This window comes from Acomys russatus, chromosome 18 (genome assembly GCF_903995435.1).
Source record: "Acomys russatus chromosome 18, mAcoRus1.1, whole genome shotgun sequence".
Classification (NCBI taxonomy): Eukaryota; Metazoa; Chordata; class Mammalia; order Rodentia; family Muridae; genus Acomys; species Acomys russatus.
In genome coordinates, this window is record NC_067154.1 from 9,611,746 (window position 1) to 9,755,924 (window position 144,179).

The 144,179-nt window shown below is 47.5% G+C and overlaps 2 protein-coding genes and 1 pseudogene across 3 annotated transcripts; 1 reads left to right on the forward strand and 2 right to left on the reverse strand.

Moving 5' to 3' along the window:
* Positions 1–11,396: 11,396 nt before the first annotated feature.
* Positions 11,397–114,693, reverse strand: Dpysl2 (dihydropyrimidinase like 2). Of its 2 annotated transcripts, none has more exons than XM_051160748.1 (14): positions 114,208–114,693; positions 68,719–68,807; positions 66,045–66,229; positions 38,083–38,247; positions 35,963–36,024; positions 35,449–35,529; positions 34,847–34,915; positions 30,441–30,561; positions 21,521–21,677; positions 21,042–21,183; positions 19,095–19,265; positions 15,042–15,221; positions 13,244–13,409; positions 11,397–11,575 (listed from the first exon to the last, which is right to left on the reverse strand). In XM_051160748.1, exons 1-14 carry the CDS (start codon positions 114,547–114,549, stop codon positions 11,484–11,486), a joined length of 2,022 nt encoding a protein of 673 aa, XP_051016705.1. In that variant the 5' UTR covers positions 114,550–114,693; the 3' UTR covers positions 11,397–11,483. The 2 variants fall into 2 exon arrangements, with proteins under 2 accessions (XP_051016705.1, XP_051016706.1); XM_051160749.1 differs by lacking the exon at positions 114,208–114,693 and adding an exon at positions 72,020–72,343.
* Positions 72,431–95,911, reverse strand: LOC127201954 (prohibitin 1-like; annotated as a pseudogene).
* Positions 114,694–119,743: 5,050 nt separating the features above from the next.
* Positions 119,744–121,364, forward strand: Pnma2 (PNMA family member 2). Its single transcript, XM_051160751.1, has one exon. The coding sequence runs from the start codon at positions 119,809–119,811 to the stop codon at positions 120,901–120,903; it is 1,095 nt and encodes a 364-aa protein (XP_051016708.1). The 5' UTR covers positions 119,744–119,808; the 3' UTR covers positions 120,904–121,364.
* Positions 121,365–144,179: the final 22,815 nt, after the last annotated feature.

Consider the following 144,179-nt stretch of genomic DNA (forward strand, 5'->3'; position numbering starts at 1 on the left):
TTGTAGCAAGTGGCCCAGCCCAGCCCTCTTGGGGTTGCTGAGGACCAGTCTTTGTCCTGAAATTCTAGTTACAAATACACATCTGTGTATTAAAGGGCATGGTGGCACACGCCTTTAGTCTCAGCACTGGGGAGGCAGAGGCAGTCGTATGGGTGTGGGTCTGAGGCCAGCCTGGTCTACAAAGTGAGTCCAGGACAGCCAAAGCTACATAGAGAAACCCTGTCTTTAAAAAAACACCATGTCCATGTTGGCCACAGAGCCCACGTTCATCTGCACTGACTTCCGTGTTGTCTCAGGATTAGCAAAAGTAGTCCAGGACAGGAAGGACACACACATTTCAAACTTTGTCATTTACTAGGCCTATAAGATGAGTTGGAGAGATGGCTCAGCAATTAATCGTCCTGCAGAGGACCTGCGTTCTGATCCAGCACCCACAGCGGGTGACTTAGGACATCTTGTAACTCCGATTCTGACATCATCTTCCGACCTCTCTGGGCACTGGCACACATGAAGTATCCGTGCACACACACAGACACTCACACACACACACACACAAAAAAAAAATAAAATTTAAAAACATTTTTGAAAGACTTGACTCTTTCATTTAGCCTGTTTCCAGACCCATAACTTGAGATCACACTCTCTGCCTTTCCTCACTGTGCAGCTAGTACTAGTATAGCCAGTAACTAAGGCCAGCAACTGATGGTAGCAGACCCAGAGACCCACAGCCAAACACTAAGCAGAGCCAGGATCACCTAAGCAGGGCTCAGAGGGGCTGAAGCTATATTCACAGAGCGTGCGTGGGTTTGAGCTAGGCTGTCCTCTTACATGCTATGGTTATGTGGCTCGGTGTTCTTGAGGGACTCCTAACAGTGGTGGTGGTGGGGGGTGTCTCTGACTCTAGTGCCTGCTCTTGAGACCCTTCCCCTCCTATTGGTTTGCCTCTCACAGCCCTAATATGAGGGTTCGTGCCTAGTCTTATTGTAACTTGTTATGCCATGTTCGGTTGATACTGCTGGGAGGCCTGCTCTTTTTTTGTAAGGGAAACAGAGGAGAAGTGACTCTTAAGGAGAGTGGGACGGGGAGGCGGGGGGGGGGGGAACTATGGTCAGGATGTAATGTCTAAGAAAAGGAAAAAAAATCAGACAAACAAAAGAATATGGGAGAACATTGCAGGCAGGCGCTCCCGGGGTGGAACTACACAGAGATGTGTAACTGCTTCCCCCCCAAGGTCTTGTTACACTCAGCCTACCACAAGGAATTACTCACCTTACCGAGTGAGCAAATGCTAACACCCCTGGCACAAGTGTTTCTTGATCTTTCCCTCAGGTGTGTTTCCATCTCTGGAAGTAGTTCTTGTGTCTCCCCTAAGTCCCTAGCCCGAGTCTCTGCCCTGTCTTTTCAACCTTCTAACTTCAGAGCACTGGCCGCGTTCGGCCAAGTTACATGTGCTCGAGTTAACAAATCGCATTAACCATAACCTTTGCCCGTCATTTGAAATGGCTCTCCCTATTCTTCACAGCAAGACAACTACAAAAATAAGGAGAGAGTACATAAATCATCTCTGTGGTGGGTCACTTCTCACGGCAGAAAGCACAGCAGTAATTTGCCAAAAAAAAAAAAAAAAAGATACCCTGTACCTGGGCAGAAGATGGTGCCTTGGTTCTTTTGTCTCTGATATCATACCCTGACCAAAGCAAGTGAGAAAAACTGGATTGGAGGATCAGATTGGCAAGAGCTTGGGATATAGTCAGTTGTGAGGATTAAGTGGTTTATTTTAGTTGACTAGTACGTTAGTAGCAGTTTTAGATTCTTCCCAGCTAGTGGATTACATTTCAGTCTTAATGTTTCAGTTAGTGTCTTCTTGGGCTATACAGGTACATTAACTGCAACAGTGGACACATTTAGACTAGCAGTTTGGGGTGCAATCCATACAGGTGGGGAAATCAAGACAGCAGAAGCTTGGAGCAGTTGGTCACATACTGCACACACAACTGCAAAGCCAAGACCTTGAAAACATCAGCTAGATGTCCCCCTTTATTCCACGCAGGACTCCAAGGCCAGGGATTGAGGCCGCCTACTTTCAGGCTGGGTCTTCCCACACCAATCCACACGACATAGACAATTCTCTGTAGGCACAGCCAGAGACCATAATCTACAGGATAATTCTAGATTCTATGGTCTTGATAATTAACACTAAGTATCACATATGGGATGGGACAAAGCAAGTGAAGGGCTCTCTTGGGTGGCAGGACATCAAGACGCTAAGCTGGAACTGAACTACCTACTTTTTAAAGTTTCCAGAACATTCTGTGGAGGCCACTGAAACAGAATTGTCACTAACAGTTTTTCTAAGCTATGGATTTTGGGTGCTATGCTTTTGGCCTGCCAGACAAGATGTGCCCACTGCTGCAAATGTGGCATGGCTGTTTTGAGAGTAACCAACTACTTTATAATTGTATTTGTGGTCCATTCCACAGGAATTCATATGTAGTGTCTTAGACCTGGTGAAAAGCCTGTAACTAAAGAGAGGACTGACTTTAATGGAGAAATTATTGCTGTTTATTGCTAAATGAACATGATAAACCTGTCAAATTACCGTCCAAAGTTTTATTTTTAAGCCCATAAATGAGTGCTGCTGTCTGCCTTGACAGCAGGAGATGGCTCCTGCAGAGGCCCGTAGCTGGTCAAAGTGCTAAAAGTAAATAGTAAATGCTCAATAGTAAACGAAACATCAACAGGCCCAGCCCCACTGCTCAGCAAAACTGTGAAAGAGAGGGCAGAAAGAGTATAAGAATTGTGTGGTGTCAGTTTTCTTTCCACCTTTCTTTCTGTTGGTTCAGGTGATGAGATTCGAATTGTCAGGCTTGTACAACAAGTGCCTTTAACTGCTTAGCCATCTTGCCAGCCACATGTTTTCTTCGGTGGTCTAACCACCGCATGCTCCTATAAGCAACCCTAACAGCACTCATTGGATTTGGGGAGGGGAGAGAATTCAGTATCCATGCAATGAAAAATATCAGCCTATGGTGTATCTCAGAGTTACAGGAAATTGTGGTGAAATGTTTGTGTCCAAACCTTTGTCCACTTTTTACAGAGCTCTTGGAGACCCTATCTTCTTCCTTATATTTTTAATCTGTTAGCAAGAGATATCTCAAAAGTTTTCTGGGTCCAATTGAGAGAAATGTCTTTTTATTTTTTTTTTTTTCAAGAGAAATATGTTCTTGCAGCTAGCTACCTCCAGTATCAACTGGCAAGATGCAGGCTTAGCAACTAGGGAAAAGACGGAGAGACGGCAAGCCGTGAGTGCATTCGTGTCTAGTTTCTTCTGTGTCTTTTCTTTATACTCCTTTCCCAGAACTCAATTCCTTTCCTTCCTTCCTTCCTTCCTTCATTCCTTCCTTCTTTTTTGTTTGTTTGTTTTGTTGTTTTTTGTTTTTCAAGACAGGGATTCTCTATGTAGCCTTGGCTGTCCTGGACTCCCTTTGTAGACCAGGCTGGCCTTGAACTTACAGAGCTCTGCCTGCCTCTGCCTCCCTGAGTGCTGGGTTTACAGGCATGCACCACCACGCCTGGCTCAGAACTCAATTTCTGTTTTGGCTGGCTTTCTCCAACCAGAGAAGCTAGCTACTTTGGTCCTGTGGAAGAGTGTTTGGATGAAACCATGTAACTAGTTCCCTCAGCCAGGGCTTTTTGTTGTTGTTATTGTTGTTGTTGCTTTGATTTTGTTTTTGTTATTAAGTATGGACACCATTCTGAGATTGGTTAGCGTATAGGTAGACCTAAAAGGTACTGTTGGGATTGGAGTTTGGCGGGGGGGTCGGGGGGAAGGGGGGACCGGGAGGTTCTCCTTGTTTTAGTAACCTTTCTCATTGCACGACCATATGTGACTTAAGAGAGGAAGGCTCCCAGGTAGAGGTTACGGTCCACGGCGGTGGGAGGGGCATGGCAACAAGAGCATGAGACAGCTGGTCCCCTGTGTTCCCAGTCAGATAGCCTTTAGCACGTAGAACCTGCATGGAGGAGGTGAGTCACTGTGAACAGCACATAAGGAGGTGGGTGATGGTGCTTAGGACAAAACGCAAAGAAGGAAGGAAAAGAATAACCGTGGGATGGAGAGAACGGTGCAGAGTTGAGAGCCACTGATGCAGAGTGGGTGGTGGGCAGCTGGGAGCTGTTGACCACTGGATTCTTGGCTTGTGATGACTAAGGGCCTACAGGGTTCAGGGTTATAAAACACTAAAGGTTGAGACAGATGTGTGGGAGGGGGAAAGAGTAATGTTTATGGTTATCATAAACTATGAAGTGAAGTTTAAGGAATGGTTAGATACACAGATTTGGCCTTGGAAAGGACATTTTTTTTTTCAGGTCATGGCTTCTTGAGAGTATGTGGCACGTAGGCAGTGAGCGTGGAAGACCTTGCCTGGGAACACAGGGTAGGGTGGGGTGACATAAAAGCCCCATATGACAGATCCTTTGTGGGTTTTAAATACCAAAATCTGGAGAAGAAGGCTGCCAAGGAATGTTGAATAGCACAGAAGACACCATAGGAAAATAAGGCAAGTGGCATGAAAATAAAGCCCAGAGGGCAGTCAGTCCAGAGAAAGATGCAAACAGCCCTTAATAGCAGGGAGATCAGTCTGCAAGAGGAGGGCAACTAAGTACTATGGTGTTGTGGCTTGAATGGTGTGGTGACTGTCCCCAGCCATCCTTGTACAAAGGCGGAAGTACTAGGAATATTCATCAGTAACTAAAATCCTCAGGCCCCAAACAAGGTGATTGGCTGGAGGACTATATAACAGTCTTCTCTGCCCTCCATCTCTTTTTCTATTGAACAAGCCAAGATTGCTGAACGTCCTGCCTGGAGCCATGTGTTTGTTAGGACAAAGGTAGTTTCCATAACTGTAACAGCAATGAGGCTTAGCTGTCAATCACCTGGATCTGTCATCTATTAGGTCACCATAAGTCTTTATAAAGCCTGGTGCTTGGTCGTCTCCAACTTTTGCAGTGTTCTCATGAGCCCTAGGGCAAAATGTAACCTTGAGCCAAAGATGGGCTTCCTTCAGCTTCAGGAAAATCCTGGTGTTCAGGGATTCCCTTGCCTGTTACCCTGTGGACATCAGCTCTCTCCTGCTGCTCAGGGCTCCCCTGGTCTGTCACCCTGTGGACACCAGCTCTCTCCTGCTGCTCATGGCTCCTCTTTTCTGTCACCCTGTGGACACCAGCTCTCTCCTGCTGCTCATGGCTCCTCTTTTCTGTCACCCTGTGGACATCAGCTCTCTCCTGCTGCTCAGGGCTCCCCTGGTCTGCCACCCTGTGGACACCAGCTCTCTCCTGCTGCTCAGGGCTCCTCTTTTCTGTCACCCTGTGGACACCAGCTCTCCTGCTGCTCAGGGCTCCCCTGGTCTGCCACCCTGTGGACACCAGCCCTCTCCTGCTGCTCAGGGCTCCTCTTTTCTGTCACCCTGTGGGCACCAACCCTCTCCTGCTGTTCAGGGCTCCCCTGATCTGCCATCTGCTGTGGGCACCAGCTCTCTCCTGATGCTGCTCAGGGCTCCTCTCATTTGTCATCCCCTATGGGCACCAGACCTCTCCTGATACTAAGGTTTAACCAAGTTACAAGGCAGTCAGTATCTAGGTCACTTTGCCCTTTTCAAATGATTGTTTTTGCAAGTGATTCTCATAGATATTATTTTGCTTACAGCCCAGGGTCCTTGTAAGAATTAATTACATGTAACTTGTGTATAAACACATATTGGTCTTTTCCTACCATTTTAACATGCTGTCCCCAAAGCTCCTCTATAAAATTGAGCACTTACAGAATAGTAGTTTCCTGTTAACTCCCATCATCTCCTAGGCTACCTTTCCCCTGGATTTTTGTGTGTAGTATACACCACCAGGTCTCTTGTCTAGAGGCTATGTATTTCTGAATTTGCACCATGTGTGCTTATCCTACACACTCCACGTTTGTCCATGTTTCCCTCATGCTGGACAGTCCCCTGGTGCTCTCCACCCCTCTCACTCCCTCGCTCCTAAGCAGGAACTTTCTCATGAGATGGTGGATAAAGGTAAGTGAGGGAGGATACACTTGTTGCTTGCTCAGTGCGTTAAGTGACACAGTTACTTACTACTCCTTAAGTAGTTCTCAGACTGCTAGCCAGAGAGGGGAATGCCTTTCCTGCATTTATTATGGATCTATCCTGGATTCTTATTTCTACTTTATTTCTATTGTTACCACTTTCTTAATTACTAATTTATAATGGCTTGATGTCCAGGAAATCCATTTTGCCTTTTTCTTTTTTCCCTTCTTCTTCTTTTTCTTCTTCGTCTCCTCCTCCTCCCTTTCCCCTCCCTCCTCCTCTCCCCCTCCTCCACTTCCATTTCTCCTCCTTCTCCTTTTGGTTTGTTTTTTGAGACAGGGTTTCTCAGTGTAGCCTTGGCTGTCCTAGACTCACTCTGTAGACCAGGCTGGCCTCGAACTTACAGTGATCCACCTGCCTCTGCCTCCCTGAGTGCTGGGATGACAGGCATGCACCACGACTGCCCAGCCAGTTTCCCTTTTTCATTATTCTTTTCTCCAAATATTTTCTGAGTTGGGCAGAGTGGTTTGTGACTGTAATTTCAGCATTTAGGAAATTAAGGCAGAAGACTCATGGGTTCAAGACCAGGTCAAGATACCTAGGGAGAGGGTGCCTCCAAAAAGCAAATCTATTTGAGGAGTGGAGAGATGGCTCAGTGGTTAAGAGCAGTTGCTGCTCTTGCAGAGGACCCAGGTTCAGTTCCCAGCACCTCCTTTGGTGGCTCCCAATTATCTGTGACTACAGTTCCAGGTGATCTGATTCCTTCTTCTGGCCTCCTTGGGCATTTTTGCAATATTAAATCCTCCCCTGAAAACAAATAAGGTGTGTGTGTGTTTTTGTGTGTGTGTGTGTGTGTGTGTGTGTGTGTGTGTGTGTGTCTGCAGACTCAAAGCTGCTTCTAAGACACTGGCTTGATTCTCCTAGCTCTGTCTCCTTTATCTAGTCACTAACACAATGGCATCTTCTTCATGACATTCTGAGATTAGCTCGGTTTATAGGCACGAAGCGCTTACTTAGCACAGTGCCTGGTGCGTCCCAGTGAGTGTTAGCTGTCAGCCTCGTGACCAGCCGGCAGATTGGCTGGAAACAATGGGCGCTATCTCCCACATCTCCAGCAGTCCCTGGTCCACCAAAGACTGTGGGCGATCACCCATCATTTCTTGACGTTTAGATCTTAGGGGAGACATGGAGGACACTGTTGCTGGCAGTTTCCTGGTGTTCCTTTGCCACACTTCATTCCTGGCTTGTCGTTCACCAAAGGCTGAGGAGCAAGCAGGGAGACAACTTCCAGGTCCCATTCAGAGAGCTAGGTTGTCTAAATACACTCCTGCTCCACAGCATCACACCACAGAGCTGCTCCCAAAGAGTCAGCTCCGGCCCCTTCTAACAGAATGCTACAGAACTTTGCCTGAAGATGGCGCCTTCTGTTCAGAGCAGTGTGAGGCTTAAGTACAGCCTCTGGTCTAGGCATGCCCTGGACTTTTCCTAGCTTTTGCCTGACACCTTCTTCTGGCCTCCTTAGGCTGTTGTGGATGCGTCTAAAATACAACATACCAAGAGTTACATAGCTGGCTGAACTAAACCTCGCCGACAGCTACCTGGCCCGCCTTTAGAGTTTGCCTCCCCCAGTGTACCTCTTGCCATTCAAGAGGAGCGGCCAACATTTGATGAGACACTACAAGCCACAGCCTGAGCTCCAGGACCTGAGGTCCCTGCTCAAGTAGATCCACACCTCTTAGGGCCTGCATGGGCCTCTGTGGGGGGTCCATGCTGAAAAGAGCAGACCTCTGAGGGATTAAACGGAGTGTGGACTCATAAGCTACAGGGTCCACAGGCCCTTCTTGATTTGATATCTAGAAGCTGATGGACCATGAGTCTGGGGTCTTCACTGTCCCCACACGGCTTCCTTGTTTTGAAGAAGAGTTCATGCTCGCCTTGACTTATTCAGTCAGTCAAAGCCAGCCCCGCCCCACACACACACTTCAGCTCCCAGGAGAACCCAGCCTTTCCCTCTGGATTCAGTGTTTTCTTTCTTTCACCCTTAACCATGGTCAGTGTCATAAGTGGCCATTGAAAGATCCCACCAAGGGTTTAAAGGATCCAAGCAAGTGTCTTGTTCCAAGTCACTTGGGGCCTTGTTTTTCCTGCCCTTGCTTTCCCGTCTCTTTTCTTATAATGATGACATCATCTTTTTCTTTTCATTGGCTTTTTTTTTTTTTTAAGGGGGAGATCTCATTATGTCACCCAGTCTTACGTCAACCTCCTGAGTGCTTGGCATTTGTCCCTGTTTACCACCAGGCTGGGCTTGTGTAATTCTGCATGTCACCTCACACACAGTTTAAACTATAATAGACGATGGTGATGGTGGTGGTGATGACGATGACGATGATAAGGTGTTGGGGGGGATAAACTAGCCCTACTATGTGATAGGCCCAGGGTGCTCAAAGCATACACCTTCTTCATTCAGAGCCAATACCACCCAAAGCAAGGAACTGTGCCAACCCAAGGCCTAGAAACTCAGTGTGATTCTCACCCCCCACCAGCACCCTCCATCCTGGCCTGAGGGTGGCGGCTCAGGCCTTGGTCCTGGTTCATGTGTCAGGACACTCTCTCTTTTCTCTTGCACCAAGCAGTTGGAATTTTTCCCAGGGCAGACACATTAGGAGGAAGCCCAGCACCTACACTGAAAACCCACCTCGTCTTATGTGGTCCTACTTGAATCCCAGGTTTGGCTTGGAACCCCTGGAAACTCACCACCTCTCCAGGATGGGGTTTTAGACACTGTTGCTTCAATGGCCCTCATCCTCCAGGTGTGGCATTGCATGGGCTGAGAACTCATTCTTAGCCAAGATATCCATAGCAACCTGAGATGTGGGGGTAGGCTCTCCTGGGATGGTCCACAGTCTGAATCTAAGCAGAGCCAGGGCCTTCCCCGTGAGGAACATAAGAGGGAAAGCCCACACGCCGTGAGAGTCTGAATATAGACACACCTCTGAAACAACCACATTCTGCTTTATTGGGTGTTCCGTGGTAATATAACACAGACTTCTTAAGGAATAATAAACACGAGACTTGTATTTTACCATAATTATTTTTGCCATTAAGACAGTGGTTACAAAAAAAATTTAAAAAAAAAAAAAAACAACAACAACAACAAAGTACCTTTCTGGCTACACACGTGATCAGCTTTAGCACTGAAAGGCCCCCCCCTTCATGGGTCACAATCACAAGTTCAAGGGTTAAAAAAACATCTACCAGTAAATCCTACACTGATTTAGAGCATCAAGTCACTGCAGTTACTCAGTTCTGAGACACTGTTGACTTAGTTTAGCATTTACATATGACATTCATTGAACAGACACAGAAAGCAAGCCAACGGGTAAACATGCTTACACGGACTGCAGAAAATCTTCAGGTTTGCAACTGTTTTTGCTTTGCTTTGTTTTGTTTTTCTTTAAGAAAATTATCTGAAACAACCAATAGGACCATGGCCCTGTACAAGAGACAGCAGGAAGACGAGTGAATACTGCAGAGCTGCGAGTGTTTCCCAGAATCCAAAAAAAAAAAAAAAAAAAGAAATGTGTTTTCCAACTGGTTCAAATTTTCTCTCTCTAAGTGCAGGTAAGAAGGGGGAAAAAAGGTAAATATATTAAGTCAACCAATTTTTAAAAGTGCAATTTATCTTGAAAATAAAAATCAACAACAAACCTAAAAGCCCAACCATTAACCCCAAAGGCAAAAATGTGTGGACACTAAAAATATCACTACTTTTTGATGCCCTGCTTTACACAAGCAGATTGGATTCAGATAAGCCTATGGACCTAACACTGCTTACAAAGACCTGTAAACACGTTTGAAAAGAAATATGACAGAAGTCAGCGGATACAGAAAGAAGCCAGCTAGTGAAAAAACTGTCGAGATGACAGGAAGAGGAAGGGTGACAGATATGAGGTGACACGGTCTCTGAGAGGCAACATTATCTCTAAGAGGGCCATGCACCCAATTTGTACAGTTTTCCTCCCATGAGATATTGTTTCTTAAAGCAGGGTTGTTCCTCTTGTACAAGTCTAGAAGTCTAATTATCCCAAAGATTTCTACCCTTATAAAGACTTTGCCCATCATGTCAGACCTTCTGAAACAACTGAACAGACAAAAATGTTCTCCCGTCCATATACACACTGAAAAAGTCCTATTTGTCTAGCATTCCCAAAGACACTTCCTGGGCAGGGCTGGGGAGGGCTCCTTCACAGGGAGTCTGGTCCCAGTTTGTCTGGCTCCCTCGAGCTTGGGGGCTGGGTTGACAGATTTGACTGGGAACTCTGCAGCTTCTACAGCTTCTTCTTTCCATTCCTTGTGACTCTATTCTGGGCCCACGTGTGACAATATGAGTGACATAATCCGGGCCATCTCTATATCCGGCAAGCTTCTAACTCAGACGCCTCCTAGTGATGGGAATCGGATAGCACCAATCTTAACAGAAACCAGGAGGGCACAAAAACCGGTTGTGGGTGCAAAACCTGGGTCCCCCTAACTATGCCTGAGGCCGAACTGGGATGTCTGGCTTTAAGATCAGACAAGGGGGCAAGGAGAAAAGAATGTGGTCTCAAAGAAATGCAAAGCAAGAGGCCAACGTCTATATCTCTCCATGGGTGCAGAAGAAAAAGCCGGAACAGGAGAGGCAGAAAAATGATAACGAATCCTAAAAAGGTCTAATCTGCCGCAAAAATCTAGGCCAATGAAGAAAACGTGCCTCTTCTCAACAGCTGACCCAGAAGAGTAAAGGATGAAGATGCAGACACATGGAAACTTTCCAGAGCGGCAGCAGCAGCTTGCCAGCCTTGGAATCAGCTTAATGGTTACATAATTGCATCATTAGGATGTCCAGTTCAAGACCCACGGATTAATATTGAATCAGGCTTTTAATTTAGTATTTTAAAAAAAAAAAAAAGCCCTCTCCCATCCCCCCACCCCTCCCCAGTCCCACAAAGAAAACCTCATTTAAAAGAATTTTTTTAAAGAAAGGAAGGCAGCTCAGAGCAATTCACTATCTTCCCCATGACAGGAAGGTGCTGACTGCACAGCTGAGGGTGTGATAGGGGCACCTGCCTGGGATCGGCTTGGTGGCACATGTCTGCGTGTTGGATGCAGCTCCGTGTGGGGTAGGTGGCTAGGCTTGGGTATGGGTGGTCATGACTGTGTGGGGAATTGGGTGAGCGAATTCAGAAACTCCAGAGGAGACCAAATGTAGGGGGGCCCAATAGCAAGCCCCAGGAACTGGCTGCCCACAGCAACTATCACAGGCTCTTTAAAAAAAAAAAAAAAAAAAAATGGAAGAAAGGAAGTCTCAGAATGTCCTCGGGTGTCCCATCCCCCATCCCCACGTGGCCTGCAGGCCTAAGGGCTTTAGCCCAGGCTGGTGATGTTGGCACGGCCACCAGGGGGCGCCACAATGCGCTGGGTGGTGCGGCGGGGTATGTTGTCATCAATCTGAGCACCTAGAGAGAGAGAAGAGACAAACCAAGGGTGAGTCTTCTGAAACTGAATCAGACTCCTGCGGTATGCACAGACACACTCCTCGGGAGAAGTTGGGCCAAGCACCCCACCCTTTTCTCCAAACCTCACTATAGAAAGTTCAAACTGCAGGAAGTAGGTGGTCCTCCCTGCAGCGTACAGGCCGAACTTGAGGCAAGCAATCTTTCCTTGAGAATCGGTTAAGTTCGATGCACGGTATCAGTGAATAGGGCTTTTCTGAGGAGGACCCAAGCCTCTCACTAGGGACCAGTATGGGTGGTCCAGGTAAAGAATGCCGGATCCGAAGCTCCCAAACCCACAATGTTCTAAACCCTAAAACGACTTGTGGGTTGACACGATGTGACATATGGAAAATTCCACACCTGACCTGATGTGACTAACTGTAGTCAAACTTCGCATACTAAAAATACTGTGTGAAATCCCCTTCAGGGCTCTGTGTTGCAGGTATACGAAACATAGGTGCACTGTGTATTTGGATTTTACGATTTTATTTTTATTTTTAATTATGTGCGTGCGTGCGTGCGTGTGTGTGTGTGTGTGTGTGTGTGTGTGTGTGTGTGTGTGTGTAGGGGCTGGGGATGGACATGCACATATGTGCAGTACCTGAGAAGGCCAGGAGAGGGCACTGGAGCGCCTGAATCTGGAGTTAAAAGTGGCTCTAAGTCACCTGACATGGGTGCTGGGAACAAACACGGGTTCCCTACACCATCAGAGTTCACTCTTAACTGCTGAGCCATCTGTCCTGCCCACATTTTGTGTTTGGGCTCCGGTCTTAGTCACAACATAGGTCATTATCTCCATGATATGTTTCCAATTTTTAAAAGTGCAAACTACCTTCAGGTCCCCGAGCATTTCTTTTACATAATGGACGGGCAACTTGTGCCATCTCTGTGAAGACAATGGTGAGACACAGCGTGGCTGATCTCACACTAAAGTTTAAGAGCCCGTCTCCCAAACCAAAGCACCCCAATGGGTTCTGAAGGCGGCCAACTCCTCACCCATCATGGGCATCACATGGTGCTTTGTAAAAATCCAGCAGAAATGACAAAAGGAGGACGCTCATGGAATGAACTGCACTGTTCACGCACCACAGGACGTGGACGACGTCTGTCTAAGCTCAGGAAGCTGCAAGAATGGAATGGCCCTATCCTGGGCCACACGGAAGAGGGGGAGGGAGGAAGTTTCCAAAACAGAAAGTCAGCTTTTCTCTCACCAAGAGGGGGGTCTCGAAGGTGGATGCCATGGCAGCTCCGAAGGGGATTAGTGCTGCGACCCATCTCACAGGTGAGAGAACAGAAGCACAGACCTGCCTAAGCAGGGTGAGGCTGCCGAGACTCCAGTCCCCATGGTGGATGAGACAGATCTGGAAAACGTCCCTTCAGTCTAAAGGGGGTCAACTCACAGGATGGGCCTCTCGGCACCACATGACACAAAAAACTGATCTGAAGACTCTGGAACCCATTTACAGATTCATAACTGGTGGTTGGAACGCTCCCCGACGGGGAAAGAATGAGACTGTGGTTGTCTTTCAGAGCCTTTTGCCTTCTGCAGTAGTGGAGCCGAAAACCTCAGGCAGGCTCCACGGAGCTTGCTCAAGCTACCCAGAAACACCCAGCCCAAGCAAGCCATACCAGACAAGCTGAATCCAGACTGATGCAGGTTCCGAACAGGTGGTGCCTGCTGCTTGGCAGGGGACGTCTTGGCTGATGAGGCTGGAGTGACCGTCTTGGGCGTCACGGATACCTCGCAAACGGGCCCATCATACAGGCCACGAGGGACCCCTCTCAGCTCAGCCAGCTGAAACACACAATGTCCCCCACACACAACCTATGTCACAGTCACAGAGGACACCTTCCCTGTTGTACCTTCCCAGTGTGATGGGACAGCAGCCAAGACAGACCTGTGATGCGTGCGGGCAAGGCCCCCTTATTATGGACTGGCACAACAGAGACAGATGTACAACCGGCCTCCCAAGTTCCAGGCCAGAAGTTTTCCCAGGGTGGGTCCCCTACAGCTGGTTACTCTACTGGTTTTTTATTATTTCCCCCACCATGTCACATCACCTTTGACCTCTCCAAGAAGCCCCTAATCATGCTGTGAAGAGGGTCTAGGGTCATTTTGAAGATCAAAGTCTCCAATCTCCCTCTTCCTTCAGTTTCCTCAAAGCTCCACCCCCATTCTCCGCATCACCGTTCCTGTGCCCTGAACACACAGTACGACTTCCACGACATACCACATTGTCCTGCAGTGTCTTTATTGCTGTTCTTTGGCCTGAAAAACTCTTACTTAGCCTTCAAGATCCAAATTAATTCTTCCATGCATCTCCCTTCATAGTTCTGCAGCAGTGGTCCCCTCCTCTGGGTCCTTAACCCACACTCAGCATCAAAGCCCTGTCCCCTCCTCTGGGTCCTTAACCCACAGTCATCATCAAAGCCCTGACCATCCTTAACCCCTCTAGCAACAGATTACATTTGGGGAGAAAATGTCCCCCATCTCAGTATTCTGACTCATGGGGCTTAACAGATGTCGGTGGAGTTTAACTCAATCCATGACGGCTTAAAAGTTAACAAACTTCTATGTCCCCTGCTACTAGGGGTCTCAGCTAGAGTCACCCCCATATCTTCCTCTCTAACCAGACAGGATTCCTAGTGGAGGGAGGGCGAGCACCAACCCACCTATAAAAACTTTGACCTAAAATGTACCCTGCTTACAAGATGTGCAGGGTAAAGACAGAGCGAAGATTGAAGGAATGTCCAACCAATGCCTAGCCACACCTGAGACCCACCGGATAGGAGAGGGCCAGACCCTGACACTATTAACGACACTCTGCTAGGCTTGCAGACAGGAGTCTAGCAGAGCTGTCCTCTGAGAGGCCCCACCCAGAAACTGAAAGAAACAGATGCTGAGACTCAGAGTCAAACATTGAGCGGAGCGCAGGAAGAGGTTGGGGTGGGGAGTTAGAAGGACCTGGAGGGGATGGAGCTCCACAAGAAGACCAACAGAGCCAACTAGCCTTGGCCCAGAGGGGCTTGCAGAGACTGAAACACCAACCAAGGACCATATATGGACTGGACCTAGGCCCCCTACACAGATGTAGCTGATGGGCAGCTTGGTCATCATGTGGGCCCCCTAATAAGGGGAGCGGGGGCTGTCTCTAACATGGACTTTGCTGCATATCTTTTGATCACTTCCCCCTGGTGGGGCTACCTTACCAGGACAAGGTGGAAGAGGGTGCGCTCAGTCCTGATGCGACTTCAACGTTCTGGGATGAGTTAGGGGGCTCCCCTTTTCTGAGGGGTAAGGGAGGGGTGCAAGGGAAAGAGGGAGGGAGGGCAGGACTGGGAGGAGAGGAGAGGAGAGGGCTGCAATTGGATTTAAAGTAAATAAATACATTAATTCATTTTTTTTTAAGTTAACAAAACCACTCACCCTGCTCCTGGCCTTGATGCGCTTGTACACAAAGTCAGGGAAAGGCTTCCGGGGGATGTAGCGTCCTGAGCCTTCAGTGACATGAACCGTGCCATCCTCTAGGACAATCTTGCCCTGGCTGATGACTACCAGCGGGGAGCCACGACACTCCATGCCTTCAAAGATGTTGTACTCCAGAGCCTAAGGGAAGGAACAGGTCACCATCAGAGCAGTCCCTGCCCCTGAATGGACCGAATGGAGCTTTCTGGTAAACCCCAGAATGGAGGCTTGTCTCCACTGGCCAGTGCAGGGACACCCACTTTCTCTGTTTACGATATGGACTGCTCTCACCTACATCTCCAAATCTGAGAGAGAAATAACTAAAGAGAGTAATCATCTAGGCAGTATGTGCATATGGATGTACACGTATGTTTGTAAACACTTCACAAATAGAAAGAAAACTACTCCAGCTGGGTCTCGCGGGACAGACCTAATACACCCAGCTACTCAGGATTCTGGGGCAGTTAAGACCACAGGACAAGGCTCTGCCTGAGCTACAGAGTGTGATCAAGGCCTGGCTGCAGGGGATTTAGTGGCAATGTAGCTCAAAATAGAGTGGAGATGTGTAGCTCAGTGGTAGAATAAACTTAGTGGTAGAACCCTTAGAATGCACAGAGCCCCGGGTTCAATCCCAAGCACTATATAAAAAGGGAAGAGAGAAACAGAGAGGGCGGGATAAATGCCACTAGAGCAGCAGTTCTCAGCCTATGGGTCACGACCCCTTTGGGGACAGAACTACTCTTTCATAGGGGTCACATATCAGATATCCTGCATATCAGATAGTCACATTACATAACGGTAGCAAAATTACAGTCATGAAGTAGCAATGAAATAATTTTCTGGTTGGGATCATCAGCTCCATGGGGAGCTGTATTAAAGGGTCACAGAGTTAGGGAGGTTCTGTGAGAGGGCAGGGCGGCTGCACCAACATCAACATCCAGGTCAAATGTCATCTCTGCTCTGTGCAGAGTCCGGGGAGTACAGAGAAGGGGCACAGTGGCTTAGCAACATGCATCCCATCGTGGTCCGGAAAACTGCTGCCAGCACGGGTCAGAGACCCCCTGAAGAGAAACATGGGGGGGGGTTTGCTGTAAACAAAAGTGGAGGGGTGTGGTTACAGGCAAGAGGCTCTCCTCTGGGGGACCTCACATCGGCCTGTGGCCAGGATGCTTGTCCTTAAAACCAGAGTTGACTGGGCAAGCTCAGTGACTCAGGGGGAGCTCTCAGATCCTCCAGGGATCTGAGTACCTGGGGTCCCAGGGGAACACCACCACTGAAGTGTCACACACAGCATTCTCAGTTCAAGGCTGTCTGACCACACAGGCGGTGGGACTTTACACCTTGAGCCTGAGTGAGTGCCATCTTCCAGTTCAGAGTCTCAGGAGGGACCTTCTGCCCATCCCCCAGCCTTCCTGTTGAGCAGAGCCATGGTGGGGTTTCTCACACTGTGTCCCCAAGGACACATTCACTTCTCCGGAATCCCACATGAAGGCCATAGCAGCCCTGCATTTTTTCCTTAACCCGGTCCCCAACTGGAGGCCTCATAGCGGGTGTCTCCTTCACCATGCATCTCACAATCAAGTTTGTCTCAGAGATGACAAAAGACGGGCACTGAATAACAGTGCTCTGTGTCACTTAAACCCTGCCATCCTGCGCCACCCTCCCAAGGCTTAGGTCACAACAATGGCACAAAAAGAATCTTTGTGAATAGACCATGGTGAGAGAATTCTGCCTCCTCTGAAATGACTTTGGGAAGGGTGTGGGCATCCTCTGAGATCAAGGCTAGGAAGGAGCTGATGGTAAGGCTTCTTCTGGGGCCATCCTCTCTCCTTCCCCCTTTTAAATATGGAGGGAAGCAGCCCCATGACTCTAAGTCAACAGTTCCCAGCTGTCCTAATGCTGTGACCCTTTTTAAAAAATACAGTTCCTCATGTTATGGTGACCCCAGACCATAAAATTATTTTCATTGCTACCTCATAACTGTGATTTTGCTACTGCTATAATTGTAATGTAAATACCTTACATGCAGGATATCTAATATACAACCCCTGTGAAAGGGTCATTTGACCCCCAAAGGGGTCGTTAACCACAGGTTGGGAACCTCTGCTGTAAGTGACTTTTTTTTTTAAGTTGACATGTTCAAAGATGGGATCCCGGGCCTCCTATAACTCTTTGAGACAGGAGGCTCCGCCACTAGTAAGCATGGGCGTGTTTTGTTTTTTTTACTTCATGCCCGGGAGGACCCCAAAATTACGGGAGCAGGTTGGTATCCTGTAAACTGCTCATGGAGACCTAGCCATAGGGAAGTGGGTAAGTTAGATTTTCCACCCTGAGGCCAGTCCTAGAGTCTCTTGTTTCCTTCACCAGATGGGCAACGGCACACGGGCATGCTCAATGCCGGCCCCTAACGCAGGACGAGGCTATGAGGTAGCTGGCAGGGGCACATGGGACACTGCCCAAGACAGGTTCAGATTAAAAAAAGAAATGACTGGTGAGGAACATCATCTTCCCAAACCTTCATTCCTTCCTGTTCTGTCAGTCCAGGCAGAGAAGTCCCAATGCCAGGTCCCAGCCCAGTCACCTATGCCTTTGATGAGTCTTGGCAGAACGTTTTATTCCCTCTGGGGAGAGGACTCCACAGAAGAGGGACAGCTCTTTCTCCACCCCACCCTGCAATGATGCTCCACACATAGGCAGTCGGCTGAGGAAGAATGCTGAAAAATGAAGGCTTCTAACTCTGGCTCGACCGCAAGATCACCATGTAACCTTAGATGGGCCTCTTAAGCTCTCTGCACCTCTTGTTGATTTATCTTCCCACATGGGATAATCACAGCCGACCCTTTAATGGAAAGGTCAGATGAAAAGAGTGGGGAAAGCGAAGGGATACACATATATACAGATAGGTTAACCCTGAGGACGTCACTGAGGATCCCAAGATGGATGATGCGAGTTGAAGCAGGCTTGGCACTAAGGCTATGCTGAACCAGCAGGGCAGGACCAGCCATAAATATGGAGTCCAGTGGTCTCTCCACGAAGCACCCACCATCTCAGCATCCACTGGTGACAAAGAAGCTGGCACCGAGCCCAGCATGCCCAACCCAAAACCTCTGTCCAAGAGGGAGGGATTAGACTGGCAGAGGGCGTAGGACCATCTTGGAAATGCCTGGACCTGCCCTATGCAGTTGTGGCACCGGGGGTGGGGGTGGGAGTAGGGGGGTGGGGGCAGCCGGCCTCGTAGTTTCAGGCCCACTGAGGTGAGAACTAAGAGTTATGTTCCCTGCGGTGCCTGCTGTCCACGTGGCACTTCATACAGAGATCTGCTCCATGCATTAAGAACTCACTGCCAGCCAGGAGGTGGCGGCACAGGCCTTAAATCCCAGCATTCCCGACGCAGAAGCAGGCAGTTCTCTGTGAGTTCGAGGCCAGCCTGGTCTACAGAGTGAATTCAAGACAGCCAGGGCCACAGGGAGAAACCCTGTCTTGGACGCTGCTCAAACCGTGATAATGGAATGCTGCCTCACTTCTAGAAGCTTTTAAGGTTCTAATGTTACTCTAGGGCAGTGGTTCTCAACCTTCCGGATGCTGCAACCCTTTAATGTAGTTCCTCGTGCTATGATGACCGCCGCGCCCCAACCATAAAATTAAATCGCTAATTCATAACTGTAATTTTGCCACTATTATGAATCATAATGTATCTTATGCACAGGATATCTTACATGTGACCCCTGTGAAAGGGATGTTCAGCCCCCGAAGGAGTCACAACCCATAGGTTGAAAACTGCTGCTCTACAGATCTGATGGTCTGAGGACAGAGGCCGCTGCCTCTGAAACACGCTCTTGTGGACCTCCATAAAGAAAGTGAAAGGGTCGGACTGGCCCCCGGGACATTGCAAGTTGCACCCCATCCTGGGGAAACTTCACTCCTCGGCAGCCGAGGTCCTTCCTTAATCCCTGGACTGGCCCTGTCTCTCAGTGCCTGCAGCACACATGTCTACCCACGATGGGCAAGCCTTACACTGTTGTGCGTCTTGGCAGAGATGGTCTTCACACTGTCAGGGTCCCAGATGACCAAGTCTGCGTCAGATCCCACCGCAATGCGACCTTTCCGGGGGTAAAGGTTGAAAACTTTGGCTGCGTTGGTGCTGGTCACAGCCACAAACTGGTTCTCGTCCATCTTCCCAGTGACCTGAGAGGCAGAACACACACACACACACACACACACATACACACACACATACACACACACACACACATACACACACACACACACATACACACACACACACACACACACACAGGGGTGGGGGTCAGAAAACTGACGGTAACACAGGTCCAGCATTAAAGGATCACATGTTGACATGCAATGCTCCCTGGGACTTCCCTTTCAACAAAGGATAGATTAGTCTCAGCCCAGCACTGGCTTTCTGAGGTATACAGTAAGGGCCAATTATTTCCTACAAGCCTTCCCTCCAGAACCTGGTCTAAATACAGGAGAAGAAGGAAATGAGCGTGCACTAAGAGGAAGAAAAAAATTTTAATAGCCAAAAAGCATATTTTAAAAAATCATTTCAATCAGTAATCAAAGAAATTGAATAACAAATAACATAATTTGGGCTTCTGCTCTTAAAACCCATTGAGGTGGGTCATACGCCGTGTCTGTTGTCACAGTCTTTTCAGTGTCTGTTAACAGTGTGTAGTCACAGTCTTTAACAGACTCCCTTTGACCTGCCAACGTTATTCTAGAAACTTCTCATGCAAACATAATTAAAGATGTGCCCAAGGATGTGTCTATATGGTATGGATACTTATTTCATTAAAAGATAAAATAAAAAAAATAGAGCAACACAAAAATTTTAGCCAAAGAATTATAGACAAATGACTGTTAGGAGAAAAGAGAACCATTAAAATTAAAATCAAGCTTTTCGCTGGGTGTGATGGCCACACCTTTCATCCCAGCACTCAGAAGGTAGAGGAAGGTGGATCTCTGTGTGTTAGTTGGAGGCCAGGCTGGTCTATACACTGCTAGTTTCAGGCAAACGGAGGCCACATAGTAAGACCTTGTCTCAGGAAAAAAACAAAAACCAAGAAGATAAAAATAAGTTTCCTGGTTCTTATGTGGATTTGAGAATGATGACTTTAATGATATATTAATAAAATTTTTAAATTTATTTATTTTATGCATATGAGTATTCTATCTGCATGTGTACCTAGAGGCCAGAAGACGGCATCAAATCCCAGTATAGACGGTTGTGAGCCACCATGTGGTTGCTGGGAATTGAACTTAGGACCTCTGGAAGAGCAACCAGTACTCTTAACCGCTGAGCCATCTCTCCAGCTCCATATTAAGAATTTTTTAAAACAGGCTGTGAGGCACTGTGTGCGATGCTAATGTCACACTAATGTCACCTGCATGCTAACACATACTGTGCACACATGTGATGGCAAAAACTGAAGACATCCCCCAAGATGTCCACTGTAGCTTACTCTGACATGACACAAGATGATTTTTACTCAGAGAATCTCAATAATTCATTAAGAACCAAAATATCTGTTACTGTATTTTAAAACATTGAAGGAAAAAAAGTCTTTCAACTCCCACCCAACCCCCACCAAGGGTCGGTATCTGTCCAAAACAGGCCGAGCAGAAGCCTAGTTTGGGTGCAAATACAGAAGCCCGGAAGCCTTCAAACACAATCTCAAGGAAATGAATGGAGTTGAAGACCGTTGGCTGGGAAGGTCACCAGGGGACTGAGAAAGCTATGTCCTCATTGATGCATGATGCCTATGTGACATTTAGAAGGAAATGAGCTATTAGGGACTGCCTCAGATTTCCACACAGGAGAAATACCATCGCATAAGCTCTAGCTTCTAGAATGTTCTCAACTGGCCAGCATTAGCCTTTGCACCCACAGAGACAGTGGCATGCTTGGGCCAGCTACAAGGAAGGTCATGAGTCCCTTACCACAGCTTTATCCCAAATGACGGACATCCGCTCCTCTGTACCATTGGTGCCCTCAGGAATCAAGGTAAAGTTGTCCTTCCCCACAGCCTTCTGGGCAGTGTTGAAGGTACAGTGGGCACTGCCAGTGACCTGGAGGTCTCCACTGGAAGAGAACACATGACATGAGGCTTCCTTGAAGGGCACCATACCTCAATCTGTCTGGTGAGATATTTCATAGCTGATGTCCCACCAACCATGCTAGCACCCTTGATACCTCATTCAAGAGCCTTTAGTTGCCTGTCAGAATGACCCGGGTTTCCATCACGAATTGCCACACAAGGTGGTGACAGAATAATTCCTTGTTCTCACTTATTGACCCCAACGTTCGTCAACAAGGCTCTATTTTTAAGCCTATTCCCAGCCACCATGTTGTCACCTACTGGCTCACTTTGGTCTGAGGAGACTTGGAGTATAGATGTGAACAAGTCAACAGCGCTCACCAGGACAGCAAGGAGTTGAGGAAGTCTGGAGTGGTTGGGTCGGGGCTCAAAGGTGGGGAGGTGACGAAGGCGGCAGCCTTGGCCCAGTTCTTGCTCCAGTAATGAGAGCCATCAGTCCCCAGGCTGGCAGTGATGGGCTCACCATACACCACAGTTCCTGAGAAACAGAATGCAGTCAGCTCAGTCTGACACACCAAGAACAAGAGACCAGTCTCAGCGGCCATTACTGCATGGTTAGCACTGCAGAGGGCTCTCATCACTCCCTCCACAGGGATACAGCCTCGTCGTGTGGGTGAAAGACGACACTGACGACACCACCAATGACCGGAAGTCCAGTACCCTAGGCAGCCAAGTCCACCCTAGCTGGCACGTACTAAGATGTCCTGCTCTGTGGACTCAACCCTCTCTCCTGAGGTAATCCTAAACACTCTACATGTCACATGCCGCTATCTCCAACTCATATAGTTCCCGACACGTAGGCCTCAGAACCATCTAGAATCTTCTGTTTTGGATAAGTGGATTTAACCTTACTATGCAGAAGTTGGTCTCCCTGCTCATACCTGACAGCAGCCTCCCTCCCCCGCCACACCTTTTAGTCTAATTCTGGCTGCAGAGATGAAACCCCTGCGCTGAGATACGAGAGAGCAAATAGTGTCAGGGTCTTCCAGAGATGTCCGGATGCCTAAGTTCCCTCTTGAGGGGAGCCATCAGAGGCAGCCATCAGAGGCACATGACAATCTGGGGTCAGGCCACTGGGGTTTCAGAGTCTCTAGAACCCCTGGCCAACTCCATACCATGTCTAAGATAGAACATCAGCTCTCCTGACGTCAAAATGAAGTCTTCTTGTCTGTCCATTCGGAGTGGGCCAGACAGTGGGGTCACATACACCGGTGGATGTCAGTCCCTTCCCTTGACCAGGCCTCATTCCTACTCTTAGTTCATTCCATGAGATTTTAGGTTTGTGCTTGCTTCCTCAGCTCCCCAGCCATGATCTCTGACTTGGCAGAACTCACAGAACACTCTCTGCATCCCATCCCCCACACACAACCCCCACTAAGAACCTCTTATGTCATGTCTTCCATGTTTAAAACAAAAACAAAACATTAACAACAACAAAAACCCTGCCCTTCCCCCAACACCTATGTCTCTCATGATTCAAAACCAAGCTCCTTCTTTTTTACCTAGCTGAGGCTGGCCTCGAAACCACTATGTATGTAGCAGAGGATGACCTTGAACTTGTTATCCTCCTGCCCCGACTCCAGAGAGATGAGATTACGGAAGTGTGCCACCATGCCTGGCTCTTCAGCCTCCCTTTAATGGCCCACGCATCACCACTGCCCTGAGCATTGCACCCTACACCCAAATGATCACCCAGTTGGGACTTTTTGACTCTCGATGGTGACACAATGATCGCTTTTCTGCCTGCACACAGTAGGCACTTAACGGATGTGTGTCAAGCCAACTCAGTGCTCTTCACATTTCCACGAGCTGGAATCGTCTCTCAGGTAATCCAAATCCATCTGCCTCTCCTCCCAGCATGCAGCCAAGCTTCTCTCTTCTCAAGGCCAAACCCTTCTCACTCAGGAATGTGTCTCCCTTCCTCTCCACAGTCCTTGCAAAGACTTTATCACTGGATAATACTCCACAACACTCTCTTTGCCCAGACACTCAAAACTGGCTCCAGGGAGCTGCCCCCCTCCTGCCTCAGGAATGTCACAAAGAAGTGGCTGTTCAATTAGAGGGTGTTGGGAGGCCAGAGCCACAGCTGCCTCCCATCCATACTCGGTAACAGTCGCCAGGCAGGACGGAGGCTTCTAGAACTGAGGGCAAGCACGCACAGAAGGAAAGCCCTGGAAGAAAGTGCCAGGAGAGGAGCCCAGCATTCCTGACCTACTGGAAGCTCTCTCAGTAGAAGCTTGTACAAGCACACTGGGCATGTACCCCCAAAATGGAAAAGACCTCATTAAGCTATAGCCAGCTGTTAGCTGTTCCTTATGCCCCTCGTGACATTCAGTGGCAGAGCAGAGGCAGCAGTGGCCCTCGTAGCAACTTCCAACAAGATCTGGTGAAATCTAACCCTGGATCCAGTCAGGTCTGAGATGCTGTCCACTGCCCACCTGAGCACAAAGGACCCCCAGCCCTCAGTGTATACTGGTTTTGTTACTTTTTTTTTTTTTTTTTTTTTTAAATCAGAACAGCAATGTTGCTCAGAGGAGAAATTAACAGCTCAGGAGTCCGGGAAATGTACATTCCCAGAATGCTCCGGAATTTGCCATCCTCCATCCTGTTACGAGATCTGCACCTCATCCTGGCTTTGGAAATCTGACCGGCGGAGGCTGGCACTAACAGAGGGGCTTCATCTCAGGCTGGAGTGGGAGTGGTGCTGTTTGACAAGGGGCCTGTCTCCCGCCCTCTGCTCCTCTAGCACAGGACGGTGAACTCAGCCTTCAGCCTCTGGAAACCCCAGGATGGGTCAGAGCTTCTAGGATCACTGGGGCCTCATACTTTCTTCCTCACACCTTCACAGAGCGGGGGACTCTTAGCCAGTCCAAGTCGGAGCCATGCGGAGACCTGAGGGGAGTGGTGACACCCAAAACTGCGGCTTCCTTCTTCTTTTTTTTTTTCCTCTGTTCACAGAATTTTTAATTTTTTTAAATTTATGTGTGTCTGTATGAACATGCAGATGTGAGTATGGGTGCCATCGAAGACTAGAAGAGAGTGTTAGATCCCCATGCGATGGGGCTACAAGTGCTTGTGAGGTGCTAGGAACAGAACTGTGTCTGGCCTTCTGTGAAAGCAAAAATTCCTTACTGCTGAGCAATGTCTCCAGCTTCTGCTTTGCTCCAGTGAAACCTCCTCAGGGAGTCAGAGGCCCTTATAAGTTTTTGTTTCTATCTTTTAGCCCCACGAATTAGGTAAAGGACCCATCATGTCTAAGGCCTCTACCTTCAGAGGAGTGTGGCTCACACACTGGTCTCTATAATCCCAACACACACACACACACACACACACACACACACACACACACAGGGGCCCACTTCAGCAGCTCAGAGCCTTGACCTGGATCCTCTCCCTATAAACCCTAAGCTGGAGGGAGCCGTGGGCTGGCTTCCAGAGCTCAGTCAGACCACTGACACCCGTGAGCTGCTGTGAGCCAGCAGTCATTACCAGTAATGATAATAAACCACAAATGGCTTAATTGGCTTTTTATGTGCTTCTCTAAACGCACTGCTGATGCCTTCTTGGCGGCCGTCGCAGTTCCATGACTCTCTTCTCCAGGGAAAGTCTAAACTGAAGGATGTGACCCCAAGCCAGACTCTGGCAGGCACACTCATCACACCAGGAATGCAGGGTACGGGACAGGCGGGTGATGTTTATTCACTACCGACGGCTCCGGGCCCTGACACTTGGGCCATTTCCCATGAAGGAGAAGCAGGATGAATCCAAAGCAAGAACAATGGAAAAGCACATGTAGGGAGCTCAAAGAAGAGCCACAGAAGCCCAGGGAAATGAGACCCAGTGGAAAGACAGACAGGTCCGCATCACTTTGCCTTTCCTTTGGAGGGCTCGGGCCACAATCTATACAGTGGGATGTGGGTAGCAAGGTTGGTTCAGTTCTAAAGTTATAAGTTCCGTGTGTGTGTGTGTGTGTGTGTGTGTGTGTGTGTGTGTGTGTGTGTGTGTGCGCGCGCGCGCGCGCACGTGTGCATGTGTGTGTGTGTCCAGGGTGTGCACATATATAAGACAGTGTATCTCATTAGCCTGGAGCTCTCTAAGGAAGCTTGACTGACTGGCTGGCCAGTGGGCCCAGAGATTTGCCTCCCCAACACTTGGATCACAGGTGTGTGTCACCACACTCAGGCTTTCTTTACATGGATTCTGGGAGATGAAGTCAGGTCCTTGTGCTTGTTTGACAACTCTATCTGCCAGTCCCTGTTTTTGCTTTGCTTTGTTTTGTTTTTTGAGTCAGGACTGTGCTAATATAAAGCCCAGGCTGGCCGTAAGCTAACAACCCTATTTTTATGCCTGTTTTAGCTCAGCCTTAAGGATTATCCCTCAAAGTCTCGTGAACATGATATGAATCCTTATCCCTGTGCTGGGATCAGAGGAATATGCCATTCCATGAGACAATAAGTAAACTATTCAGGGTATGTTTTCTGAAGTTCCTAGGATTTATTCTTTAGTCTGAGATAATTCAGAGGCACTACTGATTTTTCTTTTTTTTTTTTTTTTTTTTTTTTTTTTTTTTTTTTTTTTCAGCTTATCAAACGTCATTTATTTAGAACAAAATATATTTTGAGAACTTAATTCTAAAAGAGAAGCCAGAGACTGAGAAGACAACCAGGAACAGGAAAGCATCCAGCAGGGAGGCGAGACTACCAGCCGAGCCAGGACGGCTAGCTGGGCCCACAGGGCTGACCACGGCAGCCAGCCATCTTCTTATAGTAACGAAAACATATATAGTGTACACCACAATGACTTGATGAAATACACATAATACCACTGGTGGCCCTGAGCCCAATACTTCTACGAGGGAAGGCTGTTGCACTTGATTCTATAGACCTTTTTATTATTTTTTAAATCAAATGAACAAACAGAATGACCCTGGTTGGTTGCTTGGAATGATCCTGGACAAACAGTTGGAAAGAAAACAATGAATTTAGGGATTCAAATCTCCAGGTCAGGCACCAGTCTTCTGTCTGTCCTGAGCGAGGCCATGTATGTGTTACAGATGCAGAGCACAGGTGGCTGAAAATCAAACCCAGGATCTTATCCTATCTGGCTGGCTTACGATGCATTCTGAATTCCCAGCCTCTGGGGGCACATGCTGTTCAAATGGGAACACTGACCAGGAAGTGCTCTATCTCTTGCACAGCCTTTGGATGCCTCTCACTTAGGCCTCCAGCCTTCCCCAAAGAGTTCATGCTGCAGCAGCACTACGGTATGGGCCAACGCCTTGAAATAAATCCACCTCTGTCTGCCTGTCCCCCTCCTCCGCGCCCCAGTGGGACTGTTTCTCTGACTAATGGACTGACTCTTCTAGGAATTTATGACATTCCCAACCCAAACTGCCTGCCACCCTCAATCTCAAGCCTAGTTCACGCTTACTATGTGGTAAATTAGTCTAACCCTAAGGCCTCATCCCCAAGAGGAAGTAGTCTTCATACATGACACGACCACGGGATTTTCCTGATGTCCAACATCCCCATCGGACTATAGGTCAAGAGAAGGGTTTGCATTTAAGTCGATTTGCATTTAAAGTCCTTCAGCATCCATGACTGTTTGAATGTGGCTGATATCCACAGGTACTGCCCATGGGACACCACTCTCTCAGGAAGGCATTTGTAGCCACACAGGGCCCCTCACATGAACAGAAGACAGCCGGAGGGAGAGTGTGTTCTGAGGGAGAAGTGCCCACCCTGGATGCTCAGGACAAAGATGGCAGGTGCCTGGAATCATGCTGTTATTCCCCCAGCATGGATGGTTAGGAACATGTTCGGTTTCTGTATTTCAATTTCTCTTCTGTGACAAGAGCTTATTAAATTAGCAGCTGTCTAAATCCTTCCTAAGAATAAAACCCAAGCCAGGACTTGATGACACAGGCCTGTCATCCCAGCTCCTCAGGAGGCTAAAGTAGGAGAATCACAAGTTCGTGGCCAGCCTGAGTGACATAGTGTGACCTTGACCCAAAATACAAAGTAAGATGAGGTACCAGGATAGAGTTTAGAGAAAGAACACTTGCCTTGCATGGACCAAGGCCCCAGGTTCAAGTCCCAGTAATGCATAAAAATAAAATAGAAAGTAAAGACAAGAAAAAAAATTAAAATTTAGTTAGTGTATCTGGCTAGTGCATTTCATTCAGTCTTGGTTGTGTTTCATATCTCTCTCTCTCTCTCTCTCTCTCTCTCTCTCTCTCTCTCTCTCTCTCTCTGCAGTGAGACTGGTAAAGTGGTACCCCAATGCATAGCACAGAAAAATGGTAGCCATGGGTCTCTCAGAAAAAACAGGCTGCTACTGTACGGGGTCTAGCTGGCATGCAGCTATCATCGTCACTGGCATCTCACCTCACAGTTTCAGATTCTGTAGTAGGGGTTTATGGCACAAGGAGGGAAGGAAGGGCCTGCCAACATGTGCTAAGACTATAACTGTTGTTCTGAGTCCTTCCCATAGCCTGTGCCTCACAGGCTCCCTTCTGCATTCTGGTCTCGCTTGGCCATGACAGCATGGACCACTCCCCTTGTGCCTTTCTGCTTCTACCTCACCCTCCCTCCAAGGGCAGATGGTTTTGGCTCAAGGCCAAGACCACTTTTTGCTCCTGGCACTGAGGCCTGAAGTAACACACAGGAAAAAGACACGGACGGCTTCACCTTGGCTTGGCTTGTTGAACACGCACCGAGAGAAGCCATCATTTCATCCCCGACTGGCAAGGATGACTGGTTACTACACACACCTCTACTCTCCCAATATCACTTAAGCCCAGCATCCATCCCTCTGTGAAATGAGTAACTACCACTGCCTTCCCTGTACAAGTGGGAAACAGACCAGGCGATGTTAATCCTGGTAGCAGAAGCACCGTAAATAGGGCTGATCCTGAACAGTATTATTAATCCCAGAGAACAAGCCCTAATTCAGCCTGCCACTGTTTCCTTCTTGCTTGCTTGCGTGAAAATAGTTGTTTCTCATTACCCAGGCCCAGGAGAGTCAGGCTCCGGCTCCTACCTGAACGAAGCCCCAACCCACACAGACCACAAGAATTTCCTCTGCTAAAATAACCTCCAAGAGGAAAGGTGAGTTGGTCAAACATTACCATGGAAAGTTGGAGCCAGAAGTTAGATGCCCAGTCATCAACCCAAGCTCTGCGCTTCAGAGGTAAACAAAAGATGAAGGCTGCTGCCCAGGCTGCCTCCTGAGGATGGCAAGAGCCTCCTCAGCCCACTAGAGGCCGAGAGCCAGCAACCTGGGTCTGTCTAACTTCAGGGTTTTGGAGGATGGCAGAGGAACCCTGAGAAGCATGGTGTGGGCACAGCTGTGTCCATGCATGGATGGTTCTGGAACAGAACTGACTGAATCACTTTCCTTTCTGGCCAGACTAAATGTTAACAAAAACAACAAAAAGACTCTGGTCCCTGAGGCAGAATGCTGGAAGGAAACTGCCACACGAGCTCCCGTCAGCCCACACTTCAGGGATGACCAGTGGTTTGGGAAGGAATACCAGTGCTGCAGGAGAGCAATAGAGGCTCATGACTCTACCCCAGCTGTGGTCTGTAGAGGGCTGATCCCCTCCCTCTGCCAAGGTGAGTCTACGATGTTTTACATTTTGGGCAGGAAGACTACAATCCCAAGTCATGTGACATTTGCCTTAAAGAACTCTTTATTATCACATGAGTGTGGAATGACCAGCAAAATACACACACTTAGCTGCCCACCATGGTCCCCCTCTTCAGACACCGAGACCACTGTGTCCCTGCTACATGGAAGCAGCAGCACCACGAGGGGCATTCAGTGCTGAAGCTGAACTCCCAGCCACCTTCCAAGTGCGCCTGGCTGACAAAGGACCACAGACTCAGTCACTGCCTACAGGGTCTCCACGGAAAATAACTCAAGGCAAATTCTGAACGTATTCTGAACGCCTTTTCCAACAGGGCCCGGTGGTGTACGCCTGTGCTCCCAACACTCAGAAGGTGGAACAGGAGGGTCAGAAACTCACCATCACCTAAAGCTACACAGTGAGTTCCAGGCCAGCGTGGGCTACATGAGACCATGTCTCAAAATACCAAAACGGTACCACTATTGTTGCTTCTGCTGCTGCTGCAGCTGTTGCTGTTGCTACTGCTACTACTGCTATTAATGGCAATTTCTTCAATCAGCCAAGAGAGGGCAGGCTCTCAAAAATTAATAGTCCCAGAAAGCCCCAAAGAAGAAGGGGTCAGAAACCACAGGATCCGTCTAGAAGCCATAGCTTCCTGGGACAGGCTGCCTGAGTAGGCGTCAAGCAATTTCTTATGAAGCTTATACCAAAGTCACTCCCACCAGCGCTAACATCCCACAGCTCTACCGATCCACTTCGGATCATGCAGCCAAATAGAATCAGCTATACAGGCCAAACCAGAGGGAGAGAGTAGCAGGAGCAAGCACACGGGAGGAAAGCAGATGGAACGGATGGATGGATGGAAAGATAACACAAGCAGGTCACGGAGACAAGGAGAAAGACAGGAATCCCTTTGCAACGTTCACTTCAGATCAGGCTAAGGTTCCCATTGAGGTCAATGCTCTACATGCTGGGCTCACACGCCTATGCATACAGCGCTTAGCCAGTGTGTGCAGCGGGTGACGATAGAGCTGCTTATTCATAATGTATCAGATGCTCCGTGGAACATCCCAGAGGAGAAGTGCTGGGAGCTACACTTAGTGAATTAAGTTTCCAAGACCTGCCTCAGGAGAGCCAGCCTCACTCGGAAGGCATCCGCAGTATACTGGCAGGGAGTAACTGCAGGTGAGAAAACTTAGGTGTCCCACACAAGGCTCCGACTGAGCCCCCACCCCAGGGAGAAAGCCCCACCCAAGATGGAGAGAGGACACACTTGGCACAATAGCATTCCCCAGAGGGGTTCTGTAGTCGGTGAAAAGTGACATCACCTATGTATGTAACTAGTTTGTTTACACAGAGTCAAACTGAAAGATGGACATATAGAGAGAGGGGGGATACCAGCCCACGTGGCCTTGGCTTTAAATAGCTGTGAACAAGGCCACAGCCATGGAACAAAGGGAGGAAACTGGAGCTCCCCGCTCTGCTGGGTTGCAATTAGGTTAATGCTGGAACAGGATGAAAAGTGCCCCAGTTGGCATGAGGGTCGGAAAAAGAGCCTCCTCCTCCCTCCCACCTGCCCACGGTGCGTTCGGAAGGCCCCGCACGGCTCACCCTTCTTCCGTGCCTGGGCGATGACTTCAGCAGCGCTCTTGCTCATCACTTTGGTGACATACAGGGGGCAGTTGGTCTGATTGGCTATGGTGATGGATCGGTTCACAGCTTCAGCCTCGACCTGCGGGAGGGCAGACACACCATGAAAACCCCGCCCACCCTCGTGTCCCAGCTTTGTCTTCGTTCACCACCAGAGACAGATGGATTCCCTCCCCCAAGGCTCTTTCCCAAAGTGGCACCCAGGAAAAAGATCCTCGGGGTGGGGGGGGGGCCCACCTGGACTTACGGTCCAGTAACGCTGGACTAGAATGTAGCCAAGCGGGCTGTAACCGCCCTGGGCGAGTGCTGGCAGGAAACAAGATAGTCTGAAGATACTTGTCACTCCCTTTAGTTATCAAACCATTGAAACAATGGCCCCTAAGAAATCAGAATTTCCTGAGGAGAAACGTCATGGTGGGAGAAGGAAAAGGCTGAAGCTGGGTGCCTGCCAGAAGAGGAACTTATCTTCAGGAAAGACAGCTCACACAGTCCTGACTTGACACGACACCTTCCAGGACAGCACAGCCAAGACAGTGATGTGTGGGAGGACCCACACCACAACCCGGACAGTTTGGCTATGCATAGTTCATGCCTTCTAATTAAAGCTGTCGTTATTTTATTCCTTTTAACTATGTGTCTGTCTCTATGTCGGTCTGTGCGCTGGTGCCCGTGAAGATCAGAGACAGTGGATCTTGCCAGAGCTGGAGGTTCAGGCAGCTGTGAGCCACCTGACATCAATGCTGAGAAGGAAGCCCGGGGTCCTTTACAAGCGCAGTGTGAGCTCTTGTGCGGTCTTAGCCACTGGGCCAGACCTCAAAGCCATAAAGGTTCCAGGCTGGCCAGGAACCCCTGATCCTGCTTCCTCCTCTCCACCACAGCCCACCGAGTGCGCCGCCATGACCTGCAGCCTACTGTTTAAACCTGAACACGTCAGGACCCCGAGAGTGGGCCTAGAAAGCCCCTGGATCTCTCTGGTCCTCTTCCTAAAGTGATTATACTCACCCAATCTCCTTTCTCTGCTGGTCGACACCGCTTGTTTCTCTAACTCTCCCTTGGATGGTCAAGTTAAGCTTTTTAGGGCCCAGTCTTTGCCCCTAACTCTGCTAACAAGTCCACTTGCTGGCATTTGAGAGGCACCACACACACCACCCAGACCCCGGCTGATCTCTTCGTGGATATCCCAGGGAAGACCTTCAGTGTTTGTGTGACTCTGGAGCCGAGTTCACCAGCTACCTGTAAGCGAAGCCAACATCACCCACAAAACAAAACAAGCTTTGCGGGGCTCGGGAATGGAGTAGGCTGCAACATGTCCCCCAAGAGTATGCCTGGCCGGCCACAGCCTGGTACGACCTTCAGCACAGATGAAGAACTACCCAAATTGACCCGCTGGCTTTCCATCTGACCCTCGGGGAATGGAATGTCAGATCCCACGGTGTCTGCTCAACACCCCAACCAGGAAAGCCACCCTGTATGAAGGTACATCTTAACGCACAGCAATGTGCGCGCTCAGCATAACAGACTAAACTGACTCAAAGTGGATCCTAAAAGGGCCACCGCCAAGTCCTAAAAAGACACTGTGGGGGAAACTCTTGTAGGTAAGAAGGAGGGATGGATTTATTCTTCCCCAACCCACCACGCCCCAACTCCCAACATCCCCAAACAGAGCCGGCACACACTAGATGCTCAAAAGCTCCTTGCTAAACAAATGAATGGTTTCATCTCATTAATGTAACTTTGGAAGCCAGGCTGTCGCTTTTCAGAGATAGCCGCACCCCTGGCTACGATGACTCTGCTAGTCTTGTTTGCACTGGAGCACGGTAGGGCTGGGGTCTGTCACTGTTCTAAGTGCTCATCCCAGCGAGAGAGACAAACCTTAATTCTCACTCAGCTTCTGGGTTTCATGTTGTGAAAATAAAGCGCCTACAAATCGACAGGAAAGCAAACACTCGCATGCTTTCCATTCCGAGGATAGCTGAGGGGAGCCTCCCTTTTACTCCCAGACTCCCGCCCCCCCCCCCAGCCTCCCGCTGGGCAAGCAGCTCAACTGCGAAGTGTGAATGAAAAGGACTCGGAGATGCTCAGCACTTTGCAGGGATGCCAGAAACAGCCCTACTGATGTCCCAGCACAGACCCTTCCCAAAAGGACAGACACACTATAAATAATGGCTGCAGTTATAAAGCGGGGTGTGCAATGGCTCTAATTAAGAGGCCAAATGGCACGGGCTTCCACTAAGACTAGAGAGGCAAACTCTTGGTCCCAGGGGTCTGTCTGGATTTGCATACACACTGTGAATGGAATTCAGACTCCATCTGGCCCCACAAAGAGGCCTGAAATTGGACAGAGGCCAGACCAAACTGCTAGCTCTCTGGAAGAAGAGAGCATTTAAACCTCGCTCTCCACTCTCCAACTGGAACACTCCAGCCCCTGACACACGACCGAGATCTGTTTAAATCTTGCGGACAGGGTAAAATAGCTTAAAACAAAACCTCTTCTTATTACAGAGATCTGGAGTATCTGGGAGGTTATCTGTGCGATTTTGTAAACGAAGCAGTGCAAACACCGCAGGGAAATGACCTATCCAGGGACCCATAATAGCGTCCAGACATGGCATTCTCTGGACAGCCCCGCCTGTTTTGGCAACCTGCACACGTCAGTCGTATAGCCCGTGAGGCCCAGCTGGGAAGGTCTTCTTCTGTGATGGCTTTGCTGTACACATCTGAATGTCCATTTTATTCCCAGGCCTCAGGCTCTGACAACAACTGTCCCTTGTGGGTAGCCAGTCATTCTGTCTTCATATGTACTTCCTGTCTGCCTCATCGAAAGGACCTCTCCGAGAGGACCACCTTTCGTCTCACTGCCACACAGGGCCAGGCACGGCTGTGATCGAAACACGTGCTTTCCGCCCCGTGTCACTTCAGACTGGTGATCCCTAGGATCCAACATTCTTATCCGTCTCTTTTCCATCTTCTTAGCTAAAAACCTGGGGAAATCCTACTGAGCAGCCCACACAGTAGGGCTGCAAAGAGAAACATACAGTGGCAAGAAGCTGCCCTGAAAGGTTCAAACACAAGCTGGCCATCGTGGCGCTAGTGATGGACGAGACCCTAACACTACACGAAAAGTTAAAGTCATGATTTAATGTTGTCTCCTACATGCTGGAAGTTTCTTCCTCAGCGGGCTATACTCCGAATGCTTCCATGTTTGATGCTCTGTGTCACCCCCCTCAGAGGTTAACACACAAAAGACTCTGTTTAACAGTCTGAACAACCATCATCAGGAGAAACAGCAAGGGTGAAGGGCCTAGCACTCCAGTCCGCCCCAGCCTCGCCCCTCCTCTCTGCACCTCTGATGTCCCCATATCTGGCCTCACCTAACAGGACTGTCACTGAGTGAAACTGCTCAAGAGCATTATCAAACTCAGTGCCTGGCATAGGTTTGGCTCCTCCAAATCGGCCGAAAACCCTCCCCCCTCCATGGCTTGTTCCTTGGCCATGCTGAGCCTCAGGGATGTCCCTTAACTGGCCACTCAGCATTCTGCAATCCTATGTGACAATGGCCAAAGAGAAGGCCCCTATGCTGAGCCGCACACAAATGGGTGTAGGTTTTCTGCTTAAAGAATCAACCAGAACAGCTATGGCTCCCCAATAGCTATCTCCTAGAAGGCACGTGGGCATCCTTCCTGTTTCCTTGCTTTGTTCTGCCAAGCAAGCTCTGTGATCTGGTGGGCCCCATCTCCTTCACAGACCACTTACGAAACACCCCCCTCTGAAGCTGCTTCTGGAAGGGACACCTTAAACGTTGCGTCCCCATCCGTCCAGGTCCCTCAGGTCCCTTGCCTCTCACACATCTTTACAGCCTAGAATGTTCCTTGCTGAAATCCTCCATCATCCTCTCCCCTCGGGAGTTGTCAGGCTACCATTAGTCAGACCTTTAAACTCACTGAAGGAGCAGCCTCTGTAAAGCACCGTGAGGTTACAATTCTAGTGCCGGAAACTCTACCTTCTAAGACATGATGCTGGGAGCGATGTGGGAACCTTGTGCTTCTCAGCCTGGGCTAATCCTGCTCACGCTTTTCAATGGGTCCGCCCATGGGCCCCACTGAGTGTGTTGCACTTGGCGAGGGCTTATCATGTGTATTTTAGAAATGTAGAAGCGCTTTGTGATTCCATCCTATGTTTGGGGGGTTCTGGCGGGCTTGCTGGCGGGTGTGTGCATGCGCGCATGTGCGCACACGTTTCTTTGAAAGACCAGCATATGTCCAAAAAAGCCCCACTTTTAATAGGTATGGGGTGTGGGGTGAGGGTGTCGGTGCCCTCCTCAGAGTCCAATAGATACCAAGTCCCACATCCCACTCCCAGATGGTCACCTCCTCTGGCCGGCTCAGCACGTGTCCCTCTGGGCCGGTGATGCCCAGATCCAGGATCCTCTGCTGTTCCTGTAAAGCGTAAAGAAAGCCAAGAGGTCAGAGGAGGTGGGTTTCAGGTGGCTGGTGGCTAGAGATTGGGCAAAAAGTTCCCCCATCAAGAAGTACAGCGGGCCCTGCTGGATATCCAGCGTCATCCCAGACCTCAGAAAGAGAAGATGTCACTACACTAATTCCAGTCCTGCTTGAGATAGACAAATCCAATGGAGCCTCCCAAGGTGCTCAGCATCCCTAGGCAAGCTGAAAGCCAAGGCCCTCCTGGCCCACAGCATGGTGTATGATGATAGCCAGGTGTGACTGGGTTGTTCCTCGACTCCATCCAGAACACTTACATTGCAGTGCCAAGAGAATTGGGCCTTTCTAAAGGGGAACCAGCCACATGCCCTACAGAACACTAGAAGGAGCTCACTGACAGCCTCCCCCCCAAGTACCAGAACACCAGCCCCTCTGGATTTCCACGCTGGTGTCCAGCTTCTAAAGCCGTCCTACACTCTAGAGCTGATTTCCATGAGATGAAGGAAGTGTGAGGAGCACCCCCCCCATACCTCTGCAATGATGTCACCATTCTCTGCATGGACTTGAGCTATGGCGCCGATGTCCCGGATCACGCTCAGCACTTCATAGATCTGAGGAAGAGGAGGACAAGCTCAGAGACCCGAACCTGCATCTTCCAGTCAAAGGAAGAAGTGCCCTCAGTGGTGGCATCCAGGATGCTCTGGAAGGGCCTGACTTGGCCATGTGCTCGAGGGAACTGCTTCTGGCTACTCTGCGATTCAGAGGGGCGGCCCAACCAAAGGACAGGAGTGAGATAAGAGAAGCAGGGATGACACCCAGCTCTGCACCAGGCATGATGAGGGGCTCGGTATCCTGATTAGAGCTTACAAAGGGTCAGCAATCCATCCAGACCCTGTCAAAGGCCAAGTTCATCAAAAACCAAGCCTGCCAGCCATGCCCCATTAAAGCTGCAAGTGAGCTCTACACACATGGAAAAATGCTTCCCCGGCTGACAGCAGTGACCAGACCAAACAGAATACCAGGAGACTACTCAGAAAGTCTTACCTGGGAATCCGTCAGCTGGAATCGATCTTTGAAAGCCATGTACACAAGGAAGGAGTTTACCCCTAGTGGTGGACAAAGAAGAGAGGCAGATACGTGACTTTTAATAGATAAATGCAAAGCAAACAACCCAGAAGGAAGAAAGGGGAAATGTTGGTCATACGTGTGTGCACATCTCTGTGCAGAGGGAGGGGAGTGCTGAGGAAGAGGAGGAGATGGGAGACAGCAGAGGCCCCATACTGACAGACTCAAAACAAGGTGACAGTTGAGTGAATCTACTCAGCTGCACACTTAGAAGTGACTCACGTTGGGCACCTTGGGCTAGAGGGACAGCTCGGAGCTTTTAAGGGTGCTGCTTGCTATTTTAGAGGATCCAAGTTTGGTTTCCACACCCACAAACTGGCTCACAACTGTCTGTAATGCCAGTCCCAGGGGCATCTGATGGACCCATCTGGCTTCTGCGGGCACCAGGTACCCACATGATGCAGAGACACACGTACAGGCAGAACACTCATACCCATAAAATAAATGAAAAGGTTTCCTTTAAAAAAAAATAGTCAATGCTATATGTATATCATTTATTATACATTCTTTTAAAAAAAACTTTCTCAAAACAACTAGTTATTTTGACTTTGACAAAAAAAAATGAATTACAAACTTCTGACTATCAAAATTGTCTCTTTTTTTGGTTTTTTGTTTTTTGTTTTTTGTTTTTTTTTTTTTTTTTTTTCCATAAGCCACGCTGGTTTTTAAGAAACAGGTTTTTTTTTTTAATAAGAAAAAAATCCATTAGTTTGGCAAGCAGCTATTCATCCTAGCATCTTGGAGACCTTGACTCCCAAGGCATCAGACCAAATAACCCTCCCTACAATCCATCACAATTCTAAACAATTGTCCTGACAACCTCGGAGCCTTGGAGCTTAATTCAAACCACCTGGGGATGCTGGAAGCTGCCTGAGCTAAAGGCCTCTGGGCATCCCAGTTCTTCACTCCATGCCAGGCAACGGTTGCCATGGCAACCCACCTGGTCCGATTTGGGATAGATTGGCCCTAAGAAAAGAGAGTTAAAACCCGCCAGCATCGGGGTATTCTCAAGAAATGAGAATGGTTCTAGCTAGAGGTCAGGCATGCCAGAAGCGTGTTTGGAGGCGCTGTTTCCTAAATGATTTTAGGGTTACCTCTTCAGAGGCAGGGGGAAAAGGGAAAGGTTATGGTAAATGGCCATTAAGGGAAAGCTGTTGTCTCCTAGCTGAAAAAATGAAATCTATTTCTGGATGCAGAGGAATCACCATCTCCTCTCTTAAGTGTGAATGGCCTGGCCGAGGGACCGCCCCTCTGGAAGGCAGGTTCACCTTAAGCCATGCCACAGAGATAGGAGGGATAATCAGCCTTTAAATGAGGTAATGGTCTCTCCACGCCAGAATTCAAGGTTTCAGGCCTATGGCCCCAAGGCTTCATATGTCTGCCCGATTTTGTGAGTTACTCAGAAAAGCATAACTTTTCTACTTCTTCTTTCGATCCCTTCTCAGATCGTGCTTTCTCTAACGCCCCACCCCCACCCCCCAGGCATTGCTGCTTCTCCAGTTTCCCTCCCTGCCTCATGGCTGCTTGTCGGCCATGTGGCTGATCATGGCTGACCTCATGCCAGCTTAACACAAACAGCATGGCCTTTTTCTCTTGTCTTGTCTCCCTCCTTCCTCCAAGCAACTTACCTGCCATTTGGGGCTTTTCTTTTAAACTCTATTAAAATAGCCCTTGAGCTTCACAAAAGAAAAAGTAAGAATTTGTGGGGTTGGGGCGGGGTGGGGTGACCTCCAAACGAGGAAGAAACTTAAAGGGCATCTTAGTCCAATAATTCGCAGAATGGATTTTTTGAAATATTAAAATTCAGAGTTTGTGTGAATCGCTCAAGGTCGCACAGCTAGCCTGTGGACACACTGGCCTCCCATTCTAAAGCCTTTTGTAAGGCATTGGTGGAAGCTTCCCCTGTCTGTTTCCAGGCCTAGAAATTTGCCTCCACTTTCTCACACACAACATATACTGTTCCTGACGCTGAACCTCCAAGAACGACAACAACAACAAAAAAATCAGTAAGACACCTGCAGCGGAGTCACATGACCTACCGTGGTCCTTCACCAGAGCTTCCATCTCCTCCTGGATGCCCTTGTGCCACTCAGTTATGTCCACGTGCAGTGAATAGTCGCAGCAGGACTTGCTGTCCGCCCACTCCCTCCACTGATCAAAGGCAGCCAGTAGGCTTGTCCCGGGCTCAGGAACAACATGGTCAACTGGAAGAAACAGACACTTGTCACCATCACCAGAAAGTCATGAGCAGGTGTTTACTCGCATGAGCCCTGAGCTGAGCCCTCCTGGGTTCCCACTGGAGACAGTGATCTCTCCAACAATGTCTAGGAATGCACTTAAGCCAGCTGAGTACCCAGAAGAGAGAAACTTGGCACTGGACAGCAGGCAAGTGAAACCACGCATGAAGTACTCAACTCTGATCTTACAAATCGAGTCCCTTGAGACCTGGGGCACATTCCGAGGACAACGAGTCCTTATGGACAATGGCGGTGTCAGGGGCCCAGCTAGAGGAACCAAGCCCTTCTTTGTACTGCTAGCTGTGGTGAGACGCCCCAGTAGATAGCCAGGCCTCGGAGCGGCTGGAGTGGAGCCATGCACGATGGGCCTTTCCAAAACACCCAGCAGCCCCACTCATTCCTGGCCACTCAGGTTTCCCCAGTGTAATTCCACTCCGTAATTTAAGGACAATCTTTTATCTTAAGAGTTCAAAGCATTTTGACGCTGAGCTCGCTGTAATATTATTACCAACATTGGCTGATACTTTGGACAAAAGGCCATGAATTTGGGCAGCTCAGTTTGTTCCCTGGCTCTGCTGGGTACCCACAGGTGCCCTTGGGTACGCTGCTCTGCGGCCCCAAGTTTCAGGGTTGCTTTTAAAGGGGATTGTATTTCCTACGGACTTTGTTATGAGGAGCACACATAGACAGAATGTCTAGCAACCTTGCATTGCTCCTGGATTTAAGTCCTCCAGGGCCTTTCTCTTGCGCTGCAAATACAGATTAAAGTCCCCAATGAGCTTTGCAAGATCCTGGCTGACCTCCACGGCGTGACCCTGTGCAGTCTGTTTTGCACTCTGCAGGAGATCTTTCAGCTGCTGCATCAGTCTGTTTCCCCTCACCCCAGGCCTTTGCACACTTTATTATCCCTCACAGGTCCCCTTGCCCAGTTTCCTTAACGACATGAGGTTTTCTGGAACTATTGTCATCCATCTTTTTGTGCAAGCATGCACATGTGCACACACACACACACACACACACACACACACACACACACACACACACACACACAACACTGAAATGTTCAAGGTTTGATCAAATTCATGTGACAATAAGGAAAAGGCTCAGGACTTTGGACACCTAGAACCATGAGCTATTATTCCAAAATGAAATATTAAGAGTCCCTACACACCGAATCAAAATTTGCAGACGCAACTAAATTATAATTGCCTTGAGTTGGCTTCATACATTTCAAAGATATAGTCATCAGATACAGCAGTTACACTTGCCTGATCAGTATAAATTACATACCTGCAACTACTAACATGCACCCTGTAAGCTGATATCATTACTAGGTGGCAATGAAAACAAATGCATTTTAAATCACGCTTCTCCGTTCGGTTCGTTTGCAGCACTCACTCACTAGGGACCTACCTACGTAATGAAAGGGTTTCAGAACTACCTACTCTCTAGAACACAGTGTCAGCCAACAAGGGCTTTGACAAAATGCTTCCCCTAGAAACTTCGTCAGGACAATTCCATCGTCTCCCTAGACTGGGCTCCCTATTCCACTCCACTGTCCAACAAAAATATCACTTTGTTAGCAGCAAGCGTGCTAGACTGTCTGTGGCTACAGCCTGCCTCACCCCTCACTCTCCTCCAACCCATGCTCTCAGGAGGCCAGACAGACCTGGGAACACCCTTTATCTGCAGCTGCAGTTGCCATGCACATCTTCCAGGAAGGGCAGACTCAAGCATCTCCCCTGAACCCGGCGAGATCTGACCCTGGCGGATGTCTCCAGGCTCCATCTTACTCTCTGCCCCGAACATGAACACCACCCATGACCACCTTGTAGGTTTCTTACTCCTCTGACTCACCCTGTTCCCTGTCCACCCCACAGTCCTTATTCAGGAAGTGCCCCCCGCCCCCGCCGACTGAAATCCCCTCCCTTCGCTCTTCACCTCGCAGCACCTTCCCATCAAGCTCCTAAGACTGTTACCATCTTGGGTTGCGCTACCATCTGCAATAGCTTCTGAGTAACACACACACTCACACACACATATTCACACACAGAGACATATACACTCACATACTCACACATATACTCACACACACACTCACATTCACACACTAACATACTCACACACACTCACACTACTAATGCACATATACTCACACACACACACACATACACAAGCACACACACACAAACATGATACAGAAATGTAAGCTCCTCAGAATAGAGACTTTCCTGACACAGAAGGAGTCCAATGAATGCCCTATGTAATCACTTTGTGGCACTCAAACCTCACCTTTCACTCTGTTGAAAAGGTAAATGGGGTTCAGGTGAACCCTCAGTATCTGTGAGCATCACTCTTGAGCACCCCTGGGATGCCAAAATCCATCGACACCCAGGTTCCTTGCACAACTGTTAGTATACTGGGTACATACAGCCTGCTACATGCACCTGTATACTTGTGGGAGGCTGAGAACTAATGCCAGTATCCCACAGCTGCGCTCCACTCTAGACCCCTCCATATACCCTGAGCCCTCGCTATTATCGCTTGCTTGCAGTACCGAGGTGCAGTGCCACATAGCACTCTGCCTGTGTGGACCTGGTATTAGTATTTGCATTGAGGCAATTTTCAATTTTTGCATTTTGAAACTTTCCAGACATTTTTTTCCAAACATTTTTTGTTATTATTAGCGGTTTGGCTGAACCCAGAATTAATTGAATGCACAGCTGCAGAGTCTTTGGATGCAATGGGTCAACTCCGCTCTCTTGGTAGCACTGTCAGCTTTCCCACTCCGCTCAGAGGGCTGCTATAAGCATGAAGCCCCTCCTACCCCACCCTGCTGGACAAGGACCGCTCTTTCCACCAGACAGCATGGTGCAGGAAGGAAAGCTGCCTTCCTCAAGGCTGATTTTTCTAAAACAGAGATAATTTTAAGTAAAGTTAATATCACATCTACTCAATTACCACCACCTTTCCTCAAATCAACCAACTCAATCTGGTACATTTTCTCTATATCTTTTTCCCCCCTACATGCTGTATTTTATTCTGTTTCCTTATTTATAATCTACTTCCTTCCCAAAAGCTTAAAGGTGGCTTTAAAAAAAATACCCAAACCAGGCCTGACTGACACACGTGTTAATCCCAGCATGTAGGAGTTAGAGGTAGGAGGAGCTTGACAACTTTGAGGCCAGCCTGGGTAGCATAGTAAGTCAGCCAGAAAAACACTGACTAAAAAACACAAGTGAACATCAATAAGACCTTAAAATACAAGAAGATCCCATGAGACAAAAGCAGGAAAAATAGATGACAAGGAGGACCAAAAAAAAAAAAAAAAAAAAAAAAAATGGTGAGACACAAAATGAAATCACGAGCAAGGCTATATGTTACATATTTATGTTTATATACATATGTGAAGACATATATAAACACATGCATGTTTGTGTACATGTATGTAGGCCTGTATAAATGCCTTGTTAGTATCCACATATTTACATCTATGTCTGGGTATGTGTGCACGAATGCGCATTGCTTCTATGTGTGTATCCATCTGCAGATAAACAGCGTTTTGAAAGCCTCGTGCATCTTCTAGACTTCAACTTAGGCTCTCAGGCCCACATCCAGGAAGCTTGACATCGAGCGATCTCCTTCCTTAGGGATCAAAAGGCAAATCATTTCTCAAGAGGACACTGAGAACAGCACGCTCAGCCTGGGAATAATGCTCATGCCACTGAGTATTATGATTATTATTTTATCTTAATTATTATATCTTAATATTGGATAAAATCATTTGCCCTTATACACTGAATGCTTTGATTTGTCCATCTCATAGAATTATGACTAAATTCTGTAAGACTCTGTCCCCAGAACGGTTCCCTTTCAATCTATTTATCCAGTCAGTAAAAAAAACATAGCTGCTTTGAGATACTCTAAGATTTATTTATTTTCATTTTATGTGTAGGGTTATTTTGCCTTCCATGGAAGTCTGTGCACCATGAGCATGCCTGGTGCCCACAGAGGCCAGAAGAGGGTACTTGGTCCACTGAAAGTGGGGTGACAGGTGGTTCTGAATCACCATGTGGGTGCTGCAAACCAAACCTGGGTTCTCTGGATGAGCAGCCAGTGCTCTTTAACCACTGAGCCACCTCTCCAGCTCCCGCGAGACCATTTAAGATCCTGGGTTTTAAGATTTGGTGGTAAAAGTTCTGACCATTAAGCACACACATATTCACCTTCATATTCATATTCTCCCAGAGCTGGGCATCAACCTTAGCGTCTTGTATATGGTAAACAAGACCTCTGTGAATGATGAGCTACACTGTCCGGCCTCTAATTTTTATAAGAGAAAAAAGTTTCTCATTTTTTCCCACAAGATCTGTCTGATTTCATTCTCTACCTAAAGAAACCCAGGAAGGCTGTGCAGGATGTGCCACACAGATGCCCCATGCAGGATGCGTCATGCAGGATGCTCCATGCAGAGTGCTCCATGCAGGGTGCTCCATGTGGGGTGCTCCACGCAGGATGCTTGCTTCAGGATAGCTCAAGCCAACGAGCCTGCTGTGGCTCAGCCTCCACTCACCCTTCTACAGAGCAGTATGGACAGTGGCCAAGGACACCTTCAGACCAGTAACAGGACCCACAAAGGCACTCAGACTATGTGATGCCAGCTTCTCCATCCTCAGGAACATGAGAAGTGCCTTGGGTATAAAGCCCAGTTCACAGCCTCCCCCTTTGCCCCTGTTCTGGGATCATGAGTCCAGGCTACAACCTGGGGAAGTGAGTGTCTGATAAGCAGCCATTTTGACTCTAGCTGAGTGTAGACTGGCTTTCCATTGGTCTCTCCTTCCATTCCCACCCACTCAGGCATGTGAGGGGCCTGTTCACCACACAACAGCAATGCCATTTTCAAAACAGGACTAGGTTCCCTGGCTACAAGGCTAGGCCCTCAGTCCACATCGGAAGCCAGTATCTGATTAGGGAGGCATGTGATCGCCAGCACTTCAGAGAAACAAACATGATGTTTTCCCCTAAGCTAATGACACTTGCAAATGTGTCCCTGAAATGCCTGGGAGAGTTTTCCCACTGTTCTCCTTCCATGGAAGGTCTCCTGGGAGGAGCTGTTCCTCGGGAACAGGGCAGAAAGTCAGGATCATTTCCGGAGGGAGCGCTCAGGACACAATCCAGAAAATCACTCACAGATCATCTCTCTGGTGAGCTTCCTGGGCTAGCTGGCCCTGTGAGAAAGGCACAGCCAACCGCCAGCCGCCAGCAGTCAACAAAGGCAAGGGGATGAACATCAGGGTCAAAGCACCCCAGGACCTGGGTCTGCTTCTTGTGGTGCCTTCCCTGTGGTTGTTTTCTGGGATTTTCTGGCTTCATCCACAAAACAGGCATGAAGCTCCACACCACGCTGAGCCAAGGGGGCTACATATGGGGCAGAGGGAAAGGTATTTGCGAAATGCCTTGTGCATGCTGACTCTCTTTCCATTCTCAAAGCATCGCCATGGAGAGTCCGCAAACACACTGATTCCGGGCAATGCTTTCAATTTCCAGAAAGCGACTGACTGCAAGTTGTCAGCCCTTCATTCCGAAAGTTCTAGATCCAAAATGCTCCAAAATCTGAAATATCATCACACATATGGAAAGTTCCACACTGATCTCACATGACAAGTGCCAGCCAAGTTGCAGGCAGGCTAACTAATTGTACAGAATTGCTTTCAGAGGCCAGAGTAGAAGTTGCTAGAAGGCCTTTCTAACATGCCAGGACTTAATCCCCAGCACTGAAAAAAAACTAGGTCTGTCATCCAAGCATTCAGGAGGTAGAGAAGGCTGGAAGCCAGCCTAGGATAGAAGGGGAAGGAGCCTTTGTACATTATATAGGGTCAATAATAAACCTTGCATAGGAATTTCACGATTAGACCTGGGCACCATCTTCAAGATAACTCAATATGTACATTCAAATATCTTACTCTGAAACGTGAAACGCTTCTGGTCTCAGAAACTTTAAGCAAAGGGTACTGGACCTATAGTGTTGCCTTAAAAACTGCCAAAGGATCCTACTTTTTAAGAGCTTGACTGAGATATAACACAAAATTCACCCAGTTAAGGGCACAACTGGGTATTTTTAGTATATTCACATTTCTACATAAGCATCATCCTGTTTAATTTTAAAACACCACGCCCAAAAATCCCCAATACCCACTAGTAGTCCCTCCCTGCCCCTTCCTGCCCATTAGCCCCAGGCCAAAGCAACCACTAATCTGATCCCTGTCACTTCAAATAAAACAGAATTGTACACTGCGTGGCCTCCTGTGTGGCTTCCAAGGCCAGCCACTGTAGCATGAGTCAGCACTTTATCCCTCTTTATGACCTGCACTGGCTTTGTCATCCCATACCATACTGCTTTTTGGACATGAGCAAAATATTAAGACACAAGAAAACAAACTACGGGCTGGAGAGATGGCTCAGAAGTTAAGAGCACTGACTGTTCTTCCAAAGGTCCTGGGTTCAATTCCCAGCAACAACATGGTGGCTCATGACTATCTATAATGAGACCTGGTTCCCTTCTCTGCCATGCAGGCACACATGCAAGCAAAACACTGTATATATAATAAAAAAATAAATCTTAAAAGAAAAAATTAAAAAAAAAAAAAAGAAAAAAAAGAAAACAAACTACAACTTGAAAAACCTGAATACAATATCCCTTTGAAATTTGCAATATTTCAAAGGCTCAAAAAGTTTAACTTTTTTTTTTTTTTTTTTTAAAGATCATTGTAAGCTCAAATGCAGTTTTTATTGATGTGGTACTGTGTGGTATGTGTGTGTATGTGTGTTCATGTGTGTGTGTGTGTGTGTATGTGTGTGTACAGGTGAGTATGCATCCTTGTGTACATACACGTAGAGGCCAGAGGTTGCCATCAGATGTCTTCTTCAATCACTCTACACTGAGGCAGGGTCTTCTCCTTGATCTCAGAGTTCGCCAATTTGACTGGCGTAGCTAGTCAGCCAGCTCTGGGGATTAAGGGTGGGCTACCATGCTTCCATGGATACTGGGAACCCACTCTCTCACATGACAAGCACTTTACCCAATGGGCCATCTCCCCTCAAACACTCACACATGGTGCAGAAAGATGACTCACACCCTTCACGCTACTTCCAAGTTTGCACAATTCTCTGGCTTCCATTTCTGACATGTCAGGAGGGGGTCTGAACAGCTGAAAAGCAGGCCCCGCTACCTGCCTGGGTAGGGCAGGGCTCCTTACCTCCTCTCTCCTCTCCTCTCCTCTCCTCTCCTCTCCTCTCCTCTCCTCTGACCTTCATCTGCCCCAGTCTCCCACAGAGCCAGTCTTGGTCCTAGCACTTGCCAGACAACGGAGCTGAGGGCTGGCTCTCTCTTCAGCAGCAGGCAAAATCCCCCCCATTGAATATCTTAAGTGGGGGACACTGGTGAGAGCACCAATCATGCTAAGGGAGCCATCTGTCACAAGATACGTGGAACTGCCTGCCTCTGAAGTCCACCCACCGAGACTCCCTTCTCATGGGTTGTGCCTGGTGGGAGGAAGTGACCAATTTCTTCCGAGCTGCAGGAAGACAATGACCCTAGGAGACCAACAGTCAGAACCGGAGATGGAAGTTGGCAGCCTCCAGCAACAGACATCTCCCGGGCAACTGTGCTGAAGAGTGGCTACCCATCCATTGCCACACCCTTGTCTGCCTTCCAAACACAGGCAGGTTTCCTGAAGCGGGTGGCTCGAAATGGAACCCCAGGGTCAAAAAGCCAATACCCTGTTTTGGGGTGAATGTTGATTTGGGGTATTGGGGCAAGAGCTTGTCAACATGTCCGGCACCTCATAAAACCCCTTTCTCCATGCAGCTCTCACCTGTGCTCCTGGCAACCCAGCTCAAAGGCCAGGCTTAATGTCATGTGTGGTTGTGATGCAAACGAGTGAGAGAAGCCTTGAGGCAGGTGAGAGCCCTTAGGCCACCTGCAGACAGCAGAAGATCAAGGTCTTAGGAGCGGGAGGGCCCACCGGACTCAACCACTGGGCATGGGCCAGACATGGGAAGGGAAGGCCCAGAATGACCCTCTCCATCACAAAACAGCTTTGCTTGCTTTCTAGGGTCTGATGGTTAGCTCATTCACTCATCAAGGATGTACATGGTTTGGGCACTATCTGAAGATGTTACAAAACCATGAGACCGTGTGGTGGTTTAAATAAAAATAGTCCCATAGGCTCATATATTTGAGTGTTTGATCTGTAGTGGGTAGAACTGTTTGGGAAGGGTTAGTGTGGCCTGTTGAAGGTCGTGTGTCACTGTGGGGTTGGGCTTTTAGGTTTCAAAGGCCACACCAATCCCCATTTAGTACTTGGGCTCCCTCTGTGCGCCCCCTCCTTCCTCTCTCTCTATCTCTGCCTCCTGGTTGTAGATCAGATGTAAGCTCTCAGGTACACTGCTCCAGTGCCATGCTTGCCTGCCTGCTCCCACGTCCCCACCGTGATGATAAAGGACTAACCTTCTGGAACTGTAAGCCAGCCCATAATTAAATGCTCCCTCTTATAAGTGGCCTTGGTCGTGATGTCCCTTCACAGCAATAGAACGGTGACTAAGAGAAGCCATGTGGCTGGAGTGATGGCTCAACGGGCAAGGCAGGCGAAATGCTTGCTGAACACGTAATGAGGACTAGAGTTCAGAGTCCAGCACCCAAAAAAAAAGTTTGCTAGGGCTACCTGCCACTCTCCTGACAAAGAACCCAGGCTCCAGGCAAGTCTTGAAGGTTGCATCATCAGTGCTGTCAAGATGGCTCCGTGGGTGGGAGCAGCTGCCCCCAAGCCTGATGACTGATGCCTGATGTGCAGAACCGCACGGTAGAAGGAGAGAACCGACTCCTGTAGGCTATCCTTGGACCTCCACGCTGTGGCACTCCCTCACCAGGCATGCACGCACACACCCACAAACAAAATAAATATGCGTGTGTGATTTTTTTTTTTTAAGATGCATAAGCAGATGGAATAGCTTTGAAGTTTAACTCAGGTCCGAATCCTAAATCTACTTTTTTTCCTTCTCACTGTAATAGAAGAAAATGTTACCTATAATCTTATCACTGTATTAATAACTACTTGTCATAATCTGCCATGCAGATACATATATTTAATGTATGTAATCACGGGCCATGCTCCTTTTTGGCTAGTGTGGGGCTTTAGCTTGTCTTAAGAGCATGTTGTGTTACCATCTTCTAATGAGAATCATCCTTGAGGGTGGCTATCAGTTTCACCATTTCCCTGAGGAACAACCTGTGGCTTTCCCTGGAGAAGATGGCCGGGGTCAACGTGAGGGGTTGGACAAAAGCTCTCAATCCAGATGACCAACATGGCACGGCTTCACTCTGCCACCAACAATTCATAGGGACGTCACTCCAGATAATGCTGGTGTTCACTTTCCATGTTTGCTATTCAAAGGGGCAAACACAACACCCCCTTCACCCTTCTTGGCTGTCTTTGTTCTAGAAAGCCAGCCACTTTCCAAGACCCATTGAGAAGGAAAACACGGAGGAGCTAGCAGGCCAGCTGTACAGAGAGACACACAATCTTATGAGTGCCTGTTTCATTGGCCACTTGTGGCATTTTAGTTCTAACTCTCGTCTGGCCCTTCTTCATCTATCAAGCTGCACTCAGGACAACTCCCAGCTAACACTAACGTGCACAGGCGTGCACAACGGAGACAACATGGGAGGGCAGCCCAGGCCCCAGTGCCCAGCACTGAGAAAAGCTGTGCTCCATCTCTACTCCATGTTCATCTCAGCAGCACAAGCAGCTCATAGGAAATACCATCCCTGCAGGAGGATGACACAACCATGGCCTGCAGGACGAAGCAAGGACAGCCAAAGGTGAACACTCTCTAGCCAAACCCATTCGCTTGCAATGATGCAGGCTCCAGGCTGTGCAGGACTTTAAAAAAAAGTTGAAGTCACTGGCTGAGGGAGGGGTGAGGTTCCTGTTTCCTGTCATTAGACATGCACTCTGGATCGAACTCTGAACAAAAGCCACATTGACAGCAGCTTACGTCCCCTCACCAGAGGGAGAAATGCACTGACGCCGACGGGTGTGTCAAGCCTGGAATTCCTCTAGCTCTGCCGTTCTGAGACGTGACTTTGCCCACCCCTGGCAGCACCCTGATCTCAGGGACACTGCAAGCCCACAAGCTCACCAGCTCTGGCATCCTCAGTGCAGACCACGGGGACTCACTCGTCTGAAATGGTGGAATGAAATACTTGCTCATTTAAAGAAGTGTCAGAGGGCCAGGGAAAGTCATACTGCGTGAGAACAGGCCCCGCTGCTCTGACTGTTGCTCCAGGCCTGCAGGAAACAGGGACAAGACAAGCCACAGGTGTGGCCTAAAATCCTGACACTACCACTGCTGAGGTCCAGGAAGCTGAGCAAGTTAATTAACTTCCCAGTGCCTCTATTTCCCCATCTGCAAAAGAGGCATGGCAACAGTGTCTATTGAATAGTATTGGGAAGCTAAACCGCTGTGCCTGGGTTTGTAACTGGGTACCACTCCTCTCACTGGTTGTCAAACCTCAGGGTCCTTGACGCTCTCTGGACCTCAGTTTTCTCATCTCTAAAATGGACATCATCCTAATACCTACACATAGGGCTGGTGTGAAATAGCATGGATGAGGTCCTTACAACAGGAGGTCCTGTCAAGCCTGCATCAAATGACTAAGAGTAACGCAGGAGGACCGAAAGCTGTTTCATGCGATTCCCGGCCAGGGCTGTGGTCTCTCTTAGGGAGAGCAGCCACACATCCTCAGCGGCAGGGGAAGGGATGGGATTGAGGGCGGCCTCGAGCAGGGAGTCTCAGCGAGCAAGACCAGGGAGGGCGTGGGGAGGAACAGGATAAAGGCCCTGAGAAGGAAGGCCAAGGCCACAGCACCACAAGAAAGGCTTGGAACTATGAGTCATCATCCCCTCAAAGGAACGGGCTTCTGCAGAAACAGACCAAAACCCAAAGCTCAAGAAGAAGCTGTCCTATTTACAGGGCAGGCGTCATTCGTAGAGATCCTCCAAGGACGGTCAGAAAAGGAGACTTCTCACTTCCTGGGGAAATTCCCTGCACTAACCCCCTCCCACTCCCACCCCCACCCACACCCATGCAGAGACACCAGGATACAAAACAAAACAACCTTCCTATATGAAAGCCTTAGGGCCAGGTAAACTGGCTTCCCAATGTTGCGACAAGGTCTCAGATGTGGGGAAAGCTGCCAAGCAGAGCAGATAACAAACTGGCCTCATTAGCAGGGCTGTCTGTCATTCCAATAAAAAGCAAAGCAATCTGATCCCAGAGGTTCCCAGAGATCTCCCCAAACATCAGTGCCACCCACAGCAGGCATGGAAAAGTGCTAGAGCAAAGCTTACTTTCAAAGTCCTTAGGGACACAGGAAGTCCAGGCTGCTGGTGGCTCCTTCCCTTTCCAGTGTGTGTGTGTATGTGTGTGTGTGTGTATGTGTGTGTGTGTGTGTGTGTGTGTGTGAGAGAGAGAGAGAGAGAGAGAGAGAGAGAGAGAGAGAGAGAGAGAGACAGACACGTGCCTGGCTCCTTCCCTTTCCTGTGTGTGTGTGTGTGTGTGTGTGTGTGTGTGTGTGTGTGAGATGAGCCCATGGGTGGACGTACAAGCATGCATATGGAAGCTCATGCATGCAGGTAGGCCTGTGTTTGAGAGACAAGGAGGGGGTGGGGCCTTTTGGCTGCTTAAGGAAAACAGAAGACACTTCCCAATTTTCACCACAGTCAGCCAGAAATAACTCCAGACAATGAGCAAATTACAGAAAGAGTAAAGAGATGTAATGAGCCGGGAGACTGTGGAAGACAAGCTAAAGAGTTTCCACATGAGGCCGGGTCAGCCCTGCCTGGCCACACTGAGCTGTGAGCACCACTTTGACAGGGGATGGGGGTGGGGGGTAGGTGGCCACTGGCTGGGCTGACCAGATGAGGTGGCTGAAGAAATATGTCATTCATGACACTTCCTCTGTTTGTCTCAGCTCTCAGTTGCCCTGGGCTACAGAACCACAGATTTGGTGCTGGCTTGCCAGAAATAAGGGATTAAGGGGCAGGGTGGAGCCTCAGAAGAAAAAGAAGAAAGAAAAATTAAAAAAATAATAATAATAAGGAAGGAAGGAAGGAACAAAGGAAAAAATAAAGAAAGACAGACAGACAGAAAGGTAGGTCATATGCTACAAGGCTTCTATGTACAAAGAGTGGGATTAATTCAGTGTCCATTCCAGAAGGTTCCTTGTCCAGAAGACAATCTAAGGACACGCTTGAGGACTTAGACTTCCCGTTAGCAGGGACTAACAGCAACACACACACTTACTTGAGCAAAGCTGTGTCCGAATACTCCCCAAAGCCCGAAGGCCACAGACAATAACAGGAAAATACAAGGTGCCACTGGGGAAGGGTCTAGTTTACATTTACGTCTCTCTCGAAATACAACCTAATGGCCATAACCCCTCTGTGAAAATATGAACCGAAGCAAACATTACAGCTCTCACACCTATCTTTGAGGACATATGTGTTCAGCATAAAGGAAGGAGCGCTCAGTTCAAGCAGGAGCAACAGTGTACATAGGACCCCATCGGCACACAGGCAAACATGCTGCCATCCTTATACAAAAGCTGCCGGGATGGCTCCCTGTGCAGTCAGGAATAGATCAGTTTTCTGGGCTTGGAGCTAAACTAAGAAACAAAAACAAAGGAGCTGGCCTCCACTGTTTGTTCCAACATTGCACAATGGCTCTTACATCCCCTCCAAATGAAGTCCAGCAGGGAAGGAAGACTTGGTGAGGTCATCTGTTGACTGGGCTCAATTTAAAGCCAAAAAAAAAAAAAAAAAGTGACGGGTGTTTTTCTCCTAGGAACCTGGACTGAATTCAAAAGGACAGCACAAACCATATCGTAGGCTCACTGGAGCCTGACACAGCCACTGCACTGGCCAGTGTCTCCCTTTTCCACTGAGGATGATGGTTCAATGGGCCTGTTTTGTTCCCAGTTGGTTGAAAAGACTGAATAGGAGCCAATCTGGACCATGCCTGATAATGCTGTTGAGGCCTGATAAGGGACCAGCGCTTCGACGCCCACCAGCACTCCACCACACATAAACACAAGCAGGTGTTCACAATAGTGCACTCTCACAATATGTCCTCCCAGTTCTCAGGAATAACAGGGCTACCCAGACGCTAAGCACAGCCTCGAATGCAAAGTAGCTGAAAACCTAGGAAATCATAAATGCCATCCATCCAATTAGCCAAAGAAAATACTCAATGGTCTTATTTTTATGAGTACCTATATCATTCGACGTACCCACCCATACACATAAATATAACAAATACAGTGTTAAAATAATATAGTACATAAATTATTCATCACTAATTATTCACCTCTTTACAATAAAAGGGAAAGAGGGATCCCTTAGGCACAGTGCTGTTTGCCTATAGTCCCAGAATTCAGGAGGTGAGGCAGAAAGATCTTTTAAACCCAAGTGTTTAAGACCATTCTAGGCAACAGGAAGAGACCTTACAGCAAAAAATAAAATATAAATTAACTAATTAGGGCTGGTAAGATGGCTCAGCGGGTAAAGCCGCTGCCAAGCCCCATGGCCATACAACCCCCAGGTTCATGTGGTAGAAAAGACAGAACCAACTCCTTCAACTTTCCTTTGATCTTCCTGTACGTGCTGAGAAGTGTGCACGCGCCAAGTACAAAAGCGTACAGATTATGATTTGACTTACATTAAATGCTCCAAACAAGCAAATGCATACAGACAGAAAAATGGAATTCATGGTTTCCATGTGTGGAATGGAGAAATGACACAGGTGACCGACTGTAATAAAGAAGATGTAAGCTCTGTACCCAGCCCTGCTACCCCATCAGGGGACATAATAACATGGGTGTTACAGGCAGCACTTACAAGGGCTTTTTCCTATGATCTCGGATACCTGACTCTCTCCTGAGCTGGAGGCTCAGGAGAAATGTCCTACCAGAAGCATAGAGCTTAGCAGAGCAAATCCTGTCTTCATATGAAGACAGGAAAGATGTTTCTATAGATGGTGGGAAAAGGAGGATGGCTATGATTTGAACGTATCCCCCAGAGTTCGCAGAGCTCCCCAAAGTTTAGTGTATTTAAATTTTCATGTCTAAATTCTTATGTCCATGGTGTCAGAGGCAGGGGCTCTAGGGCGTGGTTAGGGCTAGAGGATGTTATATGGGCGGGGCCCCAATGATGGCATTAATGATCTTAGAAGAAGAGAGGAAGAGAAGTCAAGTCTGGCCACAGTTCGCCACGTGACACCTCCCTCCTGTGGCTTTGCCACAGCCCCCCCCCCCTTGCCCTCTCCAAATGCCATCACCATGTTAGTAGACTCTCACCAACAAACTCCAAACTCTCTGTTCTTTATAAATGACCCAATCTGTGGTGTTTAGTTAGAGCCATAGGAAACGACGGAAGACGAGAAGTCTCCAGTAGTCACAGCTGAACGCTCTTGAAAAAGAGAGAAAAATCAGGTGACAAAAAAAAAAAAAAAAATGTGTCTCTAGAACAGAACAAAAACTGCTTCAGGGCAAAGAGGGGGCACTTTAAGCAGAAGGCGGAAGCATGAGAGGTGGGTGATAAAACAATCTTGCCAATGCAGAGATCAGTGCACAAAACAGTTAGCCCCCCCAAATCTCCCACGAGTCAGACATTCTTAATAAGCCAGTTGGGTTGTCTGAAGCGAAGCTGGTGTGCCACCTCCCTCCACTTCTGTAACTTACCCCACTGTCTGTCTAATATACAACACCCTGCTAGGAGGCGGGAAAGGCTTCTGACAAGCGGGGAATGGGGAGAGGGGAGCTAGGCAGACAGGGAGCTACTTGCTAGAGCTAACAAGCAGAAGTCTATCCCAGAACTAAGGTCTCCTGACTCCCTCCAAGAAGATGTGTCCTTGAATAGTGAGGCCTCAAATTCCTTCCACTACACCTCATGTTTCCTTAGTGAATCCCTAAGATATCCACACAAAGGAAAAAAACAATGCCGAGAGCAGCAGCCCCAAGCCCAGACATTGCCAGATCCTCCTCCCTGTCCCTGGACTCTCCCCTCGCCACCCCCCCACCCACCCACCACCCACCCCCGCATTCCTGAGGCCCTTCACAGTCAGGTACAGGGAGGGCTGAGCTGATGAACCCCACAGAGCCATGGGAAAGAGGAGCTCCAGACAAGGTCAGGGAGGCTATGAGGGTAGCCTGCCTGAGGGCAATTGGCTCAACCAGCCACTGACCAGGGGCTGGGGCCTTTCACAAGCCAGATTAACTTAGGCTGGTGAAGTCATAGCTTCAGTCACTACTGGGGACTGCTGTCCAAACAGCCCTCTGAGGTGCAGGGGAAATTTAGGCTTCTGTGGAGAGAGCAGAGACACTTAGTAGATCACCATGGTGACTAGCCTCTCCCCACGGGTGTAGCCTCTTCTCAGTGAGAGAAGTACAATAACTGATCGCCTTCTTCCTCTATATTACAGAAAAAGGAAAAGCACTTTGAAGTGATGGTTGGTTGGAAATGCAGGATAAAGCAAGCCTCAATACCAGAACCATCCTGCTGCTAGGGAATCTGGGGACGGGACAGGAGCCTCATCCTCCAGGCAAACTCGAGGTAGGCAGGGGCTGTGTGTAAGGTTTCTGTGGCATTCACACACATTATAATCGTTTAAAGACACAACAACAACAAGGAGCTGGAGAGATGGATCAGTGGTTAAGAGCATTGTCTACTCTTCCAGAGGTCCCAAGTTCAATTTCCAGCAACCACATGGTGGCTCACAACCATCTGCAGTGGGATCTGATGCCCTCTTCTGACATGCAGGTGTATATGCAGACAAAGCATTCATTCATATAAACAAAATAAATAAATCTTTAAAACAACAAACAGGAAAGCAAACACTTTGGGCTGAGGAAACGGCTTGGTTAGTAAGTACTTGCCTGACAAATATGAAGGCTTGAGCTCAGTCCCCAGAACCCATGTGAAAATTTTGGACATGGCGGTGTTCGCTTATAATGCAAGCACTGGAGCTATAGAGTTTGATAGCTCTCTAGGGCTGGCTAACCTAGCTCCCTCAGCGTGCATGCACACACTCACTCCCTGACTCTGCTCTGCACACTGTCAAGAGCTCAGATCAGAGCTGCATCCTTATCTAGGCTCAGAGTAACCAAGCAAGTCCCGTGATGTCTCTGGGCTTCTTCCCGGTCCTTCCATCCTAGCCGGATAATCAGCTCTAGACCTTCAAGAGCAAAGAGAAGACGGGACCGGAAATGAGAGCCGTGGGCTTGCAGGTTCCTAGTATACACCCTCAAAGTGAACTTTCTTCTCAGGTCTTGTGGCAAGGTCAGAATCCTGTCTGGGACTCCTACCGGGTGTCTGTGGAGGGATCCAGAGAGCATCTACAAGGTCATTTGGCAGGGCTCCTCAGAGAACAAGGGAGCAAAACAGAAGAAGACCTCAATGGTCCAGCAATACATGCCTTCCTTTGATTGGATCAGTCTGGCTTGCACTATTGGTCTCAACGTATGTCCCACACTAATAGGATGTAGACTGAAGTGCATCCATTGGGCAGGGCCTTAAATGTTGGTCCTCAGAGAAGTTCCATGCAGTAGCACAAAATGAGCCAACATATAACCGACATCCCTTAAGCTGTGCCTTCCCGCCAGGTTCCCACTTCAAACTCTGAAGCAAAAAAGTTTCTCTTCCGCCAAAATATTAAATGCCCACACCCTTACCCTCAACACAGTAGGTTTGAGAGCAGCCCTGAATACTTGGTCAGGCCTTTGGGGACATGGTCCCCTACTTACACTCTCTCTCAGGTCTAATAGTATTCAGCCTGGCCTTTATCTATTATGATTTGTGTTGATAATGAATTAAGGCACAAAATAAATAATGATAACTACCAGGTAAAGGGAAGCAGGAGAGGTGCCTGCCATATGTCTCTTCCTGAACACATACTTTGATATCAGAGGCCATGATGTGGTTCAAAGGTTTGGTGCTATGAAACAGGAAGTCATGGCCTACAGTGCCCACCCAGGCAGTCCCTATCCAAGCCCACTTCCCTGAGTTGTAGGCACTAAATGACTAAATGGTTCCTTAGCCAAAATACCCACTCAAAAGGATCTGTCACCAAGGCTCATAGAGGAATGACCCAATGCTGTGTCCTGGGATCCTCCAGAAGCCACAGGACAAGATGGTGGAGCAGGGCATGTGAGTGCCAGCTCAGGAGGAATGGACACCAGGAGACAAACTGGGTAACACACCACAGGGCTCAGTGTGCACAGTAGCTCAGAAGAGGCAGCTGAAAACTGAGATCCTGGGAGAACAGTGTCCCAGGAGTACAACTTTACATCTCCAGGGTCAGATGTGTTGGAAAAAAAAATCTAGTAGAGAAAAGTAAAAGTTACAACTTTTACTTTAGTTTATAATTGTTTTTCTTGCTGTGTTCAAAGGAGGAACTCCTTTACATAGGCTTGGGACATAAAGCTGACTTTGAACTCTCTTCCTGGTCTTATCAAGTACTGTGACATAACACACAGTCAGACAGTAAGTGACTACATCTTCCTGTGTCCTCTATTCAGAAGAGATGGACAGATGGCTGATGGGACAGACAGATTAGATGAATGGCAGACAAGGCTACACATAGATGGACAATTCAATAGATTATACATAGGCATAGATGCATTTAATACTGCAGTAGACAGGTGCCAATATAGACATTAGACTGATGCATATGTGACAGATTAATTAAAAGAGATGAGTGGATGACAGACAGATAGAGGTAGATGGATGATACAGTGAGCAATGGCCTGAAGAGTAGTAGTGTCCCCCCAAAATTCTTTTTTCCAAAAAAAAATTCTTATGTTGACATCCCAACCCTAGTAGGACAGCATTAGGAGGAGGGTTCTGGGAGGGGCCAGAGAATGAATCATGAAAGTAGGGACTCCATGAATGAACTTAGTACTCTCACTAAAGAGGTCCATGAAGACTCCCCAATAATTTTCATCAAGTGAAGACACAATGAGAAGACAAGTGTCTGTATCCTATAAAACAGGCCTTCACCAGAAACCAAATCTGCAAGTGCCTTAAACGTTCAACTCCCCAGCATCCATATGTGAAAAATAAACCATGGTTTGTAAACTGCTTCATATGGCATTTTTGTCATAGTAGCCCAAGGTAAGTAGGTAGATAGATAGATAGATAGACAGATAGATAGATAGATAGATCACACATTGATTGGTTAAGACAGATGGCAGATAGATAAATGATAGATAACTTATATAGAGCAAAAAGATGATATAGACAAGTGACCAGTAGACAGATACATACATGAATACATAGATGAGAGAGATACCAGCAGATGAAGATGGTCGAGCTACATGAGACTCACACACCAGAAGTATCACAGTAACCATTTGTAAATATCATGGTATCAAAAAAATCCACAAATCTTTTATTCTATACATAGCTATAACAAGTAGCAGCCTTGTCATTCTCACTGATGTAAAATTGCTACCTAGAAATGCATTGTGACGGTGGGCTCCAAATTGCAAGTTTGGAGGGAAACAAGGGAAATCAAGCTCTGAGCTGATTCTCAGAGCTGCCGCCTGTCCTGTGAAGCTCATCCTCCGAAGTGGTCCATGAGTGTCACCTAGCCACAAGAGTGGAGCTAGCATGGAAGATCCGCATGGCTGCCGCCTGCTGTGAGTGGCCTGATTCTATGTCATTACCAAGGTCTTTTGATTCCTTGTATGCAGGCTCCCCACAGGGAAAGACTCCAGTCCTGACCTGTCATTAGAGGGAGACTGGGTCATAAACACTACTGAGTCAATCTAAGACAGTAGGCTTTTGGCAGAAACATAGCACAGCGGGTGGCCCATGGGGCTAGGAAGGTAGTCACTGGCCTGGGGATGTACCTCTGCCATATACTCCTCTCATCCCTGTTCGCTGCCTGTCCCACTCACTCCACATCCTAACCAGTGTTGGGGAAGGAGCCAAGTGAAACCTTCTAGACACCCTAAAGGACAGCAACTGAATCAGGACGCTCAGCCCCATTGGTCTCCTTAGATTCTTGAAAACACCAGCTTTACAAGCCACAGCCCCTACCAGGTCCTACCCAGTAATGCCTCGCCCCTTGCAAAGAAGAGAGAGCAGAGCAGGGAACACAGGCCAGAGGGCACCTCTGGCTTCCAGAAATCTCCGTGAACATTCATTCATTCCATTTCACTAGAAGTCGACTGTTAAGACAAGATCTTAGATGCTGGAAGCTTCCAAACTGGCAATGTTGAACCCACCCAGAATGAGGTCAGAAGAGTCTGTGCCTGGAGTTTGTTAACTCCCCAGGGGGTCCAAACTGCAGTTATACCCCTTAATGTTGGCCAGAGATCACTACAAAATTCCCTTTAGTGGAGAGGCCCGGGCCACCACGACCCAACTTTAGGCAGCATCTGCTCTATCATTAGGGGAACATTCAATCACATTCTAAAAGGGCTGCCTCCCAAATGAGTTAGCCAGAAAGAACTCTAATTTCTACTCTCCGTGAGCCCCCTTTATCATTAACCACAGCAGTGGGGCTGACTAATGGCAAGGAATTTGAATAAATGGCTTCACCCAACAATGGCAGCAATCTGAGGCAGAGCCCTCAAAACCCAAAGAAATAAGGGATTGGCTAGTTGCTTTGGAAGAAGTAGAGGGGGAGAGCAGGGGGGGGGGAGCAGGGGTAGGGGGAAAGCGGCTACTCAAAGAGGAAAAGAATAACAGAAAACAATTATTAAGGGGGTGACTTTGGGCCAGAGCTGTCAACTATGAGGAAAAAATAACTACTCCCTAAGGCACTTAGTTTTGCTTTTCACTATTGTGCACCATTTTATTGCCTATGTATGTGCATGTTCTGCATTAGCAGGTGTGTGTGTGTGTGTGTTCTTCATGAGCAGGTATGTGCACCATTTTCAGTGCTCTAAATGAGAAATGCCCCACATAGTCACAAGTATTTGAATATTTGATCCCCTATTGGTAGTGCTGTTTGGGTAGGATTAGGTGGTAAAACCTTGCTGGAAGAGGTACATCTCTGGGGTATTTCTCCTGCCACCATGCCTTCTCACTGGCATGCCACACCACCATAATGGATGCTAGCTCTCTGGATGGAGAAAATAAGCCCTTCCTCCTTTAAGCTACTTTGGTCACGGTACTTTATTATAGCAACAGAAAAGTAGCCAATACAAAAGCCAGAGAAAACTTCTGATGTTGCTCTTCAGGTATCTGCCACCGTGTGTGTGTGTGTGTGTGTGTGTGTGTGTGTGTGTGTGTGTGTGTGTGTGTGTGTGTGTGTGTGTAGTTTGTGTGTGTAGTTTGTGTGTGTGTGTGTGTGTGTGTGTGTGTGTGTGTTGGATTTTTGTTTTGTTTTCTTTTGGGATGGGGTCTCTCACTGGCCTGGGTCAAGCCAAGCAGGCAAGGCTGACTGGCCAGCAAGCTCCACGAATTGTCCCGCGTCCTCAGTTCTGAGATTACGAGGATGAACCTTCCTAACATGCCCAGCCTCTTTTCATTTTTTTTATTTTTTATTTTTTTGGCATCGGTTCTGGGGAATACACTCAGATCCTCACGCTTGCATGTACGCACTTTAAATGAAACAGGTACTCTACCTCAACTCCTGTGTTGAGCAGAAGGAAAGGTTATTTGTTGATCGCTAGGCAGAGTGAGGTTTCCAAAGTGACTAAGCATTCTGCCTCTATTTACTAAGCCCCTTCTGCCCTATGACTCAATATGGAAGCTGGCCAGGGCCAGCTGCATCACACTGCAAAAGGATGCCCGATGAAGGCAGGCAACCAGGAAAGGGCGTGGTTTCCACATGGCCCTTCCCTAAATTCTAGGATGCTCCAGAACCTGGGGAGGGGGGTTGGGCGGGGACAGCTACCAACAGGAGAAAGACAAGAGAAAATGGGGACAAGGACCCAGGTCTTCCACAGCCCACTAGTACCCACCGTCCCCACTAGAACTGCTTTTATCAGTCCCCTAACAGGTGAGGGACAACAGGTTGTCCAGGACCACAGTAAAGCAACTTGCCAGGCAGCCAGTGTAGCCAGTTCCGGGGAAGCCATGGACATACAGAAATGGCCAGAGTTCAGCCCTGCCACATTTACTCAGCTGGGACACAGAACAGGAGATCTTTGGGTCAGGGGGGCTCTTACCCACCAAGAGGAACCCTACATGGAAGTCTGTCCCTTGTTCACATTTGAAAGCCGGGGAGACCTGGCTGTAGCCCCAACATGTCCCCTGTAACCCCACTACTACTCCTGGCTCTGTTCATCATTTCCACTAATGGGACTGATGGGAAGTTCCCAACAGTCTGAACACTCTAGGGAAAACTGGAGAGCCCTGGAAGCATCTAAGAACTGAGACTCTCCCAGATCTGTGTGCAATCCCCATGAACGGAGTACAGACTGAGACCCAGGAGGAGGGAGGGAGCTGTCTCAGAAGATGGAGACCATGCCTTCCTAAGCTGGCTTGATCTGTAAGGCTATGGCTGCCAGCTCTCAGAACAAAGATACAAGAAAGACACACTGGTGGGTTATGGGAACTCCCTCAGTGCCCTGGCATGGATCTAGCAGGACACACGGAAATACCTTAATGCGGGCTTAACTGCATGAGCTTCACTATCCTACCCAGCAGGCTGGTCAAGCCCACCATTTTGGGCTCCTTCAAGAGAAAGCCTCTGTGAGACATGAGTGCTGGACCACTGGGATAGAGCTCTGCTGTCCTCTAGGATGCTCTGTCCCAGTCTCCTTGGCAACAGATATCAAGTGATCGGCCCAGCCATGGACAAAACCTTCCAATCCAGTCATCAAGTGACACCTGAGCCAGTCTAGAAAAAAGGCCTTCGTATCCTTAGGTAAATCATGCGAGTTCATCCCTGGGAGGCTTGGGAGAGATAAGAAGCTGAGAGGGGGTGGGGCGCACCCACACGGACAATACATTGGATAACGTGGCTTTCTAATCACCAGACCACAGGCAGATTTTGTGGTGACAACTTTGGTCCTGGACTTGGAAACTGCAGTGTGATGTGGTTGGGTGTTTTATAAACACTTTCTAACCAGAGTCAAATGAGCACTGCAAAGGGAATAATCAAAGTATCCATTTCAGACACGTTCGGCTTACACTGTGTGTTCACACGCAGGCCCGCCACAGGCCGGGAGCAAACCCAAACGCCACATGGATGAACAAATGACAAGCAATGGATGTACCACAGTGACACTCCTGAGCCACGTCCCCTCAATTTTCCTGCACCCAGAGAAAGACCTAGACAACCCCAAAGAGTCCTGGGAAAGGCTTCTGAGTCCATCAGTGTCTCTAGGGTCATGTGACTTCTCCTACAGCTACTATCCTCAGAGAGAAGCTCTCTTTGCTGTGTGGACCATCATGAGAGTCTCAGACTCCAGCACTTACGCAAGGACAGCTCAGGGTGAGGAACCTGCCTAGTCCACAACCGCAGGCTGACACACCTGAGCCCTGGGCGCTCTACCCAATTGCTGGCAGAGCTGACCATAGCACTGGTATTGGTGGGGGTAGCTGGAGCACTAAGGGAGCAGCCACTGCCATGATAGTGAGCACAAGACACGGTCTTCTTTCAAACCCATCTGGCTCACTTATACAGCACCACTCAAAGCTAGACTCCTTGGAATTTCCTTTATTCACCCATCCATCCATCTTAGCATCCATCCATCCATCCATCCACCCATCCATCCCTCTTAGCACTGACACTGGTTGGGTGGGATACTTGAAAACAAAACAGAGGGCCTCAACAGACCCACTCCATGAAACTCAGTGCCACAGAGTACGAGACAAAAGCCCATCTTTTGCCAAGGTACAGGGAAGCTATGGACTGCAGGGAGGGCGCATCTATGCTGACCCTCAAAGGCGGGAAAGATTCTCACAGGCAGAAGGAAGGGCAGCCAAGGAATCAGTGGGTGGGTAGCAGGTGAGCACCACATTGCAGACAGCTTGGGTTGTGTTCTCTGAGCAGGAGGGAACCACTGAAAGCGTCAGAGGAAGGAGACAGCATGAGCAAAGCTTGAGGAGAAAAATTCCAGCCCCAAAGGGCTGGGGCCAAACTACAGGCACAGAAAGGTAAAGGCAAAATGCATCAGAGCAAGTGATAAAGATCCGGGGAGTGGGGGTTTCTGGGAATCAAGCCAGTGCAAGCGTGAGGCAATGCTCTGGAACTGGCACTGAAAACACAGCAGTCACTGGGGTGCAGTGTGCCTAGGTTCCATACCTCCAGGAAAAGCCTTGAACTCAGGCCAGCAGTAGCAACTTCCAGCCTTGGAGATTCAGCCTGTGGAGGCAGCACAGGCTTCGGGGAGCTGCCTGGTGCTCTGCACTCACACACTCCACATCTGATAACTCAACTGACCCAAATCCATTCTTTTTTTCTTTTTTTTTCTTTTTTTTTTCCATCTTACTGAGCATGTGTGGACTCTAACTGTCATCAAGTCCTGTGCTCAACATCAGAGAGACACACCTGGGAAGAGAGATCCCTTAAGTGGAGAAGCGCCTCCATCAGACTGGCCTGTGGCCAATGAGTGATGTGAGAGGGCCCAGCCCACTGTGGGCAGTGCCATCCCTAGGCAGGCAGGCCTGGGCTGTGAAAGAAAGCTAGCTGAGCAGGAGCCAGAATGAACAGTAAGCAGCGTTCCTCCAAAGTCCCTGCCTGAGTTCCTGTCCTGACTTCTCTCAATGATGGAGTGTGACCTGGAAGTGTAAGTTGACATAAACCCTTTCCTCTGCCACAGGAAAGCAAACTAGAACACACCCTGAAGTGATACAGCGTGATCACAATGTCCCCCAGCGTTTACTTTGCATTAGGTACTATGAATAAACTACGGGTTATTCAAAATCTCCAGGAAGGTGCAGGAGATATGTAAATACTATACCAGTCTTTTTTTTTTTTTTTTTTTTTTTTTTTTTTTTTTTGGTTTTTCGAGACAGGGTTTCTCTGTGTAGCCTTGGCCATCCTGGACTCACTTTGTAGACCAGGCTGGCCTCGAACTCACAGCGATCCACCTGCCTCTGCCTCCCGAGTGCTGGGATTAAAGGCGTGCGCCACCACGCCCGGCTACTATACCAGTCTTACATAGGAGACTTGCGCACCTTCAAATTCGAGTATTCTCTCCGGGATCCTAGAACCGATCTCCCTTTTCCCAAAGCAGCATTCCAGTCACTCCCCCACAACCAGCCATCTCCAGCCACCACCATGACTGTGGAGCCAGTCTGGACGCTGCCAGCTGGCTATATCTGGTGTCTCTGCCCACCTTTCCCTGGATGGAAAGGGCAAAGGGCACCCTACCACCCTACACTGAGTCCCTCACAAAGATCCCATTGTGTGATGCCCAACGGTGGCTTGGCTTGATGGTAACAGCATGTTATGCTGGTGACCTGGTGATGTGTCACCTTCTTTACACTGGAACCTTCGGCTGTATTTTCTTCAGTAGGCAGAGCCTTGACAGACAGAAATGGTACCTCGAGGGCCCAGGAAACCACAGCCAGCAAGGAGAGAGGTGAAGATGAAGACTGACCCACCGGTGCAGATTAGAGGAGGTAAGAGGGACAGGAAGAGGAAGGGGTGAGCAGTCCTTGTACCAATTTACGCAACTGCTTGTTTCCACAACAGCCAGAAGCCCGTTGAGTTTGGCCTTGAAAACACCCAGAGCCTTTCTTCCAGGCTTCAGCATGTATTCAGGAACCTAGGGGCCTCTTTAAAAACAAAAACAAAAGCCTGGCACTGAGTTACATGAAGCTATGCCCCTGCCCTGCAGAGCAAGCTTCAGCCTCGCACTTAAGCCAAGAAGAATGTACGTGCACCCAGCAAGCAGAAGACAGTGGAAAAAAAAAAAATCCTTATTTCTCACCTGTGTCATTACATAGCCCTCCGGGAGGGGGCTGAGGGAGGGGGGAGAGGGGGGAAGACAGTAGGCTGCTGGGAAACATGCCTGAATTAGCAACCATGGTGAGTTTTTGCAAGAGTCCTTGGTGTTTTTCACACACTATCAATTTGACAAGAGGTTGGGTGTGACAACTCTGTGCACACAGTGCCGCCTAATTACCCTCGGTCTTTTTCTTTCCACTTTTACTAGGTGTGGTTTTACAACCTGTGGTTCACACTGAGGACCTCCCAGATGTAAGATCTGCTGCTGAAAGATATGCTTGGCCCTTCTGTTCTATGAGAGGGTTCACGCCTCTTTACTATTGAGCTAAAAGAACTGCATCTTGAACCGGCGTTGACGCCAAAACATTTCATCCCAAAAGACAGAGCCAGCCCTCGCTCCCCTTCCCTAGGCATCTCCTTGGGGTCCTCTAGTGATCATCATAGGGGGACAAAGATGCCTCCACCTAGGGAAGGAAGGGAGCCCACAAGTGCTGAGTGAGGGGGGTGAGAAGGCCAAAGGGACATCAGGGTGGCAAAAGAAGGGATATGGCCTGCAGCAGGGAGTGTTGGGAAAGGTCATGAAGCAGACTGGGGCTGAGGCACAAGTCAAGTGCAAGGAGTGAAGGAGCAACTGCAGAGATGGGAGGAGATGACAGATGGTACCTGTCAGGTTCTCCTCTCTCTTCCAGGAAATCTGAGAGGAAACAAGCCCTTCTGCAGCTGCAGAGAAAAGTACAGGTGGCTAGAGGGAAAGGTAGGTAGGTAGATAGATGGATAAATAGACAGACAGACAGACAGACAGACTGACTGACTGACTGACTGACTGAGCTCAGTGCATTGCCAATGTGGGAGTGGGAAGAACTTTCTATTAGCAATGTAAATCCTTCTTGTACAGAGGAGCTGCTGATGCCCAGAGGGGACCTGCCCAAGGTTACACAGCAAGTTCATGTTGAGAAGAGATCAGATTCCTAGACTCCTGATTCCCAGAGATGGGTATTTTCCCTGAGGGAAATGTTGTTTGTGGAATGCTAATCCCCAGCCGCCAAAGCACAGACCTCCATGATATGCGCCTGAACTCAAGGCTGAGGCAGGTTACTACCCCGACTTAACCTTTCTAGCTGATGTCTAAGTGGCCTGGGTTGCTTTTGGTTTGTGCTGCTCAGAGAGAGAGACAGAGACAGACAGACAGAGAGAATCGGGAAGTGACCACTCACCCAAGCCAAGTTCCAAGCAGCCAACAGACAAGCAAGACAAGGTTGGGGTGTCCATGAAAGGCTCTCCCAAGAATGGCACCCGCAAGGCTGGAGCAAAGCAGAGCAGCAAGGAACACTCCTTGGAGGGTCTGTCTCAGAGGTGTGACAAGGGAAAAGAGTGCTGTTCCAACACCTCAGATTGAAAACCAGGATGGCAGGAATACCAGATATAATTTCCAAAGCAGGAGACACAAGACATTGCTCCTCTGGCTTCGGGAAACCAGACGAAAACCTTCTAGACAGAACCTAAAGCCACTGTCATCACCGAAGAACACCCAGGAAGCCAGGCTTCAAAAAGCACAAACTGTGAGGTGGTTCTTTCAGTGTTGATGGGAACCCTCGCTCGCCCCCACTCCACTTAACTTTCCTCCGTGACACAGTACACTGACTTTTTTTTTCCCCTCTTGGATGAGCTCCCTTTTCTAACACAGGACTCTTAACAGGCCACTGTGCAGTACCTGCAAACAAATACTTGTCAAAAGGCATTCTGGAATCAACTCCTTCACAAACAAGTTGAACACAGCTGCTGTTTTTGGTGAATACACTTTAGATTTGCTTGAACGAAGAACATAAAACCGAGAGAGTGAAACGTTAAAGGGTGCCACTGTGGCTGCCTACGGCTTTCCTAGTTAACAGACAACTGCTATCAGTGGGTCTTGTTCCAAACATAGTAGCCTAAGTCACTCAGTGTCCAGCCCAGGCTGGAAAACTCCTCCCTGGACTGAGCTTCAGTAATGTCACTGGAATGGGGGTTTCGGGCTAACACCCCACTGCACCTGACTGTGGTGGTATATGCCTATCATGCCAGCATTTGGGAAGCCGTGGCATGAAGATCAGGAACTAACCTCATCTACAACAGAGGGATTGAGGCCAGCCTTGGCTACGTAAGGCCCTGTCTGAAAAACAAGCAAACAGGAAACACTTCTTTTATCCTATTTTCATTCTAATAAGTACCCTTGGAATTCTGTTTGTTTGTTTGTTTGTTGAGATAGGGTCTCTCTGGGTTAGCCTTGGCTATCCTGGAGTCACTCTGTAGACCACGCTGGCCTCGAACTCACAGCGATCTGCCTGCCTCTGCTTCCTGAGTGCTGGGATTAAAGGCATACGCCACCACACCTGGCTACCTTTGGAATTTTTATAATCTAGTATTTATGGACTTCAGATGCTGTATTTTCTCACCGCAGCCAGGCACATTTTGAAGTCAAGGAGGACAAAAGTGTCAAAGCAAATAGAGCAACAAGGCCTCCTCTTACCCTACATAATTTCCCCAGAAGCTCACCCTGTAGGAAAGCTTAGCAGAAAATAGGGCTAAGGAAATATGACAGTTTACTCTCTCCCCTCTATTCTCTCTTTTCTCTCTCTGTCTCTCTCTCTCTCTGTGTCTGTCTGTCTGTCTGTCTGTCTCCCTCTCTCTCTCTCTTTCTCTCTCTCTCAGATCAAACTTCTGTTCAGTTTACCAACGGAAGACTCTAGCAACACAGACTCTTTGTCACACTGTCCTTGACCCATATTAAGGTGACAGTGCCCAAGCCTTACTGATCATGGTGGTTCCCCCAGCCAGGGCTGCCTTGGTTCCCTGGAAGAAGTCATCAGCTGATGTCATTCCCTGGTCAGGCATCTGGAACCGAGTGTGCACGTCGATTCCTCCCGGGATCACCATTCTGGAGTGGGCTTCAATGGTCTTCACCCCTCCTGGCACAATCAGGTTTTCACCTATTTGCCTAAGAAAGCAGAGTTGATGAGAGAGATGCCAACAAAATGTGGAATCAAACTGGATCTGACATCTCTTTTCATTAAGCTATAAACAGACCTTTGCTACATAATGAGCACTTTTGGGGTGATGTTGTAATCTTTCATAGGAGCACCGCCCACTCCTCATCCCAAAACATGAGCAGATGCAGGGGGATTCACATAATCCCCGCACTTAAAGGCTGACAGACTGATTACCTCTAGTTCAAGGTCAGCCTTGGCTACGGAGTGAATTCCTGGCCCACATGGCAACTCACGCAAGGCAGCAAATCCCCCGTTTGATAACTTGTTATCAGAAACCTAAGACCGAATAATAGCAAGACCCCCCAAAACACTTGTGTAGCATTTACTCTCCCTTCCTGACACCCACCACTCAGCTAGTTTCCCAATAACAACTCATTCCAGACCTGACTCCCTTCCCCAACATTTGCTTTCACTATTTTCCTTTTCAACGTAGAGAAAACAGGTGGAAGAGTATGGAGAGAGGGGGGAAAAAACAAAGGGAAAAAAGAAAAGGAAAAAGTAAACACTGTAATTCCAACCATTGTGGAATGTGGAATCAGGTGTTCATGGACTCAGATAAAAAGATAGAAAAACAAAGATCCATGTTGCTGGGGACAGGCATCATATCCATTTTGGGTGGATTTTGGGGCAGTGTTTTTTGCTTGTCAGGCTTTTCTGTGCTATGTTTTGTTTTGTTTGAGACAGTGTCTCTCTATAGAGCCCTGGCTGTCCTGGAACTCACTACATAGACCAAGAAGGACTCAAGCTCACAGAGATCCACCTGCCTATGCTTCCCAGGTGCTGGGATTAAAGGTATAGGGTTTTATTTTTGAGACAAGATCTCATCATCCAATTAATTTTTTCTTAAATTTTACTACATCATTCTACCAATTTTTAAGAGGGAAAAATTAATCAAGGAGGAGTTAAATTTCTAAGACAAAGGAACTATGACTAAAAATAGCACTGGGCTATTCCATTCCAGGCCAGTGTCCTTCAGCCAGACCCATCATGCTCTCCTGTGACTGGGGATGCGAAAGGAATAAGAAAGTCATAGCCTGTGATTGCCCAGAGCTGAAACTGCTGCAAACAAGCACACATGGAGAAAGCATTAGCTGTGGACACGGTAAGACCCATTTTGGCTTCATAAATCAGAGTGTGAGCTTCCAAGCCATCAGAGCCAATTCAGCTCTCCTGGCTCCAGACTCACTTGCTGCGGGAGATGAATTCTGCTTATTTAAAAGATGTCATGCGCTGTGATGTTTGTCTTTGAACAGATGTGCGCTCTCTCTCTCTCTCTCTCTCTCTCTCTCTCTCTCTCTCTCTCTCTCTCTCTCTCTCTCTCTCTCTCCAGAGCCTGTGAGCTGTCCCCAGAGGAAAGGCGTGAAGACACTGCTGTACACTGTGCTTAGTTAACCCTGCAGAGTCCCAGAACACCCAAACCCGGAACCCAATACACAAGCAATACAGGGCAGCCGGATCTGTGTAAGGAACCCCTTCAAGAATGACACATAGTAGGGCTGGAGAGATGGCTCAAGGGGTTAAGAGCACTTGCAGCTCTTCCAGAGGACACAGGTTCAATTCCCAGCACCCAAGAGGTGGCTCACAGCCGTCCAGTTTCACAGGATCCAATGGCCTCTTCTGACTTTCAAGGGCACAGCGGGCACATATGTGTAGTGCACATACGTACATGGAAGCAAAACACTCACATGCATAAAATAAATCTAAAAGAAAAAAGTTTTTTAAAAGGAATGAAATAGAAAATCCTTCCAGGGTTAGTCATTTGTCTGAGTAGCTGGTATTAATCAAACGTCCTGTGGCCCTTCCCGATTAGGCAAGCAAATATAATTTTTTTTTTTTTTTTAGACAGGGTTTCTCTATGTAGTCTTAGCTGTCCTGGACTCCCTTTGTAGACCAGGCTGGCCTCGAACTCACAGCGATCCGCCTGCCTCTGCCTCCCGAGTGCGCAAATATCATCTTACTAGGACAGGCTGCATTACACATTTATGTCCTATGACTGAGTAACTCCATCCCAAACATCTACAGTGTAGCCTATCACAAACCAAGTGTACAAGCTGGCAACAAGAGGATGTTGTGTCACCTCTGTTAAAAATAGTAAATTACATAATACTTGGGTGTTTGTGTGTGCTGTGACTTCGAATTCCCCGAATCTGAATTCCCAAATTTATTAATTACCACCAATAAAAACAAGCTTTTAAATATGCTAAATTGGTCACTTTTGGGGTTTTGGCAGTGCCTGACTGATGCCAGATGCACATTCTACTAACACTACAACATTCCCAGCCCAAGCTTAGTAACTCTTGGAGGCATTAAAGACTATTTACATGAAAGAATCTAAAGCTTAGGAACTGGGGGGTGGGGGGAGGGATGTGTGCGTGTGCGTGCCCATGACTGTGCCTGTACACAGACGCACCTCCACATAGCAATGACTCATACTTACTTGATCAACCCATCTTCCATGTATATGTCTGCATAGAAGGACTGGTCATCATTCACAATCTTGCCACCTTTGATCAGAAGCCGATCACTCTGTAACAAAGAGGGGAACAAAGTCATAACACATAACCGACCTAGGAAAGGCACCAGTCCAGAGGAAAGGGAGCTGAGGGGCAAGAGTTTTTGTTGTTGTTGTTTTGCTTTGCTTTGCTTTGCTTTAACCATTCAAGAGTGATGCTCAAAGGCAGGGAATTTTGGAAGGTACCTTAACCAAAGTGAACCTATGCTAGGCAAGCTGTTCATAGCCTGATGAGTCAGAAGATACTGGCAAAGCTCACCCTACATAAACAACCATCTTTTTAAGAACACCTTAGACCTGAAAACAAAAAGAAGCATTACAGAACATTCCAGCTAAGGAAGACAATGCTTTTGAAATGAATTTTGGCTAAACCTCATCTTTTTAAAAAAAAAGAAAGAGAAAAAAATTCCACCCACATGTAGGAAAGTCATGTCTTGGCAAAGCTTTTGTCGGGGAAAATTGACCAGAAGCCTGTTGTCATAGCATATGCTACACAAACACAGGGACGTTCGGCCATAGCAAGTGTGCAGCTCGGTGTGTCCGCTCTGTGCTCATTTATCTTTGGGGTAAATCACAGGAGGGGGTGTGCAAAGGAGAAACTGTGAACACATACTCCCACTTAGCAGGTAAGAAACAGCGCTTGGAGGCATGGAGAATTTTTAATTCTAATACCACTACAAAGAGTTGATCCAGTTTTATGTTAAAAGAAAAAGAAAAAGAAAAGGATAACTCAACTCAGAGCACCAGATTCATGTAAAAGAAACAGTAATCCAAAATACTTCGGATGGGTTATATGCCATGCCATCATCCTGGGCTAGGTGGATGTACAGGTTTATTATTTCAGAGTAGATATAAACCTCACAAGCAGAACCATGCCCTTTTATTATGCTATACCTTTCAAAGAAGAGCATTCATCTTGATAACAGTTCACCCAGAACTTGGTTACAAAATAGAATCTCAGCAAATGCACTTGCTTTTTGCAACTACCAAGAAAAGGAAACTATAGAATTTCCTGGAAACATGCATACAGTGGCTACAGAACAAAAAAACAAAAACAAAAACAACAAGATACAGTTGCATATAAATGTAAATGCTATTGAGCTTAGGAAACAGTTATTGTTTCTACTACATAGAAAAACAAGATCAGTTTAGTTTTACACTGTTGGCTCTTCTATCCAGATGTAGGCACTGGGAAAGCCCTTGAGAACAGTCAATATGGAGAGAGTAAATAAAAAAATGTTTACTAATCCTGCCTCACATATCATGCTATCTGAGCCTTGGAGCCTCCCTGAAGTGAATGGAGCAAGACATAGGAGGAAAGTGAGGCTCAGTGGCCTAAAGCCTGCTAGGATCCCTCCTTTTCTCCCATGAGGGACCGTCTGGGAGGCAAGAAGTCCTGCCCTTTACCACCTCCCCTTCCTCACAACAGTACCTGTCAGAAAAATCACTGTGAATCCCCCAGCCAACGGGCGGGAGTTGGGTGGAGTAGGGTGGGGAATCTAGAGTCTTCTTACATAAGAGTCTGACCACGGTGACTGAAGGAGAAAACCAATAGGTCCTAGGGCATATGACTAGATATTTTTAAAGGATGGAGGAGGCGCTCTTTTAAAAAGTGGTCTTGGTTGGTTGCCTATTTTTCCCCTCCCCATACTGTCAAAAACGAAATTGTCTTGATCATGCAGGAAGACAGCAAATCAGGAGAGGTTTGCAGGAAACCTCCCCACCCCCCACTGCCCAGCTCCCCAGATGCCGTCCTTCATAGGGGCGAACACTTAACATTGCATCTGGTCTGCCAGCCCTTGGGGTACCGAGGATTGCGTGTGGGCCGGTGCCTGAAGAAAAGGCTATTTACCCATCCTCACCTAAGAACAACCCAGCCCAAGCTGGAAACCCCGGGCACACGCCCCCTCCTCTGGGCAAGGGTTCCTTCACCACGACTGCAGATGGGTGTGTCCTTGTGCACCAAGGAAAAAGGGCCGGGGTCCCAGGGCCCCAGAGACAAACAGAGCAAAAATTCATCCTCAAATCTTGCCTTAAAACCCGTCTTTCCTATTTGAGATGCCTTCGAATCTGAGTGCCCCCTGGGTCTTAGCTGGCCACACGCTGACCAATGCAATCGCACAGCATTATATAACAATGAATTTCCTTAGTAATTCTCCTTGCTTGGGATTTCCTTGGGGAGTGTAAAAAATTGGACCCGAGAGATTTTTTTCTTCTTTTTTTCTTTTTTTTTTTTTCTTTTCTTTTCTTGTTTACAGTAAAAGACGCAAAGAGAGAAGGGGAGGGCCGGGGCACCACCCGCTGCATCCTCCAGCATCACGAATTCCTCGCAGAGATGCTTGGCCACGATGGAGGCCCTGAACGAGGCCGGCACATCGGCCGCGGTGATCATTGTCTGGGACCGGCCGGGCCATCTGCGCGAGTCGCAACCAGCGCCATTACCTCCACAAGCCGGCTTGCTGCTGTCCCCAGCGCCCACCCGCCCAGCCCGCTTTGTATGCGCCACCACAGCCGCCTCCCTGGTGGCGGAAGGGGCAGAGAAGGAGGAGAAAGCGAGCCGGAAGCCTTGCCAAGACCCCAGCCCCAAATTAGAGGGGCCCTTAGGTCCTTCGCGTCCACAAAAAGCTCCCGCCCTTCTCTGTTCTTCATCGAATCCCGATCCTCCCTTCCATCTGCATCATCCCCGCTACACCCTGCCCTTTCCAACATCCCTCCGCTGTCATGACGCCTCCGGGTTGGAACTCGCTCCTTCTCGCAAGAGAAAGGCTCCAGAAAGCTCTTTCTGGAGGGGGCGGAAGACACACACTGGAGGACCTGTTTTCCCAACTCCCCACCACCGAGCTCTGGGAGCCCAGGCTCGCAGCACGCAGCCGGAGAACAATATCCCAGCGTCGACCATGCATATTCAATCTGGCATCCATTTGCTTGCACCCCGCGGGCAGCGCTGCAGCATCTCGTGCTGACAATGAAGGATACAGCGGATCTGGCGCGCTACACAAGGCTGCCTCCAAGCACTCCCGAGACTATTTCAACGCCTTGCAAATTGCGTGCCTTAAAACTGTTATTACATCTCCAACCCCCACCCCCACCCTTCACCAACAATCGCCTCCGTAGGCAACAAGAAGGAAAAGAAAAGTTGAGTCTCTTTCTCTCCTCCGCCTTTAAAATACATTTCTTAGGTATTCTATGTCTAAGGTTGCTCGCCTTTCTCAAGTATCAAACTTACCGTGATGCGTGGAATATTTTTCTTCCCCTGATAAGACATCTCTCCGGGGGAGGTGGGTAGTGTAAATTTCAAGAGGACAGCCTTAAAGCAAAGATAGCTGGAAAAATGACTTGGTTTAAAATATATATGTAAATTTTTGCAGGAAAAACGTACAATCCCTTAGCTGGTCTTTCTGTTAGGAGATTTCAAAACTATAAGAGACAAATCCAATCCTCTGTCTCTTTTCCTCTCCTCCAACACAGATCCAGCTAGGGCGGAAAAAAAGAAAGAGAGGGAGAGAGAACAGGAGGGAAGGGGGTGGAAATAAACTACAGCAATAAAAGCCTTGGTTCCAGTCGGCGGACACTGCGCATGCGCCATCAGCCACTCCCTTTCCTCCCAGGCAAAAGCCATCCGCTTCGCGAGAGACACTCACGGATTGGCCAGGATCGTGGGATATGCAAATGAGAAAGGCGGGGCGGGGCGCAGCGCCCAGGCAGCCACTGCTGCAGTGCGCGCTGGGCGCGGTGCGTGCGCCCGAGTGGGGAGCGCGCCTTTCGCGCCCTTTCTCCGAGCCCGGGCGGGCGAGCGGGGACTGCGCTTGGCAGCGGCCCCAGATGCTGCATCTGCAATGCAGGGCATAATGAAGGGGTGATCGTCCCGGGAGGGTGAGGAGGGGGCGCAAGCCTGAGACGGAAGGGTTTCGGTACGGCCCGGGCCCGCGCGCCAATCCGCGGAGGCCGCCGCTGCAGCCCCGCGTGGGGTGACTGCGCAGAGCCAATGGCCTCGCTGGCGGCGAGCGCGCGACTGCACCGCGGCCTCCCCCGCCCTGCTCGCCTGGCGCAGCCTCCGCCCTGCTGCGGCAGGGGACTGCCGGCTGGAGGAACACGGACAGCATCCGGGAAGGTCGTGGGCTGCCCAGCACCAGACGCCCCGCCCTAGACCAGTTTTGTGTATGTGTGTGTGTGTGTGTGACTGCAGACTATCCAAGATATGAAGGCCAACGTCTGTGGGGCAAAAAGGGCCCAGTCTAGCACCCCAGTCGCCCTCTTGGCTGGTACACCAAGACTGACTCCTTTGTGTGGTTGCGGTGCCTGCAGATCTGAGGAGGAAAAGCTGCTGGGACTTTAGCTACAAGGGAGTCCTGAGGCCAAAAGCGACATAATGGGTTATGACGGAGTAAGAACAAGAGATAAGAGAAGTTATATCCCACAGAAAGGAGAAACTGAGTCATGGAGAAATGTAACCTCTGGTCACGAATGTCATTCCAGGCCTCCCTTAGTGGCCCTAGTGGTGATAGAGGCCTGGGAGCCTTTGACTGTGTCAAATCAGGAACAATCCCAGAGGAAGGGAAGAGCTGGTGCGGAGGACCCGAGGAAAGGTCTCCAGACAGATGACAGAGCTTCTGCTGAGGCATGGCTTTGACCTTCTCACCTTGAGATCTAAGTGTGCACGTGGTCACTGCTTAATCTAGGTCATTGGGCAGTCTTCGAGAAGGGTGTTATCTGTGCAACTGGCTCACACCTACTCAGCGATGATTAGCCAGATAGATTTATTCTGGAGCTCTGTGTGTTCCCTGTTTGTTTTTGTTTGTTTGTTTGTTTTTCTGCTCCTGGCCATGGTAGAGGTTTTCTGTCTTTCTAACCTCAAAGGAGGTGTAAAAGTTACCCTTTCAATTCCTGCCTTAAAAGTCTAGGAGGAGGAGGGGGGCGCTGTGAGGCAAGAGGCAGGCTTCACTCCTGGCCAGTTCCTTCAAGTTCGATTTAAGCTATGCATCTTGAAAACGGAAGCCAGTCCCTGCTTCCTGTTCCAACTGTATGATGTGCACCAGCAGGGCAAACTTGATAATCCTAAATACTGGTGTCAGCCAGTAGGTGGGCCCTATAATCCCAGCACTCAGGATGCTGAGGCAGGAGGACCAAGACCCACCTAGGCAATATCATAGACTGATTGACAGAAATAAAGCAAAAAATATAACACTTTGCTCTCTGGGAAAGGCAAACTGTAAGGTCCAGCTATAAAGTCAGTGGGGGAAGGAAAGCCCTATTAAACCATGGAAAAATAACTACTTGTCAGACAAGGATAATGAGATTCAAATTAATTTAAACAAAATAACCTCTAGTTACAGTTACATTACGTTGTTTGTTTTTGAGCGCTTTCCTGCTCTTGATCTTAATGAGTTTAAATACATGGTGTTATTTAGCGATTTGCTATGGAGCATTTTGTTTGTCTCATCCGTCCATCTTCTTAGTGTCAAGCTCCTTCCTACAGCCTTCCTACACAATGGCCTTAACCCATGATAATTGGCATTTCTTCCCATAAATGTCCAGAGACAGAAGGCTAAAATTGATTTATCTGCGGCACTAACTGGAGCATAAGAGAATATTTGGCACATAGAAGGCCCAGAAAAACACAACTGTAATTAATGAAGGAAAAAAATTGTAGTTTGCATATCTTAGCAAACTTACTACTCAGTTCCATGCAAGAAGATAAAGGGGGGCAGGGTGGGGGGGTGGGAAAGAAGCATCCACAGTGACAGATGGGTTAATGCGAACTCTATTTGTTAACTATCGTTAAAGACACCGAGTGGAAAATTCCTAGGAAATCATTATCTGGAAATAGGATATTGGAAGCTGGTCTCCAGCCTGACTTCTGGGTGTTTAAAAATTAAATGTGTGGGGGCTGGAGAGATGGCTCAGGGGTTAAGAGCACTGTCTGATCTTCCAAAGGTTCTGAGTTCAATTCCCAGCAACCACATAGTGGCTCACAACCATTTATAATGAGGTCTGGTGCCCTCTTCTGGCATGCAGACATACATGCAAACAGAACACTGTACACACAATAAATAAATATTTTTTTTTTAAATTAAATGTGTGGCAACATGGGTGAATCTATTCTGTATTCGCTATCTCTTCCAAAGCCCACCTCCTTGTAATCCCTCACCCAGCTCCAAGAGAGGGCAAGGAGTGGGGTCTACCTGAGAGTACTGGGGGAATAAGCTGAGGGGTGAGTTGGAGACGCCCTGCCAGGGACTGCCTTCAGCCCTCACCGCAGTCGCAGGCTCCTCCCCCTGGCCTCCCACCCTATCCCCATGCTCAGCAGGTTCACAGAGCTTCAAAGCAAACCTCTCCCTGCAGAGAAGAAAAAGATACCACCCAGTAGTAGGGTGCTTGCCTAGCATGCCCAGTGCTCCGTTGAGTTTAGCTAGGCCTGGTGGCATAGGCTTGTAACTGCAGCTGCTCGGGGGAAGCACAGGTTCAATGCCAGCCTGGTCAACTTACCAAGACCATATCTCAAAATAAAAAAAAGAGGTGAGAAAGCACATTTCTTTCACTTCTGGTTTTTGGTTGGTTTTTGTTTTGTTTTTTCTGTTTGGTTTTTTTTTTTTTTTTTTTCCAGAAAATGTAGATGCTATCCCCTGTACTGACATAAATAAATAAATGAATAAATAGGCTTGTTGCTTCATTGATAAGGTAAAATCCACAGCCTCTCCAACATTACCACCATGGCAAAACCATCCCAGGCTCAGTCGTTATTTTGGCGTTGTCACTGTGCTGGGACTTGCCTCTGGCCACACCACTCCCCTTCCCCAGGTCCGCAGAACCACAGCAGAATTCTGCTCACAAAGCGTATTCTTGTCGGGAGAGGGAAGAGGAAGCTGCCTATGTCCTTATACTGTTTGTCCTAACAAAACCGCCGTGTTTAACTAAGCCAGAAATCGGGGAGGTTCGTTAATCTTTTAAGATGAACCTCAAAACCATCCAAGGTGTCCCAGGAAAACGTCTTCACTACTACATTTTCGGAAGTTATATTTTGGAGAAGAGTGAGGAAGAAGGGCTCTAACCCAGGGCCTTATGCTTGGGAGGCAAGCACTCCACGGTGGAGCCACACCCTAGTCCTCGGGAGCTGCTGCTTTCTCCACTCCATCTTTCCTCTTCGTGCTTATGTGATACCTTTGTCCTATATACTGTGTGGTGCACCCCAGCAGCCGGCCTGAGGGGAGGGTCAGTCTCCGTTTCTTTTCTTTTCTTTCTGTTACAACGTCTTACTGATTGCTCACCCTTATTAAAAAAAAAAAAAAAAAAATGCAGCCGGAGGACTCCAGTCTGTGAAAGGATGGGTGTGCAGACGGATGGAGTCCACATAACACCCGTTGGGCCTTTATACAGCGTTTACACCAGGACATGGAGGGTGTGGGCTGAGGAGGCCGTCGTTCTGATGCACCAGGGTGACTGGCTGCTCTCAGTTCCTCAACCGCTGCCTAGTGTGATTTCTGTCCAGGCCCACCCCACCCCCCACACGGTTCGTAGTTTCATTCCCTGCCCCCACCCCCCAATGTGGGAAAGCTGAGGTACCTATTTCTGCTTCTGCAGCACCCGGGGGCACAGTGTTCAGAATGTCACAGAAAAGGGACACTGGGAAAACAAAGTGCTGACGGGAAGATCGGAACCTAGATGTTGCCAAGAAGAAAAAGCCACGAACCTCTGCGCCAGGGCAGCCAATAGTTGCACAGGGCTGCAGCCTCCAATGTGGTCTGCAGAGGGTAAGATGATGGAGCGCCCAGCAGAGGGAGTCGGGACCCTGCGTTGCCAAAATCAAAGGGCTTTGGCTACGACGCTCTGCGGCAGAGGAGTACAGGCAACGTCGGTTGCTTCCTCGACTATGGAACCCCAAAGGGCCCAAATTGCCAAAAGACAGCTAAGCAGCCATACATGAGGCCAGCCCCACTACCACCTCCAGACGGTGACCAGTGAGGACCATCGGGGAAGTCATACACTGGTTTTTTCCCCCAGAACTGAGTAGATATGAACTGCCCCTTTGGGGCCTGGAAGAGTCCTGAGGGTGAGGCCAAGAGGGCTCAGAGGAAAGCAGGTACTGCACAGAAGCAAGTTTTCTCTCCCAGTCTCCACTTAGCACAGATACTATCGAAAGGACCCTGCATTACACACCTTGCACCCCAATGTGTGTGAATATAGATTGTCCTTGGGGGGGGGGGGTCTCTGTGCCTGCTGGAGACGTTAACAGCACCTAGCTCTGGCCTTCCTGTCTCAGGTCTGCCCTCTGGTGGCGGATAAGGAGTATGCATATAGTTCTCTCCTTGATCCCGGCGGGATGGACTCCACAATGGGAGAGAGCCTATAAGTTAGTTGTCCTAGAGTCCTTAGCCTGTCTGCCCAACAGAATCACCTGACTCTAGCTCCATCCTCAGGTCCAGAGTCTCCCACAGCCAAGTTCAGGAAGATTATTCTCCTCTGGGCACTGAGGCACAGACGCAAACCTTCTAGTTCTGAAAGAGGAAACTAAGAAAAGAACATGAGCTAGCAGGAAGGTTTTACCCCTACTCAGAACTTCTGCTACTCCCCCAAAGTGCAACAGGATCTGTTCTTTCATTCTACAAAAGAGTGCTAAAGATTACTGCTAGCTTTCGACTTGCCTGGTTTCTGCTGACAATGCAATCTGCTGTAATGCTGCTAGATAGCTAATAAGGCAGGGAACAGCGTCTATTGCGCACAAACCCATCCAGTCCCAGTGCTGAGATCTTAAACACATTTTCCAGTGCAGGTGCAGCTCGGTGGTAAAGTTTGCCTAGAATATGCAAAGCCCTGAGTTCGATCCCTAGCACTGGCAACATTCAAATTAAATACATTTTTTTAAAAATACAATACAAATCTTTCCCCTTCTCCAAGCCCTACAAGATGTGTTTTGGCATTCTATCATATAAATGGAGAAATTAAGGCACAGAGAGGACTGCAGTCAGGCACAATTTCCCACTAGAGTGAGAGAAATATTCAAATCCAAGAAGCCCCATTTGTTGAACCCAGGCCCTGCCTTGTATGAGAGGAAGACACGACTGACCTACCATCTCTGTCTCCACTGGTTTCTAGCCCTGACCCTGACTCCTAAAGCACTTCCGCTTATCCCCCAAGTCCATCCCTTTCTTCTTAACCCCCACCCCAATAGAAACTGGCTTCTCCAGGCAGCCCTGGACTTCCTATCATGAGAACCAGCACAGACGGACACTAAAGTTTAAAAAAAAAAAAAAAAAAAAAACCTTAATGGTTCTCCCCACTGACAGAAGAATGTTTACCTCAAAGGCATATGGAAAACCAGATGTACAGTGGGTGTGACTGTTTGTACATTCAGAGCACAATAGGCAAAATTGGCGTGGAATGGAGAAATCCCATACTGAACCAACACTGTCAGCTCTTCACTGCTCACCAGAATCACAGCCCAGAAGAGCGGCCCATGTGTGCACGCAAGAGAGCAAGCCTCTGCCAGGGCCCTTTCCTCTGATGCCCAATCTTACCGTACCGTCCCCCACAACAACACTTCACAAAGCAGCACTGACAGAGTGTTGCAATGTGTCCATGTCTGAGCGCAAACCTCCACTGGAGTGTGACCCCCTCACCCCATGTGGCTGTGTGGAGCCCTGCGATATAGCTAGAGTGATTGAGGGAGTTTGGTGGTTTTGGTTTTGTTTTGTTTTGTTTTTTTAAGGCTTATTTCATCCAAATTAAACTGGCTTTCATGTAAAGACCCACCTGAGGCTCTTACAAATCTCTCTTGTGCTCAAGTCATAAAACCTGAGGTCTGTCTGTTTCAGCTGCAGTATTCTTTCTGCACTGGCTGCCATCACAATGTCTAGACTTTCAATCTCCATAAAATCCATACATACACGTTCTGTGTCCTCCCTCTTCTATCTTACCTTCTCCTCCTTCCCTCCCCTTCTCTCCTTCAGTCTCATGACCTCAGTGACTCGGCCATTCTCAGAGCTACCCCAGCCCTCGTTCCCTCACTACGCCATCAAGAGTGAAAGAATCCCTTCTTCATTCCCAGGTAGACCCCATGGTCCAATGTCTGCACTGCACCCTTCCCTTACTCACCCTGGCAGATGTCTTTGATTCTGTCACCCTGCCCCCATCTCTCAGTTAATGGCCTTGGGGAATTCACTTTCTGCTCACTAAGAACGTAAAGCTGGGCTGGGTAGTATTGAGCTCCTGAGACTGAGTCACACACACCTACCCTTCTTCCCCTGCCCCACTTTATCCTTTCGAGACAAGACTTCACCATTATAGTCCAGGCTTGCCTTGAACTTTTGATCTTTCTGCCTCAGCTCACCCAAGTGCTGGAATTACAGGTATGCGCCACTCTTCCCAGAGTACAATTCTCTTCTTCCCTGCAGTCAGAAAGGAAGAGGTTGTCCAGCTGAGGACTATTCCAGAAGCTGTGTTGGTTCCTATTCCTTTTCTCTCTCCTAGATCTTCACCTCTTGCTTCCTACTCTTTACTCCCTTGACCTTGGGGAAATGTTCCAGCCCTTTCACTAGCCTAGGCTTTGTGTCCTCAACAGCTCTTGCCTTGTCGCTGCCCTTCTTTCATGGCTCTACTTTGGCAAATGCAGTCTATTCTCATGGTCTGAACTTCCTCAGCTTCCCTTCCTATTAGCTTCTCAAGTCATGACAACCGGCATCTTTCCCTGCTCTGTTGAAAGATAGCTAACACAGAATTGGCAACTGGTCAACCTTAGGAGTACTTTTTAGATATTTTAGGCTAAGGAACCTGGCAGTGACACTTAACTGTTGTCTCTACCTATTTGTTTTCAACAACTATTAGCTTGTTAGTGTCCACAACATATTACTAAATGAATAAAAGTAAGTTACGGGGCTGGAGAGATGGCTCAGACGTTAAGAGCACTAGCTGCTCTTCCAGAGGTCCTGAGTTCAATTCCCAGCAACCACATGGTGGCTCACAACCATCTATAATGAGATGCGGTGCCCTCTTCTAGCCCGCAGGCACACATGCAGGCAAAACACTATGTAATAAATAAATAAATCTTAAAAAAAAAAAGTAAGTTACAGTGTATTATTATATATTATGACCTCATTTTTTTTAAAAAAATGAATAAACCTGATTTTAGAGCATTTAAGTTCACAGAAACAAAATGAGCAGAAAGTAACAAGAGCTCCATATTCCTCTCCCACAAATAGTTTCTCTTATTATTAACACATTAGCATCTTATGTTCCATGACAAATTTGTTACCATTAGTGAACATATATGTGTTTGTGTGTGTGCAAGGTCATATATACATGCATGTGTGTGTGTGTGTGTGTGTGTGTGTGTGTGTGTGTGTGTGTGTGTGTGTGTGTATGTATTCAAGGTCTCATTCTAGCCCAGGCTGACCTGGAATTTACTATGTAGCTCAAGCGGCCCTCAAACCCATGGCAATATTCCAATCTCTACCCTCCCAAGTGCTGGGATTACAGGCATGAGCCACCATATCCAATTTGACACATTAGGATTAAAGAACATGACTCACACTAGAGTTCACTCTTCATTCCTGTGGTTTGGTTTTTTTGAGACAGGATGACATGTAGCACAGGTTGGCCTCTCACTCACTGTGTAGCTGAGAATGTAAATGAACTCTTAATCCTCTGCCATCACCTCTCAGGTGGCAGGATTAGAGCCATACACTACCATGCCCAGCAGCTTCACTCTTGACTATATGGTCTATGGGTTATGAAAGTCAGTGACATGTAACCACCATTACGGTAGCATACAGAATTGTTTCATTGCACTAAAAAAAGGCCCCTGCACTCTACAGATTATCACACACACACACACACACACACACACACACACACACCCTTGGCAAACACCAATCTTCTTGCTGACTCTATTGCTTTGTTTCTTCAAGAATATCATGTTGTCCAAATCATAGGCAAGTAGCCTTCCAAAATGAGCCTCTTTCATTCAGCCGTACATGGTTAGGGTTCTCCAGGTCTATTCACAGCTTGATAATCCCTTTGCTTTTATCAGTAATTATTGTATCAAGTGGATAAACTGTCTATCTGCTTCTCTATTGGAAGGCATCTATCTTGGGAGCTGGAGAGAGCACTCAGGGGTTGAGAGCACTTACTACTCCTGCTGATGGCTCAGGATCGGTTCCCAACACCCACACGACGGCTCACTGCCACCTGTAAATCCTGTTTCAGGGGATCTGATGGCCTCTTTTGTAATCTGAGGGCACTGCAGGCCCATGGTGCACATAAACTCATGCAGGCGAATACGTGTATGCATTAAGATAATAACAAAAAAACCCCAATCTTTCAAAAAAATATTTTTAAAAGGTTTTTCAATTATGACCAAAGCTGCTGTAAACATTTCCATGCAGAGGACAGTGGGTCACCTGGCAAAAGCATGTGTAGTTTTGTAAGAAATTGCTCAGCTCTCTTCCAACTTGCTTGTTCTGCTTTTCATTCCTGCCATGGAATAAGTGAGAGATGCTGCTGCCTTGCATGATACAGGCATCTGGCTTGCCTTCAGGGTGAGTTCTTAGCACCTTCATCAAGGATTGGCTGGCCAATGGGGTGAAGGGCTTTCTTCTTCTTCTTCTCCTCCTCCTCCTCCTCCTCCTCCTTCTTCTCCTCCTCCTCCTTCTTCTCCTCCTCCTCCTTCTTTTAAAATATTTATTTATTATTATGTATACAGTGCTCTGCCTGCATGTACACCTGCAGGCCAGAAGAGGGCATCAGGTCACATTATAGATGGTTGTGAGCCACCATGTGGTTGCTGGGAATTGAACTCAGGATCTCTAGAAGAGCAACCAGTGCTCTTAATCTCTGAGCCATCTCTCCAGTCTTCTTCTTCTTCTTCTTCTTCTTCTTCTTCTTCTTCTTCTTCTTCTTCTTCTTTCTTCTTCTTCTTCTTCTTCTTCTTCTTCTTCTTGTCTTCTTTCGTTTCTTCTTCTTCTTCTTCTTCTTCTTCTCTTCTTCTTCTCTTCTTCTTTTCTTCTTCTTCTTTTCTTCTTCCTTCTTCTTCTTCTTCTTCTCGTCTTCTTTCTCTTCTTCTCTCTTCTCTTCTTCTTCGTTCTTCTTCTCTTTCTCTTTCTTCTTCTTCTTCTTCCTCCTCCTCCTCCTCCTCCTCCTCCTCCTCCTCCTCCTCCTTCTTCTCTTCCTCCTCCTCCTCTTCTTCCTCCTCTTCTTCCTCTTCTTCCTTCTCTTCCTCTTCTTTCTTTTCTTTTCTGTTTTGGTTTGTTGTTGTTCATTTTGTTTTGTTTTTGTTTTTGAGATAATTTCTCTCTGTAGCCCTGGCAGTCTTGGAACTCACTTTATAGATGAGGCTGGCCTTGAACTCAGAGCTCCACCTGCCTTTGCCTCCTGAGTGCTGGGACTAAAGGTGAGCACCATCACTGTCTGGCTCTTTACTTTTTTTAGTAAAGGTTGTTATTGGTGTTGGTAGTTGGTTTGGAAGATTTTGTTTGTTTGCAGTGCTGAGATCAAACCCTGCCCTTCACACTTCTAGGCAAGTGCTCCACCACTGGTCTTCATCTCCAGAACACATGATTTGACTTCTAGGCACCATATTTAGTTGTGCCTCTGTCTTTATGACATTATCACCACAGCTTGTAACATATTTTGAAATCAGAAACTTTGATGCCTCCAGATCTGTTCTTCTTGCTTAAAAAACCTGCTTAGGTTGACACTCTCCTTGGTGATTCTGTGTTAGTTAAAACTGGTTTCTATTTCTTTAAAGAGCACCAACAGAATCTGAAGGAAATCACTGTCTATCACTAGCTTAGTGATACAGATAGCTTGTTTGTCTTTTTCCAGTATTCATGTGTGTGCACATGCTTTTGCATGTGTGTGAGTGCACATGTGTTCATAAGCATATGAAGGCCCAAGGATGTGGAATCACCCTCGAGAGTCAGGTCCCTCAGTCAAGCCCAGAGCTCACTGGTGTGGCCAGGCTCCAAGCATGCTCTGGGGATCCCGTTCTCACCTTCAGAGGCTGGAATTACAGGCTGGCCACCACACCTACCCAACATTTATCTGGATTTCTGGGGATCCAAACTCCAGTCCTCATACTTCTGGGGGCCAAGCATTTTAACCTCCAAGTCATCTCTCCATCCAGTGCAGATATTTAAAAATATATTAATTCTAAAAATAAACATGAGATTCCTTTCCATTTATCTTTGTCTTCTTTAATTCCTTTATGAAGAGTGCGTAATTTTCAACACAACACAATGTACAAGTCTTTCACATTTATTCCCACATATTTTATTCTTCTGTTAAGATATAAATGGAATTGTTTCCTAAATTTCTTTTTAAAGATAGTTTATTATATACCAAAGCAAGATTGAAGTCAGGCGTGTGATCCATGCTTGTAATACCTGGACAAGGGAGGCTGAGGCAGGAGGATCACAAGTTTAAAACTAGCTTAGACTACATAGTAAGACTTTGTCTCAAAACAGTAATTTTTTTAAAAAAAAAATCAAGATGTCTATAGCTATAGCTATAGACATAGATATAAATGTAAATGGATAGATAGATGATAGATAGCTGGGTAAGCAAATAGATCATTGATTGATAGATGATTGATGATAGATAGATCTTTGATAGGTGATAGGTATGTAGATAGATAGATAGATAGATAGATAGATAGATAGATAGATAGATCTTTGATAGATAGATGATAGATATCTGTGTAGGTAGAGATAGATAGATAGATAGATAGATAATAGATATGTGTGTAGGGAGAGAGAGAGAGAGAGAGAGAGAGAGAGAGAGAGAGAGAGAGAGAGAGAGAGAGAATTTATTCATTGGTTCTGATGTTCCAGTGAATCTTAATACAGGCAAATTGTCTTCAAAAGGCTTAGGCTATTCTTCCTTTGCTCTGAACTCAGAGGAAAACTTTTGGATGTCCCCATTGGTTATGGGACTAGCTTTGGAAATGCCCCCACCCCATTCTCTGTGGTGTATACATACATGTGTGTAGGTAGAAGGAGACCCGAGGAGAAAGTCAGGTGTCCCGCTCCATCCTTCTCCACCTTATTCCCTTGAGACTAAGTCTCCCACCGAATCTAGAGCTAGTCCACATTTAGTTGAGCTATTTGGGAAGGATTAGGAGGCGTGCCCTCATCAGAGGAGGAGTATCAGTGGGAGTGAGGTTTGAGGTCTCCACAGTCCATGCCAGGTCCAGTCTTTCTCTCTCTCTTTCCCAGCACGCTGCCCGTGGATCAGGGTGTAAAGCCCTCAGCTACTTTTCCGGCACCCATGCCTGCCTGCCTGCCTCCACGATGATAAAATACTAACCCTCTGAAACTGTATGCAAGCCCCCAATTAAACGCTTTCTTTTACAAGAGCTGCCCCCACTTAAACTTTCTTAAAGCTTTCTTTTATAAGAGCTGCCTTGGTCATGGTGTCACTTTGCAGTGGTAGAAAAGTAACTAAGACACCTTCAGCTCCTTTTTTGTTTTGGCTTGTTTTTCTAGACAGAGTTTCTCTTTGTAACAACCCTGGCTGTCCAAGAACTCGCTCTGTAGACCAGACTGGTCTCAAACTCAGAGACCCATCTGGCTATGCTTCCAGAGTGCCAGGTTAAAGGCATGTGCTACCACTGCCTGGCTCTAAGACACCTTCTATACCTGCTTGATTGAGAGGCTTATTAATGAACAACTGTCAGACTCTACAAAAAGCTGTTTTGCGTTTCTTTACATGGCTTTGTAGGGTTTTTCTTTCACTTTGTCTGCATGTTGTAGGTTGGTTTGCCTGGGTTAAAACATCCTTGTATTTCTCAAGCAAATCTCACCTTGTCACGATGTGCAGCCATGTGAGGTTGCATTTGGTTGAGAGCATTTATAAGTATCTGTGTTTATTAGGAATTCTGGCCCGTGGCTTTTTTTTTCCCCCTAGTAGTGTCTTTGTGTGATTTTGAAATCAAGGCAAACCTGTCATGACTCATGAAATGAGCTGGAAATCGTCCCCTGGGTTTTGGTTTGGGGAAGAGTTTAAGAAGGCCTCACTCAACTCTTTGAGCTGAGATGTTCCCCATGGCATGCAGACATTAGGCTCCTTGAGATGGCCTTCTGCCTGTGTGACAAAGTCATGGTCAGCGAGACCCCTCTAGGTTTAGTTAATGGCCACACTTACTATCATGCTAATGCTGATCTCCACAGCACAGGAACACTCAGAGCAGCCACAAAGAGTGTGTGTCAGGAGGGGATGGCACGGGTTCTGACACTTGCCACACTTTTCTCTGGTCTTCCTCAGCTTGTGCGTGCCATTCAGTTTCTTGTTCCTGCATTGTACCCCAGAACTCTTGCAGGTCTCCTGCACCCAGTTGTCTGCTCTCAGATTCTGTGTTGGGTCACTGGTCACTGGAACATCCTAGCATGCCATCTTGCTGGTGATACACTTCCCCATAAAGCATAATATGTTTACTAGTCAATGTTACAGCTACATCTGGCAGCCGCACCATGGCCAGTGATCAAAGCAAAACTGACTAGTAATGGAACACACTGACATCTTGTACCCCATAACTTTGGAAAGTCTTGGAGGAGACCTGGAATCACTTTAAGAAGCTTGCTGAAAACATATAGATCACAAAGAGCCACCTGATACATTTCCATTGAGTGGCAGGCTACAAATTAAGTGACACGTAATCTCCATTAGGTGCTAGAGTCAAAAACTCAGGCAAAGATTAATTATTCTAGATTGAAATACTAAGGAGACATGAGAACTGTTGCCTTACACGGTGGATCCACCAAAGGCCATCAATAAACAGCAGTGTAATGTTCAGAGTCTCAGGGGAGTAGGAATGGTACCGTGTCAGTGGTGATTTTCTGACTTTGGTCGTGAGAATGGTCTTGTGTTTTTAGGAATGCACGCTAGAGTATCAAATGATGACAGAGCAACAAGTTGACAGCATATTCTCAAGTGATGCAGAAAAAAACATATAGTTGGGGAGTGCAGGGGTGACAGAGAGAGGGAGTGCACTAAAACGTCAGCAATTAGAGAAGCTAAGTGAAAAATTAGCATATCCAAAGTCTTTCTCATTGTTGTTGTTTCTTTCTTTGTTTGTTTTTCTTACTGTGTTTCCCCAGGACTTCGAACTCACTGTGAAGACCCCGATAGCCTTGAACTTATAACAGTCCTCTGCTTCCGCTCTCCAGCACTCTTGTGTACTACAGATGTGCATTGCCATGCATGAGTTCCAAATAATTTAAAACACTTTTAAATGACTTTTAATACCAAAGTCAATCCTACAAAAATACTAAAAGCTACACACACACACAAACAAAACAAAACAAAAAAGCCTCACAAAGGCTGGCACTTGGGGCCCCTTGCTTCCTCATCCTGAAGCTCTGAGTTTACCTTGACCCTGAAGCCTCTGGGGCAGCTGGCCCAGAGCTGGCTCTACGACAATGGAAAGCAAATATCCAAGGCCATGCCTTTATAAAACTGATATGTTTGTCCCTACACTGAGGCAAAAGTTCACGTCCCACATTCCCTTTTGTATAAACAGATCAAAAGCATAGTAGATGGCCTTCAAGATGGGCCAAGAGTAGGTAAAGATGCTTCCCCAGATCTTAAGACTTTGCCCCAATTATCTAAATATTTACACAACAATATGAGTTCAATGGTAATTACCTGGGGTTTTTTAGCCCTTAATTTAGTTATGAACATATTAATTTAAGTCACTCATTAGAAAATCATCTTCGAAAAAAAAAAAAAAAAAAAAAAAAAAAAGGCTTTCCATGGGTCTCATGGGAATCTCCAAACAACCCAGGCTTTGCTAAGACTATAGTTTGTTCTCCACAAACTGACACCAAGACCCCACTGCTAAAAACCACAGCAACACCCCTTTGTCCCAGCATCTTTGGTACAGGAAGGCATTCTGCATGCTATCAAAAGAGAAATGTGAACACCACGCCAGCCTATCTACAATGGTGTGCCACCTGCAAAACATGCTAGGACAATGGTGGCACAAAGCTTGTGGGACTAGGCAACCAATAATTGACCTGACTTGAGGCCCATTCCATGAGGCTGAAGCCATACCTGACACTTCACGGGCGAGCAAGAAACTAAGATTAGATGGCCCAGGAACCTAAGACAAAAACCAAATAATACTGGTATTAAAAAAAAAAAAAAAAAAGGAAAAGAAAAATAATGTAGTGATAAGATAACTCCTAATGATGCATTCTGCCACAGTCATAGATCAGTGCCTTCTTCAACCATCACCAGGGAAGCTTCCTCCTGCAGCAGATGGGAACAAATATGGAGACCCACAGCCAGACCTTGGAACACGCAGCCCTGAGTGGGATGTCTTCGTCAAATCCCTTGCCTCAGAGCTCAGGGGAAGATGAGATGGGAAGAATGTAAGGACCAAGGCGGATGGAGGACACTAAGAATACAAGGCCCTCTAAATCAACACGAGTAAAGCTCATATGAGCTCACGGAAACGGAGGCAGCGCGCACAGGGCCTGCATGGGTCTGCATCGGGTCAGCTGTGCTTGTATCATGGCTTCCAGTGAGTGTTTTTGTGGGATTCCTGGGTGGGCAGACTAGTGAGTCCTTATTCTTGTGCCTTCTCCTGGGCTCTGGTCTTTCTGTTTGTTTTGTCCATCTTGGATGTGTTAGTTTTTGTTTTATCTTATATTTTTATTTTGTTGCATTAAAATAATTGATTGAATGAATCACTGAATCAATGAATGCCAGGAAACTAGGGTAAAGGTTAGCAACTGAACTGCCATTTATATCTGTTAGAGAGGAAAAATCTGTTTCCTCCAATGGAGTGACACTGGGGATATCAACCACTCCAGGACAGACCTCATGCTGAGGAGAAGCTGACTCCACAGGTTCTTTTGTTTTGTTTTTTAATGAGTGTGTGTGTGTGTGTTTGTGTGTGTGAGTGTGTTTGTGTGTGAGTGTGTGTGTGCTTTTATATGGTTAAAATTAAGTGGAGATTACAGTTTATGTATGTGTATGTGTGTGTTCATGTATGTTCAGTGTGTCTATGTACAGGTGCATGTATGTGTGCATGTGTGTAAAGGCCAGAAGACAACTTTAGCTATCCTTTTTCAGCAGCTGTTCATCTTGAGTTTTGAGATAAGATCTGTCACTGGCCTGTTTGGGGTTTTTTGCTTTGTTTTGCCTTTTCTTTTTGGGTGATTTTTTTTTCTAAATTTGAGGCATTTTGTTGTTGCATTGGGGTTTGGTTTGATTTTTGATAAAGATTTAAAGTGGATGGAGAGGAGGAGTATATCTGGACAACCTTGGAAGAGGGAAAAATTGGTCAAAATATGTTTAAACTTGAAAGTGTTTTAAATTATATATAAAGAAAATGTAACAATCCAGCTTCCTGCTACTACCAGCACGCCACACCTCCTCCCCCACTTCAGCCTCCAGTCTTCTGGACATTTAAGCCACAATAAACTCTTTGTTAAAAAGAAAAAGAAAAAAGCTCTTCACAAAAATATTATTTATTTATTTATATGTATGTGTTCATGTATGTACAGGTGCATGCATGTGCATGAGTGTGTAGAGGCCAGAAGACAAGCCTGACTGTCATTTTTTCAGCAGCTATCCACCTTGATTCTTTCTTTTCTTTTTAAGATTTATTTATTATTTATATAGTATTCTGTCCATACATGTGCCTGCCCACCACAAGGAGGCACCAGATCTCATTACAAGGGGTTATAAGCCACTATGTGGGTGCTGGGAATTGAACTCGAGACCTTCAGAAGAGCAGATAGTGCTCTTAACCTCTGAGCCATCTCTCCAGCCCCCCCACCTTGATTCTTGAGGGAGGATCTCTCTCTGACCTGGAGCTCCCAAAAGAGGCTAAACAGCCTAGCCAAGGAGCCCAGGGATCCACCTGCCTCCTGGGATTACAAGCATGCTCTACCATGCCTGGCTTCAAAAACAAAACAAAAAACATGGGCCCTGCAGGTCAACCTCAGGTCCTAAGGCCTACGAGGCAAGCACTTTGCCTGTTGAGATGTCACCACAGCTCCAGCCCCCACAACATCTTTGTAAGCAGGCATTAAGGTACATGTGGTCTCAACACTGAGGTTGACAACCGCTGCAGCCATAAGGCTGTGAGTTCAAACCCTGCCTTGGCTAATGAAAGAGAACCAGCTGGGCGGTGGCGCGCCTTTAATCCTAGCACTCGGGAGGCAGAGGCAAGCGGATCTCTGAGTTTGAGGCCAGCCTGATCTATAAGTTTTGGGTTTTAGGACAGCCAGGATTACACAGAGAAGCCCCGTCTCAAACAAACAAAAGAAAAGAAAGAGAAAAAAGAAAGAACCAGTCAAAACAAGCTCCATTACAGCTGTGAAGATAACCAAGTTTACCACACTTTTTTCACCAATCCCTGGAGTCCCTTTGGTGGCCCCAGTGAGGAGGTGGCCACATCTTTCTAGCTCTCACCTTCACCTTGTTCATCCACGCGGCTACACTCAGAATCACAGCCGTCGCTTCTCTCTATTGTACGTGACCCGAAATTTGCTTCTCTAGTCCTTCAATTAGGCTTAATTCCAAATTCCTGTTTGTTCAAACATAGTTTGCTCCCTTTCATAAATCCACTGTTCCATGCCCAACCCACCTAAAACTTCCCTTTTTAAAACATATAACCCGCACAGCATGTATAATTCAGACAGAGGAAAAAAATCACTAAAAACATGTATCAATGGCACGCTCATTCCAAAGCAATGTCAAGAAGTTAATAATCTCATCTGACTAGCTCATGTAAATAAATAACTGATTTATATCCCAAGCCATAAAAATGATGCGTGGGTCTCTACACTGAAACCAAAATCCAAATCCTCACATTCTGTTTTGCATAAGCAGATCAAAAACACAGTACTGGGACTGGTGAGAAAGGTCAGCAGGTAAATGCATTTACACCAAGCTTGGTGACTTGAGTTTGATTTCCAATATCCACATGAGAAAAGGAGAGAACTGACTCCCACAAGTTGTCCTCTGACCCCCACAACAATGACAGGCCTGTATACGTACACACACACACACATACACACATAAACACACACACACACAAACACACACACACACACACAATCAACCAACTAACAAACCTTAAGAGGTAACAGCTTTTTCTTATTGTTGTTGTTTTCCTCTTTGACACAGAGTCTAACAATGTCACCCAGGCTGGCCACAAACTGATAATTCTCCTGCCTCAGCCTCCCAAGTGCTGGGACTGTAGGAGTTTTCACATTGTTTCAGCTCCTTACCTAAGAACTTCAAGTAGTATACAATGAATCCCCTAAGCAACCCTAACATTATGGTCTCCATGTCTGTCCCTCAGGTTCGCTACTCATGTGATGGTATTTAGAGGGAGGGTCTTTGGTAGGTCATCATTTCATGGGGACTGAGCCCTCATGTACGGACTTAGCACTCTCATTTTATAAAGAGAGTGCAGAGCTGGCATGTACTCTAACTGCCTTGTTAGGGGGAGGGCGGAGCAGGGGGAAAGCTCTGGTATCCTTTGTGGATACAAGAAGCTTACAGACTGCAACCAGGAAGCGTGCCCTCACCAGAACCCAGTCATGGTGGCATCTGGTCTCAGACATGCAGGCTAAGCAGCCATGAGGAATAAATATTCAGTGTTTAAGCCATGACTCTGCGGTAACTGGTTCTCCCAACCCAAATCAGGACATCTTACACACTGTTCTTACCCTAAGCAATGAGAAAATTACTCATGGAAATGCTACTCTATAATATTCCCACAACAGCTAAGTCACAAGGTGTCTTAGATACTGTTCTATGGCTGGGAAGAGACCCTAAAACCAAGGCAATCGTGAAAAGAACTTCTATTCGCCTGTTTCAGTTGTTCTCTCGGAGGCTTATTGCCTCTGCCTGCTAACCTAGGCCTAGTCCTGGAAGCTTCTAGGCCTTATAACCTAGGCCTAGGATGTTTTCCACCTCTGAGATTTATTGCTTAATAAGCTTACCCTTTTTTGTTCTTACTCAGCTCTAGGCTGGCTGATTCAACTCAGCTGTTCTGTCTTACATTCCTCTCCCAGCTGACTTATTCAATCTGGCTTTTCTCTGGGCCTCTGAATTGCTCTGCTTGGCCTCAAAGAACTCCAGCAATCTTTTCTAATCTTCTGGCTCCTTCTCATTCTCTGGCTTGTTTGGTCTTCACCTGAGTCTAGCCTGTTCTCTCTCTCTGTAACCTTTCTCTCTACTACTGACCTAGTAAAACTACCTTCTCTCTCTCTCTCTCTCTCTCTCTCTCTCTCTCTCTCTCTCTCTCTCTCTCTCTTTCTGCATTGCTCCCTTAAGTAGCTTCCCTTTCCTTCTTGTGAGAGTTGGGTATGTTCTACTCTGTCAAATTTCCTCTGATTCATCACTTTTTCTACCACTCAATTAAACATCACTTTCAAACCTGGGTGCTTCCTTCTACAAACTAATTTTACACTCTTTGTTTGGGATTAACAGTGTGTACCACCATGCCTGGATACAAGCTTTTCTTTACCTGATACTTGCTGTATATCGGGCTGGCCTTGACCTCAGATCTTTTTGCCTCTGTCTCCTGGATTAAAGGCATGCTTGCATTCCAGCCGGATCACACAAACCTAGAAGGTGTTTGGATGTGATCTCTAGCTAGAGCAGCCGTGTTCTGAATTAAAATTCCTCTACAGCTAATCCTTATCATCATGATGAGGAGAATGGGGGCAAACAGGCAGGCATGGACTACAGCAGTAGCTGAGAGCATCTATCTGTTCCACAGCCATTGCGGGGGTGGAGGAGTGGGGTGGGAGGAGCAGGGGGCAAGCTCAAGCACTCACTGGGGGTGGTGTGCACTTTTGAAACCTCAAAGTCCACCTCCCATGACATACTTCCTCCAGCAAAACCACACCTACTCCAGTAAGACCACACCTCCTAATCCTTCTAATCCTTTTGAACAGTGCCACTTCCTGGTGACTAAACCTTCAAATATTTGAGCCTATGGGGGCCATTCTTATTCAAACTGCCATATACTAGGCAACGCCATTCTCAGACTGAACTCCTTTGTGTAGTGATTCAACCATGTATATCTGTGCAGTATAGTACCATTCAGCCCTGAAGGAAGGAATGGATTACTGGCACGTGCTGCAAGTGGCCCTTGAAACATTATGCTCAGGGAGAGAAGCTCATCACCAAAAGCTATATTATGCATTTGTTTTCATATAAATAAAATCTCCAGAATGAACAAATCCACAGTGGCAAAGAGGAAATTAATAACTGACAGAGGCACCAATGGAGAAAAGGGGGACTTTTAACAGACCTCTTGGTTGGGGGTGGGGACAATAGAAATGCTTAGTAAATATTCGATGATGGTGCACAGCTTATAGAAATAGTAAAAGCTGGCCAGGTGCTGGTGGTGGCATGTGCTTCTGATCTCAGCACTAGGGAGGCAGAGGCAGGAAGATCTCTGTGAATTCACAGCCAGCATGGTTACAAAGAGAATTCCAGGACAGCATGGGCTACACAGAGAAACTCTGTCTCAAAAAACTAATAAGAAACAAAGAAGGAAGAAAGAAAGAAAGAAAGAAAGAAAGAAAGAAAGAAAGAAAGAAAGAGGGAGGGAGAGAATGGGTGGGAGGAAGGGAGGGAGGGAGGGAGAGAGGGAAGGAGAGAGGGAGGGAGGGAGGGAGAGAGGGAGAGAGGGAGGGAGGGAGAGAGGGAAAAAGCTACTGTGCCGCACAGGTTAAAGAAGTGAGTTTTATAGTCAGTGCACTCCATAAATTATCACAGTGATACTTGCACATCTCTGTGTTCATTGCTGCTCTGTTTGTGCCAGCAAGAAAATAGAAACTACCAGATACACAGACACTGATGAGTGGAAACTGAAAATGTATTCATATACATAATGACATTGTGGCCAGCCATAAAGAATATGAAATTATATTTATTTCTGTAAAGAATGTAAAATTCTGAAATTTGGAGGAAAATAGATCTGGAAAGTATAATATTAATGATATGTCCCAACCCCAAAAAGACAAAACCTCATGTTCTCCCTCATATATGGTTCCCAGTCCATAATGCTCAAAAGGCTTTAAGTGTGGGTAAAACCTAAGAAAACTAGGAAGGAAACTAAAAGAGGATGGAAACAGGCAATAAAGAATCAGGGGTTGGGCGAAAAAACATACAGGACATGAAAGAGACAAGGTGAGTGCTGGGATTACAGGTATGCCCCCGCCATGCCCAATTCTCAAGGATAATTTTAAGGTATGTGGATATATGTCAATTAAAATATGCTTTTGCCAAAACCCAGCTATCTCCAGAAGTTACTCTTCCCTAACTTGCCGTACATATTGTTGGCACCAAAAAGATGAGACTTAAGTGTTCTGCCCTCTGACTCGAGCCCCATGCCTTCCTCACCCTCAGAGCCATGCCACCTCTGCACTGGAAGGCAGACGCCTCCTCGTGAGGGAGCTATGTCCTCATCTCCATTGTCCTGACCACTGCTGGGACCTCTCTTACTATCCAATGTGTCCAGGACCTCTCCTCACTATAAAATGCGACCAAGGATCCCATTTTCCCCAAAACAAAAGAATATATGAATGCAGGGGACCTTGCCTAACAGCCCACTTGCTTTTCCTGAATACCCATCAAAGTCCCTACCTACCCCTATTCTCGTCTCCTGATCCACCCCACTCACAGCACATGACAGCTGTCACAGCCCATGCTGTCCTGTGGAGAAAGTTCAGACTTGTGGAGCAGCCAGTCAGGGGAGCAGCCAGTTGGTGGGGCAGCCAGTTGGTGGGGCAGCCAGTTGGTGGGGCAACCAGTTCTCTAAGTTTAAGGCCAGTCCAGTCTACAAAGTGAGTTCTAAGGACAACCAGGGCTACACAGAGAAATCCTGTCTCAAAAAACAAACAAAACAAATGCTATATAGCCTCAGCTAGTTGATTATAGGAACATAAGGACTAAGACAGGCCTGGACGATAGTTCTGACATCCTCTTTACTTTAATTTTAATTTTTGTACTCAGAAAAAGTTTTGATGCACACATTAAATTTGATATTTGACTGCTCTCATTCTGGAGCTATCCTTGGCTTTCAAATCACCCTCCCTCACAGAAAGCCAGTATGTGACACCCACATAAAATGTCCCTCAGGAACCTCACCCTCAAAATGTCCATAGCGAAGTCAGTCTGAGCTCTCTTCGGGCTGCTCCTCCTGCATCCTGCTCCCTGAGTTTCTGAATCTCATTTTATCCAAGTGGGGAACAGAGAGACTGCCATACCCTCCCACTCTTTCTCAGCTTCCTCCACCCCACGATCTCCCACCAGCTCCTCCATCTGGAGCCCGTCCCCTCCCTCCCACAGGCCCCGGTCACCACCATCCCATACGTGACCTGTTACAGAGCCTCCTGCAGCCCCTCACTCTCACTGCTGTCCACAGAAGCCCTCTGAGAACCTCGTCTATGGTGTCACTGTCCTGCACTGCACCCACCCCCCAGAAGCATCAAAGCCAGCATTCTAGGATGGCCAACAAAATTCTTGTCTATTCCCCTTCCCCATGAAATTCCCAACAGTTTGTTCCCCTTGGCTCGGTACTGCAGGCACACAGGCCCCTCTGCAGCTCAAGTGTTCTAAATAACCCTTCCTTGAGAGTCTCTTTCTTCTGTCTAGAACTCTCTGGAGCTTCCTAGCCAACTCTTTGAAGTCTTCATACAAACTCAGAGCTCTTCTGTAAGGGGAGCCTCCTGGGCCACGCCCTATTCACTCTGGTAGTTCTGTTGGTGTTTTGAAGACTCTCCAAACTATTTTCCCTGAGGGCTACAACATCTGTCTCTTGGTGTCTAAACAGCTGCAAGCTCTGCATCCAAAGATGATAGAGAAGATGAAATCGGCACAATGGTAGAAACTTGTAGCTTTTTTTTTTTTTTTTTTTTTTTTTTTTGGTTTTTCGAGACAGGGTTTCTCTGTGTAGCCTTGGCTGGCCTCGAACTCACAGCGATCCGCCTGCCTCTGCCTCCCGAATGCTGGGATTAAAGGCGTGCGCCACCACGCCCAGCCTTGTAGCTATTCTTGTTCAAATATTGTGTCTATTGTTATTTAAATCATTCGATTTACCGTTGGGTTCGTTTGTTTTAATGAATGAATTCTTCTTACCAGAACTATGATTTTGTTTTATAATTAGAGATCTGAAGTGATGTACTTTTATTTCCTTCACTTTAAACCAATCATGAAATTTCACAGTGATTTCTGGGGTGGGTGGGGCAGAAGGAAGGCGCCAGTTAAAAAAGATCGAGGCTGTGGCCTGGTTGGTCTGAGCCTGGTTGAAGCAGGGGAGGCCACACTGGGGAAGCGGCAGGAGCACGGACTGCCCCGCTGGCAGGTAGGTGATGTTCCCAGAGCGCCGGGAGAGCTGGTGTGTAATGTCCTCAGGGGCCTCCAGCTTTCGCAGCTCAATCAGGCCATCACCAGCTGTGGCCAGCAAGTTGGCGATCAGCTCAGCTGCCTTGGAGTCGCCCTCAGCAGAGATAAGTTGCCTTCTGCTGCTGCTGCTCAGCCTTTTCCACCACAAATCTGGCCCTCTCCGCTTCCTGCCGAGCCACCTGTTTGGCTTCCACCGCTTCTGTGAACTCCTTCCCGAAGGTCAGATGTGTCAGAGACACGTCATCCAGAATGAGCCCAAATGTTGCCGCTCTCTCTGTGAGGTCATCGCTAGCCTGCCTGGAAACCAGTTCTCTCTGGGTAATCAATTCTCCAGCATCGAAGTGAAGCGAGCCTCCACCGACTTGAGGATCTCTGTGGTGATAGATGGCAGCACCCACGCATCATAATCCTCGCCGATGCTGGTCTAGACACGAGGAAGCCGGCTGGCCACCGGCCAGAAGAGGATGCGCAATGCAATGCTAACGTTCTGTAGGTCTTTGCTTCAGATAATGACTGGTACATTCCGTGGTCGAGAGCAGCAGTCAAAGATAATTGGTTTCTCTACTCAAAGGATGAGAAAGTGAGTCCCCCCTACCACAATGTCCTGTACTCCACGGAATCTGTCGAAGGTGACAGGTCTGTGCCCAGCATCCATGTTATATAAGGGAGAGTTCGCCATGCCTCCTGCAACTGCCAACGCCAGGCCGAACTATCCTATGGACTCAAACACCTTGGCAGCCATGACTCCTGTTGCAGCCACTCACACCTGCTTTCACTCTGACCGCCACATGAATCCTCCCCCCCTCCTCCCACGACTATGATTATTTTTAATGAATGAATAGATATTTAGTCCCAAGCCTTATTCTCTAATGTGAAATGTCCATACAAGCCATGAAGACAAAAGCCCTCAATACTTTTTAAAGATGTAAAGGAACTCTGACATAACAGGACGACAAAAGAGACAGCTGGCAGAAGACTGACCGTGCGGCTTGGTGGAAGTCAGCTATAAAATGGGTGAAGGCAAGCCTGCGCACTGTCCTCTAGGTCTGTCTCTTCATTACACAGACTGGAGCTGCCAGCTCCAAGCTAGCCAGCACCAAACTCAAAAACGCACACATCCAATGACCTTACATGTCCTCAGTAAGCCTCAAACCATTCCAAGCTTTCTTCTCTACAAAAACCAGACCCAGCGTTTGCTGCCCAGAGCTAAGTGATGAGCCAAGTGACCACAATTGTCCCCTGCTGCTGTCACCTTCCAAAGCTTGTTGACTCAGAAACTCAATTGGACACAGATCTTCATCCCACCCCGGATACCGTCCCCCGTCCTCTATGCACGGGTGGTGGTCTATCCTTCTCTCCGCTGGGCCTCCAGCTGTGGAGGAGTTCCTGTTTCAGGAGTGTCTCAGAATGCCCACCCCTGCCCCAGTAAAGCTCACCTTTGCTACTGTTGAGTCATGCTCATTTTTCTTCATTTCCTAGCCCCATAAAAGAGGGGGGTGGTCTGTCTATGAGGGCATCTCCTCAAAGGTTTAATCAGGGAAGAAAACCCACCCTCAATGTGAAAACCCTTTTCCATTCACTGGAATCTCCAACTAAGTAAAAGGGAGATACTGCCTGCTGACTGACTGTGGATTCGATGTGACCAGTTACCTCAAACTCACGCCGCTGTATCTGCCCTGCCATGATGGACTGTATCCCCTCAAACTGTGAGGCAGAACAAACCCTTCCTGCCTGAAGTTGCTTTGCCAGGTGTTTTGTCACAGCAATGAGAACATTAATCACTGCAGCATGGTCATATAACCCTGGGGGGACAGGGCTGCTGAGTCCACAGCATGGGAGTACTGTGGCCTTGACTGTGGTAAGGACACTAGCCACATCGGAGTGGGCTGAAGAGTGTGCCGTGGTATCCAAAATACATATGCAGTTCTTACAAACCGACATTAAAAAGACAATAATCTTCTCCACAGAAAAGTGGAAAGTGATTATAAATACGCAGCTCAGAAGAGAAAGGCCACAAATAACCAGGCACCATATGAAATGATGCTCAGCTCACAAGCACAAGGGGGAAAGGCAAAGGTTACAAGAGATGTTGGAGAGATGGCTTGGCAGTTAAGAGGGTGTGGATTCAGATCCCAGCACCCTTGTCTCACAAACATGTATAACTTCAGCTCCAAGGAACCTAGCCTCTGTAGACACACACACACACACACACACACACACACACACACACACACACACACACACACACACCCTCACACATGTGCGCATGCATGCGTCACACACACACACACACACACACACCCTCACACATGTGCGCATGCATGCGTCACACACACACACACACATAAAACACTAAAATAAGTCTTTCATAATGAAAAGAAAATCACAAGAGTTCATTAACCCATATTACTGGCATGTGTTTAAAGTTTGCAATCAAGTGTTGGTGAAATCGTGGAAAACAGCTCTCCTCCTCAGGAATGACTGATGGAAGTGTAAAATGAATAGTCCAAGAGCCAGTGAGATGGCTCAGCAGATTAAAAATGACTTCCACCAAGACTACCCACCTTAGTTCAATCTCCAGGACCCACATAGTGGAAGGGAAAAAAAAACTCCAACAAGCTGGCCTCTGAACTCTGTAATCATATGCCTTGGTATAGGTGACCACCCACGTGGGAACACAGATATAATAAATTAAGTCTAATTTTAAAAGGTTTTAAATGGGCTGGGCACAGTGGCACAAGCCTATAATCCCAGCACTCAGAGAGGCAGAGGCAAGTGGATCTATGTGAGTTCAAGGCCAGCCTGGCCTAGAATGCAAGTCCAGGACAGCCAAGGCTACACAGAGGAACCAGGTCTCAAAAAGCAAAAACAAATAAACAAAAATAAAACAACAACAAGGTTTTAAATGGACAGCCTCCTAGGGGGCTTACCTGACAATAGCTATAATGATGTCCAATGTCTTTATCCTGGGACCCAGAGCATGGTTCTCTGACCCTGCAGGTTCCACTCCATGGATTCAACCAAGATCATGTGAAAAACAACGTTATACTATTGCTGATGTATACCACGTAGGTAGGGCTAAGGTGGCCAAGTCAGCACAGAACACCTATGGGCTTGCCTTCTTGTCATGGCCCCATAAATAGTACATTACAACAATTTGTATTGCAGCAAGCATTGCAGGTTCTTTTACAGGTGATGTGAGTCAGACTCTATGCTGCGTGCAGGTTCTATGCAAATATATCATTTATGTAAGGGACTTGCATATTTGTGGGCTTTACCATTGATTTTACATCTTAACTATCCTTTAAAAAATCCAGAATCCCAGAAGAGGGAAGGGAATATAAATATAAGCAAGATCAATGGTACATATGGATGACAATGTCATTATGAAAGCTATTAGGTTACAGACTGAGTTTAAAATGTTGGGGTGAGGGCAGAGACTTATTTGTCCTGTGTGCTGGCTATATTTACGCCAACTTGACACAAACTATAGTCATCAAAGAGGTGGAGATTTCAACTAAGAAAATGCCCTCCATAAGATCTGGTTGTGCACAAACCTAGAGAGCATTTCTTAGTGATTGATGGAGATGGACCCAGCCCATTGTGGGTGGTGGACCCCTGGGCAAGTGGCCCAGTTCTATAAGAGAGCAGGCTGAGCAAGCCATGTGGAGCAAGCTAGTAAGCAGTACCCCTCCATGACCTCTGCATCAGCTCCTGCCTCCAGGTTCCTGCCCTGGCTTCTTTCAGTGATAAACTACAACATGGAAGTACAAGCCAAATAAACCCTTTCCTCTCCAACTTGCTTTTTTGATCATGGTGTTTTATTGCAGCAATAAAAACCCTAACTAAGACAACATCAAGCGCTTTATATTGTTTCCATATTGCTCTAGAAGGCTCTAAACCTGGAAAATTCTATTCAAGGATTAATTACTGGATGTTCCATGATAACTTCAGACTCTACCCAACTGGGATGTGACTGAAAATACCATAGACCGATTAGAGGTTATTGTAAAGAAGGGCCATTGTAAAGGCATCTTTGCTGGTGTGCTGCATTAATCCTCGGTGGTGGAGACTGTGCAGCGATGGTGGGGTTCTCTGCTGATGGGCAAGCTCAAGGTCAGGAAGTAAAGCATTTCCTGCCCAGAGGGAGATGGACATGAAGGGGACAGGGGTGGACGATGGCTCACAATGAAAGACAAAAGATTGTTCTAAAACAGAAACTGTAGGCTCCAACTTTCCCAAACCTACTTTATTTGGGGTTCTTTAAATGCTTACACCTCCCTTCCAACCCACCTACCCTAGATAAAAGAGAAAGGAGGATTATGGGAGCAGGAGAAGTAGACCTTGTTGGATTCAGTTCCTGGGAGAGATTCTCCTGGTGCAGTCAGCAGGATTTCAGCAGACCAGCAATTCCATCAAAGTTGTTGCTGGAACCTGGAACAGAAGCCGAAGCCTGGAGCCTCTAGAAGCCACTCGAAGTGGAGCAATGAACAGCTAACCAATACCAAAACACCCTCCCCAAAAGACTAGACAGCTGTAGTATTACTATAAGCTTTAATTTAAGAGCTAAAAACATGTTTAGAGGTTGGTAAATGTAAATTAAAATTATTTAGGAAAACTTCGGACACTGTGATAAGACTCAGTAGGAGTGGATAGATAGTGGAATAATTTCTCTAAGATTGTCAAATGCAAATGGCCTGGTCCTGTAAATGTGACTTTTACTGGATAATTCTCATAATTATTTTTATCATATATAGTTTATTATTTTTAATAGAAAGGGGGATATGTAGTGGATATAAACATGTTTTTGTTTTGATCCCAAATATGGAATAGGTATTGGACGTAAACATGTTTTTGTTTTGATCCCAAGTATGGAATGGGGAACAGATTTGTGAAAGAGCAGGTGACATTTATCCAATTAGAAGTCCAACCACTTCATTGCATGGGGGCTTGGTTTTTGCCAGCTGAAAAACATCCTAGTACAGACTCTGAGAGTAAATATATATCCCAAAACAGGAAGCTGGGGCTTTTTGGGTCTTGGTATTGTTTGTTGTTCACCTCTCCACCTTGAGACACCCCTAGAGAGAACTGCTCCAGCAAAGGCTTCGAGGGTTTGGACTCTGGCTGAGGCTCCAGGTTCTGGTTGCTCCAGGTTCTAGCAACAACTTTGGTGGAATTGCTGGTCTGCTGAAATCCTGCCAACTACGCCAGGGGAATCGCTCCCAGGAACTGAATCTAACAAGGCCTACGTCCCCTGTTCCCATAGACCTCCTTTCTCTCCTGTCTAGGGTAGGTGGGTTGGAAAGGAGGTGTAAGCATTAAAGAATCCCCAAATAAAGTAGGTTTGCCTAAACAACTAAGCTTAATTGTACTTAAACTATTTGGTCTTCAGCTCCATCACAGACTTGAGTAGGAATAAAATGAATCACCTTACGATATAGGAAGTGCAGATTGCAACTTCCCAAATGAGAAATTTACAAAGACAATTTGCTGCCTGAACAGTCACCCAAAACTCTCTACATCTTTGGAGCATCATCTTCAACCTTCTATTTCAATAACAGACATATTTGGGAGGTAGGAAATAGTGAGACTTGCTGACCCTGTCTTGACAGAGTTTGGCAGTCAATTCTGAATGCATGCAAGCTTGCCCAATTTTTAGGCAGAATTCTGTCTGTAACAGAAAAGAGGACATTTTTTCCCAGTGGCATGATTGCCACATTTCCATAAGGAGGGTCTTTATGGCTTATTAGCGTCTTTGAGGTAGGCTGGGTGTTGCCAGGAGTTAAGCTGTCTCATTGTCAGTGAATCTTTAAAATAATAAAAACATTTAAATGAAAAAAAATAAAAATAAAGTAGGTTTGGAAAAGTTGGAGCCTACAAGAAACAGATGAAATATTAGAGAACAGAACCTATGACACCAATCCCAATATTAACACTATATTAAGATGAAAGCTGTGTTAGGCGTGGTGATGCACCTAGGAAGATCGGAAGCAGTAAGATCAGAAGTTCAGGACCATCTTCAACTACATAGCTAGTTCAAGGCCAGCCTGGGTCACCTGGAACCCTAAAAGGAGAGTGAGAGAGGAAGGGAGCCCCTCTGCAAAGGGAATGCTGCCACTTATAATGGGCTAGGCCTTCCAGCATCAATTAACAATCACAGCACTCCCCCAAAGGCATGCTCACAAGCCAACCTCCTCTAGATAATTCTTCCTTAAGACTCACTTCCTGGGGGGAAGGCTAGAAGGACCTGGAGGGGACAGGAACTCCACAAAAAGACCAACAGAGTCAACTAGCCTAGACCTAGTGGGGCTTGTGGAGACTGAAGCACCAAGGACAATGCATGGACCGGACCTAGACCCTCAACACATTATGTACCCGATGGGCATCTTGGTCTTCATGTGGGTCCCCTAGTAAGGGGAGTGGAGGCTGTCTCTGACAAGGACTCTGTCATATGCTCGCCGATCGCTTCCCCATGGCAGGGCTGCCTTGGAAGAGAATGCCCTCCAGGCCACCAAGGAAGAAGAGGCACTCAGTCCTGATGTGACGATGTGGTCAGGTATGTTGGGGGGCTCCCCTTTTATGACAGGAAGGGGGGAGGAGCGAAGAGGGAGGGAGGATGGGACCAGGAGGAGAAGAAGGAAGGGTCCATGATTGGGATGTAAAGTGAATAAATAAATAATTTTTTTAAAAAAGGAATTTCTTTCCAGGAGATTCTAAGTTATGGTGTGTTGACATTCAACACAAACCATCACCAGGCACTGTGGTGCACACCTGTAATCCCAGAACTCAGGGAGGCAGAGGCAGGTGGATCTCTGTGAGTTCGAGGCCAGCCTGGTCTACAAAGCAAGTCTAGGAAAGCCAAAGAAACCCTGTGTCGAAAAAAACAAAACACACAAACAAAAACCAAACAAACAAACAAAAAATAAAACAAAGCAAAATCAACACCAACCATCACATTTATCAGAGTCATCTAAAGTCCTCTTGTCATGTAGTCTCCAAAATTAAAATTAACTTTAAAACTTCCCCTCACCAAAGTACATAATCAACACCATGAAAAAGAAAGCTATAGAAAAGGTGAAAATGTCTGCAAATCATGTGTCTGTTAAGTGGTTACTAATAATTGGTACATGGACACACTTCTATAACACAGCAATTGTTCAATCCAACTCAAAAACTGTCAAGGGAGTGGACAGGTATTTCTCTAGGGAACAGATACAAATGTCCAGGAAGCAGCTGAAGACATGATGACAGGCCGTTAGAGAAATGCCGATCAGAACCACAGTGTGATGCCACTTCTTGTACACGGGGGTGGCTACCATCAAAACAAAACCAAAGACAGTGAGCTACAGTTGTGCACATCTGTACTCCCACCTGCTGGAGAGGTCAAGGCAGGAGGATTGCTTGGGGGCAGAATTGACAACACAGTGAAACTTCATTTAAAATGAGGAAGAACAAGAGAGAGGAAAAAGAAAAGGGAGAGAGGGAGAAGATTTAGAAAGTCATGAGTGGAAAAACGGGAGCCCCTTTTCCCTGCTGCTAGGATAACATAGCATACCCATTGTGGATACCATTTGGTGTTCTTTCAAAAAGCTAAAAACAGGGGCTACCACTGATGGCTCAGTACTTAGGGAACATCTACTACTCTTGCAGAGGATCTAAATTTGGTTCCACTCACCAATATTGAGGGGCTCTACCTGAAACTAGCATTTGAGGGGAATCTATTGCTTCTGGTCTCTTTGGGCAATGCACTTACATGCACATACCGACATACAGAAACACACAACTACACAACCAAAAAATAATAAAGGCCCAGAGACATGGTTCAGTCATTAAGAGCACTGATTGTTTTTCCAAGGAACCTGAATTCAATTCCCAGTACCCAAATGGTAGCTCACAGCCAAGTCCAAGGGATCAATACCCTCTTCAGGCCTCCAAGGGCACCAAACATGCACATCGCACAGACACACAGGCAAGTAGATACCCATACAGATCAAATAGGTTTATTTTAATAATAATAATAATTAATAATAATAATAATAATCTTGTAACAATTAAAAACAGGGCTGGGGACATGACACAGTTGTGCTTGCCTAGTATGCACAAAGTCTTGGGTTTAATCCTCAGCTGTATACACTGGATGTGATGGTGCATGCCTGTAATTTCTGCCCTCAGAGTATAGGATCCTGAGGAGGATCCCCAAGTTCAAGGCCACCTTCAGGTACTTTAGTGAGTCCAAAGCTCATTATGGAGTATATGAGATCATGCCTTACAAAAAAATAAATAAATATTTTAAGTAAAGCAGTGTTATCAAATGATACAGCAATCCCATCTCTGGGTTGATATTCAGGACTAAAATCAGGAGCTCAAAGAGATATTTTTGGTACTACATTCACAACAAAATCATCCATCATGTCCGCGAGTGGATGAATGGATAAATAAAATGTGGTTTGAGGCTGGGAGTGTAGCTCAGTGGTAGGGTGCTTACCTAGCACACGCAAGGCTTTGATCCCAGCATCCCACGGGGGAGGGGGGGAAGGGGGAGAGGGAGGGAGGGAGGGAGGGAGGGGGCAAGGACAAAACTGTAGTCTTAACAACGAGAGAGTATTCGGTCAAAAGAAGGCAGTTGCGTCCATGTTGTAAGACTTCATGCCTTGAGATTGTCCTGGTGACTGAAGGCAGCCAGTTACAGGGATGTAACAATGCTGCTTCCAGTTAGGACCCGCCTAGGGTGCCTCCGAGGTTTACAGAGACCAGAAATACACTAGGACTGCCACGTTCTGGGGGGGGGGGCGCGGGGGGAGTTGTGCCTAAGGACAGATCAGTGGAGACAAAGTCTCAGATCTGCAAACCACAAAGAATTCTGAAGATCAAGCCGGGTGTAGCGACGCGACGCAGGCCTTTAATCCCAGCACTTTGGAGGCAAAGGCAAGCAGATCACTGTGAGTTCGAGGCCAGCCTGGTCTACAAAGCAAGGTCTAGGACAGCCAAGGCTACACAGAGAAACCCTGTCTCAAAAAACCAAAAAGGGGAAAAAAAAAAAAAAAAAAAAAAGAAAGAAAGAAGAGAAAAGAAAAAAAAAAGAATCGTGAAGAATGAACAAATGTGTGCTTATGCTTATCACTGCACACTTATATCATTAAGATGGTAAATTCTGTGTCACGTGTATTTTACTCCAAAAGGGAAAACGAAACCTATTTAACGCAGATTTCCAAATGTAACAGCTTTAAATTCCTCTTGATCATTGCCTCCTCCAGCGTCACCCTGACACTCCAAAGTTGTTTGGAAAGCAATTTTCCGTATTATTAATTATGTAGTTTATGTACACACATTAAACTTTCAACTTCATTGAAATACATACAATTTTATTGTGTGTGTTAAATATTGTCATATATGATGTAATTAGATATGCATATATGCAGGGATAATGAAGGAGTCATTTTAATATGAGCAGGGCCAGAAGGCGGAAGACTCATTAATGCAGAGCAAAACTACAACACTAGGGACACCCAGCTATTGTAAGTGAATCCCAAAGTTCCCTGAGGACTTGGTGATTTGACTGTGGTTGCAGGCGGGGCTCCCCAGAGCTCCAGGATAGATTTTAGGCAGTTCTGCCATCCTGAGGAGAGCCAGGGATGATGGAACAAAATCACAAGCAACAAAAAAGAGACAAGTTGTACTTCATTAAAATTAAAAACACTATTTTAAAAGGTTAAAAAGTGGAGCTAGAGAGAGGGCTCAGATGCTCTCCCAGAGAACGAAGTTTGGTTCCCAGCATGTTGGGCAGCTCATAACCACCAGCTGTAATTCCAGTCACAGGAGATCTAAATCCCCTCCTCACCTCCGAGGTCACCTGTATACATGATACATACACCCAGAGAGACACAGACACATACATGCACATAAATAAAAATTAAAACTAACTAAATTTTTGGAAAAGTGTAAAATAACCCAAAAAAAGGAAGAAAAAATTATCAGGAACCATATGCCAGGGTTGGAAGGACAGCTGAGAGATAGAGAACGTGGCTGTCGTGTGCAGTCCTCGGTTTGATGCCTGGGACTAACACTAAACAACAACCACTATCTATCCAATAAAGAGTCAGGATCCAGAATATATAAAGAATTCTTATCACTCAACAACAAACAACAAACGACAAACAACAAACAGGCAAGGATTTTTAGACAGACACACGGACACCCAGCAAGCACAGCAGTATGCTGTTGGGAACGGGAATAAAATGACCAAGAGATTCCACAGAAAGAGAAAAAATAGCCAGTGTTGGAGAGACTGTGCAAGAACGGGATCTCTCACACTTGGGCAGACATAGACTGCAAAGGAGTGTGGCTGTTCCTAAAGTAGCTGAGCCTAGAATCACCACAGAGCCCAGGAATTCCACTCACTCCTAGGTAGAATCCAGGAAAATGGAGAATATGATTATGCTTTGAAAAGACTGTGGATCACCAATTTATTCAGAATTGCCAGAAGGTGGAAATAAACCCAATGCCCACTAAGGGACAAGTGGACAAGCATGCAAAAGTAAGGCACGTCCTAGAGCCAATCAAAGAAATAAAGCCCCACGAAGACCACAGCGCGAACCCTAACAATAGTGTACTGGCTAAGAGGAGGACACAGCCGGCCACACACTGTCTGACTCTGTGGACATGAGATGGTCAGAGTCGGCAGATCCACAGAGACATAAAAACAGGCACATGGCTGCCAGAGGGTCCAGTAGAAGTATCCACTTACTGGGCACAGGGTTTAGTTTGAGGGTGATGAAAGTATTTGGAACTAGGCAGTTATGGTGGCATGCACAGAGTGGTAAAAATACAACTTTTATGCTGTGAAAATCAGCTAGAGCCAGGCTGGGTTGGCACACGCATGTAATCCCAGCACTTTGGAGGCAGAGGCAGGAGGATCTCTGTGAGTTTGAGGCCAGCCTGGTCTACAAAGCGAGTCGAAGATAGCCAAGGCTACAGAGAGAGAAATTTTGTCTTGAAAAAAAGAAAGAAAGAAAGAAAGAAAGAAAGAAAGAAAGAAAGAAAGAAAGAAAATGGTTTTTTAAAAATCAGCTAGGAATAACATGGCTGTCTTTCAGATCCTCTGGTGGAGATGGATAAGAAGTCTTGGTGATATAGGCCCACTGAACAGGCAGCTCGAGGTCATGACTGTGGGCCACAGAGCCCTGAGGTGGCAAAGCCAAGATGGCGGTGGGTTTCCTGTCTCCTCACACAGCCTTCTCAATACTAGACAGTTTTCTGGGAATTCCACCCCACATATCATATACCGTGTGTAATCGTTCAAAAACAAAACAAAACAAACAAACAACCCAGAAGCACCTTCAAGGCACAGTTCTCTCTCCTCTAGGTCAGGTTTGGCTCCTCATGGCCAGGCCCTCTCCCCTCAAGGCCACACTCTGGCCCTGCATGGTCAGGCTCTCTCCCTCGGGTTTGAGGCTCTGACCCTTTCACCGCAGCCCTTGTGTTCAGCTTTTGGCCTAGGCCTCCACATGTCTCATTCATTCCTGCACACAACTCAGGTGCCGTAAGCCACCTGTCACTACTTTTACTGCACCCCCCTCCCTGCTCACAGAGCAGCCATGACTGTTGAGGGCTACATGATTGTGTCTCTCAACCATCCACATATGAATCCCCCGCAGGATTGCATCACAAGGTGAGACATCTAGAAGACATTAGATCATAAAGGTGGAAGCGCCTGAGAGATTAGAGTCTTTATAACGGACAGCGAGCCTGCTCCACCACCTGAGGAGTAGAAAGCATCTCTCCCCAGACAAGGCATCTGCAAGCATCTTGACCTTGGACTTCAAGAGTGTGCAGCTGTGAGAATGAACGCCTGGCGTTCTAGAAGCCTAGTCTACAGTAATCTGTTACAGAGGCCCCGGCTGCCTTAGACAATGATTGGCAGCAACTAGAAAAGGTAAAATGTCATCACAATGATCTAATCTTAGAAAGGGGTGTCATTCATGCTGTTCAGATTTGGCCTGTGTCCCAGTGGTAGTTGAAGATATTTCTTATGTTTAAAAATAACTGGACAGAATATCATCCGTTATGGGGATATTCATAACGACAAATCAATAGCCCTTTTGATAAATGACATTGAAGAGTGAATAGTGAAAGAAAAATGTAGTCACTCAGAGTATGTTTGCAATAATTAATCTTTTGGGGATAGATAAAAAATGGAGAATACAAAAAGCAGCTCAGAGGTAAGCGTGGTGGCATACACCTTTACTCTCAGCAGGGGTAGCCTAGTCTATGCAGTGAATTCCAGGCCAGCTAGGAATACATAGTGAGACCTGAGATGCTGTGTCAAAAAGCTAGAGATGAGGAGCAACTCAGTACACCTTAGTGACTAAGAAGTTCTCAGTTGCCTAGTTCTGAGTTCAAATCCCACCCTTTGCACTTCGTTAGAAAGTTGCTTTTAATTTCAGAGACTTTGCAAACTAAGGGCCATAGTAGCACATGCTTCAAAAGTCAATATAGCATTAATAAAATAGAACACGCAGGGCATTGGCCCTAGACCTGCACCATAGAGCTATGGTGCTCGATGAGATACAAGGTAGTCTGCAAGAGAACTGAATCACACCGTGGAGTCCACGATGCACCACTGTCCATGGACCCGAGCAGCAGAGCATGCTGGGAGAAGCCCAGGGCAGGTTAGAACAGCTCCACTGTACGCTTGGTCCCGTGCACCTCCAGGATTCACAAGGCCTCAGTGGCCAGGTGAGGAAATAGTAGTGACCCTCCCGTTCCTTATAGTCAGCAGAGTGAAGACACACCTGTCAAAGGGAAGGTTTCAAGGTGATGGGGCTTCTTCTCAAGCTGCCATGGAGACTCTAGAGCAGAAAGCCACAGTTGAGAGTTAGGGTGTGACTTGTAAGTAACGGGTTGTGTTTGACACAGGGTGGGGAGGGATGATTGTTTTTTTCTTTAAGAATCTATACACTTCCCTATTGGAAACACTTTCCTAGTTTTGAAATATATTAATGTCATGAGTCATAAAGATAGGGCTTGTTTAAGATGGGGTCTCTTTTTAAAACATTTTAATCACATTTATCTATCTATCATTTACTTATTTATTATTTTTATTTATTCTGTGTATGAGCAGGTGTGTAAACCATAGTAACATGGAATTCAGAGGAGCTTATTCTATCCTTCTGCCATATGGTTGTAGGGATTGAACTGGGTGTGTCAGGCTTGGCAGCAAATGCCATTACCCAGTGAGATGTCCTGCTGGCTCGAAACAAGGTCTCGCAAGTCCAGGTTAGGCTCATGCTTCCTACGTGGCCAAAGTGGACCTTGAACTCATTCTCGTGTCTCTACTTCCCAAGTGCTGGGATTGCAAGCGTGCGCCACCGTGTCTGCCTAGTAGCAACAAGGCTAGGGCTAGAGTGGTTCCAAGAGAAGATGCCTCCACTTTAGTCACAGGACTGCCACCTGAGGGTCAGAGGAGGAGTCCTTTCTTCAACGACTAAGTCTCATTTGAGCTCTGACACGAAAGGCAAAGGCAACACAGGTGATGTGCAAACAAAGGTCATCTCTGGCTCTCCCTCCCTTCTCAAGGAAATAGGTGCTCTTCTGCCAATGGACAGTTAAGAACGGCTTCCCTGTTGTAGTCGGGGCTACAACCAGTGGCTCAGGCCAGCCTTGATTGCTCTGGCATGGAATCTGTACACTGCGACTTTCAAATGGTTGGGAGCAGGTCTTGCAGGGGCTAGATCAATGGTAATCACCTTCCTCTTGAGCTACTGTGGAGAGATGGGCGCAGCCATTCAGCTGGCAGGTTTTCCCTCAAGCTGCCTTAGGCACCAGCCTGGAGAGTCTTACGTCATCATGGTCCTTCACTTCTTCTTCCTGCAATTAATTAGTTAATTGCTCATCTACTAACTGAACAATATTTTTAAGTTATTAATGGCTTGCTGTAATTTAAAGCATTATAAAACTACTATTCAGCCTTAGAGAGAGAGGGGGCAGGCTGGGAGATGTCTCAGTTGGGAAACTGACTGCCTTGCAAACTGACCCACAGAACTCATGTAAGAAGCTAAAAGTGACAAAGCTCATAATCCAGCACTGGGGAAACTGAGGCAGGAGGACCACTAAGAGTTCCAAGTTACTAGCCTGGTTCTGGGCTCCCAGCCAAACCTCCACCACACATCTGTTATCACGCAAGAATTCTCAAGGGACAGCTTAGGTAATCAGCCATTTACCGGAAGTGGACAATTTAACCACCAGAATTTCTCTGTAGCTAAGATTTGGGGATGTTGAATGGAAGAAGAGAGAACAAAGGGGAAGAGACGCGGTTTAGGACATGGTGTCCTTTAGAGGAAAAGGGGGCAGAGAGAATGGAGCAGGGAGGCTGTCATGGAACACTGGGAACCTGGGCTGAGGAGTAGTCAACTTGGGGAGGGGCGATGCAGACACAGAACCGAAGGGATTGTTAAAAGGCACTGTATAGGTGTGATGACTGTCTCAATCCATTCTATGCATTTTATGCTACTATAACAGAATACTTGAGTTGGGTAACTTAGAACAAAGACATGTTCCCTGTTCTTTGTTTTGTTCGATTATGTGCATGCATGTGTGCAGATATGCATGTATGATCATGTATGTATGCACATGTATGTGCATATGTGATCATGTATGTATGCACATGTGGGTGGAAGCCAGAGGTTGACCTCAGGTATCCTTCTAGGATCTAGTCTTCTGTGACAAAGAATCTTACTGGGCCCTAGGGCTTCCTGCTAACTACACAGGGATCTCCCCAGCTCTGGGATTACAAGCACACACACCACCACAAGCCACTCAGCACTTGTTGGTTTTGAGGCAGCATTTCACTGTGTAGCCAAGGCTGATCTGGAATGTATTACACAGACCAGGCTGTCCTTGAACCCACAGAAAACTGCCAGTCTCTGCCTCCGAGGTGTGCACCACCTTGCCCAGCGCACAGCCATTTTTTTTACATTGGCACTGAGGACCAACTCAGTCCTCACACTAGTGCAGTAAGCATTTTATCAGCTGACCCATTTCCCCAGCCCTAAATGAGAATTGCATTTGGTGCTTGGACCTATAGGCTAAGAAGGCTGAGGTTGAGATTACACACCATAATAAGTCTTCATCATTGTCATGTGACATGGTAGAAAGTATCACATGGGCAGAAGAGGAAAAGTTACATGACTCAAGAGCCTCAGGCCCTTGTATGATCCGTGTTCACAGCATAAAAGTAGGGTGTTCTCATCGGCCTTGCTTCCCAGCATGGTGCCACACTGGAGATTAAGTTTCCAGCAAACATCTTAGAGGACACTTTTGACCACAGCATGATGTGCAAGCTCAGCAGAGCTCTACAGAGGTCACTCAGTGGCACCTGTCCGGGACCAAAGGACGGTTACTTCCGCAGCATGGTGGTAGTCTGCACAGGTTGTCTGTGGCTAAATGGGCCTGAAAGTTTGTTTAAAAGGGCTCAGGATACAGTAAGATAGGATGTTTCTGACCCAACCATATCTCTAATGGAAGAGAGGGATTCCAGGAGAAAGGGTGGTTGCCCAAAGACTCATGTTCACTGGCAAACAGGCCAACTGCCATGGTTAAGCACTGAATGTCCTCCAAAGATTTGTATGTGAAGTCTGGATCCCCAGGGAGGTGCTACATTCCTTTAAGTATGGGTTGTTAGGAACTCCCAATGTAATTGTGGCTATGTCCTCAAAGTGGGATTATTCATTATATATATATATATATATATATATATATATATATATATATATATATATATATATATGTCTTCCCCCACCCCCCATGTCATACCTCCATTGCGAAACCCATAAAGCAACCTGCTCTTGGACCTGAACTTCTAAAACCATAAGCCCAAACAAATCTATCTTTATTTACTTCATAAGTCTCCCTCTCCAGGCTTTTTGTTACAGTGATGTGAGGCTGACAAATACACCAAAGCAGGCATCCTTCTGTTCTTTATCTCCAGATGCTCAGGTCCTTCACAGTGGGAATCAACGTAATTTCATTGTAGCCCAAACTGGCCTCCAGCCAGAACACAAGGGAAAGAGAAGGAACAAGATAAAAGCTTTCCTCACTCTTGGCTCCTCTACTGGCTCTTTCTCTTCACCCAATCCCGAAAGCCTGGGGCAAACTACTCCTGGTGTTTTCTGATTAGGACCTGCTCACACTGTGTCCCATGCTTTGTGGTCCACTGGGAATGTATCCACAAGCCCCTCTCATCTCCATAAGTGACATGGCTAAGAAGCCTTTTCTGGCCCTTTTTTGACTTTTCTAAAACAGTGGGTCTCATAGTGTGGTAGGTGAGCGCCCCCCTCCCCACTTTTTTGGGACAGGATCTCACCAAGCAGTCCTGGCTGGCCTAGAACTCACCATGTAGCCCAAGCTGACCTCAAACTCACCAAGATCCACCTGCCACTGCCTCCACAATGCTGGATTAAAGGTGTGTCCCACCACGCCAAGCAACTCTGACCATTCTTAAAATTCCCTACAAACACAGATCCAAGGGAGAAGAAGGAAACATGACCCTTCTCTGTGCCAGGGCTTCTAGAAGAGTGCCTCAAAGATACCCTGCTCATGAGGTAGCTATGTATAAGCAATGATCACTAATTCTATCAAACTAGGGAGCCAACTGCACTTTCAGGAGCCACCATCATTATGCACATATGCACAGCCTCTTGTGAAACATGAAAAATTCATACATTGTAAGCTCCAAGCTGGGTAAATGCTCCTAGTTATGAACGACAAAATCCCACAGGAATGCCCCTTTTGTGATAAATGAACTAGAGAGAGCTGCCGAAAGGCTGAGCCAGAGCCGACCTCAAGAACCAGGAAGCAGAGGCAGAGATGGGTTTGTAGGGGTTAAAACTACCAAAGGATTTAGCCTGGTGCTCTTGTCTTCAAATTGCCCCCCCCCCTGTCCATGTGCCCTTTATTTGCAATTTAGAGTCCCTGTTAAATTCGGGGTGTGTTCCAACAATCACTCCCGATCAGCCAGTCAGGCAAGCTGCCTTTCAGACTCAACGGTTATTATCCGGGTGTGAATCTGTTCCCTCGAGGCTGTTGGGGTGACCCATACACCTTGCCTGGCTTGAGAATGCTCACTCACCCTCCATGTTAGGTGATCTTGACTTTCACCAATGTACTCCCATGAGGACTCCTTTTGTACTTACCCAGCTTTCAGAATAATATTGAGACATTTGGGGTTAGGGGTGTAGCTCAGTGATAGAACACTTACTTAGCACACACAGTCCCTGGGTTTAGACCCCAACACCACAAAAAGAAAAAAGAAAACAAAAGGTAGATAGATAGATAGATAGATAGATAGACAGACAGACAGACAGACAGACAGACAGAACTAGAAAGCTGGTGGTCATGGTGGCTCACATCTGTAATCTGAGCACCCAGGAGACATGGGATTGTCATGAGTTCAACTCCAGCCTAGACTACAAAGTGAGATTCTATCTCAAACAAAACAAAACAAAATAAAAAGGAGAAAGAAACTTTTACTTCAACTAATCACCTGGAACAAAACAAGCTTCCTCGATTTATATTCCAGCTGCCTCTTAATGAAATATAAATATAAAAGCCAGAGTTTTGGTGGGTGTAAATTAAGTAAGTACTTGCTTCACCTTTCAAAAATGAAAGGAAATAGCGCCGCCCCTCTTTGGCTAGAAGTGATCCTAGGAAAGTCAAATGCTAGACCGCTCTGCTGTGTCAGGAAACGAGGAGGCTGTAACCCAATCATTGCCCCCAGAGCTGCTCTCTGAGGCTTTCTCTGTAGCACACAACCTGCGTGCTGGGCAAGCCCCCCAGTGAGCATGTGCAAACCTCTCCCGACTTCTCCAGTGGCTGTCTGAAAGGAAGCGCCTTTAGGACTAACCTCATCCTGCCCTAGAAGGGAAGACACACAGGATTCGATTTAAAGTCATTCATAGATTGGTTTCTTATCTTCGCCACGAGCGTGGGAGAGAAGCAGCAATGAAGCATTAAGACTGCGCACTGTAAATGATCAGTTGAGACATTAAAGCTGTGAAAAAAAAAACATTATACGAGCATAAACGTCACCCTGAAACGGAGGGAAATGTGTGTGAAAAGACCACTGGGCTTGAAATGTGCCCTGCTGGGAATTATTGGACCGTGTGAAACATTATCCATGACCAAGGATAACCAAGCTAGCCTTCTTTGTCTCGCCATTAACACAATCAGGGACTCTTGTCTTCAAATGAGATTCTTCCCTTCCCACCCTCTTTTTTTCCTTTCCTTTTTGGCTCTTTAAATATAATCCACGCAGTCTCTCCCCGTTCCCGAAGTGCCTCCCAAACAGCGCTGGGGAAGCGCTTTGGGAAGCCCTTGCCGAGACACTTAGCGGAACTTTGTTCTCCACATGGGCTATCCAGCTTTCCTCGGTGACATCACAGCCTCCCGACTCTTCACTGGCTGAGAACAGAGTCCTGGCAGTGGTGAGAGGCTCGGGGCGCTGGCCGTGGTCCTGACCTCCGAGCTCAAGACTCCAGTGCGGAATGCGCCCAAGGCGGAGACCTTGCCACTCCCGTTTAGCCAAGTGAGCCCCTTCCCCTCCTAATCCCAGGAAAGTCCTCTGGCCTTCACTGCAGCCCTCCACTGCGCTCTTTGAGCTGCATCGAAAAAGGGTGGGGCACTGAGCCACAGCTGCAATCGGATGCCGCCCGGGAGGATTTAAGAACAGCACAGTGGTCCACCCCAATCGCCACTCGCCGTCTCCAGCCCGGGGACCAGCTGGTGCCTGACGTGGGTTCCCCACCTCCCAGGCACAAGGAGGAGAGGGCAGCCTTTGTGGGCGATCAGACGCCCACCGGCGAACCCGAGCCTCGCCTCACCCTGCGCGGTGAAGGAAGGGGTGGGCAGAGCGCGGTGCGCGTGCAGATGCGGGAGGCAGAGCTCCAGGCGCCGCGTGCTGGCAGCCACGCGGAGATGCTCGCTTCTCCGCGAGATGCCAGGGGTCAGCCCCACGCTCCGTTCTCCCCCTCCCCCCATACCAACCTGATCATAGATGTTCTGCAGGGCTTCCTTGCCCGAGGCCCGCCGGATCTCCACCTTCCGGCCTGATTCAACAGATGTCTCCCCGCTGGCACGCCGGCTCTGCCGGTGTGGGTCGGGGCCCAAGTGGGCGACATCCCGCTGCTGAGCCACCACCTGCCCCGAGCCTCGGCCCACTGAAAGCGAGTCGAAATCGATGGTCTTGTTCTCCGAGGACCCTTCCACCGGGCAGAACATACCGCAGAATTTCTGCCGGGGCTTGGGACTGCCAGAGCCCAGGTTTTTAAAAAAGGCAGGGACCTCTTCGTCCTCTGCCGCCTTCCCAGATTGCTTTCTCTCGGCCATGGCTCGGGGGGCGCTGGGGAAGGTCCTCTCCGTCAGTCTGTCCGTCCGTGGTTCCCTAAGTCTCTCTGGCTGGGTGTGCACTAGCCCCTCACTGCCGCCGCGGCTGCTGCTCCCTGCCTACCGCAAGGTGCACAGAAAGGATGGAAGACTAGAGAGCCGGCGACCCACCCCTCGCGGTCCCTCCTCCTGACCCGGCTTTCTCCCTCCCTGCCCACGCCCCCCGGCGCCGCCACGCCACCTACAAGCGAGCGGCAAAGTTGGAACTGGGCGGGCAGTCGCTGCGGCAGAGGATGCCAATTCCCGGCAGCGCGGGGCGGGGCGAGGCGGGCAGAACGCGCGATCAGCAGGGAGGGGACCCAGAAGGAGGAGACAGAGAAGGGAGGGTACAGGGGGTGGGGGGCGCCTGAAGCCCGCGCTCCGGAAGTGAAGCGGCCACTCCACCCTCTAATGGACGCGCGGCGGCCGCCTGGCAGACCGCTCTCCGCGCCAGGGTGAGTGTCCGACAGCTACAGCTGGGCTAGGACCCGAGGGCTCAGACCCTGGCCCTGAGTCCCTCTCCTCCACCTGCCTTGCTCCATTGCTAAGGTGGCCCTGGAGCTCCCTTGATTCCAGGTGAAGGCTGAGGGTTGTGGGAGCCAAGGGTCAAGCCTGCAGGCTCTGGGATGCTAGGACGCCGGGGAGGGGCTACCCTGGAAACAGCAAGGACTAGTTGGGATACCCAAGTATCCAACACCAATGTTTCAGTTTGCTCCGGACCTGGGGGCGGGAGGCGCAGACTGCAGGGAGCAAAGGGAAAAGCCTTGCAGCCGCTGTGGTTGGAAGGTGGGGCTCACAACATGGCGGGGGCGAGAAGCAGAGGGGCGTAGCGAGTGGAAAGGACGACCCGGAGAAAGCCGCAAGCCTGCGGTGCATGGGAGCATAGCAAAGAATGCAGGCTGCAGACAGGGCCTCAGCAAAGATAGGGGTACCTTCAACATTGCCCCAGGAAAGGTCTAGGAGGGTCGGAATTTGGTATCTTCCACTCCTACACACACACACACACAGAGAGAGGGAGAGAGAGAGAGAGAGAGAGAGAGAGAGAGAGAGAGAGAGAGCGAGAGAGGAGAGAGGAGAGAAGAGAGGAGACGAGAGAGAGAGAGAGAGAGAGAGAGAGAGAGAGATATGACCATCATCCCTACTCAAAATGGTCGGGGACTAAGCAAACTGAAGCACATCCCAGACTCATCTTGCTTTCAAGGCGCCCCGCCTAGCTCTCCGCCCTGTTGCACACTGCGCCAGAGCCCTGCGGTTGCCAGATGCTCCTTCTCTAGGGCGGTTTGCTTGGAGGGTAGAGGGAGATCGCGGTTTAGGGGAGGATTACATGCTGCGTAGTGTGCGCAAAGTGTGTGCGGATTTGGAGTGTGCGTTCTCGCGTGCATTCGGCTCAGCCACAGGCGCCTGGTTGGAGGCTTTTCCAGCCAACACTCTCGTCTTGAGCCTTTCCTTGCTTCTTCACACCTACCTTGGGTGGATTTAAACCCCTCTTGTTTTTCCAGAGTGGCTGAAGCCTGCGGAAGTGTTGCCTATCCTTTAGGGGCTCTGGAGGGAGATCTGAGCATGCTCACGAGGAGAATGGGTTTGGTCTTTGAGAGGCGGTTTGCTGCAGCTAGTTCTCACAGGGCGGTGTGACCAAGAAATCAGTCCCATTGTCAGCTTTTGCTTCGGGAAGGATTGCATGCTGAGGCCAACGCCCCCAGTTTCCAGAGACAGTTTGATGGATGGGGTCACAGCTTCCGCGGGCGCGCGCGCGCGCGCGCACACACACACACACACACAACCCCATAGGAGCTGAGAGGGCTCTGTGTGAGGAGGGTCTATGGACATTAGCACCTGCTGTGCTTGGCGTTTTTTAATATAAAGCTTCCACAGGAACGACCAGTGCTTCACCAAAGCCCTGAGATGAGAGCTTTCATCATCCCTGCCTTCCAAGTTAGGCCAGGGGTTTAGGAGGTTTTATGCCCAAGGTCATGTGTCTAGTTGAAGCACCCAGCAATTCCATTAGGGTCTTTGACCCTAGAGCCTGGTTCCTTTAACGGGCTATCCCCATGGGTCCCCTTTATGTGAGAAAAATACGAAATCCTTGCATTCTCCCACAGGCAAACATTTCCCTGTAGTCCCGTTATACATCAAGGGTGCTTCACTTGGCGTCTTGAATTTTTGTTGGTGTTGCTGTTGTTTTCATTTTATGCATATAAGTATTCTGCTTGAATGTATGTACATGTACTACGCATGTGCCTGGGGCCACTGAAGCCCAGAAGAAAGTTTCAGATTCCCTGGAATTGAAGTTACAGATGGTTATAAGCCATGTGGGTGCTAAGAACCAAACCTGTGCCTTTTTAAAAATTATTATTATTATTGAAGACCATTCCTTGTAGGTGCAATTACTATTGGGTGAAAGACCTCAAAGCCTAGTGGATTTTACCATGACAGTTTTTCTGCAGACCTAGCATTCAGTGCTTTTTGTTTGTTTTTTTGTTCGTTTGGAGACAAAACCCTGTATGTAACCCCAGGCTGGCCTCAAACTCCCTATGTAGCCAAGGCAACTGAACGTCTCATCTTCCTACTTTAACCATTTATGTGCTGGGGTGATGGGCATATGTCACTCTGCCTGGCTTATAAAATGCTGGGGACCTGACAGAGGGCTCCGTGCATGGTGGCAAGCACTCTACCAACTAAGCTAAATTCTTAGTTCTGATTCTTCCAAACACTCCAAGGGGAGGAAGTTCACTCCCATATTTTACAAGGAAACCTCAGGCCTGGATTGGTCTGAAGTTCTGGGCCTCCATGCTGCCAGGCACAGGGTGAGGTGGCACCTTGCCCTCCTGGTTCTGGCACAGTGCAACAGCCTTCAGCATCTTCTAGGAAGACTGTAGGTGCTCCTGTGGCAGCTGCTGCCATACTTAGAGCCAGCCTCTGTGGCATATGACCTCTTTCACAATGATAGGAAACGTTCAGGCCCAGGGGAAATGGCTGCAGCATCCTACACGCTGGCTACAAGTCTCTGAGAGGCACCTTCAAGCACCAAATTACAATTCAGTTGGCATACCACAGTGGCCCCATGAGAATGCGTGGTCTGGTCTTGTCAAGGCTATCTTAGTTTGCCTAAGCACGCTCTGTGATGTTCAGCCAATTGGGAACTGCCTACGCTGCTTCTCTGAAAGCATCCCTATGGCCAAGGGACCCTGCTGTCCCTGGGACCACTCCCTTTTACCTTCTTAGGTCTTCCTAGCTCTGCAGATCAAGCTGCTTGGTGGACACTTCACTTTGCAGTGGATGTATTTTCTGCTTTTTGCCTTTTTCCTCAATGGCCCAGTCAAATTTAAATGACAATGTCAAATTCAAATGTCTTAGTAACTTTTCTATTTCTGTGACAAAACGCTGTGGTGACCAAGGCAACTTACAGAAGAGAACATTTAATGGGTGCTTACGGTTTCAGAGGGCGAGTCCATGACCATCATGGCTGGGAGTATGGCAGCAGACAGACAGGCACGGTGCTGGAACAGTTAGCTGAGAGCTTACATCTGATCCACAGGGACAAGACACAGTCATTGACAGTGGCAGTGGTGTGAACTTTTGAAATCTCAGAGCCCACCCCCAGTGACATACTTCTTTCAAAATCCTTCCGGAACAGTTCCACTGACCAAGGACCAAGCATTTGAATACATTGGCTTAGGGGGCCCATTCTCATCCAAAGCACCACAGAAACAGTTGGTTTGGTAACTTACTATGTGTGACCTTTGAAAAGCCTGGCTAGACACAAGAGAGGACTGATTTGTAACTCCAATGTGCACTCATTTTTTCTGAGGTTTGATTTTTTTCTTGGTTATGCCCATCTTTAATTGTTTTTTAAATATTTGAATGATTCTGTTTAGATTTTTTTAATGCCATCTTTCTTTTAGGCTTTTGTTGTGTTTTGTTTTGATTGAGACAGGGTTTCTCTGTGTAGCCTTGACTGTCCTGGTCTCACTTTGTAGATCAAGATAGCCTCGAACTCATAGAGATTCACCTGCTTCTGCCTCCCAGAGAGCTGGGATTACAGGCGTGCGCCACTGTGCCTGGCTCATCTTTTACCTTTGGGATAAGATTTCTCTATGTATCCCAGATTGATTTCAACCCTGTTATCCTCTGGGATCATCTTCACAGACAGTTCTCATGTAGCCCAGGCTGGCCTCAAACTCCATATGTGGCCAAGAACGATCTTTAACTCCTGATCCTCCTGCCTCCACCTCTTGAGTGCTGAGATTATAGGCATGTACCACCATGCCCAGTCTATGTGGTTTCCTACATGTGTGCTAGGCAAGCGTTCTGCAAACTGGGGGGCATCCTCCAAAGGAGGTGAGCTTTTTCTGCAAAGAAGTGTGGCAACACTATCTTGTTTAAGATGTTGCATTAAATTGTGCAGGACTGTCATCTTTTCCCATCCTTTAGTGAAATGTTATATTTGTAGTGTGTATTCATCTTTACTACTAGATTTTAGGCCTAAAGACACATTAGCCATGCTTGTGTGCCACAGGACAGCTTGACTTGGCTGAAGTTAAGACCCATTCACACTGTTGTATAGAGGTGGTGACTGACACCTTCCTGAGCTGGAAGCTGAATACATGGCTCCTTGATTCTTGAGGAACATTCTGGATCACATAAACAGGTATTTAACCACATCTCCTAATCTCATCTTTTGAATGGGAAAGGTCTTGAAACCTGCCCAGTGATGGTGCATTGGGATGGAAAGATTTGACTGTAGGTGGTCCCAAGGGGGGAAGGGGTGGAAGAACAGTAAAGCACAGTGGGAGTCAGAGCTTTTGGTCCACTCTCACTGTTCCATCCCAAACTAGCATGTGGGTACATGCTGGCAGGAAGAGGGCTGTGTAGTGAAAACGAGCCTCACCATCTTGCTGTGTGCCTCCACAGAGTTTTGGGTTCTAGAGTGGAAGCTTCCTCCCCCACTGACTAGAGAGAGGTGAAGTGACCGAAACCAGGAGGTGGTGGGGAAAGCAGTTGTTCCAGGTGCCTCGCAGTGACAAGAGTCAGCACCACACAGCTGCCTACGGCCCTCAGAAACAGCAGCAAGCCCACTGCAGGTCCACAGGGCTGGTAACCGCAGCCCTCCCCACCCACCCTGCAGGACCCATCAACCTTGCTGTGGCTACTGGATAAAAGGCTTTGAGCTGCTTTGGGAGTGAGCCAGGCCGGGACTAAGTGCAAACAGCACGTCCTGGGACGATGGCAGTGGCGTTGTTGGAGGAGTGGTGCAAGATCCTGAGTGTGGATGAGCAGAAGTCCTTGGTGGTGACCGGCATAGCGGCGGACTGTGGTGAGCCGGAGATCCAGACGGCCCTGCAGGAGGCGCTGACGTGCGTGCGCAGCTTCCGGCTACTAGGCAAGATATTCCAGAAGCAAGACAACACCAGTGCTGTCTTACTAGAACTCCCGGAGGACACAGATATGTCTGTGGTCCCCAGTGAGGTACAGGGAAAAGGGGGTGTCTGGAAAGTGATCTTTAAGACCCCTAATCAGGACACTGAATTTGTCCAAAGATTGAAACTCTTTCTAGAAAAAGAAGGACAGACGATTGCAGGGATGTTCCGAGCCCTTAAGCATGAGGGAGTGTCTCCGGCTACCACACCTTGCATGTCCCCTGAGTTACTGGCCCACTTGGTGGGGCAGGCAATGCTTCATGCCCCAAGGCCTCTGCTGCCTGTGAGGTACTCTAAGCTCAAAGTATTCTCTGGAAGCACAGAAACTGCCCCAGACGAGGAGCCCTTCGAGGTCTGGTTGGAACAGGCCACTGAGATAGCCAAAGAGTGGCCCCTCCCGGAGGCAGAAAAGAAAAAGTGGGTGATGGAGACCCTCCGTGGCCCTGCCCTGGATCTTATGCACATAGTGCAGGCAGACGACCCTTCCATCAGCGCGGAAGGGTGTCTGGAGGCCTTTAAGCAGGTGTTTGGGAGCCTGGAGAGCCGTAGGAGCTCACAGGTAAGATACCTAAAGACCTATCAGCAAGAAGGGGAGAAAATCTCAGCCTACGTGCTACGGCTGGAAACTCTGCTCCGCAGAGCCGTAGACAAACGGGCCATCCCACGGAACATTGCTGACCAGGTACGCCTGGAGCAGGTCATGGCTGGGGCCGAGCTCAGCAATGTTCTGTGGTGCCGCCTCCGGGAGCTGAAGGATCAGTGCCCGCTACCTACCTTTTTGGAGCTGATGAAGGTCATACGGGAGGAAGAGGAAGAAGAGGCTTACTTTGAGCATGAGAGCAGGGAGGAGCCAGGGGAGAGGCAGGGCTATGGCCGCTGGGACAATTCAAGGAACAACTGAGAGACACACCTCCACTCCTTTTGTGCCCTGCTGGGCATAGGGACAAGGCTTGACAAGGCTAATCCCGTTAGAGTGGACTCCTCTGTAATACGCAGGATTGAAGTCAAGCTTTAGGACAGAGTCTTTTCTCTTTTCTCTTTTGTTTTGACAGGGCCTTGCCTTATAGCCCTGGCTGGCCTTGAGCTTGCACTCTTCCTGACTCAGCCTCCCAAGTTCGAGTCCTGGGAGGAATGTACCTCCACTGGAGCTCCATCTCAAGTTTACTATCTGAGAAAAAAAAAAATGCCTGAAGTTTGGTGGACTCTAAGTAGATTGTTAATAACTACAAGACCGAGCTCTTAAAAACACCTAAAACTTCGTACTTTAGGTTCCTTTAAGCATACCAGGGTCAGACAGACAGCTCGGTTGGTCAGATTGCTTGCCAACCTCTTCAGAGGGGGTGGTGATGTGAACAGGAGCTGGGAATCATCTAGGCAGGGGCTGGAGAGACGCCCAGCTGTTAGGTGCACTTGCTGTTCTAGCAGAGGAGCTCAGACCCCAACACCCACACGGTGGCTCACAACTGTCTATAGCTCCAGTTGCAGGGGATCCAACGCCTTCTTCTGGTCTCTTTGGGTACTGCACACATGTATGTGGTGCACATACGTACATGCAGACCACACACATAAAATAAAATAAATAAATACTTAGAAAGAAAGAAAAGAAGCTGGCTAGGCAGTTCAGGGGCAGTCCAAGAGCGTCCCTGGTCCTCTGAGCCATGGATGCTACAAAGGAACCCTGGTTTCCTGTCATTGCCTTTGTGCTACACTTGAGGGTGGGACTGGAACTTCAGCCTGATACAGTTCCTTTGTGGGTAGCTTTAGAATTCCATCTACAGATTTTCATTGTAAAATGACTTATATATGTCTCCCAACTTTAGTCCATCCCCTAAATGATTTTTAAAGTTACCTCAACAGAGGAAGGAATTCATAGTAGCCTTGATCAGGGCTTTTCTGAGGCTCATTAAGAGAAAACTATTGCCTTCTGGTCAGAAGAATGGAATCTACGTCTTGCCTAAGCAGAAACCTAACATTCCAAGCTAACCAGAACAAGGTGTCCAGTCGGGCAGGCCCATCACCTGGTTAATGGACTGCCCCCCAGGAAGGCAGATTCACCTAACTCCACGCTAAGGAGATGGGAGGAATAAATATCCCCTTAACGAGATCTTGTATGTTTCCTTTCCAGGGTCCCTGTTGTCTGTGCAGTCACTGTAGAGTCTCTTTGAAATATAATTTTTTTCGCTTTTTCTTTTGACTGCTGGCCCAAACCTAAGTATGCATTCATTCTTTAGTACTTTGGGCTTTTTCACTCTTTCCACGTGGCCGCTTGCTAAACCTCTACCTAACTCAAAACGGGTTAGAGCTTTCTCTCTTCCTCTGCTCTGTCTCCCTCTTCCCGGCAGCTTTGATCCCCAGAACCCCCATGGTGGAAGGAGAGAACCAACCCCTGCAAGCAGTCATCACACACACACACACAAATAAATAAATAAATACATGTAACTTAAAAAAACCACACCAAGTAGACCAATGTTTACTCATACCATAGAATAATGAATTGACCTTATTTTTTAAAAAAACAACTTATGTGAAATATATATACCACTTAATGTGTGCAGCAGTGTACTCTTTATAGGGTGGGTGTGTGCGTGCATCATATGTGTGTGAGAGGGTGGGGGTTGCTTGTGGTACTCTTCATAAAGAGAAAGAAGCAAAAGTTAAATTAATTAAATAGTCTCAACATCAAAATGCTCAGAAGTGATAACTAGACAGAAATCCAGAACAAGAAGACTTTAGGGATCCACCTTCTGCTATCTATGTGCCATTCAGACGTGCTCGCTTAGTTCTGTAGAGGACTGATTTCCAAGCAAATGCATTTTAAACTCCTTAGACCTCAAACACAGCAGCAGGGAGTCTCAAGTGTGCTGATGACCAAGTCTCAGCATAGGAGTTTGCTTTTGTTTCCAGACTGACCCATTTGCTGTGGAACATAGCTCCCAGCTGGCATTGCCGGGCATATCCCAAACACCCAGTAATTGTGAATAAACCTGAAAAGCTGTAGCGTCTTGTAAGTGTGTGTGCCAGGCCAGATGCACCAGGACACTGTAAACAAACACCGCTTAGCTACACGTGAGGCAGAGCTCAGGAACAGCCAATGTCCAGCCTCAGGGTAGATCGCTGTGTGCTGGCTTTGGGATTGGATGGCATGGAGTGTCCTTCAAACACTTCAAGTGACGTCTGGAACTTCCAAACACGAGGATCTTCGTGGTTTTGTGATAGTTGTTGTCTGCTCAATGCATGCCCTCCTGGCTGTTCTCGCTGTGTGGAAACAAGAAAAGATGTAACAGACTTCCTTCCATTCCTGTCACGATGCTCCTGCAGTTGGGAAGCGTTTGTTTTAGCTCTGGAAGCAAGTGTGCACTAGGTGTCCTCCACATCTGGGATAAGCATTCCACTAGTGCTTGGTGACTGTTACCTGACTTTGGACTGATAACCTGTTCCTCCATGTTGTGGGTTCATTTAGTTGAAGAATGAGAAGTTGTGTTTTTTTAAAACATTTTTAAAAGGTTGTCACTTGTGATGATTTATCTTTCTGAACTATGTTTCTCAACACTGTCCCACCACAGTGATGTGACTGTCATTGCTGACCATTACGTCCTGATTTCGTGTGGCGCTGTGTTCCTGGTAATGGCCTCACCACTGTCACTTATCAACAGACTAAAAGTTAAGTGTTACCACTGTGAAGTTACGAAATAAATCTGAGTTAGTGAAATACTGAGTTATTTTCTGCTTCCTATATGCCTGAGAGATTGTTTGAAGGAACCCCATTACTAAGAACAAAAGCCGATCAAACTATAGGGTCTGGAGAGGTGGCTCTGTGGTTAAGAACACCTGTTGACCTTCCAGAGGACCAGAGCTGTTTCCAGCATCTACATCTGGTGGCTTCATAAGTACCTGAAGCTCCACCTCCAGGGATTCTAGCATCTTCTTCTGGCCTCTCAGGATACCAGAACACACATGGTATTCATACATACATTCAAATACACCGTTAAGCCAGGGATGGGGTGAGAAGGGGGTGGTGCACACCTTTGATCCCAGCACTCTGGGAGGCAGAGGCAAATGGGTCTCTGAGTTCAAGGCCAGCCTGGTCCACACAGTGAGTTACAGAACAGCCAAAACTACACAGAGAAACTCTGTCTCAAATGAAGGAAGGAAGAATAAAACTTTAAGAAAAAGAAATCAAACTAAAGACAAAGGTCTTGAACTTTTCTAGGTCAAAAAGAAAAGAAAAGAAAAAAACCCACCTGAGAGCAGAGGGCTAGAGTAAGTACTTGGGAGGTATCCCCAGGGACAAGACAGAGCTCCTCTCACCCATCGTTGATTTCCCTATTAAATGCACAAGACCAGATGCAGATCAGAAAAGTAAAAGCCCAGATCAGTTCTCCAGCCTGTATTCTGCCAAGAGTGAAGGACTGAAAGGTGACCTGCATTCGGGCCTAGAGTCAGCTTTTCTGTGTAAATTTATATGGAGAAATTGTCTCTTGCCTTTGGAGACTTTAAAGTCTCTTCACTTCTCTGGAGTACATTAGGAGAGCATTTCATACTGTGTTAGGCACACTGTGACCAATCCCCAAGGGATGCTCTGCTCCCATCATTAAGCAAAATCCCCCCAGGAAGGACTCTTATTTCATGCCCTATCCCCACTCCCAACCCTTAAGGATGGAGCAATCCAAGATTCTTTTTCCCCCCCCTTTTTTCCCCCCAAGACTGGGTTTCTCTGTGTAGCCTTGGCAGTCATGGACTTGCTTTGTAGACCAGGCTGGCTTCAAACTCACAGCGATCCACCTGCCTTGGCCTCCCAAGTGCTGGGATTAAAGGCGTGTGCCACCACACCCAACCCCAATCCAAGATTCTTGAACCATTGCTGGAGAGCGCTTTTCTTTCCAGTTGGTGTTCCTGGTGCAAACTGCAGGCCAGGTCACCAGATTCCTGCATGTTTCAGAACACAGATGTCATCTGATCTCCACATCTGCATCAGCTACTCACGCCTGAGCATCCTGCTGGCTTCTGCTTCCCAACCCAAATGCAAAGCTATCGTCAACTTGATCAAATGTCTATGATATTCAGCCGATCTTCTGGACATCCCATGGTTTGCTAGACAAGTGGCCAAGACCAGCAGAGTCTTGACTGAATGCCTGTCACCCACATCTTTAATGGTACCCTAGTCTTTCTTCCAGTGTTCTGCAGCCCTTGTAACCCCAGTAAAAAGCTGCTCTGCACCCCCCACCCCACCCCCCAAGAAGGCCTGTAAGGTGTTAGTAGCATTCCTGTGCCCTCCATATCATTTAGGGCATTCATTTCTTTTTGGTGTGTGTTCATTCCTCTGCCTCATCACCCACCATCTACTTAGACCTAATCATCTGGATGAGTGTTATCCAAAGGGGGCAGGGGGAGGGAAAGGAGCCTAAGCTGTGTGCTGTGAGCCAGGAGCAAGGCAGGAGGGTCAGAAGCTGCTGCTGGGAAGGGACTAAGCCTGAAACAGACACAAGGAAGGAGGATCCAACACAAACAAGTGCTGGCAAATGGGCTCCACCAGCATCGTCTCTGGGCCTACAGAGATGGCAAAAGGCATTTGCTAACAAGCCTGATGATCTTAGTTCAATGCCCAGAATGCACATGATGGAAGGAAAGAACCTGCAAGTTGTCCTGTGACTTTCATATGCATAACATGGCAGGTACACCACACAAACATAGAGAGAGAGAGAGAGAGAGAGAGAGAGAGAGAGAGAGAGAGAGAGAGAGAGAGAGAGAGAGAGAGAACCAAAGAAGAAAGTTGTAAAGTTGTCCTGGTCCAGACCTCTGTGACATTGCTCCTTTTGTGCCCAAATGCTCTTTGACATCCCAGCTGGACATCTTAATAAAGATTTGTGAAAATCCAGGAGCACAAACCCAAAGATATGTCCCTGTAAGGAAAGGTGTCAGGTTTCTGCCTTGCTTTCAGTGCACCAGCTGGGACTGCTCATTAGCTGCCTGGGCTTTTTTCAACAGCAGCTGAGGCTTTCCCCAGCCACCCTACCTCCCCTTAAAGGGAGCACTTCCATGGGGGAGGGATGGTTGTAGCTAACAACTGTGTAGTGGGATGTGCTGGGCTGTGGCTGGCAGCCACCGTGAGAGGCACCACAGGAAGGGAAGATATTCCTTCCCCTGCCCTGCCCAGACCTCCCCTTCCTCCATATGGTATCTCCTGGGCAGGTCTCTCCCAGTCTCCATAGGTCTTTCCCAACAAGCTTAATTACCAAAATAAAAGCTTTCTTGAACAAATAACTGCCACAAAAGTCCATTTTATATTGTTATTAAACAAAAGAAAGACAGTGAAACCAGATCAGTGAATCACGGAGTCTGGGCCTGTCCACAAGCTCTTTCATGCTTCAAGGTTATTGACGGCCTGGAAAGATGTCTCAACAGTTAAGAGGGCTTCGTCTCAGACGTCTCAGGTTCGGTTTCCAGCATCCATGTGGCCCCTCACAACCATTTGTTAACTTCAGTTTCAGGGTATCTGCTGCCATCTTCTGGCCTTGGAGGTCACTGCACACACATGGTGTACACACAAAAATGCAGGCAAAATACACATACACAGACAAAGATAAAAACAAATAAGTCTTTCAAAATCAAATAAAACGTATTCCAACGAACATATTTTGGCTCAATTTTGAACCTTCAGTTCAAGAAGGAAGGTTGGCACAGCTGTTTTCTCTTCACCAGGAGGGGGCTGGGCTGTTTTTCTGGAGTGGGCAGGTTGTATGTACCTAAGCTGGGCATCTTGACATGGAAAAAGCACGCACGCCCTGCCAGAAAGAGGGATGGGAATTGATATGCATTAAAGAATAAGAGGTGATGCAGGGGCCATTGAGATGTCTCCGTGAGTAAAGTGAGTTCCACACGAGCCTGACAACCTGCGCTCGGTCCTTAGAACTCAGGATAGAAAAAGAGATCCAAGTCCACAGAGTTGTCCTCTGAGCCCCACACATACACTGTGGCATGAGTGCCCCTACACACACCATACACACACATCAATAACAAATCAAAGTACAAATTTAAAAAAGGAAGAGAGACAGAGACCACACTTGCTACTTACCCCAACATATAGAGTGCCGCTGGCATTTACTATTGGCATCAGAAGCAAATGATGCGAATAAAATGTAAGGATAGGGCTGGCGAGATGACTCAGCAAGGAAGGGTGCTTGCCAACAAGCCGGGTGACCCGAGTTCAATCCCCAGAACCCACAGGTAGCCTACTTCTCCAGCAAGCTGCCCTCAGATGCTCACATGCCTGCTGTGGCACTCACCCACCCACCTGCATATACAAATAAAGAACCCCGGAAGCAGCTATAAGAAAATGATATTTACATAGAGGAAAGATGGTAGAATTAACTGCTGATACCACATGCAAGCAAAAGATGGGCAATAATGCTATTAAGCCACAAGATATAGGGGACTATCAGCTAGCTCAGTCAGGATTCAGTGCAAACATGCCTTCAGAGTCATCTGAGGCTGGGAGAATATGGAGGTGCTTGCCAGGGGAAGACCTGGGCACTGAGAGGAAGCCTGCCTACAGAATGGATAGTTTTTTTTAATGAGTATTGGACCATTCAGCATTTCTCATTTCCTCTGGGATCAATTTTAATCATCCAGAGTTCTGTTTTTCCATTTATACAGGCTTTCAAATGAAAAGGCATAAATTTGTCAGTTTCCTTTTCTTGTTTTAAAATATTAGTGCTTTATGGTTATGGTTTCCATTTCCATTCTGAATATTTCTCTCTCTCTCTTCATATATTACATAAGTTTAGATATTTTGTTGATGTTTTGTGGGGAATCAGCTTTCGCTGTTTTACCATCTTCATCTTCACTGCACTAACTGCCGTTCTTAGTTCTATCCTGTCTTCCCTTTCATCTGGCTTATAATTAACACACTACTTCATTTCCACTTTTTCTGATTGTTCCTTGTCTGGTTTTGGTTTTTTGTTTGTTTTTGTTTTTGTTTTTTAATGCTGGGTATAAGACTTAGGCCTTCACAACTCTCAGCTACACCGCAGTCCTGGTCTTTGTCATATGTCTCTCATGAATATACTTAAGCATAGAAATGTATGCCAAAGTTTCAGTTTTTCTTTAATATCTCATTTTTTTTTTTGGTACTATAAGGATGGAACTTAAGACATCATACATGCTAGGTAAGCACCCTATTACTGAGCAACAGCCCCCAGCTTCTCTATTATGTGCGTGTGCGTAATCAAATATATATGTTTATGTTACGTATATGTGTGTGTATGTTTTTAAATTCTTGTTTGTTTATTTGTGTGTATGTTTTTTTTTAAATCTTGTTTGCCTTTGTTTCCTTGTGTTTGTCTATGTGGACAGGCATGTGCACATAAGTGCATTGCCTACAGAGGCTAGAGGAGGGTGTCAGATACCTAAGCTGCTCAATGTGGGTGCTGGGAACTGAACTTGAGTCCTTTCCAAGAGTTGCAAACACTCTTGACTACTGAGCCATCTCTCTAGCCTGGTGTGTGCGCGTGCGTGTGCGCCTGTGTGTGTTTTGGTTTTTCGAGATAGGATTTCTCTGTATAGCTGTGCCTGCCCTGGAACTCACTCTGTAGACCAGGCTGGCTTTGAACCCATAGAGATCTGCCTGCCTCTGCCTCCCAAGTGCTGGGGTTAAAGGCGTGCGCCACCACTGCCCCCCACACCTGTTAAATATTTTATAGTCTTTTTTTTTTTTTAAAGAATTTGTTCAATGGGGGACAGAGCGACAAGAACATCTTTTCATTTAAAGATATTTTAAATAATTACAGTATAATTAATGGATACCATTGCTCTACCACTGTGTTCCACCACACCCAGAATTCCCTTTCTGGGATGTTTCTGGTTCAGGTGAGGTACAAAAGACACTCTCTCTTTGATTTAGATGCAGGAGAAAGGGAGGAGCCGTTCTGTAGCACAGGTTCTTTCCTAGTACTGAACAAATACAAGCTGATGCACTGTTCGGAGAGGTTGTTTATTGTTTGTTTGCTTTGACATTGAAGTCTATTGTTGCAGTTAATTTAGAAGTAGGGCCTAATAAAGGTTTATTATTAGACTAATTACTATTTAGTATTTTCCAACCCACTAGCAACCAACGAGAAGACTAGCACTTGATGTATTTTAAAATGAGCCTTTACCTGGGGCAAGGCAGATATTACCTCCTAAGCTGTCCTCCAACAACTCCCCGTCTGCATCCTATGCCATCTGCTTCTAATGATTTCTATGGTGCTACCTCCCATCCATAATCCCCAAATATTTGCTATTATTGTTCATTTTGGCCATCTCTTTCCATTTGGAACTTCAGAGTTCCATTTCTGGCCCCATGTAGGTCTTGTTCTATCCCATTGCAATTCTCCTTCCTCTTCCTCCTTCCTGTCTCTTCTTTCTCTTTCCCAAGATTGCCCTCTGTCTCCCAAAGCCTAGGAAACTTAGCCACACCTATCCCATTTGCCCGCCCAGGTGTGTCAGTTTTTTATTGGTCAAATAGGAATACTTTGTTAGGCAAGGTTACATAGCATTCTTGGGGCACAAAGACAGCAAGCAGTAATTAGCATCAAAATGCATCAGGCCAACCTCCAACAGCCCATAATTCATTGTTCTCTTAGTTAGTTCGTTTTAGTTTGATTGTTTTTGCAGTGCTGGGATCAAATCCAAAACCTCGCACATGTCGGTTTCCAAGCTACTGAAATGAAGTTTATTTAAAGTATGTCTGACTTAATCAGCTGGCAGTCTTTCCAAAGATTTTCATTTTTTAATTTTCAAGTGTGTGTGTGTGTGTGCGTGTGTGTGTGTGTGTGTGTGTGTGTGTGTGTGTGTGCGTGTGTGTGTGTGTGTGTGTGTGTGCGTGTGTGTGTGTGTGTGTGTGTGTGTGCGTGTGTGTGTGTGTGTGTGTGTGTGTGTGTACACATGAATGCAATACCCTCAGGAGCCAGAAGAGGGCTTCAGATCCCTGGAGCTGACAAGGCTGCTGTGAAGTGCCCAATATGGGTGCTAGGAACTTAACTACCCAGCCCCAGTTGAACATCTTTAGAAGAAGAAAAAAAAAAAAAAAGATCTGGGCACTTGGAAGGCAGATCTCTATGAGTTCAAGGCCAGCCAGAAATACATAATGAGACCCTGTCTCCAAAAAGAAGAGAAGAGAAGAGAGAGAGAGAGAGAGAGAGAGAGAGAGAATGGAAGGGAGGGACGGAGGGAGGGAAGGAGGGAGGGAGAGGGAAAAAAAGAAAACAAGGAAAAGATGATTCAGACCATTCCTGAGCTCCAAAGGGCAGGTGCATCTGAAACAACTTCTCTCTATTTGTGACTGTTTGCCCGACAGACTTCAAGTTTGCTTAGTGAGCCTTATATACACCAATTCTCATTTTATATGCCCTTCTATGGTTGAAGGCTGACTGGCCTGGGAGTGACACTGGTTGCTGTAAATATTAGGTTACTGAGTGTCTGGATTTTGTTTTCTTCCTTTAAAGAGTGTTGACGTTAGTTCTAGCAGGCGGTTAAATTACTTGTGAAATAGCTTCAATCTTTTGCAGTTTGTTTTTAAGGCAAAAAAGAACGAGCCGTGTAGAATTAAGTCTTATTGGTAATAGCTATCGCCTTACTACTCCTACGGTGCAGTCTTCCTGTGTAGTCTCAACTGAGCAGCAGCAGTGTTCAGAGAGGTCTCTGTCCTCTGGCCAGTCACACTGCACCCGTCAACAGCGCATGTGAGCTCCAGTCCCACACTTGGCAACCAGAGCGGAAGCCTCCACAGTTCCCTTTGACTTAGGAAGAGAGTGTTATCCTGTGTATAATGAGCATTCGCAGACTCCTGATTGTTCTCTCAGAGGTGCACAGCTCCGGGATGGACTCTTGGAGCTCTGTTTCCTACATACCTTCCTGCCCCCCTACAGTTTCCTGGGAAATCCAGGGCCCTGGGAGTTACATAAGTCAATAATAGATACTACTGTCTCTACCTGGAAACCTGCAGCCTTCGTTATGGCTGTAATGGGGTCCCCAGGCACCAACACAACCCAACACTGCCTGCTGTCTTGAGCCAGAAAACGCCTTCCGCTGTGTTTTGTTCAGAATATTCATGTTTTCAGAAGAAGTAAGATAAGTCTGGTTCTAGACCCATTGTAGGCAAAGTGGAAGTCCGCCCATCTTTCCGGTTTGAAAGCAGTAAAAGCAGCAGAGGGGCTGGCAGTGCTGCTTAGTTGCTAGAGTGCTTGCCTAGCATGCGGAAGCCCTGGGCTTGGTCCCCAGCAGCTCAGAAACAGATTGTAGCAGTGGCATTAAGTCTGTGATCCAAACATTCTGAAGACAGAAGCAGGGACAGCAGAAGGCGCGGGCCAGCCTTTCCTACACGGTGAGTTCAAGGTCAGCCTAGAATACACGTGACTCTGTCCCTAAATAAATGACTAGGACCTTAAAAGCTGATGGGTAAGAAGTGCTGTAGAGGAAGAGCAGAGTATATAAAAGGGGGGGGAGGGGACAATGGCTCTGAGCACATGCGGTTCTTCTATAGGAAGATCCTCTCTGCCCTGCACCAGAAGGAAAGAACGGAGATTGGTGCTCTACACAGACTGACAGCAGACCTTGGGCTGACACGTGGTCACTGTTAAGGTGGGGGAAGCAACTTACTGTCTACTCTAAGCCCCCAAGCACAAAATGAAGGGATTTCAGGCGTGGGTCTTGTCTGAAGTCATGGCCATACTGCTCAGCAAAGGCTGAACCTTCCTAACTCAATGCCCACTCCAGGAGGCTCTTTCCACTCTCTTCTGTTGCCTACCCCTTCCAGCCTCAAAGGATGGACGGCTTAGCTGGCCTCAAAGCTGGGGGCACAACGTGGGAGAAAATGGACTGTAGTGGAGCTGGGCAGGGGGCTGGGAGAGCACAGTCTGGGTGTGGGCTGAGCCTAAGCTATGCATGTCTGTGCAAGTTCACTAGCGATGGACCGTAAAGGGTTATATCTGAGTGCTGGAGACGGAGGGACCAGATTGTGGGAGGCTCCGAGTGCCAGGAGTAGGAATTAAGAATGGCTTCTGCTTTCATTTATTCATTAATTCATTTCTAAAAATGTGCTGGATGCTGATGGTATGTAGATGCTGGGCTCCAAAGCGCAGACGTTGGGGCCCGCAGGAATTTCTAGTCAAGAGAATGAAGGGATGAAAGATGTAATTGCCTGCAAATGAGCCGTATGATGTGACATCCTCTGAAACACCTTCGATTTCTGTCAACAAGAGGATATGCCCCAAAACCCAGCCTGGGCTCACACGCACACCAGTTTGTGTGTTCATTTGCTGAACGGTGGAGCAGAAAACCTCCATCCAGCATTGTGGAGAGCCTGGTTCCGACCCCGGCTTTACCACTCTATGCCTTGGTCAAGATACCCAACTTTGATAACCCTTTGTCTCCTTCTCCTTAACCTTTAAATAGAGAAGTTTCCTGAATCTTGATTTAAATATGTTGATTTATTCAGAAATTTTTCTCCAGCATTGAGGCAGTGGCTGAGATACAAAGAAAACCAAGGTAGTTCCCAGCCTCAGGGAACCCCATGATGGGATAATGTTAACCGTACGGTACAGGGAGGTGGGTGCGAGGAGCTCAAGCACGTGGCATCATGCCCTGGTAATGGGTGGCTGGCTGGGTGGCTGCCAGTGGCTTCATTTATACTGTGAGCATCTTACGAAGCAAGACCTATGGGTGCATCGTCGCAGAACATCACACATCTCAAGGCAATGTCCACAGGTTTCCCCAGTGCCTGGTGGAGATGGTTTGTTCCTGAGAGGGACTCAAAGGTAGGATGAGCACAGACACAGTCCCAGGCGCTGGTCTGGCAAACAGAGACTATATCTCAGGGGAAGTTGTATTAATTACTTGGGAGCGATGTAAGAAAACGCTGCAGAGAGGCTTCCGCATGAAGCATTTGTCTTACCCACAGTTCTGGAAGCTGGAAGCCCAGGGTAAGGCATCAGCAGAGCTGCTTTCTGATGAGACTGCTCTCCTCACCTTACACTGTTGTAGACTAAATGTTTGAGTCGCTCCTCAGACTCCTGTGCTGAAGTTCTAAAGATACGTGTGGTGGCACGTGTCTGTAATAAACGCTGGGAGTTGGAGGAAGAAGGATCAAGAATTCAAGACGAGCCTTGCGTTGGTAGCAAGTTGAAGGACAGCCAAGGCTACTTGAGACCAACTCCCAAAAGAGGAGGAGGAGGAGGGGAAGAAGGGAGAAGAAACCCACCCATCCATCCATCCATCCATCCATCTATCATTTGTTCATTCAAACCCATTCATTTGAATGTGGGGCCCTAGGGAGATAACCGAGTCATGAAGGTGGACCCATCATGAACTGGATCAGTGTCCTTTATAAAGGAAGCCCCAGAGAGCACCCTTGACCCTTCAGCCATCTGGGGACACAGTGGGAAGCTGCCATCTAGGAACCAGAAAGTGCACCTTCACTGTGAGCTAAATCAGCCAGTGAGTGCCTTCATCTTGGACTTTGCAGCCTGAAAAAGTGTGAGAAATGTACGTCTGTGGTTAATGATTGTCTAGTTTATGACCATCTAGCTTTAAAAAAAAAAAAAAAAAAAAAAGATAACATCTTCTACAGCCCATGCTGGCCTCAAACTTGTTACACAGCCTAGGGATGGCCTTGAACCCCTGATCCTCTTGCCTCTGTCTTCCAAGTGCTCGTATTACTGGCATGCACCCCGATACCTGCTTTTGTGTAGTGCTGGTGCTCGATCTCAGGGCGTCAAGCATGCTAGGTGAGCACCCTACCAACTGAGTTGCACCCCCTGCCTGACCTGAAACACTCCGTTACAAGAGCTCTGCTAAGACAGTTGTCTTCCCCTGCCTGCTTGCCTGGTCACTCTCTGTGCACACATGTCCCCAGTGTCACAGTGTACTCTGATCGTCTCTTCTGAGGTCCCTTGTAATGCTGGACTGGGGCTAACCCTAGTGCTCTCAGTGTATCTTCGTCACCGTTTCAACCCCCTGATCTCCACACAGTCATATACAGTTGTACTGGGTGGCCAGGGTTTGAACACAGGAATTTTGGGGTAACACAATTCAGCCCATAGCAGAATTTAAGTTTGGTCAGCTGCTCATCACCATGGGGATAAAGATGAGGGGCAAGGTCAGCTCCCATCTGAAGAAAAGAACCTCGCCGGTGTGCCAGGACTGACAAGCAACAGGAAGAGAGGGCCATCAGCTTCCAGGACAGGCACGGTTGCTCAGAATGTGTGAAAGTGGCTCTTTTCCAAAATTAGAGTGCGCCACACTTCCGTGGTGCTCTAAATAGCGTCGTTAATGCTGTTGTCAGCTTTCTGGAGACTTCACTTTCAGTATGCTTTAACCCATTGCTGGCATAGCTCTGAGGACAGGAACCTGTCTGAGCTCTTTCTCTAGGCCAGTCATGTCCCCACTCCCACCCCACCACTGCCTTTGCTGGCTGAGTATTCTTCTCTTGTCTCACTTTCAACGTTGGCCATTTACTCTCAAGAAGAGGAAGGTGGAGGCCCCGGCACAGCGAACAAGAAATTATTTCAAAGAAAGCCCGTTACCATAGGAACCAGTTGTCAAATGCTTTTCTGTGCGGGAGGTGTCAAGAGTGGGACTGCAGCATTTGCTAAACGTGGCTTTGTCTTCAGCTTGAGACATGAAGAGTGATTGGCGAGGGGGAAGGGCGGAAAGCTCTCATCTGCTGGAAGTTCACCCTGAGAGTGAGCTGGTGGCTACCAATTGCAGTGCTCAGGGGCTTGTGGGAAACACACACACACACACACACACACACACACACACTGAAAGGGCAGAGAGAAGCCTCCTAGTGAAGTCAGAAAGCGTTCACAAGGCCTGCTGCTGTTCTCAGCCCCATGCTAGGCTCTCCTTGCTATGCTAAAATCAGGCAAGGTCTGTAGCTTCGGAAGGCCAGCAAGCTGACTGAGGAAGCTGGACCAATACACAGGAAATGAGAGATCAAGGAAGCCAGCTTGCAGTGTTGGCTAAGCTCCATGCAGAGGCATTCTTCAGTGTACGCATGTGCATTATGTGGAGCCACTGGGACCCCAGACGTTCATCACTGAAGGCTTAGGATTTTACCTGGGACCAGGTTAGGATGGTAGATGTGGAGAGCCATTGTTCACATATCCATTTCAGAAAGGACCAGTCCAGGGTTGATAATAAAAATATATAAGGGACTCAATCAATAAAAGGAAAGAAAGAAAATATTTACCTGATTTTAAAATGGGAACAGACGTTCTTTAAAAGACACGCAAATGGTGAACCAAAAGATGAAGTGTTCAACGTTGTTCGTCATCAGGGAGTGAAGGGGTAGGAAAGATGGCTCATCAGTTAAGAACATGCACTGCTCTTCCAGAGGACCCTTGTTCATTCCCCAGCACCCATGATGGTCAGCTCACAACCACCTGTATTGTAACTCAGCCCCCAAAAATCTGATGCCTTCTTTGGACACTGAGAGCACCTGCATTCACATGTGCACGTAATTAAAAATTAAAGTAAATCTAAAAGAAACCATAATGAAATACTGGTCTGTAGCTGTTAGGATAACCAAAAGATAATTGTGAGTAAAAATGTGGAGAGAGCCAGGTGGTGGTAGCCCACACCTTTAATCCCAGCACTTGGGAGGCAGAGGCAGGAGGATCACTGTGAGTTCCAGGCCAGCCTGGTCTACAAAGTGAGTCTAGGGCTGTCAAGGCTACACAGAGAAACCCTGTCTCCAAAAACAAAAACAAAACAACAACAACAACAACAAAGTGGAGAAAACGTATGGCCTGTTCTCACAGAATGATGTGGGGCCATCAAGGTAAACAGCTAGAGGGCCCTCCGTGCTGGCTGAATACTTGTCTAGCATGCATAAGGCCTGGGTTCTACCTCTAACACCAAAATAAATATGCACACAACCCACTCGTCAGCCCCACTACTGAGTAATACCCAAAGGAAATTAAGGTGATATGCCAGAGATCACTGCACCCCAAGCAGCATCATGCACAACAGCCATGACATGAAGATTGTCTAAATTCGGTAAACTGAGGTTGGGAGATCCACTCCAAATATAGGCTACACTGTTGCATGGGCTGGGGCCCCTCATAAATAAAGAGGAGAAAGCAGGCTGAGGAGTCATCTGTCTGCTTCCTCTAGTGATACATGGTGACCAGCTGCCTCAGCCCCCAAGAGCCATGACGGACTATGTCCCCTCAAACTGTGAGCCAAAGCTCTTTTGTCAGATACTTTGTCCCGGTAAGAAAAGTAAATAGTGCACTGGCATCACTGCCTTTGTGAACTGCTTCTGTGAGCACAGGCCACCCTCCCTGGCCTTAGGCCCCTAAGGGTCAAACATCAACATGGTCTCTAAGTAGTTTCCCTGTGTTAGAAACCATTCCATTTTGTACCCACAGCCTCACCCTCTCCTGCTTCGCCCCCAGATCCTCACACACATGCTTTCAGCTGGTCGTCCTGGGCTGACTGCATTGAACAAAAAAGGCAGGCATAACTTGTCCATGTCTGTTCTCTGTGTTGTAGGGTTGGGTAGGGGAGCATTACCGGACAAGGAATAAGTGTGCCTCGAGAACAGAAGGCTGTGTGCGTGAGAGTGAGTGAGTGAGTGAGTGAGTGAGTGAGTGAGTGAGTGAATGAGAGAGTGAGAGAACTGAGGACCAAGCTGTTCAAGCTCTGGCATGAACAGTGCTGTAGCACCTGCAGAGATGACACAATAGACAGAAGCAAGACTCCCCAAATACCTAGAGAAACCTCAGCAGCCCCTCACCAGAATGCTCTCCTCAGACCCTTTGTATTTATAAGCTGGCTTAATGGATATGGTTTACACACACACACACACACACACACACATATGCGTGACCACACACACACACACACATACACATGCATGACCACACACACACACACACACACACACACACACACACACGAGAGAGAGAGAGAGAGAGAGAGAGAGAGAGAGAGAGAGAGAGAGAGAGAGAGAGAGAGAGAGAGAGAAGAGAGAACTTATTAAATAAACATGAAGTTTTTCCCTACATAGTAAAAGCTTGATGGATCTAATTTTTCATTCCAGCTGATTTTTGTACGGTTGAGGGAGTGCTTAGAAATAGTGTTAGAGGAGGCAAAAGGAAGGTTCTGGGCTTCTCAGCAACATCCATCACTATTGTTTATCCAAGGCCACCAAGAGCCAGGAATGTAGCATCCTCCTTCTGAGATGTTCCCATGGAAACCCTGCATGTGCTATGCATACAGAAGGGCAGCTTCTAGCACCATTCGCCAGCTCCTGAGACAATGTGGTACCCAAAGTAGGAGCCTGCAAATAGGGAAAGGGCAGGGGCACAAAACATCTGCTGCCTCACAGCCAGAAAACGCATCTTCTTTCTCCCTGTACTCCATGAGCCTGCCATGTCCCCTTCCTGGGAAATGCGCCAGCCCCCTGTGACCACGAGCATAGACTTCCCTGGCCTCAGTGACAGCTGGGATAGTCATCTACCTAGGAAGGTCACAATGTTAATTTTACCCTGTCATGTCACAGGAGGAAATAAGACAGGGCTGAAGGCACGGAACGGATTTTCCACAGGGGTGACATCTTCGATGCATTTTGCAGGGTGGGCACATGGCGAACAGCTTAGATCAGGCAGAACACATGCTGCTGCTTTCTTGGCTAGGGAAACAATGGCCATCACTGCCATTGCCCACTTCCTGTCCACAGGTAGGTCTTAAAGGCAGGAGGCAGTGTAGCAGCCATCTTTGCTTCCACTAGTAGCCCTGTGCTCACTTCTGCAGCACCTACCTGTCAGTGCCATGGTACCTTTCTGAGCCTGTTTCCTTATCTAGTGGATGAAGATAATAAAATCTGCTGCATAGGTTCTTTTCTTTCAAATTAAAAAAAATGATAACATAAGCAGTCTCTGGCAAGGGGCTAGAATAAATACCCAGCCAATCACGGGCTTTCTTCCTTTCCATTCACACACTACTGACTTCCAGGCAGTGGAGAGATCTGATGTTTGTTTTTCACTTTAAACTATTTCTCATTATATTCCTCCTCCTCCCCCTTCCCATCTCTGTCTCTGTAGAAGGACTATGCTTGGGGACAAATGAGAAATCAACTGGAAGGAGACAGAGACTAAGGCTAACTACCCACCTTATCAGGGCCCCATGGCCTCTTGCCTTCTGTTCCTTACCCTGTCTTCTGTGGCATGTCAATGTTATGCCTCTCTGTGCATCTAGGAGTCACGATCAGGCCAGCCCTCACTCCACTTGGCCTCCAAAGTGACATGTTCCAAGTGCACTGGAATAGTGTCTGTGGCAGCTCTAAATTCCAAAGAGACCATCTTATTTAGTCATATCTAGTGAGGTGTCCTTAGTCTACCAAGCTCTGATGGAGAAGGCACTAATGCTAGACCCTTCTTCAACAAGAGGGATTCTCAGAGAAGAGGCCAGAAACCAGAAGCACCTAATTCCTCTCTTTCTTAGTTCCCCACCTCGCCCTGATGGACTTGTTCCAAAGTCTTTGGGAATACTCAGCAGGAGGCACACTGGTCCAGAGGTCCAGATCTTCTCTGTTCTGGAGGAGGCAGCTGCCAGTTCCTGGGAGTCCCAGACGTCCATCTGAGTTGTCAAATGCTTGTATCATCCATATGTGACTAAAGGCTAGCAGAGCCAAATTCAGGAACTTCCTGCCATTCATGTGGTCTGAAAAAGCACCCAGATTGTGGCATATAGAAGACCCAGGGCTTTCTCAGGAAACAGTAAGGTACACACCTTGCTACAGATACAGCTGCATGCGGGAGGGACAAACAAGCATCCTGGATCCTCTCCCGGACAGTCAAAAGCCATCCTCAGCAGCAGAGCTAAGGATACATCTAATTCACGGTTACTCATGTTTTTGCACTGTTCATCATGGGCATCTTTCTGCCAGTCTAAGAAGGTAACCGGGAGGGTCAGCCTTGTGTGAAGCCCTTCCAGGAAGTGACTCAGGGAAGTCACTCACTCATCCAGTACAGATTCCTGAGTGCCTAGGATAAGTCCGAGAGTGTATGAAGTACTGGGCCCATGCAGGTAAATGAGCTGACGCTGACATGGGCACTGAACAAATAGATCAGGCCATATGAGACCATGACTGTGACACGTGCTCCATAGGAGGAAGACGCTGTACTAGGGAGCATTCTCCAGCTAGGGTCAGTTTTCTTGCTAAGCAATCCTGGGGCCCATGTATAAATACTGAGCATCCCAAGAGTGGAGACAAGGACAGAGGATGAGCCAGGAGGATCCGGTATGTGCAAAGACATGTGGTATCAGGGACAGGAAAAGCAGCGGGGACAAGTCAATGACAAAAGGGGAGCAGGGTGATGGCAGCGCGGAAACCATGAGGGGCGCTCTCTGCTCTGCAAGGAGGAGGTGACACAGCTACATGATGAGGTCGGCCGTAGGGAAATGCAAACAAACTGGGCTGCCACTGACAGAACATATGGGTAAGGCAGGTATGGGCCTGAGGGACAGGAGAGTGAAGGGCAGCCTCAAAGGACCTCACTTGTCCTGCTGGGTGGTTAATGAGGACCAGGATTGGGGTTAAAGGTATGGCACTGGTTTGGGGCACTGTCATAATTTTCTCTTATTGAGGGAAAAAAATCCTTGGAGAAATCAATTTCAAGGAAAAATTATTTTGACTTATGGCATCAGCCCAGGGTCGCATGGCTTCTTTGTTTCTGGGCTTTGGTGAGGCAGAGCATCAGCAGGAAGGAGTGGTAGAGCAGAGATGTTGCCATCACAGATGCATCTGGGGGGTGGGGAGGGGGAATGTCAGGGGGCAGGGGGAACATCAGGGGAAGGCCCTAGGAACGAGACACAGCCTTAAAGGTGTAGCCTTATTGAGACACTCCCTCCAAACAGATATTACCTTCTAAGAGCCCATCTTGCTCCGAACTTATTAATTCCTTGTGATCCAACTACCTCTCAATACCACCATCACTGGGAGCTAAGCGTTTAGCACAGGGGTGTGAGTGTGAGATGTTTTTAATTATCTGTATGACCTAATAATGTTCATTATTAGACCTATACCTATTATTATTATTATTATTATTATTATTATTATTATTATTATTATTATTATTATAGCAGTTAAAGCCGCTAGCAATCAATCAAGACACAGACACTTGTTATATTTTAGAATAGCCTTAGTTAACCTGGGGCAGGGCAGACATTAATCATCTAAACTACTCATAGTGGGCAGGTATGGGATCCCTGCCCCAATCCCATGCCATCTGGCTCTATTAAGCTACTTCTCATCCATAATCCCAAATCCTTGCTAATGTTCTTCAGGAGCATCGAAGAACCTCCTTGTGGAGTGTGGCAAAACAGCCACTGGACAAAAATGTCCTCGTTTCTCCCACAGACAGAGCTCTGCCTAAAAATAGGCAAGCTTGGATGCAGGCAGAGTCGATGGCCAAGCTCTGCCAAGACAGGATAAGGAAGTCTCTGATGAGGCAATGTCTGACTAGGGTGTCTCATAGGCCAGTCTTATCCAGACATAAAATGACCCATCATCACACATGTCATTTGCTATGATATTTTCTAGTTGTCATCCATGAGTCCTCTCTTTCTTCACATTCCATATGCAGTCTTGTAGGAGCGCCTGTCCTTCCTTCCTTCCTTCCTTTCTTTCTTTCTTTCTTTCTTTCTTTCTTTCTTTCTTTCTTTCTTTCTTTCTTTCTTTCAACAAGGTTTCTCTGTAGCCTTGGCTGTCCTGGACTTGCTTTGTAGACCAGGCTGGCCTCGAACTCACAGCGATCCACCTGCCTCTGCCTCCTGAGTGCTGGGATTAAAGGTGCCTGTCTTTTCTACATGTGCTGCATCTGGCTAGCTCCCATCCTTTACTGAGGCACATTAACCTCAGTCACATCACCTTTCAGACACATTGTTGCAGTGCTGCATCTGCCTAGCCCCCATCTTTTACTGAGGCACATTAACCTCAGTCAAATCACCTTTCAGACACATTGTTGCAGTACCCATCTAAACAGCCTCCTCCCTGCTTCTACCTCTGTCCCCATGTTTATTCCCATTAGTGTAGCCCAGAAGGCCATTCACCCCAGCATCTAGATTCATATTCCTCTGGTCCCGCATCACCCAGAGACCAAAGTCCTTAGAACTGCTGACACAGCCTCTGGGATCATCTCTTCCTCCCCATCCCCACTCTTGGCCCTGATGGCCCTTGGGGACTGTGATGATTGGTCTTGGATGTGTCAACCTGACTGAATTACTTAATATCTACAACTATGGATGCTCACCTCTCTATGTCTAAAAGGGGTGTTTGCAGAGAGAATTTGACACATGGGACAGTAATTGGAAGAAAAGCCCCGCCTCCTAAATGTGCCTGGCATTATGGAAAAGGGGGGAGAAGGCAGTACTCACAGACAGCCTGCATGGCCCCATCATCTGAGTGGCATGATGGCTGTCAGAGTCAGACCTCCAGCTTCTTCAGCTTTTCGACGTGGACTCAGAGCATCATTCCTCTAAGGAACTTCCAGGCCTCCAGCATCAGACTGGGACTGCTGATGACATGAGCTAATCCAATAAGTCAGCACCTGCACATCGGCTGTTCCCCCTGTCTTTCCCCCAAGGGCCACATCTCATTCCTGAATGCAGTGCTTTAGACTATGCAAAATCTTAACTTGTAAGTCCTAGTGTTTCACACCATCAGGATCCAGGAATGTTTTGTGTGTCCACAGGACACTGAAACTGCTACCCTACAGAAACACAGTCACTCCTTCAAGTCTGTTTCATGTCAGATTCCCCACAAGGAAACTATATTAGTTCTCTTTCTTGTTGCCATGACAAAAACTTTAAGGGCGGGGGGGGGGTATTTTGGCTTGCCATATCAAGATTTATTTTAATTATTTTTATAGATTTATTTCTAATCATGTATGTGTGCACATAAATGCAGGTGTCCACACAGGCCAGAGACGTCCGATCCCCATGGAGCTGGAGCTACAGGCAGTTGTGAGCTGCTGGGAACTGAACTTGGGGTGGGAACTGAGTGGCACATACTTGTGGCCACTAAGTCATTTCTCCAGCACCCTGACTCGAAAAGTAAAAAGGGACACACTGGTCCATTCTGGAGGGAAAATGTGGCAGCAAGATCATGAGACAACTGGTCACATCTTGTCACCGTCAGAAAATAGAGAACAGGAAGGGAGCCCCAGCTATAAAACCTGCCGGTCCCCACTGGTGCCCCACTTCCGGTGGTGAAAAGGAACGCAGAGCAAGCAGAGGTCTGCAGGCTCCTCTACCTCAGCCAAGGGGGATGCCTCAGACACCTGCCATGCTACAGGATGTGGGACTGTTCCTTCCTGGCCTGCACTTCAGGTCTCCCTCTGCTAGACTTCCCTGCAGCTCTCACCACATGACTGTGCTGACTTACTGATTTGCTTTTATCTCTCTCCTCAGCTCAGTCAGCTCTCTAAGGGCAGGGGAGGGGAAAGAGAGGAAAGGAGGGAGAAAAACAAAGCATTGGCACAAAGTCTGGGGGGTCAATGTCCAGTCCAAGCCAGTTCAGCCATCGTCAGCCTGCTGCCCATCTTATTCATCCCATGAGCTAACAGTGTTTTCTACATTTTTTTCTTTCTTTGAGACAGGGTTTCTCTGTATAGCCTTGGCTGTCCTGGAACTCTTTTTTTAGACCAGGCTGGCCCTGAACTCAGAGAGATCTGCCTGCCTCTGCCTCCAGAGTGCTGGGCCACGGCCCAGCATGTTTTCCACATTCCAAACTGCTAGAACTCAATCAAAATAACATTTTGTGGTCTGTGGAAATTTTATGACATTTGGCTTTCGATGTCCATAAGTAAAGCTTTGTTCGCTTATGTTGTGGTATTAAGGACTAAACTTGGGATCTTAGCATATGCTGGGCAAGTGCCCTACCACTGAGCTACCTCACTACCCTATAACATTTTCTTGGACCAGGGATGCTTGGTGTAGATGTATTGTCCACTGGGTGTTTGCTGGAGTGGCACAGCTACATTGTAGCCTCAGAGACTAGAACTTACTGGGGTTGTGGTATTTAGCTTTGTCACAGGCTCAGCATGGAAACATTTGCCGCATTAAGCAGGCCAGAGGTGTGAGGGGGCCTGAGTACAGGTAAGAGGCATGAGTGGTAAGGAAGGATCATGGGTTTATCAAACACACACAAACACGAGAACACATGCACACACACGAGCATACACACACATGGGCACATGGGCACACATGCACATGTATACACACACACACACACACACACACACACACACAGCACCACATTCTTGGAGGATCTGAGTAGGAAGAAAGCTTGGTGGGAAAGGCCTATATTGTCAACAGTGAATTTCACTGTGGAGCTCAAGTTTAAACTTGGCCGTTCCCTATCCATACCCCACAGCCAACCCATGTCCATTGGAGGATGGTACCATCTGCTCCTCCTCACCCCTACGCAGGTGATGGTGTCTTTATGTTTTGACTTCCCTCTCTAGATTCTCCTGTCACTTTAGGGGCAATTTTTGGCTCAGATTCTAAGCTCTGTCTGGACCCACCTTTAGGTCGGTTGCTGGAGTATCTTCACTTCTGCCAAGTGCCACAAAAGGTGGTATATGAATTCTTTACGGAATTTCAGAAGTGGAAAAAGGATACCTTGTAGCTGCCAAAAATTGAATCTCAGGGTGCTGATCTTCTGGCCCTCATAGTCTGCCTCTCTGCACAATGGTGTAGGGCATGCCCCAGGTTGCAGCCTCCAGTGGGGACCACACTGCCATATTTCTGGAAATTGCCCTCTTGGGTGAGGGTTAAATACACCATACTCACTGTTTTAAAATATGTTGACTTGGGCTAGGATATAGCTCTGTGGTAGAGTACTGCTGAGAGCCAAGGCCCTGGGCTTTGAGCCCCGGCACCACATAAACTAGATGTGGTACGGCACACATGTAATCCCAACACCTGGAGGTGGGAGCGGGAGGATCAGAAGTTCAAGGTCATCCTCAGCTACACTGCAAGTTTGAGGCCAGCCTGTGCTACAATGAGATCAACTTAAAAAAAAAAAAAAAGCAGTAGGCCAACAGATCTGGCTGCTGTTCACAGTCCCCACCAAGAAAGGCCCCCACTGCCATGCGGAGTAGCCTTGGGATAGGTCAGGAGGCAGGCGGG

What these genes read in the sequence shown, in the direction of transcription:
- Dpysl2 (XM_051160748.1), bottom strand. Translation starts at nt 114,549, where the DNA reads ATGGCCGAGAGAAAGCAATCTGGGAAGGCGGCAGAGGACGAAGAGGTC. An exon ending in ATGGAAGATGGGTTGATCAA is followed by an intron (nt 66,230 to 68,718) that starts GTAAGTATGAGT and finishes CTGCTTTCTTAG; the next exon opens with GCAAATAGGTGAAAACCTGA. An exon ending in TCATTTGGGATAAAGCTGTG is followed by an intron (nt 19,266 to 21,041) that starts GTAAGGGACTCA and finishes TCTGCCTCTCAG; the next exon opens with GTCACTGGGAAGATGGACGA.
- Pnma2 (XM_051160751.1), top strand. Translation starts at nt 119,809, where the DNA reads ATGGCAGTGGCGTTGTTGGAGGAGTGGTGCAAGATCCTGAGTGTGGAT.